At 38.6% G+C, this 123,879-nt stretch overlaps 8 protein-coding genes across 16 annotated transcripts in view; 3 read left to right on the forward strand and 5 right to left on the reverse strand.

Annotated features, from left to right (window-relative positions):
• Positions 1–16,600, reverse strand: part of rxrgb (retinoid X receptor, gamma b) — a 19,783-nt gene extending 3,183 nt beyond the window's left edge. The window contains exons 1-4 of one of the 4 annotated variants that reach the window (XM_057353396.1): positions 16,414–16,600; positions 1,926–2,155; positions 376–520; positions 86–265 (exon numbers count right to left, since the gene is read on the reverse strand). In XM_057353396.1, the coding sequence (XP_057209379.1) occupies positions 86–265; positions 376–520; positions 1,926–2,155; positions 16,414–16,435 (577 nt within the window). In that variant the 5' untranslated portion in view covers positions 16,436–16,600. Of the gene's footprint in view, positions 1–85; positions 266–375; positions 521–1,925; positions 2,156–10,659; positions 10,938–14,708; positions 15,485–16,413 lie in introns of those variants that run through there. The other 3 variants (XM_057353398.1, XM_057353397.1, XM_057353395.1) reach the window with 3 other exon arrangements.
• A 3,555-nt stretch (positions 16,601–20,155) lies between these two features.
• atf6 (activating transcription factor 6) lies at positions 20,156–49,771 on the forward strand. The gene is made up of 16 exons (XM_057352929.1): positions 20,156–20,410; positions 21,243–21,322; positions 21,449–21,536; positions 21,749–21,834; positions 23,013–23,142; positions 23,255–23,452; positions 25,876–26,054; positions 35,215–35,400; positions 35,613–35,704; positions 35,882–36,022; positions 37,386–37,499; positions 38,054–38,153; positions 39,274–39,338; positions 40,928–41,039; positions 44,149–44,233; positions 47,928–49,771. The coding sequence occupies exons 1-16, from the start codon at positions 20,320–20,322 to the stop codon at positions 48,128–48,130; spliced, it is 1,950 nt and encodes a 649-aa protein (XP_057208912.1). The 5' UTR covers positions 20,156–20,319; the 3' UTR covers positions 48,131–49,771.
• A 237-nt stretch (positions 49,772–50,008) lies between these two features.
• olfml2ba (olfactomedin-like 2Ba) lies at positions 50,009–56,328 on the reverse strand. Its single transcript, XM_057352665.1, has 8 exons — positions 55,842–56,328; positions 55,208–55,471; positions 54,965–55,072; positions 54,240–54,404; positions 53,729–53,912; positions 52,603–53,619; positions 51,415–51,591; positions 50,009–51,332 (listed from the first exon to the last, which is right to left on the reverse strand). The coding sequence occupies exons 1-8, from the start codon at positions 55,998–56,000 to the stop codon at positions 50,713–50,715; spliced, it is 2,694 nt and encodes an 897-aa protein (XP_057208648.1). The 5' UTR covers positions 56,001–56,328; the 3' UTR covers positions 50,009–50,712.
• Positions 56,329–56,870: 542 nt separating this feature from the next.
• Positions 56,871–74,920, forward strand: fam102bb (family with sequence similarity 102 member Bb). The gene is made up of 11 exons (XM_057352667.1): positions 56,871–57,353; positions 64,304–64,424; positions 64,516–64,545; positions 65,646–65,762; positions 66,915–66,961; positions 67,601–67,704; positions 69,022–69,117; positions 71,168–71,372; positions 71,621–71,757; positions 72,205–72,274; positions 72,859–74,920. Exons 1-11 carry the CDS (start codon positions 57,217–57,219, stop codon positions 72,899–72,901), a joined length of 1,107 nt encoding a protein of 368 aa, XP_057208650.1. The 5' UTR covers positions 56,871–57,216; the 3' UTR covers positions 72,902–74,920.
• A 16-nt stretch (positions 74,921–74,936) lies between these two features.
• On the reverse strand, positions 74,937–77,284 carry henmt1 (HEN methyltransferase 1). The gene is made up of 6 exons (XM_057352668.1): positions 77,052–77,284; positions 76,865–76,980; positions 76,305–76,439; positions 76,035–76,217; positions 75,746–75,926; positions 74,937–75,622 (listed from the first exon to the last, which is right to left on the reverse strand). Exons 1-6 carry the CDS (start codon positions 77,163–77,165, stop codon positions 75,137–75,139), a joined length of 1,215 nt encoding a protein of 404 aa, XP_057208651.1. The 5' UTR covers positions 77,166–77,284; the 3' UTR covers positions 74,937–75,136.
• Positions 77,285–77,503: 219 nt separating this feature from the next.
• ppil6 (peptidylprolyl isomerase (cyclophilin)-like 6) lies at positions 77,504–79,705 on the reverse strand. Its single transcript, XM_057352535.1, has 8 exons — positions 79,535–79,705; positions 79,339–79,434; positions 78,674–78,862; positions 78,497–78,559; positions 78,256–78,403; positions 78,098–78,157; positions 77,862–77,997; positions 77,504–77,704 (listed from the first exon to the last, which is right to left on the reverse strand). The coding sequence occupies exons 1-8, from the start codon at positions 79,610–79,612 to the stop codon at positions 77,593–77,595; spliced, it is 882 nt and encodes a 293-aa protein (XP_057208518.1). The 5' UTR covers positions 79,613–79,705; the 3' UTR covers positions 77,504–77,592.
• Positions 79,706–79,708: 3 nt separating this feature from the next.
• Positions 79,709–97,444, reverse strand: ak9 (adenylate kinase 9). 2 transcript variants are annotated; one of them, XM_057352528.1, is made up of 38 exons: positions 97,351–97,444; positions 92,083–92,228; positions 91,929–91,992; positions 91,786–91,838; positions 91,589–91,685; positions 91,264–91,376; positions 90,982–91,143; positions 90,700–90,822; positions 90,546–90,620; positions 90,354–90,455; positions 90,128–90,267; positions 89,728–90,050; positions 88,682–88,720; positions 88,492–88,524; positions 88,213–88,343; positions 87,983–88,127; positions 87,755–87,872; positions 87,501–87,583; positions 87,260–87,316; positions 86,947–87,141; positions 86,741–86,868; positions 85,520–85,723; positions 85,127–85,420; positions 84,919–85,040; positions 84,615–84,834; positions 84,118–84,210; positions 83,838–84,044; positions 83,486–83,704; positions 83,172–83,382; positions 82,817–83,018; positions 82,350–82,496; positions 81,970–82,187; positions 81,654–81,850; positions 81,400–81,569; positions 81,165–81,263; positions 80,748–80,850; positions 80,400–80,514; positions 79,709–80,269 (listed from the first exon to the last, which is right to left on the reverse strand). In XM_057352528.1, the coding sequence occupies exons 2-38, from the start codon at positions 92,200–92,202 to the stop codon at positions 80,037–80,039; spliced, it is 5,355 nt and encodes a 1,784-aa protein (XP_057208511.1). In that variant the 5' UTR covers positions 92,203–92,228; positions 97,351–97,444; the 3' UTR covers positions 79,709–80,036. The 2 variants fall into 2 exon arrangements, with proteins under 2 accessions (XP_057208511.1, XP_057208510.1); XM_057352527.1 differs by lacking the exon at positions 97,351–97,444 and adding an exon at positions 92,573–92,639.
• Positions 93,994–121,477, forward strand: LOC130565625 (rho-associated protein kinase 2-like). 5 transcript variants are annotated; one of them, XM_057352531.1, is made up of 34 exons: positions 93,994–94,552; positions 100,390–100,471; positions 101,519–101,619; positions 102,903–103,040; positions 103,585–103,845; positions 104,202–104,346; positions 104,790–104,928; positions 105,419–105,510; positions 107,691–107,853; positions 108,917–109,010; positions 109,456–109,544; positions 109,657–109,705; positions 109,985–110,120; positions 110,317–110,408; positions 111,002–111,248; positions 111,745–111,851; positions 111,961–112,120; positions 112,321–112,481; positions 112,672–112,856; positions 112,953–113,022; positions 113,109–113,212; positions 113,483–113,669; positions 113,751–113,844; positions 113,933–114,027; positions 114,349–114,534; positions 114,665–114,836; positions 115,334–115,534; positions 116,681–116,757; positions 116,835–116,923; positions 117,624–117,702; positions 117,787–118,051; positions 118,150–118,450; positions 119,368–119,466; positions 120,802–121,477. In XM_057352531.1, exons 1-33 carry the CDS (start codon positions 94,454–94,456, stop codon positions 119,444–119,446), a joined length of 4,539 nt encoding a protein of 1,512 aa, XP_057208514.1. In that variant the 5' UTR covers positions 93,994–94,453; the 3' UTR covers positions 119,447–119,466; positions 120,802–121,477. The 5 variants fall into 5 exon arrangements, with proteins under 5 accessions (XP_057208514.1, XP_057208515.1, XP_057208512.1 ...); XM_057352532.1 differs by having other exon boundaries at positions 118,796–121,477; XM_057352529.1 differs by having other exon boundaries at positions 119,368–121,477.
• Positions 121,478–123,879: the final 2,402 nt, after the last annotated feature.

Consider the following 123,879-nt stretch of genomic DNA (forward strand, 5'->3'; position numbering starts at 1 on the left):
GTTTAGGCATAAATGCTACAAGTACAGTAGTAGTCTTTATTTACTTAATGTAGCATTGCTGGTCACTAGCATGTTGTGTACACACCTTCCCTCTTCATGCCCATAGCCAGGCACTTCTGGTAGCGGCAATACTGACAGCGGTTGCGCTGACGTTTGTCAATCAGGCATTCTTTGCAGTCTCGACACTTGTAGGTCAGGTCTTTTCGAATGGTTCTTTTAAAGAACCCTTTGCATCCTTCACAACTGTAAACACCGTAATGCTTCCCTGCGAACACGAGCACATTTGTCACAAACATCCAAAAAGTTTTGATTTCAGATTCACATTCTATCCAAAACATCGCGTTTCAGGTGCACTTAAACATCTGCGTGCCGTACCCGAAGATCGGTCCCCACAAATGGCACAGATGTGTTTGGAGAGGGATCCAGGACTGCTGCACTGGTAGCTGCTTATGTTACCCAGAGGAGTCAATCCTGGGGGAGGCTTAATGTCTTCTGAGCTGTTCATATTCAACGGATTCATCTGAGAGACGGGAAAATAATAGAGTCTTAGTTTTTGTCACAAAACAGCGAGGCTGTTGCCAGCAGACATCCACAAACATAAACAAACTAGAAGAACAGTGTCGCACACACACAAAAACAAGCTCCACCGTGACATGGCTATTACACAAGGAGCTGTGAGTGCGTCGCTGACATATTCAGGGTGTTTTCTTTCCTCTCTCTTTCTCTCTCTGGAGAACTTAGCACTTCAACACCACATGCCACTTTTTCTGTAGTTTTACATCCAACCTGCAGGTGGCAGGCTATATACTGTACATACCTCAAGCACACGGAATGTGTCAAATCAGTTCATTTGCAATTCAGACTGCTTTGTTGTTAGTGAATAGTTGTGATGTAAGTTTATGTATGTTATTATAGGTGTTTATTCAAGTTTTGTGGAAATGAAGTTGTAGTATAACAAGCATTTGAGACAGTAAACGGTACATCTCATCAGCAATACATGCTTTTAAATACATTTCTTCTTTTATAAAAATATATAAAAAATATTTTAAAACATGTGTCACATACAGTGACAAACAGCACTCCTCTATAGCCGCTATATATGTACACTGCAATTGATGTGCTCTTCATTGGCCTGAAAGCCTTAACCGTTTGTCTGATTGAATGGCTTTTTTCAGCCTCCTGCATGGGAGAAACTGCCCACATGTACTGATGCTATTAGACACACATAAGCTGACCTCTCTTAAAGACCGGGGAATATGTATTAGGAAAAGTTCCAGTGTGAAGAACATCACCTTGAGTGAAACAAACCATCAGCTAAATTCTGCACTATAAACTTATTACTGTCTTACTGTTAAAGGAGACAAAAAAAATCTGTATTGTTCCACACTAAACACTTCCAATAACACTATTACTTCATCATGTTGCATATGACTGGTGTTCAGTTATTAACTTAAATCTATAAATATATTAAACATATATTATATACATATAGTATATATATGACAATAGAAAATCAATTAATTGAAAATGAATCAAAAACAATTAATATATACAGTATATGTAAACAACAAAATAATTATATAAATGAATACATTTAAATTTACATGAATAAAAATAATACATTTAAAAAGGAATAAAACTGTAATTACTTCTGGTGCATCCATAACACAGAAAAATAAAATATCAAGTCAAGTGCATTGCAGTGGGATACCGTATTCTGTACAATGTGGGCTTTGATCTAGAATTAGTGTTTGTCACAAATTTTTCCTTCCATCAAATAACTTTAAGACTAATCTGAAAGTTTAGTGGGCGAGAGAGTGAGACATCTAGACAATGATTTTATTATTGAATCACTATTACCTATCCACTACATGCGCACATTGGCGTCAGTCCAGGGGAAGAGGGAATTCTGGGTAGTTTCTTACCTGTGGGCTGCCGAGAGTGTTAAAGCTCATACTGGGCGTAGAAGGCAAGGAACCCAACGGTGAGGTGAGAGACGGGGTGATGACAGAATATGGTGAAGCCAGCCCATTCATAGAGCCCAGGGTGATCATGGGAGACTGCAGTGGGCGGGAAGAACTGATGACGGACGGATGACCCACCATGGAGCTCATGGGTGGGGGCTGAGAGTGGGGAGAATTCAGAGCACTAGAGTCTGTGTGAAGACAGAAATGAAGATATTAATACACAGAAACTCGAATGTATGATCAGAATAACCTGTTGATTGTATATCGTAACAGCATGTATCACAGTAAATATATCAGGACTCGACACACAGATTTTTGAAAGGGGAGCAGATTGTGCTTTAGTCATTTCAAACCTGTATGAATTTCTTTCTTCTGCAGAACACAAAAAATATATATTTTGAAGAATGTTGGTAACCGAACAACGCCGGCTGTTCTATTGCAGTGGTTCTCAAACTGGGGGCCGTGGCCTCCTGGGGGGCCCCAAGATGGTTCCAGGGGGGCCACAGATTTTGTGGCATTTTAGAAATATAGATATTTATCATACATTTTGTGCAATCAAACATCAGAAAAACAACACCACCATCCAAAATAATTGATGTTTTGGCATTGTTTAACTGAATATTTTCTTGGTTTAATTAAAATTTTAAGTTTAAGATGTAAGTCTTTATTTGGGGGGCTGCAAAGCAATGCACTCTACACAAAGGGGGCCTTACAACAAAAACGTTTGAGAAAACAAAACTGTTCTATTGTATGGACACAAAAGCAATGCAAAATATATTTTGTGTTCTGCGGGGGGAAAGAAAGTCATACATGTTTTAAATGACAAGAGGGTGAGTAAATAATCACAGAATTTTCTTTTTTTGGGTGAACTGTTGCTTTAAAGGAAAGGTTCGCCTCAAAATCTAAATTGAGTTGTTTTTACTCACACACATGACGTTATTTTGATTTGTTTTTCGCACAAAGTATTCTTGTCGCTTCAAAAAAATTCAGTTGAGCCACTATGAGCGGATGGACCAATTTAACGATGTCTTTAGTACTTTTCTGGACCTTGACAACAACTATAAGCATGATGTCTATGAGGAGGCTTGGAAATCTCTTGGATGTCACTTAAAATAACTTCACTTGTGTTCCGAAGACGCCGGGAGGTCTTAAAACATGCTGAACGTCATGTGGGTGAGTAAAAATAGCACAATTTTGATTTTGAGGTGAACTTTTCCTTTAAGAGGACATCATTTACTCAGAGGTCCAGTAGTAACTAATATTGCTTTGACCATTTAGACAGCATGTAATGGTAGTTTGACACAAACACACACAATATAACAGTACAAGGACACACGCTGGGCAAAAGCTGCTCTTGTGCCAAAACAGAGAGTGTTGCAACCCATTAACATCATTCAAAATAAAGATCTAATCAAATGAATCTAAGATTCTCTTACATGAATATGGCTTGAAGTAATTGAATTATTGAGAAATGCACATAAAAACAGGCCAGAAACTTTGGTCAGAAATCTTGACACGTAAAGCTGACTTTCATCTCTGGTTGATAGAATTTACAATTTACAGGCCCCTTTGTTTCTATTTACAGCTTTACAGACTCATTTGATCACGTTTTGAAATTTACTACATGGCAGTATAAATCAACAGCACCATACACAACTAATATTTTACATTAACGATTTTCTGTAAAATAAATATGCATTGAGTGTATTTAAAGAATGTATTGAATAAATATTTAGTTTGTTTACATCTCCCATCCACTCAAAATGAAGAGCAAAAGCTTTGCATCAGGTGTGTTGATGTGTATTTTCTGGCAATAAGAATGCTGGGAAATGATGCTTCTACAAGTATTTGTAATCAATCATAATACTTGTATGTCAACAGCATACAAATAACTTGAAAAATGTTTTGTCCAGTCAGCATTTACAATTAAAACTTTTTTTACTTTAAAGCATCAGTCTCTCCACAGTGCCATTTAATCTCTCTTGCACTCTATGTTGCACTCTATTTTCTCTCTCTCCTGTTGTGAGACATATTTTGAGACAACACAGATACATACAATGTTAGGCTACCTGATTCCTAGAGCTGTGGTGTTATCTGCCTTTGCATAATGTTAACTGTGGAACTGTTATCTAGATTAAATCTCTGGATAATCTGGGTAAGAACCTGATAATGATTTGACCACAACATCTTTAGTCTAGTGTGAACCCATAGATTGTCAGAATAGAAATACGATTCTAAGAAGCAATGTCCTTTTTGAAGAACTATTCAATTTATTTTTTCCATTTTTAATTTATGCAATTGAATATGTTGTTTTTCTTGTTTCTGTAATGTGATTTTTTTTCACATTGATGCTGCTCAGACCTTAATAGTTCAAAGAGAGACACGCCGATTAAATCTGGCCAAACTAAAGATATCCAGACATTCATCAACATTTCACAATCACTCTGTGATGTGCCCATGACCTTTGTACGGCTGTCTGGGTGCAAAGTTCAGCTTGGCAGACAGCTATCAAGTTCAGTGGTGACCACTTTACATCTCACAGGTCAATGTGGGTGCTGCATATACATATAGTATGTTATACTGTAGTATGCATTAGATACTTTAATGCACAGAGGGAGCATCCAGTGTGTTCAGTGAACCTCAATAAAACTGAAAAAATCTGTGAAACAAAAATCTTAGGCTTCAGTCTGATTTAGGACATCGATTTATAGACCTGAACAGAATAGGCTGTATGCATGCGTGACTTCCGTGTTTCGCAAGAAGAACCCTATGAAGTTTCCGGTTGGGGAGACTTAAAGCAGAGAGAAATGCCAAAATAGTTAAATTTAGCAGATGCTGTACATTGCGGCACACAGCAGTGGTATATAGAAGTGGCGTTCTACCGTATTTGAATGTTATAACGAAATGTTAACTTATGAAAGTATCATTTCAAATATGGTAGAACAGCACTTCTATATACCACTGCTGTGTGCCGCAATGTACAGGGAACCTAATGGGTTTGTACCGCATCCAGTGTGGACAAAGTTTACAATTATAATGGGTTCTAATGCGATTCTGATGTCTATTGTCATGTCACGTCGCGCCGGCCGCATCCGGTGTAGACACGGTGTCACTCACTTACTAACAATACACACAGAGTAAGAAATAGAGAGAGTTTGTAAAAGTCTTGTGTGTGTGTACCTGTGTTCTGTTGGACACAAAGACATGACTGGTTATATATCTGATTATGTAGAAAGGTAAGAATGAACATGAAAGAGTATTAAAAGAGTATTATAACTGTAAATATGTGAAACATCTTTAACTGGACATAAAGTAAAGGAACTCTAAGTGTCCTCCAGTGACCTCATTCTTACAAAAACAAAACAAGCACATTTTGTCACATGTCTTACTCTGACAGTCAGAAGACAGAAGAATTTAAGAGGAACTGATAGATCAGCTGATCTATTATCAAACATTAAAAGTTCAACAGCATACAGAGAGATAGATGATACAGTCTAAACTAGACATCAGCGCATCCCTGAAGCATATGGCCAAAGAAAATGCTGACCAAATGAAGAATGCTGACAAAAGGAAAGACTCCAGGAAGTGAAGAAACATTAATCAATTTCAAAACATCCTGTCGTATGACAGCAGATAATCGGTTGATAATCAGATAATGGGTAATATCTGACACTTGATGACCCTTATTAAAGGGATACTTCAGCCAAGAAACAAATTTTCCCCATGTTTCACTCACCCTCAAGGCATCCTATCGAATATGACTTCTTTCTTGAAGAAAAATGCAGTCGGAGTTATAATACCAGGTATCCTTCTTCTTCCAAGCAGTAGAATGGGAGTGAATGGGGGGCAAAAAGTGCATCCATCGATCAAAGAACTGCTCAACACAGCTCCATGGTCTTAACAAAGGTCTTCTGAAGCGAATCAATGCATTTGCTTAAGAGAAATTTCCATATTGACAACACTATTAAAGACAATATCTAACTTCCATTATCCCTCTGCTGTGCATGAACCAGAGGCTTGTTTTTCCGGCAAATGACAGTGACGAAAGCTCCCGCACAGGGAGACGTATCCTATTGGAACAAAATGAAAAATGCTGCGTTAGTCACCGTAACTTACGACACACCTGCGTCATTTGCCAGAAAAACAAGCCTCTGTTTCATGCGTAGCCGAGGGATAGCTGAAGTTAAACATTATGGTTAATAGCGTTGTCAATATGGATCTCTCACCACTGGTACATTTCCCACAATCTTCACGTATTACCCCGCTACTGAAGAAACCCACTCTTAATTCTACATTGTTAGATAACTACAGACCGGTATCTCTCCTCCCCTTCATTGCCAAAACTCTTGAGCGTGTTGTATTTAACCATCTCTCCTCCTTTCTCACGCAGAACAACCTCCTGGACAGCAACCAGTCTGGTTTCAAGATCGGTCATTCCACCAAGACTGCACTGCTCTCGGTCATTGAAGCCCTGAGACTTGCAAGAGCAGCCTCTAAATCATCTGTACTCATCCTACTGGATTTATCTGCTGCCTTTGACACCGTTAACCACCACATCTTCCTGTCGACACTCAAGGCTATGGGTGTCTCTGGAATGGAGCTACAATGGTTCAAGTCTTACCTCTCAGGTTGGTCATTTAGAGTATCCTGGAGAGGTGAGGTCTCGGAGTCCCAACATCTCAATACAGGGGTGCTTCAGGGCTCAGTGCTTGGACCTTTGCTCTTTTCCATACACATGACATCGCTAGGTTCTGTCATTTGTAAACGTGGCTTTTCCTATCACCGCTATGCGGATAATACACAACTCCACCTGTCATTTCAGCCTGACGATCCGACTGTTTCTGCAAGCATTTCAGCATGCCTGAGTGACATTTCGCTCTGGATGAACGACCATCACTTGCAGCTGAACCTTGCAAAAACAGAACTGTTTGTAATCCTGGCCGACCCAAAGATTCATCACAACCTCTCCATTCAACTAGGCTCATCAACCATCACACCTTCCAGAACGGCCAGAAACCTGGGAGTGGTAATCAATGATCAGCTAAACTTCACGAATCATGTTGCCAGCACCACCCGGTCCTGTAGATTCATCCTCTACAACATTAGGAAAATTAGACCTTTCCTTTCCAAGAATGCTATGCAAGTCCAAGCTCTTGTCCTGTCCAGACTGGACTATTGCAATGCGCAACTGGCTGGACTCCCAGCTTGCACAACCAAACCTCTACAGATGATCCACAATGCAGCGGCAAGAGTGGTCTTCAATGAACTGAAGAGAGCGCACGTCACTTCTCTCTTCATTAATTTACAATGGCTCCCTATAGTTGCTTGCATCAAATGCAAAGCTCTGCTCTCTGCTCTTCAAACCACCACTGTTTCGGCACACCCATATCTTCACTCGCTAATACAGACTTATGTACCCGCCAGATCCCTACACTCTGAAAACGAACGACGTCTTGGGGTGCCATCCCAAAAAGGGGGTAAAAAAATCACTCCCACGTACCTTCTCTGGATCTGTTCCACATTTGTGGAATGATCTGCTCGCTGCTACAAGATCAGCAGAAGCCATCTTTAAGAATCGGCTGAAAACACATCTCTTCTGTCAGCACCTGACTGATTAGTTCTGACCTCTATTTCTTATCTACTCTTTCTATCCTTAAAAAAAAACATAGCTTGGTATACTGTGGTAGGCTATATGAGACCAGTTTTACTGCACTTCTGCTTTTTGTTGTCCTTATGTTGTTCCAATTTCTATTGTTTAGAAACAACAATTCGTCTATTGTTTACCTCATTTGTAAGTCACTTTGGATAAAAGCGTCTGCTAAATGACTAAATGTAAATGGATATTTCTCTTAAGCAAACGCATTGATTCGCTTCAGAAGTCCTTTGTTAAGACCACAGAGCCGTGTTGAGCAGTTCTTTGATCGATGGATGGATGCACTTTTTGGAGCTTCAAAAATTGCCCGTTCACTCCCATTCTACCATTTGGAAGAAAAAGGACACGTGGTATTATAACTCCGACAGCATTATTCTTCAAGAAAAAACGTCATATTCAGTTAGGATGCCTTAAGGGTGAGTAAAGCATGGGGAAATTGTGTTTCTTGGATGAAGCATCCCTTTAATGTACCAATCATCAGAAATCAACAGTGACTGTTCCATTAAACGTTGCATAAGAGTTAGTAACTGTGTTTCCAAACAGTGTTTATTAGAAAAAGAATAAACAAGTAACGAATTATGTTTCTTAATCCATAGAAAATCTAGATAAATGGTTAGAGTAAAATTTTTATTTGTTCTAGCATATTTTGGGAAACAAAACAAAGATCCAACAGCATTAAACTCAAATCAATAAATGGTCAGTGAGCAGGAGATTGACAGGTCTGTAAATTCACAAATAAAGACATACAAAGTATTCAAAGACATCTTGAATATCAGCATTCAGCAAAGACCATTGGAGAAAGTTGTGTACAAATGACACATACTCACGCACGCGCACACACACATCACATGCACAGTCGCACACACATGTTTTACACTGTGTATAAAAGTCATTCCATAGACATAATGACATTTATATTGTACAAACAATTGTATACAAATATTGTATATTGTATATTTAATGCCCTAACCCTCATAGAAATCTTTTTGCATTTGGACATTTTCAAATAAGCATAATTTAGTTTCTTAATTATTCACTTTACATCGTGCGGACATTTGGTCAGAAACCTGATAAAAAAACCTGAACATACACACATACTTCCACACAACCTAAATACTACCTGTGTATACTTCTACTTCATGTTATCCATTGCGTCAACATCGCCACCTCTTTGGGGGGGGAGGAGGTGGAAGAGTGACAGTCAATCAGTGATGACGACTTCCGCCAACACTATTTGTGCATCGAACTGCAGTTTGTCCTTGTCACTCAAGAAATTTACACACACCCACACACACAAATGTGCCTCAGGATCTTATTGTCATTATTTTGTCTCATGCAGTACAATTAAAGTGTTACAAAAACAAAATAAACCATACAGGAGTAGTACAAAAACATGTCAGATTTTAAGTTGCTATTTAAAGTGATAGTTCACCCAAAATTGAAAATTCTGTCATTTACTCACCCTCACCCATTTCTTTCTTCCACAGAACACCAAAGAAGATATTTTGAAGAATGTTGTTAACTGGCACCCATTCACTTGCACTGATTTTATGTCCATCCATTAGAAGTGAATGGGGTCCAGTCCTGTTCGGTTACCAACTTTCTTCAAAATATCTTCTTTTGTGTCCTACAGAAGAAAGAAAGTCTTACAGGTTTGAAAAGACATGTAAATGATGACCCTTTGGATGAACTATCACTTTAATTGTCATGAATTGTAGAATTATTCCTAAAGCAGCTGGTAGCAAGGAGTATCTGATAAATTTACACATTAAGTATGAGGAAAAAGGAAAGTGAGAGTACAAGTAAGGAGGATCTATAAAAAGGATATAACGAAATAGATTGATCTAAATAGACATTCCTAAAATATCCATAATACTCTAGTGCCATCTTGCCTTGATCTATGACAGCTGAAGAGCATTAGAGAGCAGAGCCTTGCCAAGCACTCTCACTGTCAACAGCTGAGAGCAGGTTCCAAAGTCATTACACAAGACGAGAGCTACAGCTGACAAGCAGTATCTGATCAACCGAGCTCACGTAAAAACAGAAGCGATGGACACTGTGCATGTGCAGTACGGTGTTGTGTAAATTACTCTGAAAAAGTAATTCATTACTAGTTACTAATTACATATTTAATAGTGTAATTAGATTACTGTACAAATTACTCTCTCCCCAAAAAGTATTTAGTTACTTATTACTAATTACTTTCTATATCCTATATCTGCTTTGATTAGTTAAGTGATTCAAGGACAGACATGAAACGGCTTATTTAATTCATTCAAATAAATACTATTAAACTACATAAAGTACTCTTATTAACTGACCAAAGTATTACAAATGTGAGAATGATACATTAAAGCACAGATTTTAAAGTTAGACTTTGAATTTTGATGTCAATTCCATTATTGCACACACATATACAGTATTACACAGAGTATTTCATTTAATTACATCAGAAGTAACTGTAATTAAATTACAGAAGAAATAAGAGTAATGCCCTTTTTCAAGGGAAAAGTAATTAAATTACAGTAACTAATTACTTAGTAACTAGTTACACCCAACACTGGTGCAGTATAACACCATTTCTACAGCAACATAATTTATAATACAGAAAGCAATCTCTCACACAAATATATATAGTTTAAATATACAAAATCAAAACCAAGATGCTTATAAACTTCCACATTTTTTATTAAATGAAAATGCTACATGCAGAAATGCTTAGAAATAGAAAAATCCAATTTTAGCTCACAGCTTACCACTTCCTTAAAAAACAAACAAACCAATGCCTGCTATGACTTTGAGCAGAATAGTCCTTCTCTAACAAATAATAGACAATATATCAAATATCTATTCATGCCAATGAATCAGACACAACCTAGTACTTCTGTCAATGGGCACACTGCATTTAATTTTTTTCACATACGCTGTTGGTCATCTTTCCTTTACACTCTAAGTATGCACCTGCCCTCTGTTGCTTCTTTCTGCTGAGACAGTGCTGACTAACAACATTTAGAGTTTGGCAGCAAGCCTGATACTCACGATGGCTATAGTGGCCACTCTCTTTACCGTGAAGCTGACCATGAGGAGGTAACGCCGCCGGATGCCACATGACTGCGTCTGCCACTCAACCAAATATTGGACCCCTGTCCAAACCCAGATTCGCTGTTGATGGAACAGATGGGACAGGAGTGAAAAAGGAAAGCCGTAGGGGTAGGGATCCGCGGGGTGGAGTCTGCTCTCTTATGGGATTACTCAGATTATTATAGACTCAATCCGGCAGGAACTGTTTAATGTTGCAGTCATCAGCCTGCTTCCCACTTTTGACAAGCATCCTTCTGCACAGACTTTGGTTTGCCATAAGAGAGGCTCAGGGTGTCATTAAATCCATCACACCACCTGTTGTGCACCCACGGATCAAGCGAGTTAAATTTGTGTGTGTTATCTTAAAAAAAGAGGCTGTACTTTTTTATTTGTTAGGGAAAAGTATTTGAAGACAATGCCGTTCTTACAATGTAATGATCATATTCTGTCTACAGGTCACACCAAACTGTTTATTATTTGACACGCGTCCAATTGTATAATTGGTGCAACTTTTATCATTTCAGTTATCATCATTTGCGTTAAATGGCCTTAAAACAATAGTTCACCCAAAAATGAAAATGTTCTCAGGTCATTTCAAACCTGTATGACTTTCTTCTGCAGAACAAAAATACATTTTGAAGAAAGTTGGTTACCAAACAATACCATTGTATGGACACAAAAGCTTGAATTCTTTCATTCTTTTTATTACGTTATAAACTTTTAATGTAATATTTTCACCATTATCATTTCTTTGAGCGATTGAGGGTAGATCAGTAGAAGTAGCTGACAAATGCCTTCAGGGTGAATCTAAAAAAACTTGTTAATATGTCATTCTATAAATGAAGTGGCCCACATAGATTAGTCTGAATGAAAGGAGAGTTGAGATCACACAGAAGATTGACACAATTGGAGCTGCTTGTAGAAATGTACGTCACTTCATTAAAACTGTATTAGGTGCTCAGGTTTAGAATTGATATAGAAACACGGAAATTTGGACCTTTGGTGAATCATGTTAGACCTGTTAGCCTGCAATCCTCCGGTCCTCTCATACTTATTCGAGAGCCTCAGCCCTCACAAACACACAAAAGAAATGAAAAGGGCGAAGGGGTGATTGATGAAAGCATCCTATTTTTAAGAAGGAAGGCCCTGAACGCATTCTCTTTAAATGCATGCTGCAGGTTTTTTTACTGTGTTTGTGTGTAGTGGAGTTTGACAGATTCAGATTTTAGATACAACATATGTTATGCTGAGGAATATTTATTTGATAAGTGTATTTCTGTCACCCATGGTAGGAGATATTAGGCAAAACATTAGTTGCGCTCTCAGAGTTTTCCAACTGGTCTAAAATCTAAAACAATAGCCATCTTCAGGGTAATGAAGAGATTAAAAATGTGTATATGACAGCTGAAGTCACATTGAGTGTCAGAGACATGACATGCAGCGGACAAGCATGTGAACACACTTCAACCCTTGGTACGGTGATGTAACTGTCCACTTCTAACATTACAAAGCAGCATGTCCTCTGGGAAGCAAGAACGTCCAGGGATCAAAATAAACGTCTACCCTTGCTCCAGTCTACTTTAGCCTAGACTTCTTACATTACCCTAGAATGTTTCTACACCCAGTCCCAGAGCAAAAACCAACAAGGAATAACATCTTTGCTATATTACAATCTCTAGTTCATCTATAGCAGCTATCGTAAAAGCACCATCGGTATGTGGGTTATGACAGCTTTTTACACGGCTCGTTGGAATACTTGATTCTGATTGGCCAGTCGCGACATTTGCGGGTTCGTTATTCCCAGATAACAACCTCTCAAAACTAATAACACACGGTAACCCGGATGTAGCAAATCATTTTGTCAGGTTTTTTGACAAATAAAATATAAATATGTCCTTTAATAACATATATGACATTATATTTACAAATGATTAAACCAAATTGCCTGTTCGTGACATTTGAACTAATTTCTTACCTTAAAACCAAAAGTAAACGGCTTTTCCTTGCGGAAGGTCTGCATTCGGTAAAAATTTGCTAATAAAACATTTCAAATTCACATTTCATGTCCATTTTTTCTCATGTGCCAAGTAACCGTGTAATAAACAGGATAATGTACAAGCAGACAGCTGTTATCGCGAAATAAGCCTCTTCACTGTCGGGGCTTATTTCTGTGATAACAACCGGCTGCCTGTACATTATCCCTTACATTTAAAGGTTAACTTTTAAAGTGGTCTTTAAAGTGACTAATGTTTACAATCCTGCAATTCAGGGAATAAATAAAAGCTATTAATAAAGGCAAGTTGTTTGTGTACAAAAGTACAGAAAGAATGAAGGGTTATAAATAATAAATTCTTAAAAATGTAAATAAAATATAACACCACACATTGTTGTTTAAAATATTAATAAAAATGGCCTTTGACCTTTGGAAGTAAACGGCACATACATCAGATGTGCGTATATACACAGTAGGAGACATGGCGGAGGGTGAGCAGCGACCGGTGCTAAAAAATGCACCCACCCTTTTAAAAGCTGACATTTGGACACATTTCGGATTTTACGAAGATGAGAAAGGGTTACTTGATAAAAGGTATGCAGTGTGCAAGAAAAGTCTAACTAGGACTGGGCTCGACATTAACGCTTGTCCCCTTGTCCAGGACAAGTGAATGTTTTGTATGGGCAAGTGAGAGAGAATTTTACTTGCCCGACCGGACAAGTAACTTGAAAAAAAACCAACAACAACAGTGCGACATACTGTATATGTAGAATAATAAGAATATGGGCATTAGACAGAGCTGCGTGTTTGTGTGAAGTGCGTTTGTCATGGTTGTGCTTGTTTGTGTGTGACAATAATCAATGGTGCACTGCACTGAGTCCATGTAACTAGATGCGGACGCGGAATCCTGTTATTTAAATGTCATCTGGCTGTTATGCGAGTCTGAGTGAATTATGTGCACAGTTTAACATACAACACGAGTGATGGTCGAGGATTTATCTGCGTCTGTACTGTATGAGGATATGAACACATGAATTTCATCTCCCAGAGTTGCTCTGAAAGTTAATTTTATGAGCGTTTAAGCTATCGGCAAACACACAAAAACTCAAGCGTCCCGAAGACCCGTCAAAATAAAAGTCCCGTTAAATTGAACACTCAGACAAAAAATACTGTAGTGTACTATAGTTTTTGCTATTGAAAATTGTAGTGCCCTTGTAGTAAATTGATAAACACTGTATACTATAGTAAAGTTCAAAAACACTATAGTATCTAAGAATTTTACTGCAGTGTACTATAGTGACCCTCTGAATCATAATCGAATCGTGAGGCAGGTGAAGATTCACAGCTCTAGTTCACATTGTTAAAGGATCGGATGAGCACTTTCAACAAGTTGGTATGATTTATTAGGGTCTTCATGAAATGTCTGGAACATATTTCACAGCAACCCGTTTTGGTGCATGTCTCTTTAAATGAGAGTTACAGCGCACCCCACCTCCTTCCGTCCGACGTGTCAACACAACACACGTGTAGTACTGCCATGGAAATGTTTTAGCTAAATTATGTTTCCTGAACTCCTCTGGGTTAGTTTCGTTTTAAACGTATCAAATAATTCGTCCGGAGACTAAAAAATCCGTCACAGCAAACAGCGCATCCTAATGCGCTCATGTTGTGCATGTATGCTTGCCTAAAATCCACGGAATGCGCACCTGCAGATCTCAGTGGAATAACTTGGATTTTTGAAGTTATAACTTTACACACTCAACGTTAAAGCATAACTAGCTGAACAACGCAGCTGAACATATTAACACACATAATGTATTAACATACATACAGCTAAACTCCAAGTGCCCATTTTCCAAATAACATATAAATATAGAATAAGTTTAACACTGGCTTTGAATGTTCTATTTAGCCCATGACTGATTTAGCTCCCTTCGCTATCATATGCTAACGTTATCCTCCTATATATACGGTACATGTACGTCAATTCAGACTGTTGATAAATATTACTTACATCGGCAGCTTTGTCTCGTTCAGTTGGTCTCGATCCCTCTTGAGGAACAACTTTGAAGCTAATCCAGCTTGTACTGTCCCAGGTTGATAAAGCACTCCGGCTTGAAGTGATTCGTGCAAACAAGCAGGTTTTTAGTTATGGTTTCTGATGGATTTCCACTAAAAATAAAATAAATCCACTCCTGTCTCTTCCGAGGTTAGGACTCTGTGCAGCAACTACATTGCATGTTGTCCACGAACTTTAGCCATGGTGTCACGTACACCACTGTCGCTTGTGAAAACAACAATGGCGGCAGCGCTGTGGGTGGAATTGTGTAGATTAAGGGGCGGTAATATATTATCCTGCTTTTACGTCACAGCAGGAGCGAAATCTGAACGGCTCGATTTCTCACATGCTTGCAGGGAAAGGCTCATCAAAACAAACTTACTGGGATCTTGTTTTTCACATTTTCTGGGTTGCTAGATGCACCGGGGACCCGATTATAGCACTTAAAATTTTGGATTTTCATCCGATGACTCCTTTAAAGGAATGTAGTTATAGGCAACACTTTGACAGCCTTGCAACGCGAAAGAGTGATGATAATCTTGCATCTGACAGAATTTCTTAAAAACCAGCGCAGTACACATTGAAACACTTACAATGATGGCCTGACAACAACAACAAAGAGATGTATAATCTGTTTGAACACCACGATGTACTGCAATTAGCTAGCTATTGGAAAATATACACTTTTTGACATTAACACCACATTCATTTCACGCATTTGGCAGACACTTTTTTCCAAGTGCATTCAAGGAATATTAAAGTGTTTTTAGCAGTGTAAAGTTATGGGTTCATTCGCAGGGAACACACATACTGCTAAAATGTATAGCCTACCTTGCAATGCCCATAAATCGCTCTGGATAAAAGCATCCGCTGATGCTATAAAGTCACTTTGGATAAAAGTTTGGATAAAATCCATTAATATAAATGTACCTTTTAAGTATGCGTGTTCTCGTGTTCCAGTTCATAACCTTCTGAGGACTGTCTAGATTTTTATCCGGTTTTCGAAACAACACCAAAATGTCTCAAACTTTTGGATTATTGTCTTTTGATTTACACCCAAAACTTTTTACACCAAATTAAAGAAGCTTTGTGGAAGACATAACTATGGATGTATTATAGTAGACGTTTAGCAACCACGTTTTTACTGGATTGATAACCATCCTTGTAGTTCCTGTAGTAAGACAATGGTAAAATGTGTTATTACCACAGTTTTACAACAAATACCCTAGTTAGACTATAGTTACTGTAATAAAACCATGGTTCATTTTCATTAGGCTCAACCAATAATAGCCTATGCCTAAAATAACACGTCATTGCTTTTCACTGCTGAAACAAATCATGTTTGCCATGTTTCGAGATTAGTTTCAAAGTACACTCTATAATCTACACTCGCTCAAGAGCAAGAGTGTACCCGACGCAAGAGCCTGACAACAGGCGATCGATTACATAAACACAACGTAAGTGCCAAGCGTGACCACGTCTGAAGCCGCGATCAGCTGACTGATGTCAATGCACTCGGGCTGATATAGCGCGGATCTGTCTGAACTTCATCAGTTTAAATGCTTTGACAACACACGTCGATGTGGCATACAACACGGCCAACTGCAAATAACACATCGGACCTCCAAACAACATGTAATGCAAGGACAGAAAAACTTACTGAGATGTGAATACGTATCCATTCCCAGTCGACTTACTATGTGATTTCGTCCCGGAAGCGCGCGCAGCACCTCACCCGATGTCTCTAGCCAGCTCGAAGTGAATTTAGCGGAGTTGCCGCCTGGCCAGGGGCCCCGCACAGGGGGAGGCAGGAGGAGGGGTTTCAGCAACGACAACAATCAGATAAGCTATGGATATATTGTATTGGTATTGAAAGATTGGAATGCTACAAAATAAAAAAAAATGTAAATTGACTGTAAATATGACTTATTTAATACAAAATAAATGTAGTTAGGTATACTGAAATACCTCATAGATTTTGGTCAGTAGGAATGCAAAACCAAACAATTTGCAAATGTATCATTAATTGCTGTATTTTTCATGCTTTGTTTTATTCTGGTCTATTGTAAACGAAAAAATTGTCTCTAGCCTAAAGAAACTAAAATTAACTTTTCAAAACTATTCAGGCAAAAATACGATGCTATTTCCATACATGCCATTTGTCAGTCAGAATATTGTGATGTCTTTGTATTTAATTGTGTTTTCAGATTAATCACTGTCACCCTGCCACAAACTGGCAATGCAGAAACCCCTTAAGTTCCCCCAGACTGTTCCAGTTTGGGGGTCATACAAGGGTGAGCTGAGCTCTCTCTACTCAGAAGGTTGCTCAAAAGTCATCTGCGTTCACTGTCTTGAACTAGTGTGGGGTTAGTTTTTCAGATGACCAGTGACTTCACAAGGCCCTTCCATCTAGGTTGTAGGATAAACCGAGAACACCCCCCCCCACACACACACACACACACACATTTTCTCTGCCCCTCATTGTAGAAACAACCTATTTAAGAACACAAGAGCAAGATTAATTGTTTTTTTCCAACCCATCTGACTCCGGTCAAGGCTTTTTATTTGCACCCCCTTCCTTAAGTCTATTAGATCATGTTAATTCATTAAAATCAAACTGAAGAATCAAAATGGTCAATTGTCACTGCTGTTTTTGTGTGGCCGTAATGGTGGCACATGGTGTAAGGCCTGTCATTTGTTATCCTCTCTTTTCTACCCAAGCTTTTGTATTGTTCTGTTCTTTTGGAGACATTTTAGGGGGGTTATAATTACTAATAATACATTTTCTTTTGTAAAAACACGAAAATAATTTACATTTACGCATTTGGCAGATGCTTTTATCCAAAGCGACTTACATTGCATTATACTACACATGGGATTGTACCCATGACCTTGCCGTTGCTAACCCCATGTTCTAACCACTGAGTTACAGGAAAGACGGAAAATAATATCTACAACATGCTCAAAAAGTATAAACAGCGTGATTATACTTCCCATATTTTATCATTTTCAAAGTAATCTTTGCTGAGTCAGTTTGATTATATATTTAAATAGTTGTTTTTCTTTTTTCACCCCTCTTATACCCCATCATGTTTCTTACTTATCTCAAAGATAATCAGTCACACATACACACACACTCTCTCCAACACACTAACAAACAAACACACAGCAAGAGCTGTCAGTGAGCCAAACCGTATGCAGTAATCCCTTTGTATTCACAAACCCATCAAGGCAAACAATGTGTTCCAGCCTGTCCCACCCCCAGCACACCAGACCTAGGCCACCTGCTAACTCTACATTATAGGCGAAATAACATTGTCAAATGAAGAACACACACCTGATGAAATTCCTTGCACGAATGTTCTCCTACTTCTACTCTCCTATCTTAACTAAGCCTATGTCACATAAAATCTATGCATATTTCTCTTCCAGTACTGCAACCTCTAATTCCCTCTACACAATCTGAGATGATAAGTGATCCCACTTCAATGGAGACAATGCTCAACAACTGTTCAACATCATCAATCTCAGTGGACATCCATCAAACAAACAAAAGAAGGAGCGATCAGAGGGCTATCTATGTTTGTGAAATGTCTGTTTGCTTATTCTCTTCTGCGCTCTTCTATCTTTAACCCTTATTTATTTCCAGACCCCTGCTTTCTCTTGGTGACTGCTGAGTAAAATGCCCACAGAAATGCGAGTGCAAATGGAGCAGGGAATCTAAAGAGCGGGGTGATTTTATGAAATTGTGATGACAGTTTTAGAAAAACGTTTTTCTGTTTCAGTTTTCCAGCAGGAATGTGTGTGTGCATATATGTACTATATGGCCTGCCTTTTAAAATTGCATTGTGTGCTGATTTTCTAACAGAACATTTTTTGCTTATACAGTGGGTCTCAATGCCATTATTATATATGAACTATGTTTCAATGGGTGTCATTACCCTGTTTTTTGCCTGTTTGTGGATGTATAGGTATACATATACAGGGAAACCTCAGTAAGGGGAATTGTAAACAAACAAACGCCTGTGACAGTATATAGCTTGTTCCTATAGTCATCACAGAAGTCAAATCGCCTAATCCATTTCAGACAAATCTTCCCTAGTGATACATTAACCCGGTAATGCTCAATCTGTGGGCTGGTGGGTTTATACATACAAAATGATTCGCATTCACAGAGATACAAACGTATTAAGTTTTATTCCATCATTGGGGGACAACGACACAGACGTTTTGGCTAATGCCTTCTTCAGTGTGTTTACTGGTGGGTTTATACACAATTAACTTGAATGGACAATACTGGTTTACGATTGGCTATAGTATAGAAACGCCTCAGGACCCTTTCATACAAATTATTATTTTTTCATTGGATGCTAGTATTTTAAATCACTCGAAAAAGTCTTTGTGCACTCAAATGTGAGTGATTTTCTCTTTTGCAACCATTTTAATCTTTCTGTGAGTGAATGTTTGTTTTTCTTTTCTACACTTATCAAGCTTGCTTGAAAATAATTGTTTTTTAGTTTTAGATTTTATGATGTTAGAGCACACATAATGATGGATTTTAAAACACTTGACGTTTTCTGGAGTACCGCGTGGGAGAGCTTCTAATCCAGCAGGGATGTTGTAGACCACCTCGGGTTAAACTGACAATGTCCCGGGAAGACCAACAAGATTATGGCAATGAGCACCTGTTTCAGATCTTTAAATCAGCCAATGTGATCTACTGGTCTGACATTTAGCAACCTGCCAGGGGCTATAAAGATATTGCGTATATGAAAGCTGTTCTGGTTGGTTTGATTAATAAAAATGGCATTTTGCGTTCACTTCTTATACTTTCATTTTGATGCTCTTAATTTAAAATGGGCCGCTGGTGTGCCTGCTAAGTTTTCTATTGTCCAGATGTGCCAATTAAACAAAGCATTACAATTATTTGAAAAAACTAAATCCTGCAATCACATTTTGTACATACAGTATAATTTTAGTGACTATTGTTGGCTTACACATAAGCCAAATGTCAAAGAGTCAGTTTTCTGTTAGTTTTGGACATAAAAGACATTGCCAAACGTATTATCCTGTGTAAGTAGGCTACACTATAAATGACATCAGGAAAGATCACATACTCATTTTGATTATTATGTATTGCCCAGATAAAAGAAATCATGCAAATGAAGTTACAATCATAGTAAATCTGGGCAAAGGTGTCACAGATAAGGGATATGTGACGACTCTTTCACAATCCTGGCCATGAAACTCTATTCATATAATGTCAACACACACCATCAAAGCGCAGTTGTGGGAGAAACTGCAGGAAGGCAGACAAACAAACAGTGTTATCTACCGCCATCTTGTGGCGTATAAATGAAAAACAAACAGCGATCGCATTCATTTGACCCACTCCGGCGTCCGTAGAGTTACCGTAAAGCTAAGCTAGACGTGTACTTGTCGCATTGTTGTCATGTAGTTTCATCAGAATCGGGAAATGAGTGTTTACAACTTTACACCGAACTTACTGAGTCCTAGCGTCTGTCATCCGTCTAACTTTAATCGTCACTAATGTGTTCAAGGCACAATGTCGTCGAATTTGTTGTTAGACTTCGTGAATCCGTCGATGATGAATAAGGAAGCGGATGATATTTCCATCGATCAGGATGGAGAGTGGGGTGAGAAACACTTGCGATAAATATCCATGACAGTGCGTCAGCTATGGGGTCTGCGCGAGCTGCTCGCGTAAAAGTGAAAAAGAATTGAATTAACTAGACTAGTTTACAGTATCTTTACGACGTGACCTAATTTAACTCACTGGATCTTATGTAACGTTACTCCAAACGTCGTCGTGTTTGTGGGTTCAGTTTATAATGAAGTTTATTTTCATATATTAACATACTAAATGAGTTTTATGAAGCGAGTTAATGCGAGATGTGAAAGTTCATCATTATACTGTATAATGTTTTGTTTTGGAATTATACGAAATAAATAAGTAGCTTTATATTGAAAAATATTATTTGTTATAAATCTTACATCTACGTATATTACCAAGTTATATAACGTTAGTTAAAACGAGATTTGACGAAATTATTCGGACTTCTAAAATAAGGAAATCAGAGTAAGTTAGGCTAATAACGTTAAACTTGACGCGCAAGTCGTAAGGGAGTTGTGAACTCGATATTTTGTGCTTCAACTGCACCTGTTTTAATTTTTTTTGCTGCGTGTTTTCATCTTTATTTTATAAGTCTCTATGTAAGTAAAACATATTCTCTGTAGCCTGAAACGTCTGTTATTCTAATAGAGGTGTTTTTGTCTGCTCTTTTTCTAAGTTAACGTCTTGCGCTTTGCGAAATTAACCATGCTTTTATTTTATTGAAACTGTGGTCGCCACGTTTTTTGATTGATTGCTATTTGAATGACCATAGTTTGACTGTGATTACTGTGGTAACCATGGTTAATTTTTGTAAGCGGTGGTCATATTCTTTTTCTTCACATACTTATTTGTAGATATCAGTTTGTTTGATGACCTGGATGGGCTTGGTGATGCTGATGAACTCCTGCAGGCGCTAGTGGAGAGTGTCAGCTATGTAAGTCAAACCCTTGCATCCAAATTATTTTATCTTTACAAAAGCTAGTAGCTGGTCTTTTGATGTTTGTTGATTAGCTGGAAAATATTTGAGCATGATTCTAAAGCGTTGTGGACCTTTTTTTAGGACATCCCTGCCTCTGACCTTAACTTTGACATTGGGGATCCAGCGTGGAACTCAAATGGCTGGAGAGAAAACGGCAGCCCTCCATCTGGTACTGAATTTTAACATCAACTGTATATTATTATCCATGGCAGTACAGATTTAATATTTTTTAATATTTGTTTAATCATTTTTAAAAAGACACATGGATATATAATAATATTGTTATTAGTGTGTTTTGCAAACAAAAAAACCCAATATATTAGTCATCATTTTTGGGTGTGATCCTGTTTCATGGTGTTTTCTGTGTGTTCTATGTAACAGTGGACTCACTTTCACCGAATCACACTCTCAGTTCTGTGTCCTCCCCAGCTTCAGTGGAGCCTTGCTCACCATACTCCTCTACACTTGTGAGTTAAGTCACGCCCCCAATGCAAACAGTCCTTTGCATCTGATTTGTCAGGGTGTGATATGAAAATCTGTTTCGGGCTGCTTCTGTCTCCACTCTGTTTTCTGTGTACTGCCACAGATAATCGAAGATGGTAACTGTTTTGTTACATAGAAAATGAATAGTTTATACTCTCTTTTTCCATAGTGTTTTTTAAACAAACAGTTCAGAATTTCTTTATATTTGGTATGACTTTCTTTTACTTTAATGGCTATATGCACAGTTAGCAATTCTATTAATTGACTAAGGATACTCTGAAATGGACAGGTTAATGGGCCTGGTTATGTATATACATCACTACTCTATTATTTAAGAATATGAATATGAAATTATTTCTGATCTATTAAAATAGATATACATATATGTAACATTTGTTTAATGACTTCAGTTGTCACTTGCTCATTCAGTGGCCAGATGGGTTGTGTTTAGACCGCACTGGTCCTGCCAGCTGCACTGGTTCAGAGATCAAGAGAGCACAAAAACGCACATACACCCATGTGAATTAGGTGTCTAATTAAGACTGCATTACATTAACAGATGTTTTAATCGCCTCTCAACACATCATCAAACTAATGAATCTATCTCTCATTGAGGTGTGTCCACGATCATTTTGAAATAGGTGTGTTGACAGTTCAAGGTGTTATAGCAGCGTCAAGCTTTTAAATTCAGTCAAATTACACAAACACATTATTTCGGTAGACACACTTACATTCTTAAGCCAATGTCACAATGTCCCAATGTATAAATAAACACCACAAACTCCGTTCTCTCTCCTATCAGATAATGATGCAACATCCTGTAAGAGGCCCGGATTACAATCCAGAATTCAAATGCTTGAGTGTATTTGTCAGGGATTTTTGTCCATGAGAGGACTGTTGCTATAAATTATGAGACGACTAGGTTTTATGCTGCTCTACTTAAAAAAAAATATATATATATATATATGACATGTGCACGGTTAACCGCGGCCACCACTAAATCCTACTGAAACCGAGCTGGCTGCGATAATGCAAGGTATCGATTATTTTTTTAATGCAGCAGCATTTTACCGTACTTAACTCAAAAGTTGTGCATAAATCACGTGATATATATTTTTGGTTAACCGGGCAGATGTCTAATATGTTCTCTGTTTTTCTTCAGGATGAGGTGCATTCTCCACTGTCCTGGAATTCTCAACCCTCCCCGCTCTCTGTGTGCTCCGACTCCAGTGGATATTCTGAGATCCCTGTCGAGAAGAAGCCACCCAAGAGGACCAATCAGACCCTGAAAGGTATGTTAACCACATTCATTCATGTAGCATAAAACCTCTCTATTTTCTAGGCTAATTTGTATTGTTTTATTGTTTGCGTTATTTGTAATGGATAATTTAATTGTTCTCAAAGCAAAGCTTCTCCAGCCAGCTAAGAGACCCATCCAGACCAACCCCAAGGTTTCCATTCAGCCAAAACCGCTCATTACTGCGCTGCCCATCACCCATGCTGCAGCATCCCTTCAAGCTAAGACAATCATCATCCAGCCTCTTCAGACCACAGTCCTCCAGAAACCTTCACCTGTCACCATTCAGCCAGCACCCCCTGCAGGTAATGAACGCATTTGCCAGAAATTTCCTCTGCTCGTGCATACAAAAACCAGCAGATGTCGCCAAGCAACAACATTTTTGTGCTATAGGTGGCTGGCTGTTTCTTTTTGTCTTATGGAGTCTGTCTTCAGGCAAACTAGATTACTGATGTTTATGGAATATGCATGTGTTTTGTTGCTTACACATCTTGAAGCGTATGCATCAATATTCATCAAATTATGTGTCTGCAAAACTCAAATTCTTTAGCATCCTAGTGCAGTATGATGAAGGATAGCTTCATTGTAAAGGCAGTATAGCACTATATAAATGAAACATTGGATATGGGTGTATGATATACTGTACATGTGCGACATAGCAAAGTTTAGAAGACAAACTGGTAATATTTTATTCTTTATATTATTAATATTTATATTGAAAATATAAAAGAGCAAAAGAGAGTTTTATCTTTATTAGTAGTTTGTTCTAGATTTTTTACTGTCACACCATAAGGACACTTTTACGGTTTATTTGTCAACTAGCCATATACAGCTCTTGATGTAGTGAACTAGGGTGAACTATTCCTTTAAAATCTTTTTTTTTTGAGACAGTGTCCATTATATTTTCATGACAGTCATCAAGGAAAACCAGGACATTTCAGGAAACTTTTTTATGAAAAAAGAAGGCTTTATGAAAAATAAGAAAATATTAAAGTCATTACAAGCTTAAAGCAACACTTTGTAGTTTTTCGACCTTAAAATGATGTCACTAAAATTATTTCACTGGTTGAACTGAACTCTTAACCAGACAAATTCTACTTCCGCTGCTACCCGAGCAGCCTCATAGCGGCTACAACCACACTCTGTAAGTTCTGTGTTCGGGTCGGTTCACACAACCCCGCCCATCCCCTGCTCGCAGAAGAGTGCCTAATGGTTTCCAAACAACGTTTCTGCATTCACCGGTTCCATTAGCTTAGTCAACCATTCACATGTATTGCGCTGCCCACGGGGAAGCTTGTACAGCGACAATATTTACAACATTGGTATCAGACAATTGCGCTTATCAACCACATGGGGGAACAGGTGAGCAAAAGTTCCAAAGTGTTGCTTTAAAGAATAATTTAAAAAGATTACTATACATTTAAAAAAGTCTTGTTACATATTTAGTTAGTACATTATAACCAAAGTAAGATATTTATTTAAAATATGCATTAAAAAAATTGTAATAGATTTATGACATATTTTTGTCTTATACATATCTACAAGGTATGGACAAAAATATTTGCCCACTTAAAGTATTGACTTCAAGAGTGTATTAATACAGTGCTTTGGGGAAGTGGTTTTTATTTTGTTTTTGGAGGTTATTAACTTTTTTTGTTTGCAAGTATGAACCCGTGCGTGCATTCAGTCTAACTGTAGTGAATGTTGTTTTGTTACGATGAAGTAGAAGTTGGTTTTCTCTGCAGACTGTTCTGATGAAACGGGTGACTCTGTTTAATGTCTTGAGTATGTTATACTGCAGCTGTCAGGCATCAAGCTCCAATATCTGTTTCCTCAAGCCAGTATAAACATTTACATCACACACCTGGAAACAGCAATAGAGGACAAGAGCAGCCTCGAGTCACATTCAGCAATCTTATCCTGTAAGCGTCTTATCTGGATCGCTAGAGACCTGACTTTACAAATCACTGTACTCTAGTGTGTCCAAACAATCACTTTTCACTTCATCTTTTACACCAGTGGGACGGGTCCTTCAAACAGAATAAATCCTGTTGTGTCACTGCTGTTTGGTTTATAAATGTTACATTACACCGAGGACAATAACATTTTGCCCTTTTTGCTGTTTTCCTCTCAGAAGAATGAGGATCTCTGCCGCAAGCTGTAAATACGTAATGAACCCTCTGTGTAAAACATTGTGGCAGTGAACTGATTGTGTTCTGCATCATTCATTTTTCTTTTTGGCGTAACACCGAGGTTTAATTTGAGAGGTTATTTGTAGTTTATTTGAAGACTGATGGGTGAGTCAGTGGGAATGGAAGTTGTTGGTTATGACCCCTGCAGGGTCCTTGCAAATTCCTCGCCTTTAATGCAATGCCAGCAGCGACCCGACATGTCTGACAAATTGTGTTTGTTACTGTTACCTGGGGGGGCGATGTTTTTTGTTCTCGGTGAAGGATGGTGTTTGGCACGACAGTTTACTTTGTGATTAAACTATTTTTGAGTGTTTTATCTGTGCTTTAAACTGAGGCATTACTTTCAAAGCCTTGAGATTAATGGAGGTTGTTAAAGAAAGGCAAAGAGTAAAGAAAAATAACATGGACTCTCAATTCATTTCCCGTAGTTCATACAAAGTTTAGATTGTAGGCAGTTTAGATGTAAAAACTACCAGTGGCTTGACAGTTTCTGTAGAACGTTTTTGGATCGTGACTGTCTGTGTTTTGTCTCTCAGGTCGACCCATGTTGCTAACTCAGCCTACTCAGGTGGTCCAACTGCAAACTCAGGCAGTGACAACGCGTGTGGTCACCGTACCAATGCTTTCTCAGGACAGACCCGCTGCTGTTGTTGCCCCAGTAACATCCTCTCCTGTGGTCACCATGACACTCTCGAACTCCACCCCTGAGGATGATGTAAGTTGCCAAAACTTTTACTAAAACATTTTTAAATCTGTTATTGTGCAGTTCCCTTATGTCCAGATCTGAGCTAAAAAGTGTGTGTGCCCTGACAGTGCTGTTGTGAGGATTCAGTTTTATGGAAAAGTAGCGGTTTAACAGTGACTGTATAAGAAAAGTCTGTGGTGTTCCAAATAAAATGTTTTTGGTGTCAGACTTGGGGCATTTACCAAACGGAAATGAGCATCCCTATGCCCTACCCCCTTCGAAGGGCTGAGCCCTTGAAGTTAACTCTTTGAAGGGTGTAATATATGTTGTGTAATTATGTCTTATTTCACTTTGTTTTACTACAAATAATGTTAAATCATATGTATCACTGACAAAAATAGTATAAAACAAATACAAACTAAATGACTGTACTTACATTTGTAGGTAACTTCAAAATCCCGCATCATATTTGCTTCAAAATGCGTTGCGAGAACTCGTAATCCAAGATCACGTGATCACAAACGGAACAAATGGCATTTGCCCTTCGCTAACGGACTTCTGAAAGGGCCCTTCGCGAAGGGATTCAGGTGTTCACTTTCGTTTGGAACACCCCTACAAATGGCATCCCCTTCGCGAAGGGCCCTTCAAGGGTGCATAAATGCCGTTTGGAAAATGCCCTTGATGTCATGACTAAAATAGGGGGCAATTTTGTTCAACTGGGAATTGCTCAATTTTACTTGACAAGATTTTGTGATGGGAGTGTTTTGCTGTCCTGATTATCTATCCACACATTTATTGAGCTGTTCACTTATGTTTTCATTGAATTATATTTTATATAAATATTTAGTACTGAAATAACTAACCTACAACTAAATGAAATCCTGAAAACCTTTTTCTTTCAAACTGTTTAATTCACTGTAAAAATCATTGCTATCACTTTGTTTCTTACTGGTTTATGTGGCAGTATGGAGTTTTTCTTAAAATTTCTTAAACTTGTTACTAGCAAAACTGACTGGGAAATAAATTTCTGTCAGTGTAACAGGGTAACATCGCCTGGGGTCTGATTATATTTAATGAGACTGTAGATTAATAAAAGAATTACTGCATAAAATCTCTTGTTCATAAAGGTTTTAAAAGGATACTCACCCTCAGATTGTTTCAAACCTGTATAAATTTCTTTGTTTTGATGAACACAGAGAAATATATTTGGAACAATGTTAGCAATTTTCAGTTATGGAACATCATCCAGGTATTTAGATATTTTGAAGAATTTAGGAAAACAAACTGTTCTGCGGCACCTTTGACTACTATTTAATTTGACCTACTATTGGAGTCAATGATGTTCTGGAACTGAAAATTACTAACATTCTTCCAAATATCTTTCAAAACAAAGTCATTTATATATTTTTTGGTGAACTATCCCTTTAAAGCTGGTGCGTGACTTTCTTTCCATTACTTAAAGGGATACTCGACCCAAAACTGAAAATTCTGTCATCAACAATTTATTCAACAAAAATCAACTAAATTATTATATCATTTTTTTGAACACAAAATAAGATATTTTGAAGAATTTAGGAAAGCAAACAGTTCTGGGGCACCTTTGACTTCCATTTAAATTTTTCTTCTATGGTAGTCAATGATGTCCCATAAATGTCAGTTGCTAACATTTCCCCAAATATCTTTCTTTGTGTTCAACAGAACAAAGAAAGTTATACAGGTTTCAGGCTGGAGTATCCCTTTAAGTACTGTAAATACAATGATGTATCTTATTTGATTGACAGGACAGATCAGCATCTGGCTTAACCACTGGTGGGACTTCTTGTTTAGCTTGAGCAAAGTTTTGATAAACTCTTTTAAAAAATATCGGTATTTTTGCAATTCCGTTTGGTGCCACTAGATGCACATAAGTGACATATCAGCAAATCAAGAAATGTAGAAGGAAAACAACTGCTTACAAACATGATGGGAAAAAGACTCGATCTGTCTTTGATTGTATTTACTCATCAAATGGTTTCCTAATGAAAGCCATGTGTTCTTCCAGATGTGCTGTCCTAACCATTAGTTAAAAGCATCTTTGCAGATGTAAGAAATTAGTGTGTTTATAGTTGAGAGAGGGAGAGAGAGACGGAGAGAGAGCGAGACCACTGGTGTAGTTGTGAAAGCAGGAGAGAAATAGAGAATTATAGGTGAGAAAAGCATACATTTGTATAGGTTTCAAGAGTGATGGCATCCGTACAACAGTCATTCCTCTCTTCTTTCTCTAAATCTTCTCCAGGGTTAATTACAAACCAAATATTTTACAGGACATTTGACTTAAAACGATGAAAAATAAATTTTGTGAGTGTGTAACGCAACTTTCGGTCCTAAGCAACAGCCCAACAGTGAGCTCATGCGCTTATTATTTTCCATTAATGTATTTCCCCCTCATTGATTCTTCTGACGTCAGAGTTCAGGATTAGCCTCAGATTCCTGTAGGTTTAGTGCTGTTTTTTCCACTGTGGATGTTATTACAGGTTCAGTTCGTGGCGCGATTTCCAAGGTCTCCGAATGAAGAAAAACAGAGCACCTGTCTATACTTTGTCATGTGTAGGTGGTGTGAAATGATGCAGTGGTATAGATCAGACCTTTTAACTACGGTTGCATGAAAAGCCAGTTATAAAATTCATACTCAAAGTTTTGAATCCTAATGTTTTCCAAATGGTCCTCTGGGAAGTGTTATACTATTGTGAACATTAAGTTTAATAATAAAAGCCCCGCCCATTGTGAATTCTCATTGGTCCAAAATCATACTCCACAAACATAGCTGAGTATTAAACATGACAGTTGTGATTTTGTGGCAGTATTGTAGCTTGCAGTGTGGACTGAAACATAACTTGATGTTGGAATCGTGCGTCTGATTTATTGTCAATGTCAGTTTTATTTATATAGGACTAATTAAATTCAACCTAGGTTGACCAATGTGCTGCACAATTTTACACATGATTAAAATACATACACAAAACAGATACAAACACAACAATTAGTTACAGAAAGCCAGGTATGTTTTCAGCAGAGACTTAAAGGTGGAAAGTGATGGGGCTGTTCTTACAGAAAGGGGCAATGCATTCCAAAGACAGGGGGCAGCAACAGTAAAGGCACGATCACCCCTAGATCTTAGCCTAGACTTTGGGATACATAATAAACGCTGGTTGGAAGACCGAAGAGGAACTGTGGGCCTATATTCAGTTAAAAGGTCAGATAAATAAGAGGGAGCCAGACCATGTAATGCTTTAAAATTTAGTAACAAAATTTTAAAATCGATTCTATAGCGAACAGGCAACCAGTGTAGAGAGCGTAGAATTGGAGTGATGTTCTTATTGTTTTACACATATGCACTCCAGAAGTAGATCAAAAGCATGCTTGACGGCACAAGGGTCATATAAATGTCATATAAATCACTTACTGCATCTACTGTACTTATGATTTTTGGGCAGCTCATTCATTTATATTCAAATGAAAGAAAAATAACAATTTGAGGTAATTGAGCTTGTGCTGTCAAACACACCACCACGTCATATTGCAGCTGTGAGCTTAGTCCAGATCGGCAGGATGTCCACCCGTATCTAATTGTATGGCATGACAGTATGCTCAGTATTCGCAGAAGCGGTATGTAGCACATGCAGTTTAAACAGTCATGTAGTACAGTTATAAATGAGCGATAACTCCTCCCTTGTTGCACTACTGAATGGACCATGCATATGCAGTACACGCGTGGTTAAGACCCTGGTGGATTTCTGTTTCTGAGTCTTGACACTAAAACCGTGATCCATATTTAAGTATTTAGTAGATTAGTATAAGGACAGCTGTGCAGCAGCCCTATGCATGTGTGTCTCGTCCCCATCTGCACATGTTTGTATCGTAGTTCAGGACTTGGGTGGTTTCACACGCAGAGCCGAACGTATGCAGTGCACACAAGTTGTCATTTAGACTCGGTCGTGAACGTCTAAACCGAGAAGCAAAGCAAAACAAGTTCACACATTTATAGCAACAGTTATTGTTTCCATATAACCCGGCGGTTTCCCTGTAAAATCCAGATCTGCTTTGAATGTTGCAGGTTTGGGTTTTTATTATGGCCTGTAATTACAAATTACATTGTTTTGGAGAACTTCAGCGCTGTAAAATTATGTAAATGTCTCCATAGGACTTTTGAATGGTCTGGAGACCGTTCGACATGTTGAGGTGTGAATTGGCTGCAAATGCTAAAGAATAGCCGAACAGGTTAGTGCGTGAGCGATGATCGTGTTAGACAGATTTGACATTGAGGGAAATATGATGAAAGGTTGACGTCTGTAGTCTCAATGTCTGTTGCGATTCAGAAAATAACTATAGCAGAGTTTGGCCACATGTTCGATCTTTTGCTTCTGTTTTTGTCCTTGGTTCTGAGCTCCGGCTCTTGGTTGGTGTATTGCACTCCTACGTGGCAAACACACACACGCCTTAACTCTCACATTGACACGCTCTCTCCCTCTCTCTCTCCGAGTCCAGACGTAAATGGGACAAATGCAGTAATTGCCTTAAAACATTTTCATGCTGTTGTCGTTTTTTTGTATTTCTTAGAATTTGGTCTAACCATGGAGGTCTATATTACCTAAAAAAAACACATCCGTTAGCATTCCCTTTCATCTCAGTAGCTGATGTCTTTTTCCAGTTGATGCTTTTTTAAGGGCACTGCGAAATATTTGACACTTGTAAAACATTCACTACAATATAATGAAATGTTTGTTTGTGGGTGGTGTAGCGACGACATTTACCAGCAGGCGCTAAACCCTGACATCTGTAATTGATGGCTAAAATAAAAATGTCAACAAACCCTTGTCACAGTCACTGATGTAATAACTGGCATTTTATTCCTTTGTAGACGTGTTTATTGACCGTGTTTGTTGCGAGAGCTTTCCGTTATAGTCAATAGATTATATCCCCCAGTTATAAAAGCAAACAGTGTGTTGTATGAGGATAAACTTTATCTTAAAACCCCATACACAATAATTGCCAATCATTTAGCCTTAAACCAACTAGATTAAAAATGTCAGTCAAATGCTAACCCTTCCTGACTTTTATTTATTTGTTTTTATTTTTCTCCCAGCACTGATGTCATAGGCATGCAATAGTAAAGCTCATTGAGACTGTCACAGTCCATAGAGTGCTGTCGAGTGTTTGTGGGGATTTATGTGGGTTTGCACAGCTGTGGTTTAACTATGACTTCTTGTGGTTTGGCCTCAGAAGAGGTTTGGGGTTGAGGGTTAGGAACTGCAATCCAACAGTAAATGTGGCAGGTGGAGCAGGTGTCTTGGAGTGTACGGTGTGTGTGACTGTTTGTGAGTTTGTGCGCAGTGGGATGTTTGAAACAGCTGAATGGTGATGACTGCAGAGCAGATTGCATGTAATGCTTTGTTATGGCAGTTTAAGATTAATGACCTCGGGCAAGTTAGTCTGTGCAGCCTAGGGAGGGATTCAGTTTCTTGTCTCAGTGTACTGTAGTCTGGAAGAGAGTTGAGTCTTGGGCCTTTAGGGCTCACACTACATACTACTGCTAGACTGAAGACTGGCCATGCAGGTCAGATTATGATCAATTGAGAATATTTGAAAATACAATATTTGAAAATTTATCTGACCCGAATTGAGGAAATGTTTCACAAAATAAACGTAATATTGTCTGTTGTCTGTTCAAGGTCCAGTCAGTGAAATTTAGCAGCATCTAGTGGTGAGGTTGCAAAATGCAACCAACTGCTCACTCCACCCCTTACTTTCGAAGCACTATGGTGGCTGACACAGAACAGATGTCGTCACGTTTTCGCTTCTTTGCCGAAGGAGATAATGTATTTACGATCCCGTTCTGTAGAGCAGTTTGTCCATTTAGGGCTACTGTAGAAACAACATGGCGAATTCCATGCAAGGGGTGTATGTAGATAGAAATAGCTTATTCTAAGATAATAAAAGCATAACGCTTCATTATGTAAGGTCTTTATACACCTCTGAAGACATAGTTATGTATATTCTATTGTATTTCTGTCAATAGATCCTCCAAAAAATTATGCACTGGACCTTTAAGTATTGTTTTATCTGTGAAATAGTGAAAATCCCAGCATCGATATGAGCGATTATACATTTGTTTAGCATATTCTAAACTCTTTCTTAAAGGGAAAGAGAACACAAAAGAAGATTTTCAAGACGTTGGTAACCAAACAACATTGCTCCCCATTGACCTCCATTGTATGGATGCAAACCACTGAGGCATTTCTCAAAATATCTGCATTTGTGTTTATCAAAAGAGAGTCATATTTCGGCTTTAAACCAACACAAGGGTGAATAAATGATGACAGAATTTTTATTTTTGGGTGAACCTATCCCTTTAAGTGACCCTCTTTCAGACGTTCACAGAACTGAAATGAAACAAATATCTCATGAAATGTCCTCTATTGTTCCTGCAGAAATCCGTAGCAACACTGATATTTGATAAGTTGTGCCAATATCCCCCAAGCTCTCTTCAACCATCCGGTTCCGTCGCCATGGTGATGGCACCCCCTCGCTCCTGGTAACCACATTTGTTGTTCATTCCCAGGCCCTGCTCATGGCCCGTTTCCCGGTTTTCAAGCTTTTTCAGTAGATGGGAGCACAAAAAGGCTCATGGAGATCCCAGAGGTTTAATCACCACGGCTAATAGGTCTTAATATGGTCTGGCTGTGAGAACCGTCTATGTTGCCACACCTCTCTGACGATCTCATACAGTATATGGTCTCGGGCTGTAATCTATTCCATTGACCTTTTCTCGTACGGGTGGTGTCTAGACTGGGTTGCGGTGTAATTTTGTCCAGACCCTGTTTATAACAGCTGCTCAGTTAATTGGGTTTTTCTCTTGTTCCAGGACGTTATTAGAGTTGGACATATTAATTCATCATTTAGTTTCATAGTTTATAGTGCTTGTCAAAATGGTCATATGGCGCGAATACGTGTTTTTCTGTGTCTTTGGTGTGTTATAAGTTGCCCATGCATGTATTAGACATGTAAAATTGCAAAAATTAAAGTGTCGGAATAAAAGATGCATTCTATCTAAAAGCAAATGCTCACCCAGACCTGCCTGAAACGCCTCGTGTAACCACACCCCCACAAATCTATGTCAGTTCGTGGTGTGATTTGACTAAGACCGCCCAAATGTATACGCAAGTAAGGTGGGCGTACCTGTCAGTACAATTGCTTTGGAACCTGATGTTCCAAATATGGTAAGAGATGTTACATTTTCGTCACACGCTTGCAGTATTCGACCAATCACTGCGCACTGGTTAACTGGCCAATCATAGCACACCTCGCTTTGTTAAAAATCTGCGCGGTTCAGAGAGGCGGGGCAAAGAGCAGATACAAACATGCACGGTATTGGGAAAATACAGCGTTTACACATTGCATTGCATCTAAAACAAACGATAATATTCGTTTTAGCCGTGTCATATCACCCCTTTAATATGTCTGGGCCTAGACAATAGTGTTTGAATCGTTTTGTCATGAGCTGAGTTAAAGGTGCTGTGTGTAATTTTTTTTGAGTATGTATTGACAGAAATGCAATATTATATACATAACTATGTCTTCAGAGGCGTATAAAGACCTTACATAATGAAGCGTTATGTTCTTATTACCTTCGAATGAGCTATTTCTATACTCTTACACCGTGGGTCCACTTGCATGAAATTCGCCATGTTGTTTCTACTCTAGCCCTAAATGGACAAACTGCTTAACAGAGTGCATTTATACTAGTGCTGTCAATCGATTAAAAAAATTAATCTGATCACGATTAATCGCACATAACAATAATATTTTAAAATATACTTTTACATTTTAATAATTTCACATTTAATCTTCAAATTGATGTAGAAACAACATATTTCTTTAACAGCGTCATTTTATGCAAGCTAACATTTTGATATTAGTACTGTAACTGATGTCTCTATTAAGTTGATTATTTTAACATTAATTATAGCCATTCAACAGTATAATTGAGAGCTATCATGTAGGAAATATACAGAAATTGAAGGACACTTTACAGTCTTTAATGCTAAATTATAAATGAACTGCAGAAGAATTCTCATTAAAGCTACAAAATCACATTGATTTCTTCTTTTATTTTGTTCTTTGATTAACATTAGTGACAGGAGTCACAGCAGCACGTTTAAGATCGCGGCCCCTTTAAGAGCTGTCTCAGTACGCAGATCTGACCATCACCGCACTCCCATTTTCACAACACTTTGCATTCATTTAAGATTTTATTTTACACTTTGAAGTCTGTGCTAATGAAAATGCTAGACAAAACGGGCTTTAATTGCGATAAATATTTTCTCACGCGTTAATTTGAAAAAATTATTTGCATGCGTTAATGTTGACAGCCCTAGTTTATACTTTAAATCCGTTATCTCAACATCTTAGTCCTATGTCAGCCACCGCAATGCTTCGAAAGGGAGGGGGAAGGGGTTGAGTGAGCCGTTGGTTGCAAGTTGCTACCTCAACACTAGATGCCGCTAAATTTCATACACTCGGCATTTAAAAGTTATGTTGTATATTTTCTTTATTAAGTTGAACATTTTTGGTTATCTGAGGTTCTTAGCCGGTGAGAGGTCATGTAGATGGATGCTTCAACTGCGTGTTTCCAGAGGAATGCAGATGAGACATGCTTCAAACGTCTATTTATTCCAGACTCTTAATGAGCAGCAAAATATTCTTGTATGTCTTGAATAGAAATCGGGCTTTCTTTCTGTCTCTTTCCATGCACCAGTGCAAGTTCACATTCCTCTACATTAGAAAGTGTGCCAGATGTCTTGTTTGCTATATTTTCTCGGTGGACTGTGTGTGGAGAGGTCATGGAAACACATTGATGATGTCCAGCATCTCTTGATTTGTCCAGATCAAAGCTCCAGCTACGGCAAAAATTCAGGATCCAAGTCGCAATCACTTTTCTAATTTACTTGCACTATAAACAATTCTCTTACAAGTATGACTCATCAGTGACACCATCGGCCTGCAAGATTTGTTGTCAGTGTTTTGTAGATTTGTTCCTGACCAAGATCACGTTTTAAGCCACTTTGCCAGTGTGTCATGATGACCCCATAAGCAAACGCTGGTTGTTGTCGGTTATCGGCATTGATCTGATTTCTTGTCTTTCTCTGCCCAGTCAAGTGCGTGTCGCAGGCAGCAGCGCATGATCAAGAACAGGGAGTCTGCGGCTATCTCTCGGAAGAAGAAGAAAGAGTACCTGCTGACGCTGGAAGCCCGTCTTAAGTTGGCGCTGTCAGAGAACGAGAAGCTGAAAAATGAAAACGGCACATTGAAAAGACAGCTGGAGGGGCTGATGAGTGAGGTTGGTGTTCATCATTTCAACTATTTGATCTGATTGGACTGTAATAACGTTATTTGCAGATCCAGATGGAAATTGATGTTTTAGTATTTAAATCATGTTTTTGAGAATGTTATGTAGTCTGAAGTTTGAATTAAAACATTGGTTAAGGATTGTCTATTTTATATATTTTTTTGCTGTTGGGGATTCACTTACATTGTTTCTTGTCCTTTTAGAACTCTGTGCTAAATACAACAGCTCCCAAAAGACGGGCCGTGTGTCTTATGGTGGTCCTGGTCTTCCTAGTCGTTAATCTGGGTCCAATCAGGTTAATTTATTATTCATACAATTATTATATCATTAGCATATATTATATATTATTTGTGTGTTTGTTTATCTAGATTTAGTGGGTTTATTTATCCAAGCACCTTGTTATTACGTCTGAAGAAACAGAGTGTGTAGTTTAAAGGTTTTATTATGCTGCTTTCTTTTGTGTCCCACCCAGTCTGCTTGGTGGAAACCAAGGGTCCACTTTTCCCATTGCCCCTTCGTCCAGTGGCCGACACCTGCTGGGTTTTTCTCCAGAGTCTGAGAGAACCGTGGCGTCAAACACGCCTGAGACTGATCCCTCCAATGTTGTTAACAGGTAACACTTTTCCGTAGTTTCTACATTTGCACAAATATCCATTTATTCTCATCGCTGTGTGTGGGGCCGGATGCACCTGAGACCCTCACCTATCAGAATCTATACAGACCATTTATTTTCCAAAACACCAGAGCACAGGTGCTGAGTGACTCTGACCAAATGTCCGGGTAAGAGAACAAGGCTCTGTTCTCATGTCTGTCTGGCACATGAGTATAAAGAAGAGAAAACGGGCAGCTAACTACGTTTGTTGTTTTATCTACCCATGGAAATGTTTTGAAAGGTGATTCTGGGTTTATATTTCTAATCAAAATTGCTTGAACAACATGATATACACAGGACAAATTCCCAACATGAAACGACAGATATTTGAAGAAATGATTACTTAAATCCGTCTCTTGGTTTTCTTAAACATTCATCAGGCAGGTCTAGTTGAATTTGAAAATTACCAATTGTAACATGATCCCGTTAGTAAAATGCCTCAGAGTTTTTTAAGGTTAAACAGGTGGCGTTCCGCAAGTCCAACTTTAAGACCCTTTCAAACTTTGCTCATTTTAATGTCTGGTTTGTTTTTAAGAGCTATTCTTATGTGATCTATTCCGACAAACTGTGTCATTGTATCTTTAAAAGACTTTCTAGGGCTAAAACGTTTCAGTTTTTGACCTATCTGGGGAGCGGAGCAGGAAATGAAATTATGCAATTCAGCACTGGAAAATAGACACAGGACATATGGATACAGACCCAGATGTTTTATTTTCGGTGGGGGGTTCGTGGACACCTGCAAGAGTTTCCTGTAAAATCTACAATTCATAAGATCATTTCCACAGATCACTAAAGTGTTTTTTCTGTCTTGTGCATTTTTATTTAGTGTTGATAATATGAGGAGCAGTTTAGTCTACTGTCCTAATTCATTTCCTCCATTAATGCTTGAGCCCACAGAACGCACTCCAACAGATCTCCCACACGCTCTTCCTTCGCCGTAGTCTGAGCTGCTTTGTGTCAGGAAAGACTGTGAGAATCGGATCCAACCTCCTGTGCTTCAGGCCTGCTCTCCAATTTCAAGCCAAAGTGTTTTCCGAAGCGATTTTTAAATTAAACTCTAATAACCTGCAGTGGCTGCTTGTAGGCATACAGTACACCTATTGAAACAGGTTTATTATTTAAAGATATGATGGTGATGATGTCATGTCTATATTTTTAGTTCAGAATCATTGTACTTTCACTCAGTGCTGACTTGACACTAATCGTTCATAGTTTTCATTGACAGCTTTCTGTGTCTTCCCATGAATACGATAACAAAAAAAGTACTGTCGTGCTTGCGTACATCCATTTTTCTGTCTTTGATATTGTTTTTTCTTTCTCATAGGTTGGAGGATGTGGGGTCAGAGCAGAAGGCATTGATGGTGGTAAAGAGGGAACCTCTTTATTTTAGAGATCCGCCTTCTTGCCAGCCGCCCGTCAACAGGACCAAGTGCATGAAGTCAGTACCAATGACAAGACCACCCTCAATGTGACATTCAGATGTGCATTTAATAGCTGTAACCCGCTGTTTGGTTGCCAAAGTTGAACCTAAACCATTAAGCTAACATAACGTACAAATAATATTTGTCAGTTCGCATCTGTCTTCAATTATTTTAACGGTAATTGTCAATTTGTCTGGATCTGACACTGTTGTGAGAAGTCGGTTTTAAAGTTTAGAGCATCTGGTGTTCATGCCGCAACTTTGCCCATCTGATATGATCTGAAGCGAGAAGGAATTTTCATTGTTTGCACTGATATATATAAACATTCTTGTCGATAAAGATTATTGTAGCAATGCTTCGATCAGCATTCCAATATGCGATTGACTTTATAAGCATCTCAAAGTTATTTGCTGTTTTCCTCGATGCTTTTCATGCTTGTGTTGTTTTTGCGCTTGGTTATGAAATTTTAAAGCGCACGCACAGCACAAAGCATGCGACTGCAAAGCTTCGATTTCTTATTGGCCACCTTTTCTTGTTCAGACTGAGATGTCTCTGTTATTCATAATTACAGGATAGCAAATGAACTGAGGGGCTGGGTACATCGCCATGAGGTTGAACGCACCAAAACCCGTCGCATGAGCAACACTCACCTTAGAGGCAGAACCATCCCGGTATGACCCATCTCTTTGCATTGTTCATTCTCATGCTCATTCACGCTTTTGATTACTATGACTATTTCATTTCTTCCAATTAAAATGTATTGTAATTAAAAACCCAATGCTATTACAATTCACACCTTTGTCAGAGAGTCACCTACAGGTTTTGACAGGTTTGGAGAATGTCCAGTGCAGGGACTGAAGAGCATTTTATCTGAGCTAAAGTGTGACATTCGTCTCTCTGCCGAAAGGTTGCATACCTCCAAACAGCTGAGAAGCACCAGGATTTATTTTCTTTTAAATAGGTCTTTCTAAATGTTTACATTAGCGACGAGATCCTTCTTTTCTCTCTGTCTTCCTCCATCTCTTTCACTCCTTTAACGCACTCGGCCGCTCACTAAGTATAATCCAGTAGTCTTGGGAAAGTAAACAGCCCTCTGCCCTAGTCGGCTCGATCATTCTCTCGCTTTGCTCTTCTTTTTTCCAGTTCATTCTACTAGTGAGTGAGTCAGTTCTTGACTTGTGTTTACGATACTGGTTTCGCTTTGGGCAATGCATTGCCTTAGAGGCTCACAAGCTTCTAAGTGAACTTCTTTAAAAAAAGAATAATCATGTGAGAAATGTAACTGAAGATATTGTTACTTGGGATGAGGTCAAATATGGCAGTGCTTAAATATTTTCCCACAAGCGTCATTCTGACTTAACGTGAACTTGCCCAGTTTATGCACCATGCAGTCAGAATGAATGATCAGGTCGCTCTTGTTTACTTTAGTTCGTTATCATTTCTTTTTATCAGTGAATGTATAGTGAGGAGAGGTGGATGGACAGTTTGTTATAATTTGGGGAAATATGTGCCCAGCAGGTTGATGGTTTAAAAGGATGCCGGGTGTGTGAACTGTCTGCTTGTTGGGAACTACACAGTCATAGTTTAGAGAATAGTTCAGGTCTCTTAAAGAGACACACACACTGGTATTAAGTTTTCCTAATTGTGTTTCGATATTGCTGCACATTAATGAAAGTAACATGTTTATGTTTGAAGATAACAAAGAAATGTCACTCAAATAACCATGTGCTCTAATGTTCTTTGTTATAATTCTTAACAGGATGTTACTTTTTTCTTTTATTTGTCCAACAGAAACCTGTAGATAAACCGGTATCACAGATAGTGACCGAGATCCAGTACAGGGATTCATCTGAGAAGTATGTTCATTCAACTTGGAGCAGGAACGTTACTTGCACACGACACAAAACGTTCGAGGAATTTCCTGCATCGTTTACTAAACATCTTGTCAGTTGTCTGTCATTCAGGACAAACAGCATTGTAGTTGTGAGGTTCAGTAATGCGCATTTAAAGTAGGGCTGTCAAACGATTAATCGCGATTAATCGCATCCAGAATAAAAGTCTGTGTTTACATAATGTATATCTGTGTACTGTGCATATTAATTTAGTATTTATAAACACATACATGTAGACAAACGTGTATATATTTAGAAAATGTTTAAATGTATTTATTTATATTTGCCAATAATTTAAGTTATATGTAAATGTTTATTAATATTAACATTTTATTTTTTCTTAAATAAATGTGTCTGCTTTTATAAATACAAAATTAAAATGCACAGTACACAGACATACATTATGTAAACCCAAATTTTTATTCTGGATGCGATTAATCGCGATTAATCATTTGACAGCCCTAATTTAAAGTGTCCTCCCTCAGAATTGACACATTCAAACTGTGAGCATATCATTTTTAAAGTGCAAAATCTTAAACATTTTTTCCACATCATCCCAGTTCTAAATATGTTCCAGGTTTTATTTTGCTTAATTTAGTTTACAAAGTGATTTGTCTTTATAATCTTTCATCAGCATGTACTAACTTTCACCTTGTCTTCAAGAGGTATTGAGTAATGTTAACCCATGCCCAATAGATATTTCGCCAATGATTTAACCATCATCATAGAAAATGATGAAGCCATTTTTAAGTTTTGCTAAACATCATAATTTGACTCTGAGACGATTTCGAGGTTGAGCCCAACTTTCAGCTTCCATGTCTCTTTCCATGGCTTCATCAAAAACGTGTTTCAGGAGGTAAATACTCCTCTTCAAACAACCACAATCTCACATTAGGTTTTCCATTTCGATACTTTTCACAATCCAACCATTTCCCAATGGATAAAATCAGTTCTCAACGTACATTTATGACAGTAAAATGGATTTTGATTGTTATTACAATATTGAGCATAAATATTGTCATACGTGTCCTGAAGATGGATCTATAATGTTGCTGTTTTACACATTGTAAAATTCACCCTTTGAAATTCTTGTTATTTGTTTAACTTTGTCTGGGTGGGCCCGCTTGCTTTCACTCAAGAGTAAATCATAATTTTGGCTGCTCGTGTTTGCCTGACCTCAGCAGTGGGTCGTGCCAAAACTTAGCATGACTGTCATTCCATTTCAGCACATTAACAATAGGAAAAATGCCACATTCACACAGGAAAAAATATGTGTTTTATCAAGAGATTCATGAGAACGTTCAAGACTTTGACATCTTGTTTGCTCTGCATTGCACATTATTTTCATTAAAATATAAAAAAAGATTAACTACAGATAAAACTAGAACATTTGAGACATAGTTTCATAGTTCTTTTGTTTTAGAGTTCCGTATGATTTTAAATACAATACAGAATCTCTACCTCCTTTTTTGTTATTAAATGTATTAAATATATAAAACGGTTTTCAAGCCAGTTCTTCTAGTTAATGTGTGATGTGTCTGACGTCTATGTAGGAATCCCAGCAGTGAGCTGCAGGTGTACTACGCCCCCCACCGCACCTACAATGACTTCTTTGATGAGCTCAACAGAAGAGGGGACACATTCTACGTGATCTCTTTCCGCCGGGTAAGCTGACCACTCTCTTTGAAAGCCCACACAGCGTAATAATGAGACACATGAGACCGTTGCACTACAATAAAGAGCGTTATAAAACTTGGGGGGTCTTTTTAAACTTCTGGTTTTGCTGTTTGTAAACTATTGTTCATGTTTAAAACAAAGCACACAGCGGTTTTCACAATCCTTCCATGCCAGTGTTAGTCATGCTTTTTATATAAACATGTATGTGCAGTGAGCTGTATTTCACACGTTTACACATTTGTAGATGAGAATATGGACTTAAACACCCTGTTTTTAAAACTTATGCAGTTATACAGATCTTAAAATTATCTTGTAGCACTAGCTTCCATGCTAACATGCATACAAACATGAGTTTGACTATTGTAGTTATTCTCAACCTCGCTTTCAAAGATTTGGGCATGATTTGTTTAGAGTCGGACACTATTTGTCAGGTCATATTTATTGTGTTTGAGCACAAAATTCCCTCATCCTTCATCCGTTCAATCTTTTTTCTACGAATGATGTTTTTTTCCCCTTTTCTCAGTACCTGTTTCTTATTATACTTTGGGACGATGTGAATAATGTTGGACAATGCATTTTCAAGTTTTCTTTAAATGCTTTTTGTTACAAAGGGAACACCACACCCATGTTGGGAAAAAGACTCAATAAACACATTTAAAATGAGTGTAATTATAACACATTTCACCGGTTTGTATTGGATGTGATGATGGATGGCAATCCGTCCTTCTTTTCTGGCATTCGTTGAGTGCTTTGGGAGTCACTATTGTATTTTAACAGTAAACAGGACTCCAAAACTTTTTTTTGTTAACAAAAAAGGAAATGACTAATGTCAGTGTAAGCCTTGTAAATCTTTCTTTAATGCTCACTTTTAAAAAAAATGTCTTGGTACTGTTTATCTTGACTTGATTTAAGGACTTGAAAATCATAGATGTCATTGTTTTTACTCTTCATTAGTGTTAACAGAAATCATTTCCATCTTCGACGAGTTGAGTCATAAGACATTTCGCTGGTTTAGTCATAGGACGAAACGGTCGTGTTTTTGTTGTTTCGTTTGGTCTCTAGGTTTGTTCACTCTTTTTGCAAGTCTTTCACAGCATTGATCCATCGCCGTCAGAAATTTCCTCAGATGGTGACCCTCATGGCTCGGACAAACTACTCTTCAGAGCACGTTTCGTAGATACGTTATCTCCTTCGGCCAAGAAGCGACAACGTGACGACTTCTTTGTCCTGTGAGAGCCGCAGTAGTGCTTCGAAAGAGAGGAGTGGAGTGAGCCGTTGGTTGCAATTTGCAGTCTCACCGCTAGATGCAGCTAAAATCTCCAAATTGCTCGTTTAAAACATTTTCTTAAACTTTTTAGTTGTACGGCCCCCTTGGTGTAGAGTGCATCACTTTGCGGACCCCCATATAAATACATATAATCTTAAACTTTTAATTAAACCAAAAAAAATACTGTTATACAATCAATACTTAAATACTTTTGGTTGATGGTCTTATTTTTCTGATGTTTGATTGGATATAATTTATAATAAATTTCATATAATGCCACAAAATCTGTACCCCCCCATCTTGGGGGCCCCCAGAAAAATTTGATGGAACATGCATCTTAAAGGGAATGTAGACCACCTAAATAAAGAATAAAAGAGGTTTTAATTGTTTCGGTTGTGTAAGACCTCTGAGAGCAATGAAACATCACAGAGGAAATGGATTTTTGTCTTTTAATATTATGGACTTGATTAGTGTTGTTTCTGTGTGTGTGTTTATTTATTTTGTTTCCCGGGTTTCTGGGAGTGTTACTCGACCGGGTTTTGCTTTTCTGCCTTTATTTATTTTATAAATGTCTCCTCTGCATGTGAGATGAGCCCTTGCATCTTTCTCTGGACCGTCTTTGCAAACTAATCGTATTTATTCCATCTGATCAAGCTCTGGGAACTTCTGGAGTTGAACTGCAAACGTTCCAAACCGTGCTAAAGATGTTTCCATTATCCTTCTTATGTAAGCCCATCATGATATCCCCAGCTTGCAGCTCCAACTGAGCCTGTCACACTTTTGAATTGGCTGGAAGTCCCTTTACTGGCTGTGGGATGGATACCTCATACCGTTCGGCACACGTCACCTGCCTTTCGCACTTTCTACATCTCTATTTTTCCACCTTTGTCGGCACTAGCTTTGGAGGCTACATTGGGTCACCTACTGTATAGTTACACATTGACAATCCTTTGACTGTTTCAAAAGATCTGGTGCATTTTGCAGCATAAACTTCGCCCACTTAAGACCATTTGGTTTGCGTGTAAAGCAATCAATAACAGTTTTAGTTTTTGCATGCAGTTACTCAGTGGGATTAACATATTTCATACCCCAATAAACAAGGGATAGTTCACCCAAATGTGAAAATTCTTTTACCATTTACTCACCCATATCTCATTTCGAACCTGTATGGCTTTTTTTCTTCTGCAGAACAAAAAAAGATATTTTGAAGAGTCTTTCAGTTTTGTGTGCGATATTTATCAAATAACAAAATGGACTGTGTGGGGTCTACAGCATACTTGCGTGCTTGTCCACTACTTTTCCTAAAAGGTCTTATTGTCATATTATGGTATACATACTCACAGTTGGGTGTGAGGATAGACTTATGGCCAACTGTGTGAAATTCTTATGAACTAGAGGGTTTTGTGGAGGCACGTCTGTGTTTTTAAATCAAGAACAGCATTAGGCATTCATCTCCCCGTGAACTCGCATCTTTTGTACAGTAACTACAGATGGTATTAAACGCCAACACATTTGATAAATTCTGCCCTCTGTCACTAAAATCACTGATCTGTGACCTGTCTTCCATCTGTCACCCAGACAGATACGTGTGTATGTTATTTCAACTGTAGGGTTTTTCAGTCTGTATGGTTTCTGTCTTCAGCAAATGTGTGTCCTGACAGGAGAATGTCTCCGATTGGTACTGATGACCATAAACAAATTTCTTGTTATACTTGTTATAAAGGAATGTTACATTTTGCTGGCTGTCTGAAAATTCCCACTAGCAAAATAAACTCTTCTCATGCTTGTGATTTGGTGGGTGACTAATAGCTCTTCCTCTCTCGCTGACAGGATCACCTCCTTCTTCCCGCCACCAGCCACAACAAAGGAAGCCGTCCCAAGATGTCTTTGGTCCTGCCAGCTATGAATTATAATGGTAAGAGGAAAGAGCTGGGAATCTTATTTTCTAATACAAATAAACAACAGGAATATTTTTTTACTTCCACTCGTTTTAAAGGAAAGACGGTGCAAAAGATGTTATGTATAGGTTTAGTCTTTATCTCATTGTATTAATTCAGACTGCAATGCAGATGATGGTTGATGTTCATTCATTTTACAGTAAGGAAGGGATAACGTACAGCCAGACGGTTGTTATTGCAAAATAAACCCTGACAGGGTGATCAGGACACGATGTAACGCAGCAGAGGGCTTAAGCTACCTTGGAAAGCGGCCGTATTTGAGCCTGCGAGGTCACAGCAGATTTGCTGCGTATCACGTACCGTGTAAATTCCACTCAAGTTTTCCCATAACTTTTATTAAATTTCTCTCCCTTCTTTTCTTGGCTGTGGTCACAGTATCAGATTAGATTAGCTCTGTTCTGATCTCAAGAACGGTGACTAAGTGAAATGCGATATCAGACCTGCAGGGGTGAACAGGGTTTTTCCTATGGTCATGTTAGTAGTTTCTCAAAGTGTTTTTTTGTAAAAGACTCTGAACGAGATGGCATGCTGAGTGTGCTGCTCTTATAACACAGCATGGCTTTTGTACATTTTACAAACATGGTACTTATGTCATTAAGCATCAATCAACCTTCAACGCCGTAAAAATCCTGAATTCTTCTGGAATTCCTGAATTGCCTTGTTGACAGAAACCTGGTGGACGTTAAAGCTCATAAGGTTTAATTGTTTATATAATCCAAATCTGAAAATTGCCTCTTGAGAGGACAGATTAGCAAAAGTGTACATGTTGATATAATTTTTCCAGCTTCATCCTGTTTTTATTTGGAAATGCCAATTCAAAGATGGCTTTCATTTGGTTTTTATAATGAGAACAAGTTATGGACAGTCTAGTTTTCAAAATCGCCGCCAGGTGTTTCTGTTCTCGTTCTACACGCTCAAGATTTTGGGTTTAAATCAGGCTATTTTTCACCACATGTTATGCAAGGATGGCGAGCAACATTTTTCATGTTGTTTTCTGGTGTGGCCCATTTCCATCACGAAAACAGCCCAAACAACAAAACAAGGGCTTTTTGCTTCATCTTCCATCAATTGCATTTTCGTGTTTTGCATAAGAGTGTTTGGTTTGGAGTTGTTGCAGAGCCTGGCAGTGTCAGCGCGTTTCGTCTGTTCTGTTTCCCAGTCTTCACAGGAGTTCTGAGTCAGCATTCAAATCCTCTGTGACCTTGAGAGATGATCATAATCTTTCTTTGTTTGCTTGTTCGCTGCATGTTGTTGAAGTCCTATCAGTGAGATCGGTACTTATTGGTCTTGCCCAAAAGCCCATATCATTGCTTAATTTTAAAAAAATTAAAGTAACTTAGTTAAAAAGTTAATGCAGTCACAGTGGCATTGATACAGGCTGTCACTGTCTGGTTCTCATAGGGTCTTCCACTGTTAGAGGTCATATCCCTGATCCAGTGGGAGATCTCTCGCTCAAATAAAGTTTGGCAAGAACCTCAAAAGTCAGTTTTTGTAAACGTTAGTGCACCCCAGTGTCATCAGGAACTTGCTCAAGACTCTTGAGTGTTAGATTTTAAATGTATTTGGCATTCGGGCGAATTTTAGATCCGAAAGAATTCCCCAAGTGGAAAGCTTTTGAGAATGGAAAACGTTTCCGAGAGATTGGAAACGTAGAGATGTGATGAGGGAAAAATCATATAGAGTTTGTGATGACATGTACAGCTGAGCAGTTCGATGTCGTTTTATTGCTTGCGGTGAAATGCAGAGATGACTGCTGTAACCCATCATCTATGATGGTTTCTGCAGCCCTGTGGAGATTTTTCTTTAAGCACCTTCAAACACAAATTCTGTGAGCGGCTGCAGTTAGAAAGAGACTTTTAGTTACTTGCATAACAAGAAGTTTTGATGACCAACAAAATTCATAACGTATTGACAATAATAGTGACATTATAAACCATGATTATCTATATTTAGTTAATTTCTTATGTATTATAATATAAATTGTCTTCAAATTCTGTCTTCCTTTACTCACCCTCAAGTTGTTCCAAACCATTTATTTGTCCTGTTGAACACAGAGAAAGATATTTGGAAGAATGCTTGTAACCAAACAGTTCTAGGCTACTACTACCATAGTAGGAAAAATTGCTTTATAAATGTCATTGTTTTGTTTTACACAACAGAAGATATTTTAAAGAATGTAGGAAAGCAAACCGTTCTGAGGCAATTTTGACTACCATTGTCATTTTTCCTACTATGCTAGTCAATGGTGGCCAAGAACTGTTTGGTTGCAAGCATTCTTCCAAATGTCCATCAGAACAAAGAAATGTGGACAAATTTTGAACATCTCGAAGGTGAGTAAATGATGACAGAGTTTTTATTTTTGGGTGAACTATGTCTTTAAGAGTCACGCATTTCTACATTTTTATTTTGTGTGTGATTCATTGACCAAATCAAAAGGCAATATGAAAGATGAATTTGACTAGTAAAATAATTTCTCTAAAAAGATAAATAAATTATTATTGTCAATTCTTTTGGCCATGATATTCTGCTGGTGAAAATCTGATATAGAAAACCCTAATAGAGATTGGAACTGATGAAAATGGGGAATATAAAGTGCCTTACCATATTTTACTGACAGAAAAAAATAGCCCATGAAGAAAAATGCACAATCCAGTCTTTCAAAGTGACAGATAATGATTATTTGTACAGCACTTGAGTAAGATTTTCATTTCAAGAACCTGTCAGAGAGATGACTGTTCAGTTTTTAAATGATAGTTGTGGGTGTGGAGATAAAGGGCTCATCTGGTCAACTGTGGGTGTGATACATAAATCTGTTCACCAGTTATGGCTGGAAATGTGCTTTAGGTTGACCTACCGTGATGCTGTCAGGCTTATAAAGTTTTTATCACGACTCAAGCGAGTCAAATGACTTTCCTGCTGTCCACATGCTCTGCGTGAATTTGAAGATCTCATGGTCTCCTTATAGAAAGGTGGATAATACAGCATCTGCAGTGTGATCATTTAAACTGTTGTGCTTTTTAAAAGTTTCTTCAAAAATACCTTGACTCGCCGCCTGTGTTTGACAAGAGGCTTTTATGAGTCTGTCAAAACTTGGGAAAAGAAATCTGAGCATGACCTTGTCTTCCAGGGATCTGGAAGATAAAAGGGCTTCCAACTGTGTCAGTTTATGCCAAAGCATGATTTATAGAGAATAGAGAAGTTTTTGCTCTTTTTAAATGATTGAATGTTTAATGAAATGATAAAAAAAGGTATATTTTTCCTTCGCTTTTTAAGTACATTAGATTTTGTTAGTCACATTGAGAGATGCATTACTTGCTATTTATATTTTCAATCATAGATCAGTTCTTCAAAATATCACATTTATTGCCCAAGATCATAAGAAAAGACCTCTCACATGGTGGATGATCACTTCAGGGATGTTTCGACTAAGGTCCCTTAACCCCATTTTGCTTCACGTGGGAGTCATCTGTCGTTTATTGCTTTGTGAAAACAAAGGCCAGCATGTGACTGACCTCTGTGAATCAGCTGAAAGAACACCCTAAAATGTCTCTTAACCTCTGGCCACCCAGCATTCACCTGCATTACCTTCACACGAATAGTCTATGTGCACATGCTTGTAAAATTACATTTCTGGGTGTTTTCTCATTACAGAAAGCGTCATTAAAGACAAAGAGTTTGAGGTGATGATGCAGATCGACTGTGAGGTCATGGACACCAGGATCCTCCACATCAAATCATCTAGTATTCCGCCCATATTGCGTGTCAATCAAACGGACACTGACTCTATATATCACCCGACCCCCAGCAACAGCCAGCCCACGACCCCTGTCGGAGTTCTCATGGGTTCTTCTTAATCCAAGCAATATTTCGACGACAAAAGCAATCTTGCCATGTTATGAATTTTGTCTCTTTTTGGGACTGGTATGATATAGGGATGCACCGAAATGAAAATTCTTGGCCGAAGCCGAACATGATGTGAAACACTTGGCCGAAGGCCGAATAATACCGAACACCGAACATGGTTTTTTGCATTTCTTTCACTATTGCACAAACTGAATAGTCAAAATGTGCTTTTTATAATTTGTCTTGCTTTTCAATAAAATACAATACAACTTAATATAAAATTGAGCAAAACAAAGTAAATTCAAACAAAAAAATTGAGCCTGTGAATAGCCTATATTAATTAGGCCTATAACTGACTGCTAAAAGAATGTAATGTAAGTTACTCTGTACCCCTACAACAAAACACTTCATTAAAAACTGTCATTCCACATTAGGCCTATAAGATAAAAACACGAATAAACTAAAACTGTTGGATTATTATAGACTACATTGCTGACTGACAACCATTTCAGTTCACGTCTCTCTTCCAAACTCCGCCCACAAAAGCTGACTGTTCTCTCAGAAGGTGCACTCGTGGATGCACCGAACATACTTTGACAAGATGTTTAGTACAGGGAACTGTGTGCACGCGACCACTGTATGATGTCAAAGGATGTCGCGATCGGCGGGGCTACTGTCAGACAGCCCGCTTCCGTCTGAAGTAAAGTTACCGACCCGGTAAAGACGCTTTCATTCGGATATTTACTTCCGTGCAGCAAGTCCCGTGCTGTGTCTTTCTCTGACACTTTAAAATGCTCCGCACGCACGCACTGCCAAAATGTGCGTCTCTCTCTCGCTCTCTCTCTCTCTCTCTCTCTCGCTCTCTCGCTCTCTCGGTGCATCCCTAGTATGATACACAGTAAAATAAGTTAGATTCCAGTCTTATTACTAAATTTTGTTTTCACAGGCTACGGTTACTTTCATTTCACAAAAATTGCAACACAGAACAGGTTGTCACACCCCTTTTAATGTGTCTTGAGTGATGTACTTCAGGTGCGTATTTACTTCACTCAAGGAAATTGTCTTTGATTTTGTTTGCACTGTTTTTGTTGCTTTGGAAAATTAACTGAAGTGAATATTTATGAAATTTTATTATATGTACCAAGCTTGTTTGGTACACAGTTAAGGCCTATGTTTAATTCTACTCTCTTCATTGATCCTGCCTTGGCAGCAAGCCTTTTTTCTATAGATGTGACTGGCGAATAGAAAATGTTTTTAAAAAAAAAAAAACAATCTTGTCATTCAGGACACTGGTGTATTTATATTTCCAAAGAAGAGTGCATAGGAATATATTTTAAGATTATTTTTGACTTCTGTTTAGTCTCTGTGGCATAATTGAAGCCATTTAATTTGGACATTGAAATGGAATGCACCTGACAAATGTAAAAAAAACTGTTGTCTTATGTTATTTTTTGCCAGTCTTCCCTGTTTTATTGTACTTTATATTTATGATTGAACATGAAAGCATGTTTTTTTATTTCCTTGAATACCCTTTTCCCGCAAGAAATATTTTTGTAAAATGTCTTGTTCTCACACGACAGAAATTAAAGCAATTTTGTAACAATGCAAAGAAATAAACACTGGACAAATACTAGCTCAAGGCTGTGCGTGATTTGTCTATATTTTGCTTGCGTTTGGGCAATTATGTGTTTTGCAAAATTATGTTGGTATGAATTCTTTCTTAAATTGAAGGTTTGTGAAATGAGTGGTATGAAGAACTACTGTATAAAGTGGTAATTATAGCTCTTTGAAAAGATTTTCTGGTTCAATTATGAGAAGATATGTCTAGATTTAGACCTGCACATCCTCCTTCACTTTGAAAGGAAAACCAGCACAATAAATCTTACTCGGCTCATATTTAATTGCAGTCATTTTCTGAGTTGTAAAGAGTCTTTACAATAAAATACACATAAAGACATCAAATGCATCAAAAAGTAACGAAAATGTGCGTGAAACAATGTCTGCTATCACTTTTACTTAACTGCAAGTGTTAGTTTGTAGTAGAAAAAACTGAGATATGCTTATTAAAATACAAAATGTATTTATCTTTACATTCATCAATTCCATGTCTTAGCTTTTATTTTACAATATATACAATGTATTCTACTTGAATACAGCACCTCAAAAGTTTTAATCATATTTTGCCAGCCTTACTAGAAGTGCAGCTATAAACATAGAGGTCCATTTTCATAGTGCAAAAGCAAGCATTCCCAATCCTGACTGCAAAGCTCGAATAGCTACAACGAAAAAGTGTGATGCTTTTTTTACATAAATGTAAAGAACTGTGCTGCGTTTCACAAAATCACCGTAACCTTAAGTTGATCTTGGAACCATTGTCACCAATGGAGCTACAGTTAACATCTTACGATGCTTTTGGGAAACGCAGCCCTGGTCCAGAAAGACGATCATTTTTGCACTTTGAAAACATAATGGCATAATAGCTAAATGAACTTGCTAGAAATGAGTGAACTGATCAACAATCCACATGAACCCATTTGAGGCTTTTCCTGATGACATTTCATTTGGTGCAAAGTACAAGGACTGACATATTTGACTAAAGTGGATAAACATAGGCAAACTGAACATTATAAGTGACCTGATGTCCATTGTCCCAAGCGTACAACACCCTCTCTTTGGGGTTGTAATCAATCTGAGTGATGTAAGTGTAGTTGTTGCTAAAAGGCAAGCGAGGGACCATCTGAGTGTTGGTGTGCGTGTCAAATGCGTAGGATAAATTTGTGTCCTGCTGATTGTAGTTCTCCGTTGCGTACAGAACGCCACACACGATGAAGCAGTTGCCATAGCGATTGCGTCTGAGTCCGGTCCTCCAGGTCGTTTCCCGCTTCATGCTTAGATCGGTAGGGTTCAGCCGGCTCAGCACGATCACCTCCTGCAGGAACCCCTCGTCATCCAGCGCTGGGTAGATCACCCAAAGTCCGCTCTCATCAACGGCCAGATCCATGTCTGAGCTCCCTCTCCATCTCCACGCGGACACGTCGTCGTTGTCCAAGACCGCGTCGTGAAGCATGGTCCAGGCGGCCACGTGACGCAACCGCAGGTCGTACTTTATAATGTCTCGAGAGAATGCGCGGTTGTAGTAAAAAGCGCCGTTGTAGACCACGTGTCCGGTGCCGATCCAGTTATAAGGCAGCTTGTAGGAATTAGTGAATCGACCTTTGAAAACAAAATTGTTTTTTTTACAACATGAAAACAAATGTCTGATCATGTGAATGTGAGGTAAGGTGACAATGATTACCTTGTTTAAAGACATCCATATTGCGAAACTCAAGGAGATTGTTGCCGTAATAATAGTTTGTTACGTAGATCTTGTCGTCTTGAGCCAGCGGATCTTTCATCCAAGCCCCTTCATTTCGACCGAATTTATTGTGTGTGATGGGCTCTGAGATTGTGGCCAAGGTGTCTTTACACATTCCTGTAAACAAAAAACAGACTTGTTCACAAATACAGCACCGTTTCTCTCTTGTGCAATTCTACTATGACCTTTACATTTTAAGACCTGTTGATGTTCTCCATTATTACAGCTCATAAACTAACATTGCGGTCATTGTCCTTGCTGAAAAAACAATAGAAACCATCACACAAATTCTAATAAAATACCATTAGGGATCATTAGCTTTTTCCATTACAAAATTCCTTTTTGTAGTGTGTTTTAGACATTATTCCAATAGAGAATGGGAAGCTGACGTCACGCCCTATGTTGCATGTTGCGGTGCCGCCGCCATCTTGGGAGGATCATACTCCACTGCTATTATTGTGTTATGTACCATTACTTGTTTTGTTTGATATATGGATAAATCTAAAGTGAAAGAACGTTGGGGCTTTCCGGAACGACTCTGCGTAATGCTATTGCAGTTTTTAACACAGCAAGACCGACCTACCATAGTTATATTTACTAATCAAACTAGAAAAACGAAACTCTGCATTGAATGCACTAGCAGTGATCCTCCCAAGATGGCGCAACATTCAACACAGTGTGACGTAGCTTCACATTCTCTATAGGATTTAATGGTGTTCTATCGGTTCCCATCTGCCAGATAACATCCCAGCAGAATCGAGCACATACAACACCATTATAGATGGTTTCAGCAGTAACGACATAAACATTATGTGGCCCAAACGTAACTTCCGGTAGACATCCGCAAAAGATATCTGTTGAGTAGTTTTAATTTAATACTATTTTAATATACAATAAAATATTGATATCAACTAATATCAATTAAATATAAAATAAATTGTTATATTATAACCACACAGACTGGGAGTAAACTTTGGACCATCGCGTGTGTCCAATGAAACCGGCTATAGTTCCCATTATATCCAATACAATTTATAACCATTAAATGCATTACATTTCCATTGTGTTTTGAGCAGGGGTATCTCCATCTGTTATATGAGAACGCCAATGAACCTGGGTTTTCTCTACCTGACTTCCTTGGAGGTTCCTCAAAGTTCTCCTCCACCACACTTGGTTTATCCATCGTCGGCTGTACCTCTGTCTCTTCATCCCAACTTATGCTATACTTGCGTGTACCAGGTTTGCTTGTGCTTATTGTTGTTGTTTTAGTTGTTGTAGGGGATGTAGTTGTCATCAAAGATGCCACCGAGGTGGCTGTATGGGTAGGTCTCATCTTGGGTAGGTTTGTGGAATGATCTATATATGGAGTCATCATGGTGGTAGCTCTTGTGTCAGCAGTTGATCTTAAGGTGCTTTCTGTGGCCGTGAATGTGTTAGAATGAGATTCTGTCATTGTGGCAGGTGGTTTCTGAGGGGCCGGTGATGGTGTTATGCTATTAAATGTGTTTTCTGGATCTTTGGCTGTTTTTTGAGTCATGCTCTCCATTGAAAAGAAAGGTTTGCCAGTTTGGGATGCATCTTCTTTTAAGAAGGTTTTAGTAACAGGTGCATCTTTGGTCACAGAGGATACTGTCTCCTTTGTAATATTCTCGGTCAAGGTCGGGACTGAAGTTATCACTTTGGTAACCGATGCTGTGGTTGACTCAACTGACATTATGTGGCTCAGATTGGATGACTCGACCAAAATGTTTTGAGCTTGTTTTAAAGGAGGAGTTGAAGGCATTTCTTGGATGATGCTCTGAGGTTTGGTCTGATCCATAGGGTTGATAACCTTAAAATTATCTATAACAATAGGTTTTGGTGTGGTTCTGTGATCTCCTGTAGTGTTTTCTGTTGTGGAGGAGACAGTGGTTTGAGCTAGAATGGATATAGTGTCAGGTGTTTTTATGGGGAAGGCGGAGTCTGATAGTCCAGCAGATGGAGATTGAAGGCTATTTTGTGCAGCCACCACTTTTGCTTCGGTCTTGGGTTTCGGTGGGACAGACCATGCCCTGATGACAGGCCTAAAGTGACGAGCTTTGTGGTGGAGGAGTTGCTCATCAGCAAAGAGATCAATCGAGCTGTCGCCACTGTGGCTCTCATCTACTGCAATGAGGAACAAAGCAACATATCACTATAATACATCTACTGTATTTCAAAATTGTCAGCGTTAGACCTTTAAATGAAGATGCTGGAAGCATACAGTTATACTTACAGCTCTCCTCTGTGTCTGCCTCCTCCACCGGGTCAGATTTATAGTATGTCATTCCCCTAACAATAATTTTCGGTTGCTTCTCCCTCCCAGAACGCTCTTGTTCTTGCAAGGCTGCCACTGCCTTTTGTAAGTCGGATCCGCTGCTTTTTAAAAGATCTCCCACAAACTTTTCTTCATACTTACTCTGCAAGTAAACAAGTTGAGCAGAATAATATATAGACTGATCTTTAATAGACCAGTTTATTAGCTCTATTAACATATTCACAGGCAACTTGTTCAGCTGGCCCAAGAATATTATGTAAGACTAAATTAGGAAGTGTTTCAAATCAGTTAGCCGTATGAGGTCACCTTGAACTGCAGGGCAGGCATGAGTAAATAAATAAAGGCAGCTGGAGATGGGCCATTGGTCTAACATAATGTTTGGATTGTTTCATTATTACGTATTGGACATGCCTATTACAGGATGTCATTTTTAAATTGTCTTAAAAAGCAATGGAGAGAACCGTCTCACCTCCAGGTGTTGAAATGCAGCTGCTTCATCACTCTGCTCTTTTAGACTTGTTTTCTTCTCCTGCACTTGTGCTGGCAATGTTGTCGGTGAGGATGTGGGAAGCTGTGGATTTAGAGATGTGCTGGTTGTGTTTGATTTGTCGTTAGTCTGGCTGTTGGAGACCATCTGTGAGGCGTTAACCAAGAGGACATCAATTACATAACACTGTACTGTATATCTAAAAACACAGGTAAAGGGAAATTAACATCTGATAATAGTTTTCAGTTTATCTGAAAATAGATTTTATTAGTTCACCAAAAAAAAAAGATTTCATAATGTACTGACATGTTGTTCCAAACTTGAGACTTTACAAGAACAGTAAATATGAGTTGTGTGCTATTGTATGACAGAAGAATTGAATGTAGCGCACAAGTCCAATAAACTACTTTCATTACACTTTCAAAGTGTTTTTATTATTCTTTTTGTCCAGTCCCCGATTTGTATAACTCATTCATTGAAATATGAAGTATGACTGATACAATGTTCAAAGCATTGTTCTTTTGCATTTCACCGATGAAATAGTCATACAGTTTTTTTTTAACTATTCTTTAACCCCTTATAGTAACTACACAACTATACTATGGTCTGTTAGTAATTAGTTAATTGTTTTATTCTTACATTTAATATATATATATATATATATATATATATATTAAAAAGTTTTAACACAAAACACAGTGACTTACTTTTTCTATATTGTCCACTCGATTAAGAAGCTTGCTTGTGACCGAGTGCAGTTTCAGAAGGTCCATGCCATAAAAGGATCCCTCCAGCAATTCCAGTACACTAGACAGCTAGTAAATCAAAAGTAAATGGAAATAATTTACATCATGGCTGGAGTTGTCCATTTATTGGTAAGATTTATTTATTTATTTATAGGCTATCCTGTCCTATTTTGAACTTGTGTAAGTTTCAGATGCTCATGTCACCTTAATATGATCTTTTCCAGCCTGTTGCAGCTTCTTCAACCTGAAGTCACCCTCACATGGGTTTAAAGCTGACGGAGGGGCGATGCATGCACATTTGCAGTGGGGTCCTGATGTGATGGTCTCCACCGTATAGAAGTCCTGAGGCGTCGCGTGACCATCCCGGATCCGTTTGCACGCGCTCGCGCTCAGTGGTCTGACAACACATTTACAGCCACAGTCAGATCCTTCCGAAAGGGCTTTCACTTTGTCATAATCACCCAGCAGCTAAAAAGAAAAGAGGAAGGATGCATTTTCCAGCAAGCAATGGGGAACCAACTACACAAAGGAATTTTGTAATGGTTTTATGCTAAACAACTAATTATTAATAATGCTATTTGCAATGGAAACCACTTATCATTTTTTCCAGCAGCTTAAATGTTATAATAATTTTAATTAATAATGTCAACATAATCGAATTCAAATTTATTGTAAATATAATAATATATTAAAATATAACACATGATTTGTTTTATTCACTTCGTTTACATTTATTTCATATTTACTTCATTTACTTTTTTAATGACTTATTAATGCACAAACAAATTAATAAGTAACTGTTCAATGGAATGAAATATACTGGTAAAAAGTCTCTTACCTGACTTAATATATTTTCTTGGTTATCTATTTCCATTTGCACGGAGTCATTTTGTCTCTTTGTCACCTCCAGAACTTGCTGGTGTGGTTTTGGAGCGGCTGAAGTGAGGGCAATTTCCATAAACCATAAAACGCACCAAATTCCCATATCAGTCATCATGCACGATGTTAAAATCCCTCCAAATAGCGGCAAATAAAATACTCCTCAAAAATTATGAACTAGCAAACGTATCTATTTGCACTGCTCTCCAGGACAGGATGAGGTTTTCAAGAAGAGGTACAGTAAAGTCCAGATGAGGGCAGGTGCCTGGTCATCAGTGTTCAGCTGGTCTGAGAAAAAGCTCAAGAGACGTTACATATGAAATGAAGCGAGGGGGCAGGAGGATGGAGAGACTCTTTAACTGTTCAACATTGCACTAGTCCACAGATGCGCACACACTTATTATTATTAGGCTACTGTTTATATTACTTATGATGCTTCACCTCAACCACTCTTTCATTTGATAACAGAGTATTTTTAACTTCGTAAATAAAGTAAATTCATTTTAACCCAGAGGTTTTACTAGAACAAAAACGCTGATCATAAAACGAATAATTGTTGTGTTACAGCGCCATCTGTAGTTTAACTGATCGATTAAGCTACAAGTGGCAAGGTGACAAATTGCATTAAAGGTCCACTAGTGGTCAGTGTTACCCAGTTTTACAATTGACATTAATGCAGTCATAATCAAACACACTTTCATTTCCCTTAAAAGTGATTAAAGAGCCTGTATAAAGATGTGTAATTTATATGTATAATTGTGTATAAATCTTGATAAAAATTACTATTGTTTCTTAAATGCATTGTTATTATTATTGGTTTATTCCAATGGTTTCGGCTTCTGCGCACTATTAATATTGTATACTACATCTTATGGTTCTTGAAAGACAGCTTTAACACGATTTAAACGCGTCATTTGTCCTCTTACAAAGCATTTCTTACGCTTGACAGTATATGTGTGCGCTGGCCCTTTAAAGAACGTCACCGTGTGTTTCCACTACTACACCACCATAGCGCACAACGCTTCACCAACAATACAACAGAAAACAAGCTTCCGCAGACAGACTCACTACAGATAAACTGCATATCCATTAACTAGCATATCTAGTTTCCGTACCATTTTTGACAGTAAAGATGTAGCTTGCGGATATAGAAAGCCTTATGATCATCGTTAGCTAGCTTAGCTTTCTGTTACAAATAAAGGGGTTTCCAGTGGTGGCTAACGGCTATCACCTCCAACACAAGAGATTAATCAAAGATGTGTAAATAAAGTAATGCTCCTCCACCTCGTGTGACCAAAGGTAACGTACTTTTGGACTGGTGGGAATCGACAGTCATGATGATGAAGAAAAAGAAGTTTAAGTTCAGGGTGGATTTTGAGCTGGATGAGCTGTCATCGGTTCCGTTCGTGAACGGAGTTCTGTTCTGCAAAGTCCGTCTGCTCGACGGCGGCTTCTCGGAGGAGTCTTCGCGGTAAGGAGATTGTGAGATAGAGGGAGGAATGTGGATCATTTGGGGTCAAAATCTGCCTTGGAGAACCCTTGCGGGTTCTTAATAAAAGCAGGGTGCCTTTATTGTGATCTGTTGTTTATGAACAGTTTGTTAACCCTTACGCAAATGTTTAGTAGCCATAGTTTTTTTGTTTTGTATACAGTAAAACCACAGCAACCACATATTTACCATGGTTGTTATACGAATGATAATCTTCCTAAGGGGACGCATAATTCATAGTGCAGTGTGGTGGTGTATTTGGAGACCTTTGGGTTGTTTTTAAGTTAATGTTTTATTGCGTATCATTTCAGTCAAGGTTACAATCAACACCTTTGTGTAGTGATCATGTGAAAGCAACTTCAATGTAGATGATCTACAGTGTGTATGCTTTTAGATGTTATGTAGAATTAATTAGAGTGTGGTAACTAGTTGTTTGCGCAAAATGTACTTAATGTCATGTTTTCTTGCTCAAATATTTTTTGTCATACTCAAATCAAACACCTAACTGAACTTTAAGAGTCACCTCCCAGTCCAAATAACTAACCATTGTTTGAAAATGTAATGTAAACCATCGCAATATTAGTTGAGCATAATATTAGCATTACAAAGGTTGTGGGTTCCATCCCAGGGAGCACACATGCTGAGAAAAGTATTTTTTTTTATTCAGTGTTGGTCACTTTGGATAAAAGCATCTTCCAAATGGCTTAATGTAATCTAAATGTATCCTTTAAAGCTTGTTTATATTTTGAACTATTGTGACAATACTGTACATAGTAAAAATTAGAAATAGCTATGGTGCTCAAGAAGGGTGATGATTCACATGTGTTTAAATGACTAGTCTGCTGATAACCAGATACTGTGGTGAGAGAAGAAAGTACTGCTCTGCGTGTGTTACTACGGGGGTTTCAAGACTAGTAAATCCCCTAAAGACACCTTTAAGTTATTAAAAATGTTCTTACATCAACCTTACTACTAAACAGATGGTTAGATAATGTTCATTCAAGCAGTTTGAAATAAAGAAAACATTTTAAAAGCTTATATCTAACCGTGGACCCTTTACAAGGTCTTTGTGGACCCTCAGGGCAGGGGTATATCCTGCATGAAACCTGTGGTGTTAATATATAAAACACCAGCACAGTGACTACTGCTACAAGCCGAAGATTGTCATTGTTTGTCATTGACAATCTGAATGTAATACTAAAACCTGTCGGATGTAAATAGCCACTGGTCAAATGGATTTTTCAATAGGAAATGCCCAAGTGGAAACATCGTAGTGTCCTTGCATCTTGTGTGCTGTGTTACAATTCATTTCAAAGCCGCTGATCTTGAGCTGAGTCACCACAGGTCATACATATGTGTCCAGTAAATAAGCTGTTTACTTGCTAACAGGTTGCATGCTTGTGTAGGATGTAGGGCTGCAACTAACGATTATTTTGGTAATCGATTAGTTGGGCGATTATTTTTTCGATTAATCGGATAAAATGTAATTACATCTTTTGCTTATAATAAGTAAATCAGATATGGGAAAAGTATACACAACTGAACTCATTAGCCTTCTCCCAAAATGTTGTGAATATCTCCATAATTAATACACCTGGTGAGTTGATTCAGGTGTGTCATATTAGAAGGAACTGACAATAGTCTCTCCCAAATGTGCAGGGAGGGGAGGGTCGGCCAAGGAATCATTTCTTTGTGCCATGAAAAGTGAGATATTTGTCATTCAAATGTAGTGAAGTACAGTAAAAAGTAAACAGAAAAAGTAATACTTAAGTACAAATACTCAAAAAGTGTACTTAAGTAGGCTACAGTACTCAAGTAAATGTACTTCGTTACCCACCTCTGAACTAAATAAACCACCAAATCAGGGTATTTAGCCTATTATGTACTTTGCAAAGTGCAAACGCCACAAATTGGGTTTTACTAATATAATCTTTAATTTTGTCATTTAAAACACCTCTCCCCTTTAAACTTTAAAACTGCGCCGCTTGAAGAGAAGCATGCAAAACACGTCTGACTTTAAAACTGCGCACCTCGCGCTGCACGGAGAGACGCATGCACCGAGAGACACGTGTGACTTTAAAACTGCACAACTTGTGCTGCACGGAGAGACGCATGCACGGAGAGACACGTGTGACTTTAAAACTGCGCACCTCGCGCTGCACGAAGAGACGCATCCACGGAGAACCACATCTGACTTTAAAACTGCGCACCTCGCGCTGCACGAAGAGACGCATCCACGGAGAACCACATCTGACTTTAAAACTGCGCAGCTCATGCTGCACAGAGACATCTAAAACGGTAATTTTAAAAGGGAAGAAGATGCGCTTGATTTATAACTGCGCAGCTCGCAAGTGACGTCACAGACCATCTATTCGTTGACAACGAATTTCATTATCGATTATTATCGATTTTATTGATTAGTTGTTGCAGCCCTAGTAGGATGGAAGTGCATCTCTTATAAGGGGAAGCGAAGAGAACTGTGCAGAGAACTGTGAAGTCAGTAGCCGGGTTTCCATCCAAAGTTGGGAATTTAGCTTATGCGCAAAATTGGAATATCGCATAGAACATTTGCGAATAAGCACCGTTTCCATCCAACTAGTCAACCGTCACTTCCTAATAAACTGGCACTAAATATCAGTACGAAAAGTAAGAGAAGCCACTGAATATAATAATTTTAATATACACTCACCTAAAGGATTATTAGGAACACCTGTTCAATTTCTCATTAATGCAATTATCTAATCAACCAATCACATGGCAGTTGCTTCAATGCATTTAGGGGTGTGGTCCTGGTCAAGACAATCTCCTGAACTCCAAACTGAATGTCAGAATGGGAAAGAAAGGTGATTTAAGCAATTTTGAGCGTGGCATGGTTGTTGGTGCCAGACGGGCCGGTCTGAGTATTTCACAATCTGCTCAGTTACTGGGATTTTCACGCACAACCATTTCTAGGGTTTACAAAGAATGGTGTGAAAAGGGAAAAACATCCAGTATGCGGCAGTCCTGTGGGCGAAAATGCCTTGTTGATGCTAGAGGTCAGAGGAGAATGGGCCGACTGATTCAAGCTGATAGAAGAGCAACTTTGACTGAAATAACCACTCGTTACAACCGAGGTATGCAGCAAAGCATTTGTGAAGCCACAACACGCACAACCTTGAGGCAGATGGGCTACAACAGCAGAAGACCCCACCGGGTACCACTCATCTCCACTACAAATAGGAAAAAGAGGCTACAATTTGCACGAGCTCACCAAAATTGGACAGTTGAAGACTGGAAAAATGTTGCCTGGTCTGATGAGTCTCGATTTCTGTTGAGACATTCAAATGGTAGAGTCAGAATTTGGCGTAAACAGAATGAGAACATGGATCCATCATGCCTTGTTACCACTGTGCAGGCTGGTGGTGGTGGTGTAATGGTGTGGGGGATGTTTTCTTGGCACACTTTAGGCCCCTTAGTGCCAATTGGGCATCGTTTAAATGCCACGGCCTACCTGAGCATTGTTTCTGACCATGTCCATCCCTTTATGACCACCATGTACCCATCCTCTAATGGCTACTTCCAGCAGGATAATGCACCATGTCACAAAGCTCGAATCATTTCAAATTGGTTTCTTGAACATGACAATGAGTTCACTGTACTAGAATGGCCCCCACAGTCACCAGATCTCAACCCGATAGAACATCTTTGGGATGTGGTGGAACGGGAGCTTCGTGCCCTGGATGTGCATCCCACAAATCTCCATCAACTGCAAGATGCTATCCTATCAATATGGGCCAACATTTCTAAAGAATGCTTTCAGCACCTTGTTGAATCAATGCCGCGTAGAATTAAGGCAGTTCTGAAGGCGAAAGGGGGTCAAACACCGTATTAGTATGGTGTTCCTAATAATCCTTTAGGTGAGTGTATAATAAAACTTGCGCAAGCAGACAATTACGAAACACAATAAATGCAGTGTTTTTGTGGATGCCTGCTGTTTGGGAAACAGTCATGACAGTTCTAAGAGGCAATTACAGAAATACTTCGACGACTTTGCTCAGGCATTTAAGAATGACCATAACAACATTTCTGATGCTGTGTAACAAGATCAATGCTCTGGTTAGTCAGGTTACGCCATCTCAGAGTGCAGTTATGTGACTTTTTGGAGGAATTTATTCTGCAAATGCGTTTCCATCTCCTATTATTCGCAAAATGACAAATCACCTCAAGCGAGCGTAAAAACGTTTTTGCGAATTAAGGGTTTTTAATTCGAAATTTGGCGTTCCATCACTCGTTTCTGGTGCGAAACTTCAAAATGCGAATAAAACCAGACTGGTGGACACCCAGCTAGTGCCAGAGGTTATTACCGTCACATGGACAATTGTGGCAGTCTGAACAAAATCACGAGCGGCTTTCCCATATAATGATGTCATTATGATTCTATCTGTTGACCTCAAACAGTGTTTATAACAGAAAGCAAATGACATTTAAAAAAAGCAGTGTCACAGCGAGCCAATGCATGCCCACAAAATAAATCTCTATCCTCTCAGGAGTCAGGACAGACATCACAAGCTCTTTTTCTATGCCCTGCTCTACCCCAGGCTTTCCACACTAAAATATTCATGTGTCAGTCGGTGAAAGTAGGCTTTGAAACTTCACGACCTATTTTTTTTTTCAAAATCAACTCTCCCATAATGCATCAGCAGCTTTTTCATCCTAACCAAAAGAGAGTCCATGTACAAGCACAACAGCATCTTAGAAGATCTAGTGTGCACTCAAACATCAGTTCTTCTCTATTTAATTATGCAATTCACAGCGATGGGTTTACGCGCCCTCCAGGCTTGAGTTCGCCTCCATCCGCCTATCCTTTTGAAGAACTCTTGTTTCAGTGAAGACATCCTGAGGGAGAAGCTAAGGAAGGAGCACACTTAACCACAGCACTCTCGCTCTTATTCGCCTAACTGAGTTTGCCATGGCAACGGCATATATTCCAAATACAGAAATTAGACCGGTGACTTGTCTAGTTATGGCACGCTTTACTCACTATTTGATAATGGGTTTGAGATATGGTTATCTTTTAATGAAGTGTTATTTTATGACCAAGTCTGTTATATCATCAGAAGTCTATCAATGATTTTTAATGGTTCATTATTCTTTTGGGAGCATTGATGCTAATGACACCATCACATGCATGCTATGCTAATGGTTTCTATAATGGACCAATGAAAAAGCAGCAGGGTTGTTTTTGTTTGCGCCAGTAATGCATGCCATTAGCACCTAACATTACTGATATTATAATGTCCTTTATTTCACATCATTAGTTCTTTGCAGGAAAGGTTATAATGAGTCAACATAATGCAAAATTGCTCCAGTAAGTTCTGTGTTATGTCGAGTCGAGTGATGGATAGCAATGAAAAAACTGAATTTGACCTACGGAGTTAGTATTTCAAAACTGTAGAGTGAATCGATTGGATTTCTGTGCTGTTCGTCTTGTCCGGATTGTGTGTCTGATTTATAAGTGTGTAGCCGGTCATTTATAGTGCCAGTGCCAGTAATTTGCTTATAATGTTATCTCCCAAGGATGGATGGAGTTATAGTATTAATGTTACCTGACCTTGACTTTCATGAACATTAACCATGCCATCGTTTTAAGAGGCAACAAAGTTTGTTTTATTAAGCTGGTCTTAAATAATTATACATTATTTCATCATTTCATAGTTAAAGTGTTGATTTGGTGGTTACTCGCTTTGCCTCAATAAATGATTTTGCTTCTTGGTGTCATCTTGTTTCAGGACAAGTGTTGCCATCTGCAATCGACTGCAAACATGCATTCAGGCCTGGCTGAATTTTAGCATGAAACGCCCACTTTTCATTAATTCCCGATGGATAACCAAATGATTCACTCTGACATACGTCACATTGCGCAAGCAAAATGGCTTGCAAATGCATTTCCATGTGCACATTGAAGCTTTGGGTTTGGTGTTCATGCGTAATATGCATATCAAGTGCTTATTTTAGGTTGCATTATTGTATATCATTAAAAAAATGTAGTGCAGGTTGTATACAGACCAGTGCTTTTAGTCAGCGCTAGGTTTCTAAAGGACCTTGGACTTAAAACCACTCCGCCTGAGGACACGACAGGATCATGTCCTTCTGTCATCTGCAAATTAAAAGGGTGATATTTTATAGTCATTGTAGATCAGCTGAACAGGCTTTTGTTTCGTGGTAATGTCATTTTGTTGTTAGCATACACAAAAAAACTGTTAATTTTCCTTTAGTTGAAGGAAAATGTGAGTGGTTTTCCGTTGCTGATGTTTAGAGAAGTCATTTTACCCGCTGCTATGGTGACATTAGAGCGATGTTTTTAATCCAGCTGTGGTTTATCCGGGTTAATGGAGGAGAGGCAATGACTCAGTTGGCACAAAGTCTTATGCAGGGGATTCTCCCAAGATTTCTGGGAGTTGCCTGTTTTGTGTGTTATTTTGGCCGTGTTTCCCACTGATGTCATTTTAGACCTTTATACCATGACATGACAGTAGGCTATAGTGTTAGAATGACGAGGACTCTTTATGCGAGGGCAATAAATCTGTTATATCCAGCATCTATCTAAAATTTTATTACCAGTACTTTTTAAGGTCTTAAGGCAAACATTATGAAGTAAAACACCTGCGCAGTAAGGACGATGTTTAGATGAGAAATGAATTAAATGTTGTTTGGGTATCCATCTGACTTCAGGCTGTAATGAACCACAGAATGTGAGTCAGACTCTAATGCACACAATATTGAAATCATTTTGCTGTAATGAATTTGGATCAGTGTGAATTCCTTATGAAATCTCCCACATGCACCACTTTCAGGGTTTACTAATGCACATGGTGGGGTTTGAATGAGCACGTATTTGTTTTGAAGCCAGGGCTGTAACACCCCAAACTAACAGTGTTGTGTGTCTTTCACAGGGAGACGGTTCAGGCTAACTGTGTACGCTGGAGAAAACGATTTTCCTTTCCCTGTAAAATGAGCGCTAATGCTGGCACCGGAGTCCTTGATCCCTGTGTGTGTCGGGTTTCAGTCAGAAAGGTACATAAACACGCATTCTTTTGTAGTAGAAAAGCCATACAATTGTTAAATGGAAAATGTGTTAATCCATTAATTTTTGATATTTTAACAGGAACTGAAAGGTGGAAAGACTTATGCAAAGGTGATTTTATCTGTTTTATTAAGCATGCCAGCAGTACCCCAGTTATATAATTAGGTCATTGACTTGATACAGTTTCCTGTGTGACATGATGTGTGTGTGTGTGTGTGAGTGTGTGTGTGTGTGTGTGTGTGTGTGTGTGTGTTTAAAGTGATAGTTCATCCAAAAATGATAATTCTGTCATCATTTACTCACCCTTAGATTGTTCCAAACCTGTATCATTTCTTTGTGCTGAACACAAAGGAAGATATTTGGAAGAATGTCAGGAACCAAACAGATCTCATCCCCCATTTACTGTTATAGTGGGGAAAATAAATACTATGGGAGTCAATGGGGGGATGAGATCTGTTTGGTTACTGACATTCTTACAAATATATTCCTTTGTGTTTAGCAGAACAAAGACATTTATACAGGTTTGGAACAATCTGAGGGTGAGTAAATGATGACAGAATTTTCATTTTTGGGTGAACTATCCCTTTAAAACTATATAAGTGAACTATAGTAAAGCTAGTGTTATTAACTAAATGCAAAAACAATATTAAAGAAAGAATCGAAATAAATGAAATGTGTTTAAACCATACAGTGAACTTAAATATTTATTAATATAGTTAATATTTATGTTTTATTTCAAAAATACAGTTTAGTGGTTCTAGCAATAGTGTTTATTGTTGTAATACACTTCATTGCTATTTTACTTTAAGTGTTGTGTTTAGATTTGAAATAAATCCAAAAAAAACTATCGGTAATGAATCGTTATCGGCAGGTACTGACCGCCTTAGTCATCGTTATCGGCAAAATCCAATATCGGTCGATCTTTAAATAGGAATACAGACGCTAATTCAAGTAGATGTTCCTAAACTAGGATAGAGGATTGTAAAACATTGATAACAAAAGTGCAGCTAAAAATAGATCACTCTGGAACATCATTCTCATATGTGTTATGTTTGTGAATGTGCACAAATGTTCCCTGTTTGTAAAACCATTAACCTTTTATTCAGCTTTTAAAGCGTCAGTGATTTCATGACGATTCTTGTTTGCTATTGGGCAAAGTGAGATTAAAATGGATTTCCTCTCTAAATGTCTATCGCTTTGGTTCTGCACAGCTGGGTTTCGCTGATCTCAACCTGGCTGAGTTTGCTGGCTCAGGCAGCACCACACGCAGGTGTCTGCTGGAGGGTTATGACACAAAGAACACCAGACAAGACAACTCCATTCTTAAGGTAAAGAAATGTTCAGACCTCACATGCTCAGGATTTTCCTTTCATTCCTCCCGTTTCTTTTTTATAAAGTTGCTGTGTATCATTTTTTGGAGTATCTATTGACAGAAATGCTATATGTAACCCTGGATCACAAAACTTTTTAGTAAAAGACAAAAATACATTGTGTGGGTCAAAATTATCGATTTTTCTTTTATGCCAAAAAACATTAGGATATTAAGTAAAGATCATGTTCCATGAAGATATTTTGTAAATTTCCTACCTTAAATATATAAAAACTTTATTTTTGTGAGTGGATGGTCTGCCACAGTGCCCCTGATTAACAACTTCAAAGGCATTTTTCTCAATATTTTGATTTTTTTGCGCTCTCAGATTCCTGAGTTTTAAATGGTTGTATCTCAGCCAGATATTGTCCTATTTTAACAACTCATATATCTATAGAAAGTTTATTTATTCATCTTTCAGATTATGTAAAAATCTCAATTTCGAAAAATTGACCCATAAGACTGGTTTTGTTGTCCAGGGACACATATGATATACATAACTGTCTTTAGAGGTGTATAAAGACCTTACATAATAATTTTTTATTACCTTAGAATGAGCTATTTCTAACTACATACACCGCCGGTCCCCTTGCATGGAATTCGCCATGTTGTTTCTATAGTAGCTCTAAACGGACAAACTTCTCTACAGAGCACGTTTTTCGTAAATACGTTATCTCCTTTGGCAAAGAAGCGAAAACATGACGACATCTGTGTCACGTTCTGTGTCAGCCACCGTACTGCTTCGAAAGGGAAGGGTGGAGTGAGCCATTGGTTGCAATTTGCTACCTCACTGCTAGATGCCGCTAAATTTCATACACTAGACTTTTAAAGGTACAGCAAGTCATAATTTACTTGTCCTTATTTTGTTCCAAACTTATATGAGTCTTCTGAGCAACCACTTTAGCAACTGTATCAACCACCCACGCTAGTATCGTTCTTTTAATATCTAAATGATGCCTGTCCTATAGAATAGCGTCCTGTAGGTGGTTGCCAGGGTGTTGCTGTGTGGTGGTTACCTGGCAAGCATATTCAGAAACTGTAAAAAATTCTATGTCTAAAAAGCATCCGGTGTTCTTTCTCATATTAAAAAAGTCTTTGCCTCTATCCGCAGGTGATCATTAGCACACAGTTAATGTCTGGAGACCCTTGCTTCAAAACGTGAGTATTACTTTTGGCCTTTTGGAATACATTCTAATCAAAAATGGTGACACTCTTGATGTCAGAAAGATGATTACATTTTGTTAACAAAAGGGTTTACCTCAGCATTTTTAAATTTAGATTTAGTTAAATAATCGCAGAGACCTTATAGTAAAAGATGTGAGATTGCTATTTTCTCCTTTGCTGTGTGTTGTGTAGGAGTGTGAATGATAGCTCTGGGGACTCAGAGCTCTGAACACAGATTTGCATACTGAGTCGAAGAGGAAACCAATACTGTCCACCTACACACACACACACCCCACAGTACACACGGCACGAATGCAAAAACCTACTGAAAACATTTGTGTGGGTTGGATGGAGAAAGTGTAGTCTTCGGGGATTCAGGGGATTCTTTCGAATGGTTGTCAAGGGGTGGGTTGAGATTTAGCCTTTTTTAATTCTATTGTGGGAAATTGTTTGCGTTGTATTTCATATATATATATATATATACTGTATATATATAGAATGTGTGTTGACTTTAAAAAGCTTATAAGATTTGTATAGAATATTGACATTAAATCTATTGATAGCTGCTTTCATACAGGTATCGATTGGCACCTTTCTTTAGAGGTAGTAGATCGATGTTCTCTCTGTATTTAGGCCTCCGTCCACGGCCACTGTGATAGGCATTCAGAGTGATGCCGAGAGCCTGCTGGAGGACAGGAGAGGAGGAGAGATACAGAAGCCTTTTCTGAGCCTCTCAGGTGAACCTTGCACACAAATACACTATAACCAGCACAGTTAAGTCAGGATGCATTAGCTCGCCCTCATGTCATTTCAAACCTGTTTGACATTCTTTCTTCCACAGAACACAAAAGAAGATATTTTGAAGAATGTTGTGGCACCTATTGACTTTCATTGGTTTTGTGTCTATACAATTGAAGTGATTGGGGTGCAGGCGCTGTTCACTTACCAACTTTCTTCAAAATATCTTCTTTTGTGCTCTGCGGAAGACAGAAAATCATACAGGTTTGAAATGACAAGAGGATGAGTAAACGATTTTGTTTTTTGGGTGAAGTATCACTTTGAAGTGAATCAGAATGGGATGCACAAATACAGCCGTTTTATCTGTACAATTTATGTTTCTAATATTCGTTTAAGTGTGTTTGCATTTTGTTTGGAGTTTTTCTTATTCATCTTGTCCTCATAAAGCACCTAATGAAACAAGATTGTGATTAATCCTGCATTCAGATCAGTTCTGTAGAACAGAACGGGACTCTACAGTAGCTGAACTAACAGAAGCTTGAAAGAATGTTCTCTCTTTCATCCTCTCTTCCTTTCCCCTCATACATGCTGTGAGCCTTTTCAGTCCAAAGGCTGCTGAAAACGTCAGTCTTTAATTTATAATTTAGCCATGTGCTGCTTAACACACTGTTCTCGTATAGTGAATCATTCAGACTGTCCGCACACGATCTAGAGTGGCCATGTGTCCAATTCACAGCTCTACAATTTGTAAAATATAACTTGGAGAGATCGTGCAGGTCCCAGTGCTGTTCTTATAGTGATTTTGAACAACAGTCATTTAAAAATAGCCCTTATTGTCATTTAATCTTAAATTTAATGTTAAGTAAGATGTGCTTGAAGGATGTAAAGGCCCAGGCAAAACAAAATTCATCCCCGTGGCTTCAAGTGATATACTGAAGCGAATTGATCAGTCTGTGCAAGACAATGAATTTTATTTATAATGTTTTTATTAAAAAAAGTTTTATTTAATTATTACTAAACTAAATTATTTAATAAATAATCATTCAGTTTTTTCACCGGTAATTGAGTGATATATTGAAGCGAATTGATCAGTCTATGCAAGACGATGAATTTTATTTATAATGTTTTTATAAAAAATCATTAAAAAAGTTTTATTTACAGTATAACTAAATGGCATGTATTTATTATTTAATAAATAATTAATTTTTTTCACTGGTAATTGAGAATTCGCCAAAAAGTTTAGAATATGGAGTTCAAACATGTAAATCCACCGAGCAGGTTTAATTAAGACTGAACTCAATCCATTATGTCCACAGAGACATCAGGGAAGTGTGGCTCTCTGCCTGATGAACTGGGGCTGTGCGGACACTCGAGAACGTCCAGTTACGCTAGTCAGCAGTCCAAAGTATCTGGTAGGCTTTTCCTCTTCCACTTTTTCTCTGATCGTGTCATCTTGGGTTGATATGACTCGGTTGTCATGCTTGATTTTGAATGCTTGCCTCTTTAATACTGTCTGGCTCTAACAATATTTAAAAATGATAAGTTGCCATTTGCACGTACGCATGTTGTGATGAAAATGCAAGACGTGTGCTTGTCCATTTGAACATAATCCTTTATTCCTTTTTTTAGATCCTTTATTAAATAACCTAAAATGGGGCTCTTAGAAAGGTTTTTGACCATGACAAAATAACTGTATCATATGTAATAGATTACTGATGTAATGTGATAATACTTACTCCAGTACTTACAGAGACACCACTCAGTCATAATTTCATCATGCACTTCTCTTTCAGTTACAGATTCAGTTACACACTGCTCACTTTGGCATATTACATTAGAGCATCTCAGAGTTAGTTTTAAAGTTTAGTAAGACGTACTGTGCTGTATTGTACAGTGGGGGTCACAAGTCCAGTGACGAGCAATTTTTCTGTCGTTTTTGACATGACAAAATCAATAAAAAAATGATAGCCTATCAAAGGAGTTTGTAGAAATGACACCTCTGTGTAGGTGGAGCTGTCAGATGTGACGTATCAGAAATAGAAACCTGAACTTGTGTGTCGCTGTTACATCTGTTTAGGACAAAAACTCTGATAAACCTGGAAAAATTACCACTAGTAAAAATAATAATTTTATACATTTAAGAATTTTGAGAATTTCCTAAGTTTGTTTCCTAGATTTGTTCGATAAGTGACCTTGGAAAGACAAGAATCCTATTAATTTTACATATTTCCTTTGTTTTCACGATCCTAACCCTGTAAGTTTTCAAAGAAACATTTCTTTAACATGTTACTTTAAATTAGAGTTGAAATTCCAGGGGCTGGATTCACAAAACCATTCTTAAGACAAAATATAAGTTTGTTCTTAAGATAAATTATAGGAAGTCCGTAAGAATGTTCCTAAGTGCGATTCTCAAACATTTTCTTAAGATCTTAATATCTTAAATAAATGACAAGGATAAATAACATATGCTATGTCAATAATTACACACGCCTGCTCGTGAGGTAACTATATACATTATATTCATTCATCAATAAACTTAATTGGTGTAACAAGCGCAATATTATGTATTTATTAGCATGTGTTAGCTAAAATGTTAGGAAGCGCTACAAAATGATATTTAATGTAATACTTTTTGTGTTACTATGCAATAATATTTGCGACCCTCTCCAGTTCGAGTCGCTTTGTCAAAGAATAAATGTAAAAACACGGTTTTAATAATGAAAGCTAAAGTAAGGGAGCTAGACCTTATCATTATTATATTACTATAAAAATTAATCTATGGCAACAAGTAAACGTCTAAATTATGATTCTGGCTCAATTCAATACACGTCACATGTACAAATACAAACCAAATACATGTATTAAACATCTTACTTTTTGAGAGGCTAACTTAATTTTAAGATAATATTTACGACAGCTTTTGTTTCGAGAATTTGGATTTTTCAAAAACAATTCCTAAGATCAATCTTGGGAAAAAAATAAGAACTGTCTTAAGAAGGTTTTTTTCGGGAATACATAACATTCCTAACTTTATTTCTTAAATTGGAATTTAAGAAAAAATATGGCAGTTTGAATGTTTTGTGAATCCAGCCTTAGGTTTTCTATTCCTTCACTTTATGACACAGCAGTGTAACAGTATGAGTTTGTATGTGTGTGGGTGGATATTCGCCCTTTACCAGCAGCACGTACTAGCTTTATCACTTTCTGAAGCTCTACAGCTTGACAGCAACTTGAATAGCGTGTGTGGGTGGGGGTGTTAAATGTCCTTTCAATTCTGAATGATTGATCGTCAATCTGTAAAAGATTTTTAAAGGGTACAAATTTCTATCCATTTACAAGGCTTAGCATTTTTCTTGTCATTCATTAAATACAAATTTGCTGTAGCTGTGTTTGTTGGTATATGCTGTTTGAATCTACAAATATTCTTTAACCTATTCTATTAACCTATGTCTTGTTTCTCAGGCTACAGTACGGGTCACTCGCGGTCCTCCAGTCTTTCAGAGTTCTCCCACAGGAGAAACACTTCGGTGGGCAGTGCTTCCACTGGCATTGCCAGCATCCCCGAGCCCAGTGAGGAGAGTGACCAAACTACAGCGCCCCCTACAGCTCTGGGAGGCTGCGCTGCAGTGCCTGAACACCCATCAACCCCTGACAGAGCTGCCAGCAGGTCAGATCGATCTTCAACAAGCTTTAGATGCAGTAAATAAATTATATATGGTCTGTGTGGTCCATGTTTTCTAATTGTCTCAGTCACAGAAAATCATGGCAAGCATTTCAAAGTGGCAAGCAGTGTCTTTCCATTCATTTTTTTCCATATGCATTTACACAAATTCTCAAACCTGCAAAAATCTAAACATTACAAGGCAAAAAAGCAAACAGATTTCATCAGTTTTATATGCGTGTATATACACACAGGTATCCGGTAAAACAGGACTCGATGGAGTCTCAGCTGAAGAGGATGGATGCCACGCGGGTGGATGCTGATGATGTGGTGGAGAAGATCCTGCAGAGTCAGGATTTCACACACAATCTGCTGGACTCTAGTGCTGAAGGTAACCATGGCAACAACTTTAACAGGTCTCTTACCAAACATCACTGCCATTATCAAATTCTGACCATTCCCATGCTGATTTCTTAGAAACTATTAATGTCGGTTTCATAGTAAAATGCTGTATTGATTTCAGAGGATTGCATGCAGTTTCACAGTAGCAACTGTCACACTTTGCCCTGCTGTTCACGCTAGAGTGTAGAGTTTAATAAGTTTAATTGAAAGCGATGTTTACCGGTGTCTGCTGCTGCTCAGTTGGTGTATTGAAGTGTATCCGTGCCAGAGCACATCTCTGTCCGTGTCCTATTAGGTTTTGTATTATTTTTAGATGACCTGACAACAGGTTCTCATTAGAAATGGACCAATTTAGTTTTTGTATTCTCCAGAGGAGAGTCGTGACTTTGCACAAGACAAATAGATTGTGTGACCATGTTTGTGGGTTGTTTTACAGAGGAAGGTCTGCGTTTGTTTGTGGGTCCGGGTGGAAGCACAGCACTTGGTAGTCATCACCTTCCCGCCAGGTTAGTGTAAATAACACAGTGATAATAACCTTTGCTACTCATTGTTATAGCTATAAATATATATGTTCCTCTATAAACCTCACACTTAAAAGGAAATTTTTTAGATGTATTAGAAATAACCACATATATTTACAAATCTTAAAGGGATAGTTCACCCCAAAATGAAAATCATGTCACCATGATAGTTCACCCTCTTGACATTTCCAACTTGTATGGCTTTCTTTTTTCTGCAGAATACAAAAGAAGATATTTTGAAGAATGTTGGTAACAGAAAACCTTCGGTCCCCATTGACTTGCATTGGTTTTGTGTCCACACAATAGAAGTCAACGGTGACCGATGGTTTTGGTTACCAACATTATTCAAAATATCTTTTGTGTTCTGCAGATAAAAATGACATACAGGTTTAAAATGACAGAAGTGTGAGTAAATGATGAAAGAATTTTAATTTTTTGGTGAACTATCCCTTTAAATAACAGGTTTAGGGTTAATGGAGACCAAATTATGCTTCTAATTCAACTTCAGGATGGGCATCCCAAGGTGCAGGTGGAGAAAAGTTGTAACTCCTGATTTCTTCTCTCTTCAGGGTTGGAGCTGGTGCCTATGAACAGGTGGTGATTAAACGCTAGGGTTAAAAGATTCCAGAAGGAGATGTGTTGAAAACCAAATGCTGTGTCGTGGGAGGAGAAAGAGGGATGAAAAGCTGAATAAACAGTCATTTTCGACTCTCAAATTAGGAATGTGTGTCACGATCCTGTTTTGATGAAACAGTGCCCTCCGCTGGTACTTCTAGAACTGACAGATCCTCTGTACGAGGTCGCCTTTACTGGTGTCTGTGTTTCACTGTGAGGTAAAGTTTGTCTTCTATACATCTGCATTGCAAACAGTCAGTGCAGATCAGCTGAACAAGATCTTTTGCTCTCACTGTGCTTTTTTCCTCAAAATATAATCATTTCCACAAAATATTTCAAATCAGTTTTTATTGGCCATATGTTTATTGGAAGTATTTTGCTCTTATTTACGTGTTTGTGAGCCATTGTAAGAGCCATTGTTTGTGTGATATTGGGTACATCCTTACACAACTGTGTGTTTTATCTGAGTCTGTATTCTGTTATGCGACCTCCTCTCAGTATTCTTTCATCTCACTACTGTACAAATGGGAGTCAAAGCGCCGTGATTCATTTGACAGATGGAGCTGTTTTCAGACTTATTTAAACAGCACTTTGACTCTTTCTTCAAATGGGAGTTTTTCTGTATTTCATGATTGTCCACATGGCCTGTACACATTAAATGTGTATTGCTTTTACTCTTTTATTTGTTGCCAAAAGAGGAATTTAAGCTTGAAGTTAAATTTCGAAGTCGAATTTCAAACTAGTCCATTTAAATGCACATTCAGTAGGACTTTTACAGCGGTGTTGTTTGTAAATATGTGGCTACCTTTTGCAGTTCTGGTTGTTAACTTCTTCAAATCTAATATACGGATACAATGCAAGTATCTCATAGGATTCTGGTAGCAGTGTATATGACATCATGTATACAGTATCTTTGACGCAGGAACAAAGTCAGCCGAGCTGTTCTAATACGATTTTGGCCTTGCTTAATATTGAAATGTTAAGGTCAAAGGATGACATCAAGCAATGTGTAGCACTTATATTCCTCCCTCTGAAATCTAACACTACAAGAATACATTTCTACCAATGCTTTTGTAGTACTCGATGCATCACTAAAATGAAAGTATTTCAATGATATTTTAAGAATCACATCTCTAAAACTAGCTCTGGGGCATATCAAAGGATGTCAAGTACCTGTCTGTATATCTTCTCAGAAGCCATTTTCTGTAGTTTCACTTCACTTCTGTGACTTGTGTGTGGATTAGTAGTCATGTTAGTGCGTGTACAATATTTGTAGCACTTGATTGTAGCTCAACTGTCTAGAAATAACTTCAGAGTTCTAGTGTAGAAATGCATGGGTGTCACACGTACTCAATGTGTCCAAACATCCAGCTTTTTATGTGCGATAGCAAAGTCCACACATTCAAAACATCAGATCCAGCGTCCAGGTCCGTCAAGTTCCGAGTGTTAAATAACACAGACGGTGTTCAATAGTAAACTGGGTCACACGTCTCAGGTTTATCATTTTATCTTGACAATTTCTGCACAAATTAAAAGCACCACACTTCGAATGTGTGCTAATATCTGGATGTTTAGAGGCTTATGAGTAAAAGTTCGGCTTCATTACATCATCACTCGGTAAGATGAGTGACTTGCTTAGTTCTTTTGAACTTGATTTTTACGTTTTTAATTGATCTACTGCCAAAACAAAAGTCTATTTTTATGAATTTGAGCTTCAGTGATACTGTTAGACACCATTTAAGTCTCCCACTGTTAACGTTTCTTCCAACGCAGCCAGTAAGTTGTTCCTGGTACTTTACATGTTGTATAAACACAGTGGCTTTATCTCTTCTGTGAAGTTTTTTGGTCCCTGTAATTGTACCGTGTCTGATGTTTAAAGGTGACATTGCTTATGACTGTCTTGCAATGTTGTGTTCAACTTTTGACCAATAGTGGCTTCCATGCCATATGTTCTGTTCTGATGGTGGTAAGGTATGTCTCATGCACTGTTCAATAAAACCAGTACAATAAAAAAAATGTCACTTGATGGATTTTTACATGCTCTTTTGTCCTATAAACCATAGGACATTACAGTATTTAATGTTTCTCTTCACATCTCCATCACAGATTTGACAACAAAATACAAAAGGTTACTCTAAACAAATTATAGTTGGTTCTGTACTTACAAACATTTTAGTAAGCCCAGAGTACAACATTTTACTTTTGATTTTAGTTACAGAACTTTCCCATCTATTATACATTTCCAAAGCTTGCAAGCTCCTCATCCCAGTCCTCCTTTACATTTTCTGCTACATCTGAAGCCGTTTTCACCTCCTCTTCTTTGTCTTCCTCCTCATCATCATCATCACCAGCAGGCAAGATTAGCACCGTTCCATCAGCATTCAGCCTCATCAGCGAATCATCCAGCAGTATCTCTCGAAGACGATGCAGGGTCCCACACAGCCCTCTTACTCTAGGTCTCGACCATACGCTTGACAAGGGGACGCAAATGGTGCCACCCTGCTGATAAACAGGCAGCTGCTCATCTGCGCCCCCTTCAGCTCCACGGTGTTCCGCTTCCACTGATGGATAATAGTGGACATGTGTATTGTTGTTAGAGTCAATGTTCTTCTGAAGCCATTCCTGTCTCAGTTGTTGTGCCTCATACAGGACTTCATTAACCAGAGTCTTCTGGTAGATGTTGTTATCACAGAGGCTCGGATACACCACCCTGTACAACTTAATAATAATAAAACAATTATATGTTTGCAATAATATTTCCCTTGGGGAGAAAACTATCAATTATAATTTGAATCCTTTAGACAAATAAGGAAATGTGATTGGAACACCCCGTGTTCTCACCAGTCTGTACACCGAGGGTTCCAAATGCTCAGTGGTAGTCATGGACCAATTTGTCCCATCATAATTTCTCTGGAACACACCAATCTGGGTGCAGAATCCCACATCTGTCCAACAGTCAAAGGCTTCTCCAACTCCAGTAAACTGTACAGAGTAACCATATTCTCTACAAACTCTGTAAGCCCTACGGGTGAAAAAGAGTTGAAATTCAAGTTATAATCCAGGAAATTATTAATCGTGAATAGCATGGATACAAATGAGTGCCTGTATTAAATATGGAATATTTACTTACCAGCCCTGAAACTCAGATCTGGTCCACTCAAACTTGTGGTCATAGTTTCTGAATCCTCTCAAGCCCGGCAGGAGTGGGTTGAATTCTGAGTTGGGTGTGCTGATGATCACGGCACCTGGTGCCATGTACCCAAACACCACGTCTGAGAAGCTCTCCACCTCCGCAAGTTCCAGGTGTTCGATTCTTCACAGGATAAGGTGTTTTTTCCACACAGCTCAGGTAAAACATGCTATTAAAATAATACAGCTAGAGAAACGAAACAAAACTCACAACTCAACACAGGTCACAAGATCAAATCCTCTAGTGCACGGCTCTCTCTCTGTGACCGAGCCCTGGTATAACTCAATGGTCAAAGGCCCATTGCTTGGTTGTAGGTAATCACTCATGAGTGGGGCCAGTGAACGCCTGGAAAAATGAATATCATAGTTACCGTAATTGCCAATCTTGGGCCAGTCTCACAGTAGTATCACAACAAAATGCTATTTAAATGTTACTCCTTATACTGCTTTGGATCCATGTGGAAGAAAAAAAAAACAGAAACATTCTAATGGATTTAATAGCATTATGGGAATAGTATTGGTTTTAATGGAAACTGTAATGGTCTCTGTGAGTCTCTACTGGTAAGGTGTGGGATTCTTTAAGTGGAACTGTGTATGGGAACCAACAAAACAACATTAACTCCTATAGACATAAGGTCCAAAACACACACACACTACATAAAGAAATTATGGAATGGTTTTAATGCTGATGTTTAATGAGACATATAATGGCTTTCGTAGTGGAAACCATCAATCTGTATCATCAGCATGAGTCTAGGATGAATGACTTACCGTCTTTTTAGAAGTGAAGCAGCGTTTATATCAACCCCCACTAATAACTGTACACAGTCGCGATGAAACTTGAGCTTTCCAAGCAAGCAACAGTCGGCGCATCCTAAATCAATTACCTGAGAAATCCAGTGCAGGTAATAAGACCCCAAAAAGACAGTATTTATTCAAATACTTGACATGTTTTTACCTTTCGAGGACGGTACGTTTGCACGTAATCAACAACAAACTGATATCTCTGCCTGTAGAGCGGAGGAGAAAACGGTGTATTCATGGTGCTGTGTGTGTTTTTGTCCGTTACCATTAAATATATGTTCAAGATGTATTATAGAGCCGTAGCGAGATGCAAACGGGTGGTTGCTTCCAGTGTTTTACTCAAACTCTTTACATATTCGGTTCGACTTCATGCGGCGGCGGCGCTGCGTAGAGCGATCGGCGTATGACATCAAATTACCGCGAGAATATGCGGGAGAATAATAAAAACGTTTTATATACTTTTTATATTCTCTTTTTTATATTTATATATATATATATATATATCTGTTTAAAACAATGTGTATTATGAAAATGTGCTATAGCGACAGAATTGATAGAAAATTATTTTCAATTATTTATATTATTTATTTGTTTTTGAATGTGCATGTAATAAGACAAACAAGCGACATAGATTAAAAAACATACTAAAACAGGTAGTTACATTTTTGCATTATTCATGTGAGCTATATGAGAACTCAGGGCTCAATCACTCCACAGGCTATTATTTTGCAGTCTTGCTTTGGCCTTTCGTTGTATGCGGGCACTTCCTCTAGTTTCTTCAGAACCTCTGTGCCTTCAACAAGTTGCCTGGGATAGAAAGGCGCACAATGTGACATGTAGGTCAACTAATATAAATGAAGCTAAAATGTGAATTCTGAAGTGTAAGCTTTCTCTTTAGCTAAAATCTTTTGTAAAATATTAAATCAATATGCAATCTTTTGGAGTTATATTTTTTGTCATTTACCCAAATGCCACGTATTTGTAGTCCATCCAGGAAGCTGGTTGTAGTGTGATGTAGAACTGAGAACCATTGCTATGTGGACCTTGGTTAGCCATTCCCAGGATGCCACGCTTGTTGTGAGAGACAATAAAATTCTCATCTGTAAAACCATTTCATTCTTGTTATGTGTGAGTCAGCGTTTCAGTTTACACACTTTTATAAATGTACAAATTACAAATGCATTTTGCCTCTGTACATACCCTCAAATGTTGGGCCATAGATAGACTCTCCCCCATTGCCTTTCCTTCCAGGTAGAATATCTGCAAGAGAAAACCATAGAAACAATTACATAGTCACGAGGTTTACTGCTACTGTAGTATGCATTGTATACATGCATACATCTAATACAGCATCTTACCTCCTCCCTGCACCCAGCCATTTGGCACAACTCTGTGGAAAATCGAACCTTTGTAGCTCAACTCAAGATTACTCTTGGACAAGCCTACCTCTCCAGTGCATAAGGCCTTAAAGTTCCTATATGTCTTTGGACACAGTTCTGAGAACAGCTGACACAAAAGTTACAAATAAGAACTCTTGAGGGTAAAAAAATGGAAAATATTTCCACGGTAACTCACTTTACCCAAAGAAAGAATCATTACCTCAAACATCAGTCTGCCAGCTGCCTGTCCACCAATTTCAACGTCCATATAAACAAAAATGTGCTGTGGTGAAAGAAATTCATAATAAGATATTTGTTGCAAAACTAGCCACATAATTTAAGATGTTTTTTCATTCATTGGATTAAGACTGAATTATTTTTTATTTTGTTTATTTACCCCAGTGCTTCGTAGGTTCTTGCTGTAATACTCCTCAGCCAGGGCCTTATAAAGTGCCTGTGGTCGATGGAAAGAAAACTTCCACTCTCTTTCTGCCCAGCTGGATAGCTTCCTCTCATCACCGAGCAACTGACCGTTTACAAAGCACATAAGACAGCCGGTGTATTGCCAAACCTCTCCTTTCAGCTCCTTCAGAAGCAGGGGTATAAAGCAATTATACTGTAAGTCAATCATTACTAAATTAAAGTAGTATGAAGGATGTGTACTTTACTCAAGCACTGAAACTCAGTCCTCTACCAAATTACATTTAAAAGGCATTAGCCTATATCTTTTTTTTTACCTATTATAATTTAATTTAGATCTCAAAAGTAGGAAATACATGCAGGTCATGATTTATATTTTTGTCCAATTTACTGTTCTTACAAAGCAATGTTGGTTTAAAAAACTGTTAAACATTAAGTTTTAAATACTTAAATGTGTGTTTTCAATCTTCCTTGATGTTAGTTAACTTTTAATTAAAGTTTAACTTAAATTAAAGTTTAACACAGTATCATGTCTGTAAATGTCTTTAACGTTACATTTTTAATACATTTAATGCTTACTTGATTTTGTTAGAAAATGAAACAGTGCAGACAAAGGATCAAAACAATGAACTGTTGTCTTACCCTCTTTTTGTTAGATAAGTAGCCATGCCAGTCACATTCGAGCAGTGGCAGAATAACTGGATCATCAAACGACTCCGTGAATTTATTTTTCAATCCCTAATGTAAACGTGAGCTTCAGTGACTTTATATGCATCTTTATTGAGACAATTCAAGACGCTACAATGTAAATACATAGTGATAATCATTTAAAAATTACCTCTGCAATGCCTTTGGCTATTTGGAAATTGTATTTGTTCATCAGACCGACGATTTGTAATTGTATTGCAGACGCCATGTTTTGATGGTAGAGTCCCGTTTCCGTGGAAACCGAGTCGCGCGCTGCGCTATGAGGAAAGTGGCGAATTCCAAACGACGTTTTTGCAAAAATAACCGCCGCACGAAAACTCGTTCCAGATAAGGATAAAATTACGTTTTCCACTGACGTTTATTTATTATTTTATTAGATGTGTTAATCTATTCGATTTTATATTACAGAAATATATATACAAGTACATATTAAACATTCTAACGAGTAACACTCAACAACAACAACAACAACAATAAGTTAAAGCATATTTATTAAGATCATGCTTTGTTAATTGAATAAAATACAGTATTTTTTACGTTTACTCCAAACGTTTGAGTGCAAATCTTACTGATTTCATATCAGCCAAAATCTTCAAATTCGGTGTTTTTCTCAAGATTTTTATTAGGCTACTTCATGTTGTCAAAATGCCCCCAAGCTGTATGAGGCCCGAGGCTGTTTGGGTAGACTTTTCCATGGCCAGAAACTTGGCCAGCTTCTGTGAAACATCTGGAGGTACGCAATGAGGAGATCTGTACTTGCTCAGAGTGGTACTCAGGTATGAAAGCAGCTCACAACCTGCCTCAAACTCTTGAAGTTTCCTTTTGTACTTTTCCCGAATATAGTCAGGGTTCTTGCTGTTAAATGCTGTGAGTGTGGATAGGTAGACAGTAAGTAAATCAGGTGTGGAAAAATACTTTCATACCTTATATTTGTAATAATAGCGTTCTATACCAAGCTTTTCATAAATAATGAAAGAAACGAACAAAAACGGCACCTTTCAGGTGAAAAGCCAGATGCAAAATAGCAGATCTCTTCACACTGAGGAAAGGAAACTTTGGCTTGAGTTTTCCTACTGCAGTCATGGCTTTGATGACAGATAATGCAACACTCTATGGAAACAAGGTTAAATGGTGGTTAAAGATGTTAAATGAATGTCACAAGATTGTGTGATGAATCTTCTAACCCAGATCTTTACCCAAAAGCCCATTTTAAAAGTTTTTTTTTATAAACAGAACCTTTTGTTAAGTGAAAAAAGGTAACAAACACCATGTTAATTGAATATAGGCTACTGTATATATGGCACAGCAGAATAAGAGACTTTGAGTATCAGTGCTCTCCTTACTTGTTCCAAATAGCCCTGGATCGGTAAAGATGTTAGTAAGACTGGATCTTCCAAAGGAGGTAGTTTATGTGGAAGTTTTAGATCCCAGTAAATCTGTGGTGACCTAAAAACAGTTCTGTTGTGAATTTTTTCAGCATAGTTTTGTCATATCACATGTGTCTACTATTATCAATGTTGCTTTTGATGATATTTAGTTATTAATGGTGGTTAAGTTAATTGATAACGTATAGAGGATCTATATTCATGCTTATGTATTTTGTATATACTGTAAACTCTTTGATCAGAGCCCTAAAGAGATTAATACATTAAAAATAGGTAGATCGAGTAAAAACTCAACAAGCTACACGCACAAAAACAACAAGCCAATTGTGATTCACAAACCTTTATTTGTTCCAAATTACTGGACTGACTACTTACCGGAGGAACTGCTCCTGTTTCTTCTCATTCTCAAAGATATAGATCCTATTTCTATATTCAACAGCGTACTCCAGATTTCCACGTACCAAAGCCTTATATCTACAGATGCAAAGAAAAACTTAGTAGTAAAAAAACTTAATTATAGACCTAAAAACTTAAGTCTAATAAACATTATCTTGCAAATAAAATAATTTATAGTATTAATGATCCAAATCATAGTCTTATATATATATACCTCTGTTGACCATCCAGATAAGTGACGGGGCAAAAACCCTTCATCTCCACTTGCTGAGGAAATCGTCTCTTCACCTGACCAGCACTCAGTTTTTGGGGGAGCAGTGCAGGAGAGGGCAGTGGGTGGGGGCAGCCAGGAGAAACAAACTCCTCTGGAGACTCTAAAAATTTCTTTCAAAAAACAAATTGAGAAGTAGTGAGTTATCTAAAGCCTGAAGTTCTATTGTATTTCCTATATCAGACACTTTACTTTACCTCTAGAAACTCTCTGCTGGCCATTTTGTAGAAGCGGCCCCTGAATTCTGCAGCTAATTCCAGAGAGGTATTATGGGAACAATCCACCAGATGGCGATGGAGAGCCAAGCTAACAGGGCAGTACTGCCCAAACTCTCCCAGCCGAGACTGCAGCTCTTGTGGGGTAATACACAGTCTGTGTATACTGGCTGCCTGGCCTGCAAGCAACACAATAGTCACTCCAAATTTCATGTCTAATAATGTATATATATATATATATATTACTTATATATTGCTTCTCTGGTTTTACACTTAGGTGTCATTTGCACGCTCTCACCTTTGTGAATCCGTTCCAGGTAAGCACGAATGTGTGCCATGCTAATGCCAACCTCATCTAAAACTTTCTCCCACACCCACCACTTGCTCTTGCGAGCATCAATGGGAATCCAGTTGTGATACTTCTGCTGGAGATACAGCCTGACCATCTCAGCCTCCCGCATGAAGCAAGAGTTGCGAACGTTTAGGATATGTGGGCGGTCGAGTGTTGGGTAAGACCTACCGGAAATAGAGAATTTTTGTATACTCACATAAAGTTTACACATTTTACATTGACAAAGCCATTAGGCAACTAGTATTACAGAAAGTACCAAACATTTGCAACTTTAGTGATGATGTTGCATTTTGTTTATATAGCTGTTTAAATCGTGAAGGTCTGACCTGTTGTTTTTCTCCCTGTCTTTCAGGCCTCTTCTCAGCACTTCCGCTGTGTCTACCTGGAGTTCAGTCACTAGCATAGGAATAATGCTGCAGGACTCCATCAGTTCAGCCTGTTGCTTGGTCACAGGGAAGCCGTCCAACACAAATCTGAGAGAACCAATCTAGTTACTGTGTTGCAGGTAGACTACTGTAAAACAGGCCTTTAAGGCATAGCCCTGTCATTTATGTTCACCCTCATGTCATTCAAAACTATTTTCAGTCTTCTGTGGAACACAAAAGAAAAAATGTCTCAGTGGTTTTGTGTCCATACAATGGAGGTCAATGGGGGCCGGTGTTGTTTGGTTACTAACATTCTTCAAAATATCTTCTGCAAAAGTTAGAAAAGTCTTTGAAATGACATGAGGGTGAGTACATGGTGAAATAATTGTCATTTTCTAAGCAGTTTTTCTTGTAGCAGTGTGCCTCACCCACGAGTGCTGCAGACCGGGCTCATCAAAGCCACTTCAAGGCACTGGATGGCTAGTTCATCAGGTACGGTCAGGCCCTGGTTCAAATGCTTCTGCACTTGATGACTCAGATCAGTTCTGCCGTGGTTTTTGAGCACCGTACGTATCGCATCCCCAATAGACAGCCGAGCTACACCAAACTTACTTTCAAACATCTGTGCCACTAGGTACACAGAAACAGAGAGATAAAGATGCTGTTAGTTACTTTTTCTGCAATCATAAACACTACAACTTATTAGATTGTTTATGCAATAGAATCCTTATAGTGGCTTGTATTTCATTTCCAGTGTTTGACAATGCGGGTTTGAAATCTGACCTGTGGTTTTGCCTGCTTTGGATGAGCCAGTGATGGCCAGTCTGATTGGCAGGAAAGGACTGGGTTTTGGTTGATGGAGGTATTTGATTGGATTGAGAATGAAGGTGTTGCGCGTCTCCATGGAGGCAAAGAAGTAGATGAACTGATGCAGGATGATGGGGAATGTGTTGGAAGAGCCCTGGGGAGGCTGGATAAAATCTCCCTCTGCGTACTACAAAACCATAACAGCAAAGTTTATCTCCCTGCTCTCTTGGGCTGATTTTGATTATGATTATGAACAAAATAATTGAAAGTATGTTGTAGATCAGTCTTACCCTAACAGGATCCCAGCACCCGAAGCCACTGGGATATTTGTAGGAACAGTATAGGAGTTTTCTAGCAAGACTGTAGCTGATTGGCTGGCACTTCAGAAATAGAGAGTCTCTATTCACCACCAGAGGTTTGACTCCCTGTAGAAGCTGGTACCTTACAATCCGAGGCAAGCGGCCTGTGTTTATATCCAGGCGAAGGATTTGGTTCTCTGTGAGAAATTCCTATATAAAATACATTAACAAATTATCAGCAGGATTTCTAAAATATAATTGTTTCCTTAGGAATTTCAGAAGATGATAACTTCTTAAAATGTGTTTCTAATATGATCTTTTAGGACAGATAAGCTTCCGTTACCATCATACTGGTGAGGTTGTTGTCATCCTTCTCAAACCTCTGACTGATCTCCATCTCTAGCCTCTCTTTTGCATTATCCTCTGTGTCCTCTTCTTCTGCCTCTTCTTCCTCAGGAGGAAACTCCTCCAGCAGCATGGCTTCAATCTCCTCCCATTCCTGCTCCTCTTCGTTCATCTCCTCTGCTTCTCCTTGACCCTCCTCATCCTCCTATGGAACAAAATCTTAAATCAGAACAGTTGAAGATTTACCAAATCAAGACAATAACTGTATGATCACTGACCTCATCTTTTGGATGCTTTAGGAGTCTTGAGCTGGGATCTTTGAGAGATCGCTCAGCCATAAGCTCAGCTCTTCTCTGGGTGATGGCCTTCTCCTGTGGTTGAACATAGTTCAGTGCATTTTTAATCAAAACGAAACATTTGTTTCAGCTCTTTTGTTTCCTGTCGGTCATTTTATTAGTTTGGATTTTGCAACCATCTGCGACCCAAAGTTGACGCTTAAGCCCATTGCACATTGAGTCCGAAATTTGCGTCCGAAATTTCCGCACGTTAAAAAATAAATACGACCTCATGTTGTGTCAATGACATTTACACACTGCCTCCGATATTTTCGTCCGTCATAAAAAAATTCGGACCGGGTTCGATTTTCTGCGTTTTCGCATCCGTATCAAGCATTTTGAGTGGCCTTTTTTAACAATTCAGAGACACCGTACAAACGAGAGCCAAATACGAAAAAACGCATACGAAAATTTCGGACTGTATGTGCAAAGACCTTTACCCTCAGCTCTCGCTGCAGCTTTGCAACCAAACGCAGCTGTTCTCGTCTGCAGTCTCGCCTCTCTCTCCAGCGCATGAGCCGTGCAGGCAGAAGACGCTGCACCACTTCAGCCACCTCTACTGACATCACTGCCACCACGTCTGGAAACAAGTGACGCTCCACCATGAAGGATACCTCTTCATGGTTTTGAGGAAATCCCTCCAGAATAAACCCTGTGGATCTTAGAGAATGATAGGAGTTGAAAGCTACGCACGCTAAGGTTGTGCAAATGTTTGGTGTGTGTCTCAGTGACCAGTTTGTTTACTTGTAGGGTTCTTGATCCCACCACTGTAATAAAACCATTTCCAGTATCTCTGGTGGGAGAGGATCTCCATACTGCAGGTATGCTTTTATGGTCTCTTCATCATGGGTCAATCCTGGATCTTCCTGCAAACATCAATTCATAACGTTACTTACCAAGAAATGATACAATACATTAAATAAAATCAAACTTCTTACTTATAGCCCCTTACCTTTATGTCAGCCTCATCAGATGCAATCTCATCATGTCCAGGCTTGTCTTCCGGGTCAGGAGGTGAGACTGTGCTCTGAGTTTCCAGCAGGGTCTTAATCTCCTCTTGACGTTCCTCAGGGGGTTCCGAATCATCCGCGTATGACACGCGTGTCTTGGTCTTTCGTAGGATTAGCTCCTGTAGCCGCTCTCTGAATTGGATGTGGAAGACACCCAGTTGCTTTGCAAGCCATTTCCCATGGGTGGTCTTACCCGAGCCCCTTACTCCTAGCATGAAGACGCGCAGCGCAGGTGGCTAGCGGCACACATGCAAGGGCATAAAAAGGTCAGAGGTTGGTTGTCTCACAACTTGTGTTTGTTTTAATCATTTGTCTTGGTAACATTCTAGTCATACCTTTAGTAGCTCTGTGTTTGATGTGTAGAGTTCAGGGTTCTGTATGAACTTGTCTTGTGCCTCTGTGCTGGAGAAATAATAGACTTTCTCTCTGTATTTGGCAGCATGTTCGTCTAGACACGGGCATAGGGTGCCCCTCTCTTTCAACACCACTGGACAAAAATGCTTAGTGTCTCCCAGCTGCCTCTTTAAGGTGAGCTCCACCTGAGACCATCGGATCACAAGAGTGTTACTCTAAGAGTCAATAAGAGGTTGTTTATGCGGAACACGTTCTTTCATCTGTGTGTGATTTTTCCCATTACAACAATAAGTGTACTTTAAGTTAATTCTAAAGTTCTAAGTTCAGGTATTGTTAACTATTCTTTGTGTAGTAAGTACTAGTATACTTGTGAGTGTACTACTTTACTTTTTACTGCTATTTACTGCTTGGGACTAAATTGGCAATTTTGTATATTACAAATTGTACAGTATAAAGACTTAAAGTATACTTTCAGATTTTTTAAAAATAAGTTAACTAATAGCACTAATAGCAATAAGTTAACTAATAACTTGATTAAACTTCTTTTTTGTAAGGGTATTTAATTGTTGATTAATTGTAGACACAAGTTAGACATTACAAACATGTTTTTATGCGAGTTAAAGTCAAATGACGTCAAACTGACATCTTCTTGCTAGATGACTTTTGTTTATTTTTAAAGGAGTCATATGACACGGCTAAAACGAATATTATTGTTTGTTTTAGATGTAATGCAATGTGTATACATGACTTAAGGTTAAAACACGCTGTATGTTCCACATACCGTGCTTGTTTGTATAAGATAAGTCAACAAGAAAGAAAATAGGTTATTTTTCTTTGTAATATAATTAAAGTGATAGTTCACCCAAAAATGAAAATTCTGTCATCATTTACTCACGCTCCTGTCATTTTAAACCTTTATGACTTTCTTTCGCAGAACACAAAATAAGATATTTTGAACAACTTTGGTAACCGAACAGCACTGGACCCCGTTCACTTCTATTGTATGGACACAAAAGCAGTGCAAGTCAACGGAGTCCAGTTGACAACATTTTTTTAAATATCTTCTTTTGTGTTCTGTGGAAGAAAGAAAGTCATACAGGTTTGAAGTGACAAAATGGTGAGTAAATGTTGACAGATTTTTCATTTCGGGGTGAACTATCACTTTAAAAATAAACATCCATTCTTTAAGCAAATGTTCTGACCTCAGATTCATCTTCTTCCCCTTCCTCAGCATAGTCTTGTTTCTCAGCCTGTTCCAATGCATTTATATTTTCTTCTTCATCTTCTAGGTCTACAGTAGACATCTTCATGGCTGTGTGTTTAAATGGCTCTGAGAAAGAGAGACAGATATACTAAATGAATGAGTGACCACTATTAAAAAAGAATGAACCACACAGACTTTACATACTCTTCATATGATGAATCATCTCTTGGAGGATGTTCTGAGAGGTTTTGTTAGTAATATCCAGTATTGCATAGTTGCAGGTGAGGGTATGTTCCATGTTTTCCCAATCTTTCAAAAACTGCTTAACTTGCAATCTAAAGGCATCCATCTCTGGACCTTCAGGAAAACCCTTTTCCCACACCATTGGCAGCACCACATCTGCACACACAGACACAAGTAGATATGTACACATACACTTCAAACGTCATAAAATTACAACTGGCCCTAAAGAAAAGGAAAAGCATGTGGATTTATTATAGACAATATAAGTCCAAACCGTCATCATGTAATGTAACTGAAGTTTGGCCTTCCTCATCAGACTTATCAGAAGTCTCTGTAAATACATACAAATACTCATCAAAACTTGCTTTTAATACACAATCACACAGTTTAAAACTACAAAGGGTGCCACACTAATATGTAGGAAGTCCTTTAATGTTTAATAAGAGTTTGTTTATTAGAGTTGGAGGCTGCAGTAGGAATGTAAAGGAAAAAACAATGATATCCAGGATTAATACCATCTAACTCCTCAGGTACAGTCTTGAGTTTGGACTGAGTGTCAGCGGGCTGTGAAACTTTCTTTGTGTCCTCAATGTGTATCCTGAAAAACATCACCACAATAACAATGCAATTCCACTGACACCTAATATGGATTATGTAAGCCACTTCCCTAAGTAACATTATGAGACCGCCAATGCCTTAATGCCTTATTTCTCTACAGGCTTACAATGTGTTTACTGAACCTGTGCCCTTTAATTGCCCCCAGACTCACTGTGTCTCATGACTGTCTTGTGATTTCTGCAGTTTACGTTCTTCTTGTAGACGAGTCAGCACAGCCCGATCAACCTCATCTTTGTTCTGCTCGTACATCCTGGTTAGGATTGTTATTCCTTGAATTAACAATAAGTGACCATTACAACCTAGTGGACATTGTGGCCTAAACAACCATCACTAGGTTCAGTAGTTGTCAAACAGACATGCGAGTAGATCTCTATCTAACCTTCCTCGTGATTGTCTTTTAGACAGAATATGACTTCAGGTGCTATAGCACCATGTATCTCCTCAATGGTGATCAGATGTGATCCGGAAGAATTGTCCAGTATCCAACCCCTTTCATGTTCAGCATCCTCATTTTCAGTGTCAATCTAAAAGCCCACAAGCAAGACGTTTACAGGTGGGCTACTCTAAACATCTAGGAAGTATGGGGAAGTGACATAATAATAGTTCCACCTCTCTTAAGAGCTTTTCCAGGGCCTCCAAATAAAGCTCTGGTGGAGCTGAGGTTAGAGATTGTTCTGCCTCCTTCATGGCTTCTTCCACAAGAGCTTGAACATCTGGGTGATCTTTTGTCACCTCTTTTCCTGTAGGAAACACATCGCCAAACTACTGTAGGCATATTTACCTCATAGTGCCCAGAAAAAAACATTCAATTCACAAAACTGTGTTGTTTGAAATATACAATTTGTTCACAATCACACTCCCCTGGATTACATTTTAACTTAAATGTACCTTTCTCACTGTCTTCACCAACTGGGTCTATATCTGCAATAAATAAGGTAAATGATACCAGTTAACAATATGCATAGTTGAACAAACTCACACTACTCAAATTTTCAATGGTGAATACACACTACTATATCAATACTAATGAAGGACAATGTGTGGTGTAAAGTCCATGTTAGCTGTAGGTTTCTCTCACCTGAGTATGTTTCATCAGACTTGCCCTCATCGGTTTTCACTTTGTCAAGATAAATGAAGAAATACCGTCTTTAGTATTAAGACAAAGTCAGACTAGTTTCTAATTCACTCAAATCTAAACAATGCAAAACAAACTATGAAGATCCCTCAGAATTTTTTTTTATCCAAGAGTGCTATTAGTATAGTTATTTTAACTTTATTTTCAGTCTACTTTTTATGTACGCCTTAGTAATATACTGTTATTAATTACACTTAAGTATATAACAAATTAATTACGGTACATTTGACATATACTTGTACTTAATCTTTAGTTATATTTACATTTACATTTATGCATTTGGCAGACGCTTTTATCCAAAGCGACTTATTTAGCGACATTTATTTCAAAGTAGTTTGAGATAAACTAAAAAAAATACAGTATATACTATACAAAATCATATAACGTAACATGTTCAGGTTTACGCAATAACAATATAATATATGATATAAAAATATGAACCTATAAGTATGGTTTTAAGTTCACTTAACGAAAAATTAGTTCATACTCAGTTTAAAAACTACTAAACTAGTAGTTTACTGAGTATACAGTACTTCCAATTGCGCTTTCATACACTAAGAAATGCGCTACAAGTTTGAAATGAGTAAACTATGAGTCCTAGTAGTTAACTAGTATACAGTAGTTGCGGTATAAAATAGTTCAAATTGACTAATGTTGCACTTAAATCATACTTAAAAGTATACTTGTATAAACTAAAAAGTGGACCAATTTCGTCCCAACTATTATTAATTATACTACTAATACACTTTCTACATAAAGTATACTTTACTTAAGTATAATCAATAAAATGAACTTGCAGTATACTGTAAGGGTTATTATTCTACTATTGCAACAACTGTTTTCCATTTTCGAGTTTTCACATTTGCATTTAGCCTGTTTTCTACCCTAAAGTATGTTTTCAGAATTTGCAAAATGCAAAAGCCATGGCTTTAAATATCAATACTATTCAAAAACAGGTTACCAACTCTCTATTTTTGCAGCTTTCTAACCTGATGTATGTGTAGCCTCAATCTCCATTCTGGCTCTGACCTGGTCCAGGGCTGCGAGTGTGGCATTGTGACGTGCTTTATCCAGCATATCACGTCTGAACATAGCCAGGGTTCGTTCCATCAATGCCTCTACATCCACCAACACAGCCCCATAATGCTTTGCTAGCAGAGCAGACATTGTGCTCTTTCCTGAACATGGTGGCCCGATCACAGACACCCTGAATGGCAGATGGGGCATGGGCGGCAGCAGGTAAAGTCGAGGGTTTGTCGTGAACTTCTGCAGAGCATCCTGAGACGACAAGATGTAGATCTTATCCATGAAGCTAATGGAAAGTATAATGTGACTTTCATTAATGGTCTCTCACATAATATCATAAATCAATCGAATGTTTTCACTAACCTAATGGAGAACTCAGGTCTGCCCTTGATGACCCTGCCTTCTTTTAGAGCCACGGGACAGGTGGAGGACCATCGACTCCTACGCCAGTTAAAGCCCGGTGCGACAATCTTACCAGAGGACAAGGTTCTTAACAGCTCCTCCTACAAGTGGCAGATAATAAGAGCATTGATACTTTCTCTGCCTTGATCAGTTCGTGTAAGAGACGTCTATGCTTATAATATCTGACCATTTCCATCTGATCTGCTAGCTCTGTTTCCTCCATCGTCATCAAACGCACGGGCATGGCTGCACATCTCACAGCCATGGACTCCAAACGATACGTCACTGACTATTCACAAACAATTCAAAAGGTTTGAGATCAATTTCAAGACGGTGTTGTATGTTAACAGGAATTATAGCCTTGACGGAGGTCACCCACTTCAAAGATCTCCTCTGGGTCCTTGTTTCCATCCAGCTCAATTAAGTATGGGGGATTATGCTCTGCCATGTAATCCTACACATCAAACAAACATACAGTAGGTATAAATGTCTGTTTCAGTCATAGCATGTCGGTTTACAATGAGTGTCCTCACCTCTAGAGGCCTGAGCATGATGTTCTTATAGAGCCTGATTCTGCTGTTGATGTTCTCTGGATCATTTTCTCTCACTCTCACTAGCTGTGTGATCATGTCTTTATCTAGCTCCATCTCTTCCATCTTAAACAAATACATGAACTTTAGTTTGTACTTATAGATGTAGCTTACTGTATGCACTATTACTAAAGTATTTTATATGCTTTTGGCGGATGCTTTAATCAAAACTGACTAATGGCAATAATGTACTGAACTCAATACATTTGTCTAATATAATCATACCTCTTCATCCAGATCTTCTGGTTCTTCATCTTCCTCTATGTTGATGCTTTTCCTGGGAGTTTCTTTCTTTACAGCGTTCAGCTTCTCAGTCTGGAACACACGACCTGTCTCAGGATGCTGACGCTCACCTGACAGCCTCTGGATCAGGTCTTTGTCTGCACACTACACACAGACATACAATACATTTGTTATTGACTTCGCATCGTATGAACGATTTTTTTTTGGCAATGAAATAACAGATTGGTATGAATTGTTTTAAGATATGAAATAGTAAAGGGCCACCTTAATGTTAATGATGAAGTCTGGTGGCATTTTGAGGTTTTTGATCAGGTCTATTTGCTCCGGTATCTTCACGTATTCCTCTGAGATTGATGGTAAACAGGCCAGGACATAACCTGCTCGACCACCATAGAAACAAGTTAATGTTACTAACAGGTTTCAAAACGAGACATGTAAACTCTAATAGTCGTACAGTAACCAAAGATTGTTTGAGGTTAGCGTTGTTAACAATGTTAACTTCGGTGAGCATTAAATACAATTGCTGGCATTTAAACCTTAAATCAGGTTAAGTTTAGGTTACAGTATGTTGATTTTGTCAAACTCTTACCGTAATGTTCTATATCAGGTGACTGAAGCCGGTCAACAATTAACTTCACCATCATCTCCTCTGGAACGGCTCTTCCTTCAGCCAGAATCTTTAAGAGCTGAAACAAAAATGTATTATTTGACACAGATAGGGCTGTTTACAGTGTATCAGTGTATTTAAAAGCATTGTCATTGTAAAATAAAAACAGCGACACACACCTCTATACCTTGTTCTGTTTTATCACTGATGTGGCTTTTGAGAATATCTGTATCTGAACAGGGTAAAACATTAAAACGTGTTCATCAGAAAGTTCACATTGAAAAATGGCAATGTCATATCAAAGACACCTGACCAAAGTTACCATCAATGAGGATACAATTCCAAGTCATTGCTAATTTCCGGGCAAGAGTAGATTTGCCAACACCCTATAAACCATACAAATAATCACACAATGAGGAAAAGCATTATGAATAGTTTAATTTTTTTATAGGTAAAAGTGCATGCTGGAAACCCACTGGTTTTCCAATGATGATGAAACATGTTGGTTTGGAAAGCAGAATCTCTCTCTCTGCTTCATCCTCGATGAGTTTATCAATTAAAGGGAAGGTGGGTGGATTGCATACAGTGGTCGACATTGTTGGACGATGCGATGCGTCTGTTACTGTAAAGCAGAGGGCAAAGCTGTTTGTTTACATCCAATAAACAACTTTGTTGTCCTACAAATCAAACTTCGAGTTCAGTGTAAAATCATCTGTAATAATTATCTATAGACAATTTATTACAGTTGTCCTAATTAACTTCAAATCTAAGTGTTTGGATGACGACGAACCTTCTAATTCTGTTTATTATATTAGCTCATTTGTGCAGAGCAGTGTTAGCCTACCACAACATCTACTGGTATCTGTAGAATTACAACAAATCAAATAATTTCTTACACTTTTAGTGCAAATAGACGTATGCGTCTATTTAACATAATAATTGTCTTTATTTGTTTGTTTTACTCACTTTAATACAAACTGCAGCAATAGTCTGTTGCCTCCATCTCGAGCGTAGCTTCATGTGTTCATTTGTCATGGCAACCACCACGACAACACAACAAGGCAGTATTTCAGAAACGTAGGTAAGATGAAAGTTTAAATATGTTTTTTATATATGTTTTTATGTTACCTATCTGTTAAAAATGCTGAATATGTTTATTCATTTTTATGGTAATTTCGGCAAATTCCTTTTTCTGCAAACCTGCTTTTTAAAACTTGATCATCTTAACCACCAGAGGTCAGTGTTTAGCAACATCCGTGGCTGGTTCTTACAATTTATTTATTTGAGTGTTTTTTGAAAGTGCATACACTCAAATTAAACTCGCAAACCATGAAACGAATAAAGAAATGGAAATTTAGTTTAGTGTTTGAATGGAAGTGATTTCAACGTCCCCTAAAATCAAGTCTAAACCTATGTTTATGTACAACGTAAGGACGAGTTAAAGAAAAATGTATTCAAATATAGACTAAATATAAACATTGTGTGGTTATATACAATAAAAATAAACAATTCCTTAAACTGGTTTAAATGGTGGGTTTTTCGAAATCAGCTTTCCCTGGTCTGCTCGATTGAAAAGATAGCAAGCCAAACCCTGGGGACATGATTCTGAAACAACAAACTGCTTCCTCGTTCCTCACATGCAAGAAGTGGGCGTATACTTGTATACCACCTCCTTATCATATTCAGTCTGAAAAAACGTTTGACTTAAATAAAACCTGATCTTTTCGATGTTTCGTATGAAACACATTTTAGGTGTGTTATATATTCCTCATTAATGGAAATATTATGCATTTTCACTATCAGTACTATCAAGAACTAGTACGTCATGTGCCTAGTGTCTGATCTACAGCTAGTTTGTGATCTTCTGCAGTGTCAGACTATACCTTATAAATCACAAACCGTGTCAGCTGTTTTCCATTCACACCGTACTACTGGAAGGCTGTGTTCAGTCAGAGAACACAAATCATAAAGAAAATCAAACACTGAAATAATAAAACTGAGAAAATGAAATATAGGCTATTGATCTGTGTAACTCTTTGCAGGTTTTTTTTTTTTCAATTTGCACCATCGAATAATCAAATGAAAAAAAAATTCACCATAGACATGTAGTTTTTCACATTTTATACCTTTTCTTAATATTTTTTTATTTGTGTGCTTACTATACTATACAATGTAGCCATACTGTTTGTCACGTAACACCCAACATGAAAACGATATTCTGGTCTAGAATAAGCCTACTCGTGCCATCAAAGAGGGATAAATGTAAAAATACATGTATGTAAGCGGCTAAATATACCCAGTTTAGCATGGAGTCGTATTTAGAGAGTGACGGTAGACTGGTTAAAGCGATGGCTTAGATAAGATCCCAAGAATTCCAGCGCCCGCAGGGGAGGGACACGCATTGCAACAAAGAAACACACATTCACTGGTGGCAGTGGCAATAAGGGACACCGTTCAGATGTGTTACTGACCCTCCCTCTGCTTCATTTACTCAGACAAATCACAGTCAAGAAGATCAATGGTGCGATTTCAGATCTTTACACGGAACGTGTTTTCCTCGTAACTTTGAACCGCAGCGGGAAAGACGGACTCGACTGCCTTCCTGAACGCGTAGGTCGCAACCTTTGATTCGCCGCGACGAGGAAGACGCCGTCATTTATTTAGCCACGACTTTGCGATATATGTATGTGCACGACTCTTTTGGCTTCTGAACAGCTCGTTCGTTTAGTTCCAGTGAATTTTGATGATGTGCCTGTAGCGTTGGGTTACGGGGCAGGTAGAGACAAGCTTGATTCGGATTGTTAAAGTTTGATCATCTCGGTTTGATGTCTACCGTGATTTGCCGCAATGTCAAGCGGAGCACGACAGAGATTAGAAACCCGGGTGAGAAAGTTGGAGTCGATGATCAAGGACCAGCGGTCACCGCTGAATCTGGAGAGTTTGCTGGTAAGGTTTTGACTTGTCACGTTTGTGAGATATTATACGAAGGTTTTTGTTAAACTAGAGGAAATGTATTTTAACACATACTCTGCTGAAAATAGCTATAGGAATAATCATATTTTGAATCCTGGATTTAATGGTTATAAAATAAATTGGTTTGGTTTCAAATGGAAATTATGTTTACCTGTATTCAAATTCTTCATATTGCCCTTGTGGCCAGGTGATCTTTAGAGTGGCAGTTCACCCCCCCCCCAAAATCTCATAATTTACTCACCCTCTTGTCATTTAAAACTTGTATGACTTTCTTTCTTCCTCAAAACACAAAATAAGATATTTTGAAAAATGTTGTCAACTGGCCCCCATTCACTTGCATTGGTTTTGTGTCCATACAATAGAAGTGAATGGGGGCTAGTGCTGTTCGGTGACCAACTTTCTTCGAAATATCTTCTTTTGTGTTCTGCAGAAGAAAGTAAGTCATAAAGGGTGAGTAAATGATGACAGAAATTTCATTTTTGGGTGAACTTTCACTTTAAATAAGCAATCATTAATTCCTTAAATAATACGATTTCTCAGATTCATTTATTTTAATAATCTTAATAAAAACATGCTTGATATTTAAAGGTCCTAAAAACAAACAGGTGGTACTGTGCAAAACAAAAGCACATTACTTGTTGATCATTTAAACAAATTAGTAGATGTTTGTTTCTGAGGTTTATGATGTTTCTGTATCTTATCATTTATCTGTGTTTTGTGAACACACCCTCCTCCACAGCAATTTGGTTGTATTTTGATTAACCTGTTGCTGCCCAAAATACAGCATGTTGTGTGTCTGTGCATTTGTGTATTGTCCCGGCCCAAAGCCCTAGGCTTCACTAATTACGAGTACACACCATTGGAGGACAGAAAGCGTCTTAAGGAATTCTAGAGATGTCATTTTGCTTCATCGGTTAAGGGTGAAATGTGAGGACCTGTCGAGCAAGCCTTACAGGGTGAAAGCGAATACAATTTGCTCTGCATGTTCCTATTGTGACTTTCCGTCAAAGACTGGAGTCACTTGCCGTATTACCCAGCATCCTCCTCTGCAAAATAAAAAAAAAACTCATTCCAGGAGGGCACTGCATATTTTAACAAGAGTGAAAATTTGGCACTCCCTGTGTTCTCCAGTTGTTTTTGTGACACAGCAATGTTCTTAAAATAGTCCAAAACGTATACCTATTATTAATTAGTCATTTTGCAGATGCTGTTATTCAAAGCAACTTAAATACACTTATTATAGGGATGGTGCACCTGGAACATCCGGGTTACTGCTTTGCTTTGGGCCCAGTCAGAAAAGTTCATAACTTTTTTGTTGTAGGGTTTTAACAGCATCCTTTAGCTGTCAGACATTTTAAGACGTATCCACTACACCACATCATGATGTGACTGTGTTCTATTGTTATTTCTATACAATAAACTGTTTTAGTTCAACACCATATACACTGTAAACCCGAATGTTCAAAGAAATTAAACAGTTTAAGTAGTGTAAACTTAATTTTATATAAAAAAATCCTAACTTAAATGTTTTGAGTTCCTGTAACTAATTCATACTTTTGAGTTAGTTTAACTTAATTTCAACAAGTTAATTCAAGATGATTTGTTGAGAATGAAATTCAGTTCCCAGCATGCTTTGCGTGAGACTGCATTAGGAAAGTAAATTTTGAAATGAAGTGTTATTTTATGAGTTTTTAGAAAGGAAAAAGCCTTGTTAATGATGAATGTTCAATTATCTTGGATATTTTGAAGAGTTTGTTGTATTTTTGACTTTTGGGGTTACCATCGTTCAGAAGAGTGGTGCTTATGCTTATGGTTGTGGGAGGTGCAATAGCAGTCGTGTGTGTTGCATCACTCTCTGTGAAGGCTGTTTGTTAATTGTTGACGCAGCTGAACTGTTTAGGTTGTCTTAAGACCTTTCATTTATTTAGCTGTAAATAAAAAAAGTTACTTTGCTAATTGTTCAAAATTAAAAGGAGTCAACAACAGTACAACAAACTCAAAACTTACTAGTTTTGCTTACTTAGAATTGGGAACATATGTAACTGATTACCTCAATTTTTTTGAGTTTTCCCAACTTATTCGGGTTTACAGTGTAATCAAAATGGGAGATTTACGTTACCTTTAAAGCCATGCTATTCTAGTCTTAAAAGAGAACATATTTCGTTTTTTTTCCACCTGGGACCATAGACATATATAATAACTAGATGCGGCATTGCCTGCTGGATCATACGTCAACGCTGCCACCATATTGGTCAGGGCAAAAGCCGACTATAAACACTTACAAGTGAATGCTGGAGCTGCGGTTTTCTGCATATATAACAGTTTCATTTCTAAACTAATTCCAATACTTTTATTTATACGTGGAGTACAGAAACGTTATGGCTCCAGTTAAAGATGGTTAGACTTGAAAAATGATTGTCATACGGAACTGTTAAAACCCAAGCTTGTCAAGCATTCATTTAGGCTTAATAATTGTGTACACATCGGTAATGTGATGTAATTTAAGGTAGATGAAATGCACATGATTAGAACACCGCTCGTTCACTTTAAAATCTTGGGAAAACCCGATAGCATATTAATCTTGGGTCTTATTACCATATTTCATACTATTTATAATGCACGACAGTGTTATTTACTATCTCTCATACATGTTTTACTGTTGTAATTGTTTTACCAGATGTATAAAAGAACATCTTTTATTTTTGAAATTGTATGAAATGATGACAGAAAAAGCTTTATTTTTTTTAGATATGTAAATTAAATCATTTTACCTTGGGTGTTTTGTTCGATGATTCAAATAAAACTCAAAAGCAATCTCAACATGATGTGTTTTATTCTCAACTAATACTTCCATGTGTGGTTATTTTATTCTGTTGCTTGTCCTGCATATATCCCTAACATATCACTGAACATGGTGCTATCTAGTGGATTATCCTGAATAACAGGCTCGGTGTATATTTCACAATCGTTGTCATAAGGAATTAATAAAAGCATGACTATAGAGATATTAAGTACCTAGGGACATGACACATTTGTACTCTACGTATATCGTAAACCATTGAAATGTGTTAAGAAATGTAAACGTGATTTTGCTTTTAATGCCGAAAAAGCTCAGCTCTCCCATTCACTTCTATGAGTTTAGTGGGCTTTTGCCCTACCTAATATGGCGGCGCCGTTGACGTATCGCAGCAGTGGAGCAGAGCGGCCAATGCAGTGTCTAGGTATTTATTATGTCTATGCCTGGGACAATTGACCAAAAACTATTTTTTTCTGTTCTGTTTTACTGTATAGACTTTTGCTTTTTGATTAAACTTGACACATGCTTACCACCAGATGCACTTTGAAATCTCTGGTGGAAAATTAAGTGGTTGCATTGCCGTCTTAACTGTTCCTCTGATGGAGAATGATAGCCATCTATGAACAAATGCTGGAGGTATATATATGGGTGATATATTTTTGGTGAGTGTGTGTGTGCGTCACACACCGACTATGGGAGGCCCAGGGAAAGACCTGACCAAATCCCTGCAGCTTCATTCCACAGCAGGTTTACATAGACACATTCACTCATCACCTCAACTGCTTAGCCATGCATTCTAAGTTGACTCTCAGTGACAGGGTTGAACGTATTCCTCATAGTAGCCTTTGATCTGTTAAGCCGGTGGATTACATCCTTTCTTTCATATTCATCCAATACAGTCACTACTGTTTTTAAGTATGTAGGTTCAGTTTTAATGCACTATCATGTTGAGTCTCATGTAGGGCTGCAACAACTAGTCGATAAAATCGATAATAATCGATAATGAAAATAGTTGTCAATAGTTGATTTCATTATCGATTAGTTGGTCTGTGACGTCACTTGCGAGCTGCGCAGTTATAAATCAAGCGCGTCGTCTTCCCTTTTAAAATTACAATTTTGTCTCTCCGTGCAGCCCGAGCTGCGCTGTTTTTAAGTCAGATATGTCTCTCCGTGCATGCGTCTCTCCGTGCGGCACAAGTTGCGTAGTTTTAAAGTCGTAAAAACGTTTAAAAACGTTTCTCTCCGTGCAGCGGGAGGTGCGCAGTTTTAAAGTCAGACGGGTCTCTCCGTGCAGCGCGAGGTGCGCATGCATCTCTTCAAGCCGCGCGGTTTTAAAGTTTAAAGGGGAGAGGTCTTTTAAATGACTAAATTAAATTAGTAAAACCCAATTTGTGGCTAAATACTCTGATTTGGGGGTTTATTTGATTCAGAGGTGGGAAGCAACGAAGTACATTTATTTGTACTGTACTTAAGTACACTTTTTGTAGTATAAGTATATATTTTTCTAAGTAGGCCTACTTTTTCACTGTACTTCACTACATTTGAATGACAAATATCTCACTTTTCATGCCACAAAAAAATTATGATTTCCTTGGCCAACCGTCCCCTCCCTCCCACGTTTGGGAGAGACTATTGTCAGTTCCTTCTAATATGACACACCTGAATCAACTCATCAGCCTTGGTGTGTTTATTAGGGAGTCATCCACAACATTTTGGGAGAAGGTTAATGAGTTCAGTTGTGTATACTTTTCCCATTTCTGATTTAGTTATAAGCAAAAGATCCAATTAGACGTTTTATCCGATAATCGGAAAAATAATCGGCTAACTAATCGATTATCAAAACAATCGTTAGTTGCAGCCCTAATCTCATGACTAATGATCTTTTTTTTTTAGAGTCACTATATTGGATATGTCAGAAACGTATTTACCTCTCTGTTGTTACCCAGGGAAATGTCATATAGGAAGGTTAGGTCACATCCTTCAATTGAGGAGAGAGATAGCTGGCTCCGGTCCACTAAGGAGTCATTACTTCCTTTGAGAAGTAAACCATATTGTCGTCTCACTCTCTGTACAAGAAAAACAGGATTCTTTCATTGTTGATTGTATGTGTATGTTTTTGTGCCCACATGAGAGATATGTGTTATAGAAGAACCTCTTGTGTGTTACGTGCACACCTATTAGTCAGATTAAAGGGTTTAATGAGAAGGATTCTTGTTCTTGTGACCCCTTTGGCAAATCAGCACGCTATTGACAGAGATAGCGTAAATGGGTGACGTATTTGACGTATATGAAAAAATTAACGGCAGCAATATTTAGCACATCACACAAGACCCATGAAATTTAAAAGATTTTTTACTGTCTCCCTTCTGGGAGAATGGACTAAAAATAATAATGACTCATCCAGCACAACATGTTTTTATCCAACCGGATGCTCACTAGACAAGAATGTCCCTCCCCCATTACCAACTTCATCATCGGGTGATCCTATTTGGGATTAGTTATCCGTCTTGTTTCATCTTCAGCACAACACCCATATTAACCTTTCCTGTGGTGCCATTAAGTGTATATGGAGGCTGGCATGGGCAGAGGGAAGTGTCTGGGTGGGGAATGTTAGGGGGATGGGTTCAGTCGTGTGGGGGCAGCTGGGTTGTGATGTATTATTAGATCTGCAGTGTCACTGTGTTTAACAAAGTGGATATGTATAGACACTTCCAAATTGATCAAGTTTTGGTTCAACATCATCTACTTCCTCAAGGCTCTAAATGAGAGCTACAGTATAGGGTCTTTAGTAGAGACCTAATCTCACTTTTGTCTTATATCTGATGTTAAAAGATATACAAAGCGTCTGTGAGTTTTAGTCCTGGCATTAAATGAGTTATTAAATATTTCTCAAGAGTGAGAAGTATTTATTGTTTGTTTGTCAAGAGATAAACCAGCGTAGCAACAGGAATCAGATATTGGTCATATAGGTCACACTATATATTTTTAATGTTTTCTCTCTGTCCCTTTTCAGGATTCAATAACTGCTCTCGCTCTTGATCTGAATCATCCTGCTCTGAGAAAGAACAAAAACATAGATGCCTTCTTAAACAGATGTGAGTGTGTCAGAAAACTGTTACTGTGTACCAGAAATATGAGACTGTTTGACATTGTATGTGTGTGTGATGATTTCTGTGAATTAACTCTTGTGAAAGTGACTTAAAGGGACAGTCCACCCAAAAAAGAAAATGCTGTCATGAATTACTCATCCTCAAGTTGTTCCAAACCTGTATACATTTCTTTGTTTGGTTGAACACAAAGTAAGATATTTGGAAAAATGTTTGCAAATTAAATTTCTGGGGCGCCATTGACTGCCACAGTAGAAAAAAAAAAATGTTTGTTGTTCTGTTAAACACAAAAGAAGATATTTAGAAGAATTTAGAAAAACAAGAAGGTTCTGGGGCACGTTCGACTTCCCCAGAAATCTCAGTTGCTAACATTCTTCTAAATATCTTTCGTTGTGTTTAACAAAACAAAGAAATGTATACAGGTTTGGAACAGCTTGAGGATGAGTAATTCATGACAGAATTTTCACTTTTGGATAGAGTCACCCAAAAATGAACATTCTGTTCTCATTTACTCACCTTCGAGTTGTTCCAAATCTGTATAAATGTCTTTGTTCTGATGAACACAGAAAGATATTCGGAAGAATGCTTATAACCAGACAGATGTTTCCCCCCATTGACTACCATAGTAGGAAAAAATACAATAGCAGTCAAATGTGCCCCAGAACTGTTTGCTGTCCTACATTCTTCAAATTGTCTACTTTTGTGTTCAACAGAACAAAAAAATTATAAAGTAATTTTTCCTACTATGGTAGTCAATGGGGGGCAAGATCTGTTTGTTATAAGCATTCTTCCCAATATAAATTTATACAGATTTGGAACAACTCGAAGGTGAGTAAATGATGACAGAATTTTCATTTTTAGGTGAAGTATCCCTTAATGCAGTACTGTATATATTTACATAACTTGATATTTTCGTGACAGGCTGTCTAATTTTTAATATATGCAAAATGGATGAATGCACATTAATGCAATAATGCTTCTTTGTCATATTCATGCATTTGTGTAATATCTGTATGCACTGTTGATGCACTTTAGATGAAAAGGCCGTTGGTGGCCTCAGGGAGTTACAGGTGAGGCTGGATGATTTTGACAGAGTCAAGCTGATTGGTCGTGGAGCCTTTGGCGCTGTTCAGCTGGTGAGTATGTATCTGGAGATAAATGTATTTGTGGTCCAGGTGAACCCTACGTTGTGAGCACCACAGAGTTTTACCAAAACTTGGTAAACCCCATGAGGAAAACAAAAAGGTTTTCTGTGAGGGTTGTGTTTGGGGGTAGGGTGAGGAAAGAGAATATACATTTTCTACAGTATAAGTCATTATGTGCATGTAAAGTCCTCATAAAACGTGCCACCCGACATGTGTGAGCATCTGCTATCTGTTTGTCCTCCGGAGAAGCCTATTGTCTGTGTGTGTAAATGCTTTTGAGGCTAGTACGCACATGTTCTGACTGCTGAACTTACATGGAACTGCACAGAGCCTGAGGCTTTGGTGTTTTTTTAACCAAATAAAACAAAGAGTCAGTTAGTAGTTTTAGCTGTGATAAACCGTTACTAATGAAAAACTGTATCTCACAGATGCACAGCTTGTCTTTGCAAAATGTACTTTTGTATGTAAGGGAAGTAGTTTTATTTGTTTTGTCCAATATTAAAGAGGTCTCAATGTTGAATTTCAAACCGATAAGCACAAACATGCTGAGGTCTGAGGAGGAATATTGCGGTAAAAATTCAAACGAGATTTGCAAATTCAGTATTTGCATTTCCTCATGCTCATCGATCACACACTCTCTGTTAGATGGATGAAGATCTTGTTGTATTTAAAGGGATAGTTCAGCCATAATTTACTCACCCTCTTGACATTTTTAACCTGTATGACTTTCTTTCTTCTGCAGAACACAAAAGAAGATATTTTGAAAAATGTTGAAAAAAAACGTTGGTCCCCATTGACTTGCATTGGTTTGTGTCCATGCAATAGAAGTCAAAACGGTTTTTGGTTACCAACATTCTTAAAAATATATTCTTTTTTTTTAGAAGGGAGAAAGTCATACAGGTTTAAAATGACAAAAGGTGAGTAAATGATGACAGGATTTTCATTTTGGGAAGAATATGGGAAAAGCAAAATTTCTGTTTACAGTTTGTTTAAAGTCAATCTTCAGTAAACAGCAGTTTAATATTTTTGCATCATATATATGGTTGGATGCTATTTGTAAATTGTTACATATGTATATGTTGTTGTAGCTGTTGGAGACCTGATGTATAATTCATTTATAGCTAAGTGTAGTCACTTGAAATATCGTGTTTAGTACATTGTACTGTATATCCCACACCCAACCATTATTCCCCATAACAATGGGAAACATTTAACAGTCTGCTCCGGGCTACAGTAATGGCTGATATGGATGTCTATGATGCTCATGTTCATAGGTACGACACAAGGGGTCTCAGCAGGTGTATGCCATGAAGCAGCTCAGCAAGTTTGAGATGGTCAAACGCTCAGACTCCGCCTTCTTCTGGGAGGAGCGTGACATAATGGCTTTCTCCAGAAGTCCGTGGATAGTGCAGGTAGGACTTCTATGAGCCTTTTTCACGGACACTAGGGGGCACACCCGGTTCAGCGTTAGTTGTGGAAATCTATTTCCGGCAGTATGTACACAAGTGCTATAGCAAAGAGAGACTAGACACTTAACCCAATCAACGAAAATGCAGAAGCATTCTAAAGCACGATATTAAACCTATGATGTTTCTGGAGTTGATTGTGCTTTATTAATATTGAAAATAAAACTTTAAACGCTGTTTGGAAAGAAACATCCCGGGTTTAAAATTGTGTACTGAATCTATGATTTTGGTTTTGAATTATGCTATTAAAAATTATTTTTTTTACCAGTTGTACAAAAGAGTTGATGATAACAAAAATTTAAATTTGAATTTGACCGAACTGTAAAATGGAAGCTTATTAAGTAATTGGTAATTGAATGGACCTTTTGGGATTAAACTTGAATTTAGGAATAGATGACATGAAAATTCTGGGACATAAAAGTTCAAATCCAGTGTAAACAAGATAACAATATAAACTTGATATTCACTATAGTTTTCTCTTTCCACCCAGCTGTGTTGTGCATTTCAAGATGAAAAGTACCTCTATCTGGTGATGGAGTTCATGCCTGGTGGAGATCTGGTGACTCTGACCAGTAACTATGACATCCCGGAGGAGTGGGCTCGCTTCTACACTGCAGAACTGGTGCTTGCACTGGACGCTATTCATTCTCTGGGCTTCATCCACAGAGACATCAAACCAGACAACATGCTGCTAGATCGCAACGGACACCTCAAACTGGCTGACTTTGGAACATGCATGAAGATGGACTCGGTGTGTCTGGGGCTGTGTGTCTGTGATAAGTGTGTTTGTGTCTAAACATGAATTTGGGGAAAATAGAGGAAATAGAGTAAGAACAATTACATCTGAATTATTATGTTTAATGTATGGTAGTATATTCTTATATTGGCATTAAGTATCATGAGACCCAAATTTCACATCACTTTTCTTAGTGAAGTATACTGTATACTTTTAATACACAAGTAATTGTTTGCTAATGGGGATGCAACCTTATAAATTCCCCAGACTTTCACAATTATGACAACTCTGCCATCTTGTGGAGAGATGATAAAGTGCAGCTTGTGGTCATTATAAGTTTGTTTACTGTATATACTGTATCTACATGCTAGTCTGGTATGGTCCGCTGTGACACTGCTGTTGGGACTCCTGATTACATTTCACCCGAAGTTCTGATGTCACAAGGAGGGACTGGTTACTATGGCCGTGAGTGTGACTGGTGGTCGGTGGGCGTTGTCATCTACGAGCTGCTAGTTGGTGAGAAGCACCAGTATGTGTGCTAGTATGCGTGCTCTCACTGTGTGTGCACGTGCGTGTCTTTGTGTGTGCGCGTACTTGTCTGTGTACGTGTGTGTGTGTGTGCGTGCGTGCGCGTCCGTGTGTGTGTCTGTGTATGTGTGTGTGTGTGTGTGTTAGTACGTGTGTATATTGTGTGTGTGGAGTGTTTTGTATGTGGGTATGTCTGTCTTCTTTGTTTTCACCTTTTTCTTGTTTTTGCAGGTACAACTTTAATTGTTTTGCTTATAGTCAATATGTCTTATGTACAGCTGCTTTGTAACAATGAAAATTGTAAAAAGCGCTATATAAATAAAGTTGAGTTGAGTTGAGTTGAGTAGAAGCACTATAACTTTTGTATCCTCTCGCTGTTCTCCCACTGTCTTCTCCATCCAATTTATTATTTTTTCTGTAAATGAGAACAGGTGACACACCGTTTTATGCCGAGTCCCTGGTGGGCACGTACGGAAAGATCATGGACCACAAAAACCGCTTAACCTTCCCAGATGACATTGAAATGTCAAAGGATGCCGAAGACCTCATACGTGCTTTTTTGACTGACAGGTGAGCAAGAGACATAAAGATCTTATACACGTTTATCACAAAAACACAAGAATTTCTTTCCAGTTATTCATTCGTGCACACACAACCTTTTCTCTCTGCCTCTCAGTTTCTCCCCCCTCTCACATTTGTGCATTCCTGATCAGATATCTGGAAAGCGGATTTCTGTTTGTTCTTCCGTTGCAAGCAAAACACATACAAACAGCCCTTCCGTTGCATTCTGACTGCTGGAATGTCCCACACGTGGCAGTCCAAAACTGCCCCCCTCTAAATCCACATGATAGGAATGGGAGGGGAACAAGTATTCTGTATTTTTGGGTCTTTCAGTTTGTATGTGTGTGTCGCTGCTGTTCCTAAAACTCAACCCTGCCGTTTTCTGTCAGCCACTCATTGTTGGATGTTTCGCTCACATACACACTTAGTGGATTAGTCACCGCAGTTGTGGTGCTCTGTTTGTTTTTGTGTTCGCTGACCAGTGTTTTATTATGTTCAGGGAGGTGAGGCTTGGTCGGACTCGAGTGGATGAGATAAAATGTCATCCCTTCTTCAAGAACGATCAGTGGACCTTCGACACCATACGAGACAGTAAGTATTCACTAATATTAGCTGAATAATATTAAGAGATGTGTTGGATGATGGTTAATGTGTGTCTATACCATGAGACTTGCGTTGCTTCTTTCTTGTCAAGCATTCAGGGGTGCACATTCTTGATTTTCTAAACTATTTCTTATGGGTTCTAGCCTGTGTATGTCAATGTTTACTTTTGTAAATAACCTTTTTTTCAACTTGCATAACACCTATGGTTCATTGTTGCCTATGGTATGCTTTGCAAGGTTGTTTTATGCCACTTTTTTTGTGGTTTTCAACCGTTCTTTATCTCATGCTTGTGCAATGCAGTGGTCTGTGCTTTATGGTGCTGTGGAGTTTCTTTGTGTTATGCTTCGATATGCTGTTTCGCTATAATGTGTTTTATTTTGGATTCTGATGTTTTGTTCTGACGCTGTTTCCATGTTGTTTTGCTACAATGCATGCTTTTCTCTGTTGTACTGCGTTATATTTTGTATATTGTACTGTGTTTGTGCTCTCTGCTGTGTTGACGTTGTTTTACTCTGTTGTGAGCTGCACAATATTGCGGGAAAAAAATGCAAAATGGTTTCACAGACAAGGCTTAAGGCTTAAAATATGTGCTGTTGTTTTGTCTTAAAATGCACACCCCGACACCCGTAATGTTTTTTCTAAGCCATTTTATAAATCATAGTCCTGGCTTACACCAAGCCTTCTCTTTAAAATCCGGGTCTATATGTTATAACTTGCTAAATAATACGATATGCAATATGCAATGCGATTATGCTTAAAGTTTGTTACATGTTAATATTAAAGTATATTTTAAAACTGTAACCAACACAATCTTTCTAGGCAAAGAAAGCATCACTTTTTTCTCGGAAGACGTAAAACTGTACATTCTTTTTTTTAGAGCAAAACCATTCAGCTATCTGCGATATACAGTACATATTGCAAAATGCACATTTGCGATATTTCAGTTGTTACGTATTTTGCAGCCCTGCTATATTGTACTGTATCGTTTGTTCTGCGATTTGTCGGGACACTTTTCTCTGCTGTGTGCGTTGTGTATGGAGCATTGCACTCCTGTTGGTTTCAGCAAGGGTGGAACCCAGCGTGTGGCCCGTACACTGCTACTAATGACAGAAAATCCTCAAAACCGCATACTCGTCTTGTCATCTTGTGAGCCGTCACTCGCATATCTTTTATTGCCTTTATATCTTGCTTGCTTGCCGCCACAGTGGCCTGTGATTAGTGGTGGTGCTATCAAGGAGCATTCTGGGAATCTGAACAGAAACGGTTATATGCGAGTCCCTTTATGGTATGGGGTTGCCATATGGTAACATATTTTCTCTCGCTTGCAGTTTAGAAAGAAAACTACAAATTTGTTTGCAGATATAAATGTTGCCATATGACGACTCACCACAGTGGAATTGCAGTAATGCATGTTTTTAGAGGATTTGGTGATATGAAGTTAATTTTGGCTCATGTTTTTCTAACGTTGTTGTAGCTCACATTAGAACATTGCGATAGAGCACTGCATACTGATAAATAGGGCTGTTAAATAGAGCTGTCAAACGATTAATTGTGATTAATCGCATCCAGAATAACAATTTGTGATACATAATATGTCTGTGTACTGTACATATACATTTTTTTATTTGAAAACACCAAAACATACATGCATGGATGCGATTAATCGTGGTTAACTGATTGACAGCCCTACTGATAAATGTATAGCTGAAATGCGCTGCAAGTCGTTTTGGATAAAACAATCTTCGAAATGCATAAATGTATTTCTCTTAAAATCTTATGTCAGGGGACTGTTATTTCTGGGTGTGGAGGTTTGGCTCTGAATGTAGCCCGTCCCCTTTAGATGTCTGACACGTTCTCTCAGCGTGTCTGCTCTACAGCTAGAGAGTGTTTTGGATGTGTAGGTGAACATGAGTGGGTGAGTGCACAGTGGGTAGTGAGTAAGCAATAGCCAGCTTGGCAAGTAGCGCACACCACTCCTACTCTAGTACACTGTGTGCTTTGTATGCTACACACACTGAGTCTTTCAGAGTGACTCTCTCTCTCTCTCTCTCTCCACATACACACTAACTCAAACACTAATTCAGCTCAAATCTTTACAATATTCTCTCTCTCTCTCTCTCTCTCTCTCTCTCTCTCTCTCTCTCTCTCTCCCTCTCTCCCTCTCTCAGCCATGGCTCCAGTGGTGCCAGAGCTGAGCAGTGATATCGACACCAGTAACTTCGATGATGAAATAAAGGATGATCCGCTAAGCGTCGAGACCTTCCCTCCTCCACGTGCTTTTGCAGGAAATCAGCTACCGTTTGTGGGCTTCACCTACTTCAGCGAGGACCAGTAAGTGTGAATTGTCTATATTTTGTGTGCGTTTACTTTGAGATGGACACTGGTGGCCTAAACTGGTATGTTGCATAATATTGCAATGTAGACAGACGCTTGTGAGATTCACAGATTCAGAAAGTCCAAGGAGTTATAGCACGTTCATGTGGACTTTAAACATTGTAAAAAACATTGTGTTGACAGCTAAAAAAGGCAATCTGTGTTTTATACGTTTGTGAAAGAATCAGTAATCCGCCCTGTGTGATACTGTTTGGGAAAAGGCCTGTTACACCTTTTGGCAGATTCATTTTCATGATTTTTCCGGGATTTATTTTTCAGACATTTATATAGATTGTAGTTACAAAGAGTTGTAGTTACATTTCAAGCTGATGAACTATTTTATATAAAACAATTGAATAAACCCTAACATATTTCCATGAGTTTTATGATTTTACTGATTCCTTGGGCTGGATATCAAACGGTTTCCCTGATGTTTCCAGGTTTTCCATGACTGTGAGAATGATTCCCATTGTTTAATGTATATATTCTAAGGTAGAAATAAAATAAAAGTTGAAATAAATGAGAAAACAATCAAATCTGACAAGGAAAGGCATTAAATTCAGACACCACAACACTGTTGGAGTTTATCTTGTTAGACACAAACACAAACACATGCTCATACACATGAACAGTTAAGAACTATAAAACTACAGCAAGTCTGTGTATGGACTGATAGATGTGAGCAGGACGTTCAGTATTATTGCTCATTGGAGAGTATGGTTATGGTAACCGTGAATGAGTGCTGCATTTGTTCCATCACAATTCCGTCCTTTTTCCCCTCATGCTTTCCCTGTTTCCTCTTCACTCTCTCAGTTTCTCCAGTGTGGCTGAGTGAAGCCACATGTGCTGCTGGCACAGCTAAAGATTCGCTTTGCGATCTTTCTCTCCTTTAACCCGAGCTCTGAGCTTTCATTTTTCATATTGAATTGATTTATTACAGCATGTTACATTACCGAGTAAAAAAGAAGAGCGCTGACTGAGTGGAGCATTTAACGTAATGCTTTCTCCCTCTCTGTTTTAGGTTGTTTAACCACAAACCAAATGGTCCAGAGGAGGATTCTGGGATCTCTGTTGATAGTTTGATCGAGAAGGAGTATGGTCTGAACCAGTCAGAGGTGTGTGTTTTGTGATAATGGAGGCACGCGTACGTCCACTACTATGGTTTAGTTTTATTTGGCTCAGCAAAAGGGGACCCACCCAAAACCAAATACTTGTTCAACCAACCTACATTTTGGTTAAAATTGTCACAAATTGTCACAAAATCTAAAACTGTGCCAAGTCTTTATTTGATGATATATTCAACCTGAAAAATTCATACATGAAGTAAAACTGTATCAGTGTGCATGTATAAGATTATACACGGTCCTCTATAATATACGGTAAAGAGAAGTGGGTGGCACAAAATGAGCACTTTTTAAAAAGTAGATCCTTATACTTCTTATTCTATGGTAGATGTCTGTTTGTTGCTTAATATAGTTGCTTCTCCACATTCCTTAGAGTTTTGCCACATTAGCAATCATTTTTTAAATTGTTCCACATGTTTATTGTGCATTTCTTTAGTCCAGTGATCTACAGAGGAAGCTTATTAAGTTGGAGGAAAAAATCAAACATGATATACAAGCAAAGGAGGAACTGGAAATTAAATGCAGGTATATAAGTCATATTTGTTAATAAACTTACAAACAAACAAACGCATACATAAGTTTCACTTAGTGGATCATTTGTATATCGTATGTATTAAACTCTGTTGTATCTTAACAGAACAACAAATCAGCGACTGGAGAAGTTGTCCAAAGAGCTTGAAGAAGAGGTAAGCCACATTTATAAAATCATCTAATAAGATTTTTAACGTTTTCATTTTAAGTTCATTTTAAGTGAAAGTGTTATTTTTAGACTCTCCTCTTTACGGTCTCAATGTTATATTGTACTTGGGTTGTAACATGGGCTGTATCAGTACCTATTTTGCACTTTCTGTAGTGTTGTGGTTATTATGTTAGCCTGTGAAGGCCCTTGGTTCAAGTGATACTGTATCATTTTCTGTTTGTTTTAGTATGTTTTGAACCCTATCATTGTTTCTGTCTTGTTATAGGTGAATGCGAGACAAAAGGCAGAAGATTCTCTAAGGGCTTTGGAGAGAGAGAAAGCTTTGCTGAACCACCAGCGCACTGAGAGTTTAAGAAAAGCCGGACTTGAGACGGACAGAAAGCGTGTTCTTGAGAATGAGGGTAAGGACAGCAACCAAAACCATACTCGACACCGGACGTACAGTAGATTTGTTTGAACAATGACCGCATTAAATGTCACTTAAGTCTTCTAGATCTCATCAATTTGAACCTCTCACATTCCCCCATCTAGAACATACAGTATAAGTTCTGCTGTGCTAATGTTCTTCAAAATATTTGTCATATCTGTCTTCTGTAGTGAGTAGCCTGAAAGAGCAGCTAGCCGAGCTAAAGAAGAAGAACCAGAACTCTCAACTCTCCACAGAGAAGAACATTCACTTAGAGAGACAGGTGGGTCTCTTCAACACACTTGACCTAATATTTCACCACAGGAAAATAACTTTTTTTGCCATGATGCAACACTTTACATAACATTAAAGAGATTAGCTATTAGCTATAAAATGTGTTGTTAAAGGGATACTTCACCCCAAAATGAAAATTCTGTCATCATTTACTCACCCTCCCATAGTAGGCCTATTTATTTTCCCTACTATGGCTGTAAATGGTGGGTGAGATCTGACATTTTTTCAAATTTCTTCCTGTGTGTTCAGCAAAACAAAGAAATGTATACAGGTTTGGAACAATCTAAGGGTGAGTAAATGATGACAGAATTGGGTGAAGTATCCCTTTAAATTAGAAATAAAATAATGTATTTTTTAGCCTGTTTAAAAATCTAATTTTAGCTATGTAGTTTTTAACAATATAATATTCAAATCAGTTTCTCCAATAAATGGAAATTTTTTTAAAGAATTTGTGAATATTTCAACCGAAAAACAACTTAGTTGCTGATCTAGAATGGGAAATATTGATGTGCGAGTTGAATTCATGTACCTAACGTGTATAAAGCAGATGTAATTATTTCATTATATTATTTTCGTTTCCAGTTGGAGGAGGTGAATGCTAAGCTGAAGGCTGAGGAGGACGAATCCGACAGGCGGAAGAAGGCCCAGAGCGAGGCTCTTAAACAGTCCCAGCAGCTGGAGGTCTCCCTCAGAGAGCTTCAGGAGCGTCTGGCCCAGCTGGAGAGCGGCAGGCTGAGTCTGGAACAGGAGAAACTCGCCCTGCAAACCTCACTGGAGGTGGAGAAGCGAGAGAGAAGTGTCGGCTCTGAAACCATCAACGACTTACAGGGTGAGTGCATGTGGTGGCAAAAACAAAAGTAATCGTAAGCGAATAACGTCTACCAAGCTTCTTAGGAGATTGTGAATTTTAGGGATCACACTTGTGTGTGTGGGAATGAGAGGGTGAAAGCAAATGTTTGTGCGCGAGTGAGTAGCGGTCAGGTTCCTGCTTAGACACACTGGGCTCTTGTCTGTTGGGTCGTGTTGTTTTGTTGGGGTGGAGCTGCCCGCAGAGAGTAAACATGAATAGAGCGTTATTTAAAGCTCGGGCAGGTAGCTGACGATATGTCGCTGGATGGGAGAAATGAGCGTGTGCGATCTCTTTTCTGTGTCGCATTTTTAATTCCGTCTACTGAAAAAGAATATTTTTACTGTGCATATTTTGATTCATTTTTAATAAAACTAAAAGTGTTCACAATTGAAACCCATTAATGACGTTTAAACTTGAATTCTTCACCCTTGACATGCTTGTGTCTTGATCTGGTCTCGCTCTCCCTCTCTCGCAGGTCGTATATCTGGGCTTGAGGAGGCGTTAAAGCACATAAAAAGTTCTCTTTCAAAGGCTGAAACGGAGAAAAGACAGTTACAGGAGGACTTTACTGCCCTGGAAAAGGTGTGTGTGTGTGCGTTAACAAGTGACTGAATTGTTTACTTTCTCACATGTGGCGTGTGGGCAGGTCTATTTTTGTGAAACCCCATTATCGTTGTCACTTAACCTACAGGAGAAGAGCAAGCAGGAGATCGATCTCACCTTCAAACTCAAAGCCGTTCAGCAAAGTCTGGAGCAGGAGGAGGTGGAGCATAAAGCCGCCAAAGCCAGATTGGCCGACAACAACAAAATCAACCAATCCATCGAGGAGGCCAAGTCTGAGGCCCTTAAAGGTGCCAAGTTTTGCACGATTCCTCCAAAAACAGTTTGAGAACAAAATCATGATGTCACAATATTCCTTCATTTCAAAATGTTTTCCACTTTCTGTTCTAGCTGAGTGAGTAAATCTTTCCGAAATTCGTAGTACAAACCTGTGGCTTTTTCTGACACAAGTGCTTGAGATGGAATCGGTGACTGTGTGTGTTTGTGACAGATATGGAGCGTAAGCTGCTAGAGGAACGATCGGCAAAGCAACTATTGGAAAGCAGACTCATGCAGTTGGAGAAAGAGAACTCGGTGTTAGACTGTGATTACAAACAAGCCAAACATGAACTCCAGGAGCTCCGCTCATTCAAAGAGAAACTCACTGAGGAGGTACACCTGTGACCTCTCTATGTGACTGCATTTCAGCATTTGGATGAATGGAATTTACTATGTTAATTCCATATTAAACCGTGTTTACACTCGAATCAGATTTGTCCGTCTTCAGCAATATCTGTAAAGCTTGCGTTGTAGTGACTGTTGCATTTGGAGAGATCTAATAAGGTTTGTATATGTGTGTCAGGTGGAGGTGTTGACTGTACGGGCGCAGCAGGAGACTCAGAAGAAGAATTTGTGTCAGGCTGATCTTAAGGTTCAGAGACAGGAGATCAGCACCCTGCGTTCCTCTGAGAAACAGCTCAAACAGGAAGTCAACCATCTGCTGGAGCTCAAACTCAGTCTGGAGAAACACAACCAGGAGCTGCGCAGGTGAGCGTCTCACTGATATAATAAACATAATAAATCATAAAAGTATTAAGGACACAGATGGTTTCTAAATTGGGTTGTTGGTGTTTGTTCAATCAGGGAGAAAGAAGAAGCTGACGTACAACTGAAAGAGCTAAAGGATCAGTTGGAATCGGAGCAATACTTTACAGTATGTTGCCAGGTTTTAGCATGTTTGTGAACGAATCTGTGGAGGGATGCGTTTGGTTTTGAATGTCTTTGTTTTCCTGATTTCAGAAACTGTACAAGACTCAGATTCGAGAGGTGAAAGAAGAGAGCGATGAAAGGACTAAACTCTACAGAGATGTTCAGCAGAGATTAGAGGAGCTGCTGGAGGAGAGGTGTGTGTCTGTTTGTGTGGTCCTGGTAAACACTAGTTATAGTGGGACATACATATAGCTTATAGCCCATTTTAGTCAGAGTGCCCCCTAGTGGCAGTGATCCTGAACACCGTTTTTTAGAAAGTAAGGTTTCTTAGAAATGATAACATTCAAATGCAGGCAGTACATCTAGAAATAACAATATAAAAATGAATAAATAGATGACAATTTGAATATGTTGATCTGTACGGTGCTGGTTACATACGCACTGGTTTGTGTGTTTTTCTATAGGGACTCATTAGCAGCACAGATGGAGGAGAGTCTGACAAAGGCAGACTCTGAAGCGCTGGCACGATCCATTGCTGAGGAGCAATACTCATATCTGGAAAAAGAGAAGATCATGAAGGAGCTTGAGATCAAAGACATGATCGCCAGACATCGACAGGACCTCAGTGAGAAGGACAATACCATCAGCTCGGTAAGGGAGAGAGACGGACACCGTGAAGCATTACTATAAGAATGAATTTGTCTTAATGTGCTTTTCTTTATGTTATAAAAGCTGGAGGAGTCGAATCGTACGCTCACATTGGATGTTGCCAACCTGGCCAGTGAGAAAGAGGAGCTTAACAATCAGCTTAAACATCTACAGCAATGTGAGTAGATCGCTTGGAGAAAGCAACGGCAGTGAATATTCCATTTACATGAACGTGTGTATGAGTGATGTTTTACATTTGTTTGCAGTGCTGGAGAAGGCCAAGGTAGAAGAGAGAGAGATGAAATCTGTGAAGCTGTTTTTTGAGAAGCAGATACAGGCTGAGAAAACCCTCAAGATTCAGGTGTGACCATTATAAATGTATCATTGTTTGGTTAAAATATATTGTTTGAGAACATTTACGCATTTTGACCTGCCCGACACTATACCAATGGCAGCGGTTTGGGGATGGGGCCATCGGTTTGACCGATCAATAGCTGATGGGGGTTTTCTGGAATCCTTTTGGAAACAATCGTTATTTTTGCAGTTTCATTTCGTTACACAGGTGGCATGGAACTTTGATGTTTACTTTTAACTTATTGGGAATAAAAAGCTATATTGTAACTACAGTACTGTATATGGATGTCCTTGGTAAAGGTTTTAATATCAGCTTTCTGTGTTTCAGGCTATAAACAAGCTGGCAGAGGTGATGAAGAAGACCGGCGGCGACAAGCAAAGGCAAAATCACGATACCGACATCCGCAGGAAGGAGAAAGAGAACAGACAGCTGCAGTCACAACTGCGCGCAGAGAAAGACAAACTCAACAAGTCCATCTTCAAATACCAAAGAGAACTCAATGATATGCAGGCAGTAAGTGACACGCAACAGAAATAGAACCAGCAGATTTGCAATTGGTTATTTATACCAAAAGATTAAATGTAGAAATGCTAGTTTTGACAAAGTAATCCATTTTAACTGGAAGCATTTTTTATGTTTGCAGGTGATAGCGGAGGAGTCTCAGGTGCGGCTGGAGTTGCAGATGGCTCTGGACAGTAAAGACAGTGACATCGAACGCCTGCGCTGTCAGCTGACGTCTCTCAGCATCCATTCTCTAGACACCACCAGCATCAGCAGCACCGGAAATGACATGGATCCCGATGACGGTTATCCAGGTATTTTGAAATTTTGGGAACTAGCAGACACAAAATCTAAAATGATTTCCAACAAATAAGGTATTTTTTGAAGAATATTCTAGTCTTCTCAAATAAGGGAAGTGAATGGGGACTGGAGTTGGCAAGTTTCAAAGTTATGAAGAAAAGAAAACCACTATAAAAGTATGAAATAAGTTGTCTAAAGTATGCAATATACCTAGTTATTATGTTAGTGTGTAAAATAGCATAGATGAAAAGAAACGGCAGCAGTAATTAAACAAACTTTATATATATATATATATATATATATATATGCACATCGGTCCAAAGTCTGAAAACCAATGTTACTGTAAACCCCCCGAACTTAATACACACTCATACTCCATTCTTCTCTTTTAAATTTGCTTTGTTAGTTTTTACTCTCTTGTTTCTTTCTTTCTTATTGCTATTCATTGTTCATTTCTTCTTCTAAATAATTGTTTTCCACTCCCCCCTCTCATACCACTGTGATCCTCTAGTGCGCATCACACACTCACACACCTCGGAGTCAATGTCTTTCACTTACCAGCGAAGCTCCAAGTCAGTGTGTATTGATACCCGGCCATGCCGGATCACCCCCATGTTCCCCTCCGACTCTGAGGAAGAGGAGGATGAGGAGGGCGAGTGGGGGTCAAGACCCGCCCTTACATATGAGAGACCCACTGAACAGAAGCCTGAAGGTGACCCTGCATGGAAACAAATCACCACGCACGGTCTCATTCAGCGTGGAGTTGCATGGACGTGTTTCAAAACAGTGAGCTAAAGTGTGCGGTATTGAATGTTCTGATGGAACTAGGACGGCCAGAAATAGAGTACTGCAGAGATGACGTATTTTTGTATGCAAACCCCAGAAGCGAGTTAGCATTTTAGCACTTCCTGTTCAATTGCGCCAAAGTCTATGGGTTTTTTAAATGGGTTTCTGGGTGAATTGCCTAAAATAAGGTCATAAAACACACCAGTTATAACCCGCTCATTATTTTTTAAAGCTTTATTCGGACACGTCATCGCACATATAAATCTCACAAATAATGCAACATGGGCACAAATCTTTAAAAATGTGGATGGGGATTCATTCACAGAGTAAAGTTTATAAAAGTTATAAAGTTTGAAAAAGTTGTCGGAGGCTTGGTGGTGGTGACGTTGATATCGAGCGCCCGTAGTGTAGTCTGATTATAGCCTCATGTTAGCTTTTTACTTCTGGTTTTTACATTTTAGGCTTCAAAAGTAACAAATGTGGTGTTGATTTGTAAAGATTATCTTGATAGACAAAACGTGTAAACGTCATAAACCTTTGTCAATCACAGAGCTTATTTTTTGCCATCTTTCAATAATCAATGGGAAAATGCATAGGCTTTGGGTCAAGGGAACCAGTGCGCACTAACTTCCAGGTTGGCCTACAAAAATACGTCATCCCTGCGGTACTCTATACTGTTTGGGTACTGTAGATAGCTCATGAGGGATTTCCAACCAAGATACTTTAAAAGATTTGTATTGTTTTGTTAAATCAGTAATCATGTAAATGATTAAAACCATAATAAAAAATGTCAAAAAATGACTTTGTAGTTATTAAGGTTAAATGAGTTAAAAAAGGTTGGAAAACACTGTATATTATGTTTTGAAACACAGCCGTTCTAACATGGTGTGATGCTCACAGGGTTTGACATCTTTTTGCTCACTAGTGAAAGTCTAACACTACTTGTAAGGCAAGTTGATTGCTGGAGACTTCCTGTTCTTTAAAGCCAAAAGTGCTTGATTGATGATGCGCTTGGTCACGTTCAAACATCTTATTTTATTGATCATTCTTAAACACTCTTCTGTTTCGATAGGTACCACAGATGCTAGTCTAGATGGATGGCTCTCAATGCCCACCAAGAACACTAAAAGATTTGGATGGGAAAGAAAGGTAAACTGTTAAACATTCACATGTCACATCAATGAAGACTCTCTGATCATTTGTGCTTGTCTCTGTGTGAATTCCAGTATGTGGTTGTAAGCAGCAAAAAGATCCTGTTTTATGATTCAGAGCAGAACAGAGAACAATCCAGCCCCTTCATGATTCTGGACATAGAGTGAGTTTGATGCTACAATGCAACACAGACACATTCACTGCCAAGTTCCTGCATAAAATGGCTTTAACCAATATGCTTAAAGGGATAGTTCACCCCAAAATATAAAGATATTTGGAAGAATGCTTGTAACCAAACAGTTCTTGGACCCCATTGACTACCATAGTAGGAAAAATTACTTTATATTTTTTTGTTCTGTTGAACACAAAAGAATATATTTTAAAGAATGTAGGACAGCAAACAGTTGTGGGGCACTTTTGATTACCGTTGTCATTTTTCCTACTATAGTAGTCAATGGGGTCCAATAACTGTTTGGTTACAAGCATTTGTCCAAATATTGTTGTCTGTGTTCACCAAACAAAGAAATGCATACAGATTTGGAACAACTAGAGAGTAATTCATGATAGAATTTTCATTTTTAGGTGAACTATCCCTTTAAGATGGTTTTTGCTGATTTAGATGTTGGACTAGAATTGACATGTGGTTTAAAACAACAATTTAAGTGTTTTGTATTATTACAAAGCGGTAAACATGATCACCGTCAACAGCTGGAGGTGTTCTCCTGCACAGTCTGTTCCCTGTAAAGCACTTTAGGTTGTAAGTCACATTGAACATCGGACAACTTAATGATCTGTTGATAAATTATTGCACTTACAAACCATTAAACGGTCCATTTGATTTTATGCTGCTTTTTCCTTCTTAGCAAACTGTTCCACGTCAGACCTGTCACCCAGACGGATGTTTATCGGGCTGATCCCAGAGAAATCCCACGGATATTTCAGGTAGCGTGCTGAATTTGTTCTTTAATTGGAAATGTGCAATTTAGCATGCTTCGCATTCAACACCCCATCTTTCTTCCTCTACAGATACTGTACGCCAACGAAGGCGAGAGCAAAAAAGAGGAGGTTGCTATCGAACCCTTATCAGCGGCTGATAGGTCTTCGTACATCCCACACAAAGGTCACGAGTTCGTGCTCACCCTTTATCACTTCCCATCCAGCTGTGAAGCGTGTATGAGACCTCTGTGGCACGTTTTCAAACCCCCACCTGCCTTGGAGTGCAGACGCTGCCGGGTCAAGTGCCACAAAGACCACATAGACCATAAGGAGGAAGTGATCGCGCCCTGTAAAGGTGAGGAAGTCACGTTTACATTGCATTCAAAATGAGCTTTTCCCTGTTATGCATATGGACAAAATGTCTATATAGGAGTAACCTGTTTTCTTTTCCAGTGAACTATGACATGTCCACAGCAAAGGAGCTACTGCTGCTGGCCAACTCAACAGAGGAGCAGAAGAAATGGGTCAGCCGCTTGCTCAAGCGGGTCCCGCGTAAACCCGTCGCCCACAACGCGAGCATAGCTATAGCCTCTCCGTCCTCTGAGGGGTCTCCACCTAAGCTGTCCCCCCAGCTATCTCCTCGCCTATCCCCCAGACCTTCTCCTCACCTGTCCCCCCATTGCTCTCCGAGGCTTTCCCACAGAGGAGCAGTCAAAGTGCATTCCACCCGACAGCCGTCGTCGCCAAAGAGCAGGTGATCACATGAATTTCTTGGGTTCATCAAGTCTTTTGCAGTGACCTGAATTTATAATTCATATAGTCTTCATAGACAAAGGCTGTTTTCATCATTCAAAAGTTCGCGATTGTTTCACGCTTACACCTCTCTTCTCACTTGTACTCCTCTAGTAAATGTTTGTATTGCAGAATTGCTAATGATGTTGCTTCGTATGATTAATTACTTGTTTTTATTTAATTCCTTTAATAAATGTAAATGTAGATGCTTCCAGTCCGTCAGATACAGTATATGCTTTGTCTTTAGATTTGGCTGTAGAGTTGTGCAGGTCTTCAATGCTTTCTTTATGCTGCTAACCTTTTATAGCCCTGGCCCAATGATCCGTATCATTCTTCATTGACCTGTTCACCTCTGACCTTTCACCTTCCCCCCTTGTGCATATGTGTGGACAGTAAGTACACCACATCACTCCCCATCGACCAGATTTCCTGCTTGTCTGTGCGGCCTTAAAACAACCACTTTAAATATTTGCCTCTTTGTTGTTCTCAGTGGAGTAATAATAGGCGTCTGAACAAAAACCCGCATGTCACTGTTATGAAAACGCTTACTAATAATGCAATGTCTCTTTAACCTCTAACCTTTAACACTAGATGTTTCACCTGGCATCAAATGAGATGTCAGACTTTTCCGTTGAGGAAGAATACAGATGGACAGAGCTGCTTTCAAAACCACCAGTCATTTCATAGTTTATAGAATTCCATTTGTATAATACACGATTTGTTAAAAATAAAGCAATACAGTTACGGTTATCAGTAAAACAGCAACACTACCTTGCCTTCACTTTAACTTTTTTGGTTTTTAGAGTTTAAAATAAAGCCACAACTTTGAAAGCCCTTGATCTTTTTATCTGAGCCCAAATGACTCCTCTCTTGTTTCAGATTGCTTGAGTTGGGTCTGAAGGACTGGGGTTGGTCTCTTGATGTTGAAATGGATGATGACGATGTATTAGACTTCTGAGGCATTGAAAGCGTGTGGGGGTAACCACAGTGGTGCCTTAGCATGGTTTTGTGTATGTTCGTATTTCGGCTTAAAAGAATCGGTCCCCCAAATAGGAAAATTCTTTCATAATTTACTCACCCTCATGCTATGACTTCTCTTAGTGGACACTTAATAATGTTGAGTTTCATTGGCTCTTGCATGTGACAGCTAGTCACGAGACTCACAAGATCAAATGAGATTAAACATTATCGTAGAAGATAACATTTCTATATAATATTATTAGGGCTGTCAAACGATTAATCATGATTTATCGTATCCAGAAACAAAGTTTGTGTTTACATAATATGTGTCTGTGTACTGTATATTAATTTTGTATCAATAAACACATACACATACATGTATATATTTAATTAAGAAAAATATAAAAATGAATAAACATTAATATATGATTTCACTTATTGGTAAATATAAATAAATCAAACTATTTCCTAAGTATATATCAAAGTCTAAAAGTCAAAGTCTGCTTTATTGTCAATTCTGCCACATGTACAGTACATACATATAGAGGATTGAAATTGCGTTATTCTAGACCCATGGTGCATACAAATAACACTACACCGAATAAAAAAAAAATATATAAAAAAAACAGATAAATACAGATTATTATATATATATATATATATATATATATATGTAAAATACAACTATTACAAGCAGGGATATTTAAAAAGAGAAAAGGAATATTTGGGTAATGGCAGATAGAGTGCAAAGCAGTGAAATATACAACAGTGCAGATGTGAGGTAGTGCAAAGAGCTGATTAGTCTGTTTAAAATATATACCTGTATGTGTATGTGTATGTTTTTGTGTTTATAAATACAAAATGAATATGCATTAATCATGATTAATTGTTTGACTGCGTTAAAAATGTTTTATTTGTATTAAACAGAAGAAAGCAAGTCATATCTGGGATGGTATGAGGAAGAGTAAATTAAGAGAGAAGTTTTATATTTGAGTGAACTATTCCTTTAAAAGAAGTTTATGTATGCTGTTAAAAGTATGCTTGTGTTTTGTTTCCACTTTAGAGGACTACAACTAGAATGAGTTTAGTTGGTTGTTTTTTGATGGACTAATATAAGTGAGTTTGTACACATGTGCATGTTTGGCTGTGTTTAAGACCACCGGCTTTGTTTGAAGGAATGGAACGTGTATTATGGTGTGATATCAAAACATATTTGTTGGTGATGTCTGCTTTTGCTTGTGGTTAAATACAGAATCAACCACATGTATATTGTTTTCACCAAATTGAAATTTTCATCACCTGCTTGTTGAACAGTGACCTCAACACCCATTCTCTGTTTTACTTCAATTCCAGTTAACCTTGGTGAAGTCCGGATAGGTGATAATCCATCTGGGAACATTGACAGCACAGAAGAAAATGACATACTGGCAAATGGCAGCGCAAGTGCCAAACTCCAAGTATAAATGACTGAGGGGCCTCATGTTTAATACTGCAAAAGCCATATATCACCGTAAGGATGTAGTTTTAATTTTAAATCACGAGAGTGTTTTAATGCCTTCCTAGAAAAGCATTTTGAAATTTAGAGATTAATTTGGTCAGTTTACAAGTGTCAGGGAGTGTGTTTTTGTGCTTGTGTGTGTGTGTGTGTGTGTTTGAAAGGGAATATATAGTTGCTCTGAAATGTTATGATACTCTGAATTTGTTTTATCAAATATTATATATATTTTTAAAGAACTGGCATATGTAGTGGTACAAATTATATTTGCCTCAAACAATACTTTTGCTCAAATGCTTGTTCAGCAGAGCCTTTAGAAAGTTTTTTTACAAGAACAATCTGCTCTAAGGTTTATGGAAAACAGATTCATACAGTTCATATTTGAGCATTTTTGCTGTCACCAAAATAAGATTTCGATTAGTTTGCATATAGCAATCATGGTTTGCATGTTATTAAGTAATGCAATATACAGATTATTGCCACTGACAAACTGTTGAGACATTGTGAAATTGTAAATAAATAAAAAACGCTTGAAAAACGTTTTGTGTGCTCCATAGTCTTTGTCATTTCTAATTTGTTTGAATTAACATAAGGTTTAAGATTAAGTATTTTTTCTGTTAGAATTTATTGGCATGTCCACAAACATGTGGAAAGAGCTGTGAATGATTCACAAGAATTGATTAGTAAAAGTCTGATGTTGCTCAACAGCTTGAAACAGATGTGAAATCCTTGTTGACCAACGTAATATTTGATTTGGATCTATAAAAAAGTTGGGAGACTTTTTACCAAAGGGTTCTTAAAAAAACGTAAACCAGCCATGGACACGGTTGTACCATATGTGCTTCTTCTCATCTGCTTTACTCGTGCGCAAACCAGTGTTTTGCACCCAGGACGATGCAGATCTGTCCAGGGATCCAACGAGGTCAGAGTCACTTGCCTTTATGCCAGTTTCACACAGTTACCTAGTAAGTCTTTTCCAAGTAATACTACAAACTTAAATGTAGAATATAGCGAAATAAACTCCATGGTGCTGGATGACCTCAAGCGTTTTCCTCATCTAAGCGACCTCCGTTTGCTCAGAAACCAACTGGACGCATTACCTGCGGACCTGCTGAAGGGCCTCTCAAATCTTCACGTGTTAGACCTTACTGTCGGGACCCGAGGCTAGCACTGTTTGTTTGTCCTCGTTGTGTGTGTGCATGTTTGTATGGTATGCTGGCTACGGTTGTCTTGGCAACCGCACTGTCCGCGTGCATATGTGTATCACCTGTCGCCCTTCATCAGCCCTCGTTATCTCTGTGTTCTCACCTGGTGGTTATCAATTCAGCCCTATTTAGTTTCGGTCACCTCTTCACTTCCCTTGTACGTTCGTTACTCTGGTTATGCCGTACCCTGTATCGCAGTAATTTATTGCCCTTGTCTTGTCGTGATTTTTATTGTTACAGTGTTCTCTTGTCGTGTTGTGTGAGATGTACGTGTTCCAGTTTACCCTACCTTGTGGATTACGGTTCTTGTTTTCTTCATGTCACCACTAATATCCTGAGGACTGCCTTCACCACTACACCACCCGTAACTTCTCGCCATCGTGGAAGCTTGTGGATTACGGTTCTTATTTTTCTTCGTGTCACCTTTAATATCCTGAGGACTGCCTTCACCATTACACCACCCGTACTTCTCGCCAGCGTGGACGGAGGGACTTCTTCAGTGCCTAGCCTATTGAACTTTCTCTGTGCACTAGTGTGTGTCTTGTGTGCAATAAAGCATTGTTACCCCGCTATTGGGTCCGAGTGTTTCTCAGCCGTGACAGAACGAACGTACCAAGGATGGATCCAGCGGGGCCAAGTCCGTTGCATACGGCCGTAACTCAGCAAGGGGTGTTATTAGGACAACAGGTGTCTCGTCTCAACGCGGCGGCACAGGAGATCGGCACGCTGCACGCCCAGATTACCGACCTCACAGCTCGCCTTCAAGCGGTACAGACCGGAGCCTCCGCTCGGACAGATCTTCTTCGGCCAGATTCCGAGCCTCATGTGAACAACCCTCCTGTCTATAACGGCGATCCCAACTCTTGCCGGGCATTTTTATCCCAGTGCTCTCTGGTGTTCAGTCTCCAGCCTCGACGCTACTCCGTCGAATCATCTAAGGTGAGCTTCGTCCTCACGCTTCTTTCCGGTTCAGCTCGGGAATGGGGAATGGCTGTTTGGGATGCCCGGAGCCCCTGTTGCGCCTCGTTTGAGGAGTTCCGTAATGAGATGGAGAGGCTGTTTGATCGCTCTGTTCGGGGGGACGAGGCCGCCGCCAAGCTCTCGCGGCTGACGCAAGGAAGGGCGTCCATTACTGATTATGCCATCCAGTTCCAGACCCTCAGCGCCGCTTGCGAGTGGAATGGCGCGGCGCTGCGGGCACGATTCATGGAGGGACTAAACGACACCATTGCGGATGAGCTGGCCATCATGGAGGTTCCTGCGGATCTCGAAAGCCTGATTTCACTCGCCTTGCGAGTAGAGGCGCGACTGGATTTACGTCGTAGACGAAGATCGGCCGGCAATTCCTGGCGCAGAATGGAATCTTCCGTTCTCACAGCTTCCGAGCCTCAGACCCCGCCTCTTATGGACACGGAGCCCATGCAGTTGGGACGACTCCGCCTTTCTCCTCTTCAGAAACAGCAGCGGTTATCCCAGGGGCTCTGTCTCTACTGCGGGAAGCCGGGGCACTTCGCCATCAGATGCCCGCTAAAAGCCAATGCCCACCAGTAGTACGGAGGGTACTGGTGGGTAAGCTCAGTTGCCCCCTCCCTGACACGTCCCGCACCCAGCTGGCGTTCACTCTAGAACACCAGGGAGTCTCGCACTCTGGACTAGCCTTACTAGACTCTGGGGCCGAAGGGAACTTCATCGACCGTGAGACGGCTCGGCGTTGGCAACTTCCTTCCGTCT

This window comes from Triplophysa rosa, linkage group LG15, assembly GCF_024868665.1.
Source record: "Triplophysa rosa linkage group LG15, Trosa_1v2, whole genome shotgun sequence".
In the NCBI taxonomy this organism is placed as follows: domain Eukaryota; kingdom Metazoa; phylum Chordata; class Actinopteri; order Cypriniformes; family Nemacheilidae; genus Triplophysa; species Triplophysa rosa.

What these genes read in the sequence shown, in the direction of transcription:
- ak9 (XM_057352528.1), bottom strand. Translation starts at nt 92,202, where the DNA reads ATGTCGACCACTGTATGCAATCCACCCACCTTCCCTTTAATTGATAAA. An exon ending in TAAAGCATCCAAAAGATGAG is followed by an intron (nt 84,045 to 84,117) that starts GTCAGTGATCAT and finishes TTTGTTCCATAG; the next exon opens with GAGGATGAGGAGGGTCAAGG. An exon ending in ACAACCTCACCAGTATGATG is followed by an intron (nt 83,705 to 83,837) that starts GTAACGGAAGCT and finishes TATTTTATATAG; the next exon opens with GAATTTCTCACAGAGAACCA.
- fam102bb (XM_057352667.1), top strand. Translation starts at nt 57,217, where the DNA reads ATGATGATGAAGAAAAAGAAGTTTAAGTTCAGGGTGGATTTTGAGCTG. An exon ending in TTCTCGGAGGAGTCTTCGCG is followed by an intron (nt 57,354 to 64,303) that starts GTAAGGAGATTG and finishes TGTCTTTCACAG; the next exon opens with GGAGACGGTTCAGGCTAACT. An exon ending in GTGGAAAGACTTATGCAAAG is followed by an intron (nt 64,546 to 65,645) that starts GTGATTTTATCT and finishes GGTTCTGCACAG; the next exon opens with CTGGGTTTCGCTGATCTCAA.
- ppil6 (XM_057352535.1), bottom strand. Translation starts at nt 79,612, where the DNA reads ATGGCGTCTGCAATACAATTACAAATCGTCGGTCTGATGAACAAATAC. An exon ending in AGAACCTACGAAGCACTGGG is followed by an intron (nt 78,560 to 78,673) that starts GTAAATAAACAA and finishes CTTTCACCACAG; the next exon opens with CACATTTTTGTTTATATGGA. An exon ending in TACAAATACGTGGCATTTGG is followed by an intron (nt 77,705 to 77,861) that starts GTAAATGACAAA and finishes TTTCTATCCCAG; the next exon opens with GCAACTTGTTGAAGGCACAG.
- henmt1 (XM_057352668.1), bottom strand. Translation starts at nt 77,165, where the DNA reads ATGGTAACGGACAAAAACACACACAGCACCATGAATACACCGTTTTCT. An exon ending in GCTTCACTTCTAAAAAGACG is followed by an intron (nt 76,440 to 76,864) that starts GTAAGTCATTCA and finishes TCATTTTTCCAG; the next exon opens with GCGTTCACTGGCCCCACTCA. An exon ending in CTTGTGACCTGTGTTGAGTT is followed by an intron (nt 76,218 to 76,304) that starts GTGAGTTTTGTT and finishes TATCCTGTGAAG; the next exon opens with AATCGAACACCTGGAACTTG.
- olfml2ba (XM_057352665.1), bottom strand. Translation starts at nt 56,000, where the DNA reads ATGATGACTGATATGGGAATTTGGTGCGTTTTATGGTTTATGGAAATT. An exon ending in GAGTGGACAATATAGAAAAA is followed by an intron (nt 54,405 to 54,964) that starts GTAAGTCACTGT and finishes AACGCCTCACAG; the next exon opens with ATGGTCTCCAACAGCCAGAC. An exon ending in GGCAGACACAGAGGAGAGCT is followed by an intron (nt 53,620 to 53,728) that starts GTAAGTATAACT and finishes TCCTCATTGCAG; the next exon opens with TAGATGAGAGCCACAGTGGC.
- atf6 (XM_057352929.1), top strand. Translation starts at nt 20,320, where the DNA reads ATGTCGTCGAATTTGTTGTTAGACTTCGTGAATCCGTCGATGATGAAT. An exon ending in GTTAATCTGGGTCCAATCAG is followed by an intron (nt 35,705 to 35,881) that starts GTTAATTTATTA and finishes TGTCCCACCCAG; the next exon opens with TCTGCTTGGTGGAAACCAAG. An exon ending in CCCTCCAATGTTGTTAACAG is followed by an intron (nt 36,023 to 37,385) that starts GTAACACTTTTC and finishes TCTTTCTCATAG; the next exon opens with GTTGGAGGATGTGGGGTCAG.
- LOC130565625 (XM_057352529.1), top strand. Translation starts at nt 94,454, where the DNA reads ATGTCAAGCGGAGCACGACAGAGATTAGAAACCCGGGTGAGAAAGTTG. An exon ending in AGATGCCTTCTTAAACAGAT is followed by an intron (nt 100,472 to 101,518) that starts GTGAGTGTGTCA and finishes GATGCACTTTAG; the next exon opens with ATGAAAAGGCCGTTGGTGGC. An exon ending in GAAGTCCGTGGATAGTGCAG is followed by an intron (nt 103,041 to 103,584) that starts GTAGGACTTCTA and finishes CTTTCCACCCAG; the next exon opens with CTGTGTTGTGCATTTCAAGA.